At 37.1% G+C, this 144,179-nt stretch overlaps 8 protein-coding genes across 10 annotated transcripts; 3 read left to right on the forward strand and 5 right to left on the reverse strand.

Annotated features, from left to right (window-relative positions):
- Positions 1-41,763: 41,763 nt before the first annotated feature.
- Positions 41,764-46,095, forward strand: LOC104102445 (actin-71). Its single transcript, XM_009610147.4, has 5 exons — positions 41,764-41,856; positions 42,942-43,004; positions 43,127-43,520; positions 44,474-45,087; positions 45,779-46,095. Exons 2-5 carry the CDS (start codon positions 42,945-42,947, stop codon positions 45,842-45,844), a joined length of 1,134 nt encoding a protein of 377 aa, XP_009608442.1. The 5' UTR covers positions 41,764-41,856; positions 42,942-42,944; the 3' UTR covers positions 45,845-46,095.
- A 2,509-nt stretch (positions 46,096-48,604) lies between these two features.
- LOC104102446 (dol-P-Glc:Glc(2)Man(9)GlcNAc(2)-PP-Dol alpha-1,2-glucosyltransferase) lies at positions 48,605-55,550 on the forward strand. 3 transcript variants are annotated; one of them, XM_009610149.4, is made up of 8 exons: positions 48,605-48,868; positions 48,984-49,072; positions 51,355-51,688; positions 52,271-52,541; positions 53,783-53,920; positions 54,020-54,227; positions 54,572-54,714; positions 54,884-55,550. In XM_009610149.4, exons 1-8 carry the CDS (start codon positions 48,779-48,781, stop codon positions 55,141-55,143), a joined length of 1,533 nt encoding a protein of 510 aa, XP_009608444.1. In that variant the 5' UTR covers positions 48,605-48,778; the 3' UTR covers positions 55,144-55,550. The 3 variants fall into 3 exon arrangements, with proteins under 3 accessions (XP_009608444.1, XP_009608445.1, XP_009608446.1); XM_009610150.4 differs by having other exon boundaries at positions 48,605-48,805; XM_009610151.4 differs by having other exon boundaries at positions 48,839-48,868; positions 51,396-51,688.
- Positions 55,551-58,197: 2,647 nt separating this feature from the next.
- Positions 58,198-63,072, reverse strand: LOC117278303 (uncharacterized). The gene is made up of 2 exons (XM_033657743.2): positions 61,787-63,072; positions 58,198-61,463 (listed from the first exon to the last, which is right to left on the reverse strand). The coding sequence occupies exons 1-2, from the start codon at positions 62,199-62,201 to the stop codon at positions 61,429-61,431; spliced, it is 450 nt and encodes a 149-aa protein (XP_033513634.1). The 5' UTR covers positions 62,202-63,072; the 3' UTR covers positions 58,198-61,428.
- LOC138896209 (uncharacterized mitochondrial protein AtMg00810-like) lies at positions 58,520-59,673 on the reverse strand. Its single transcript, XM_070180996.1, has 3 exons — positions 59,586-59,673; positions 59,222-59,457; positions 58,520-59,173 (listed from the first exon to the last, which is right to left on the reverse strand). Exons 1-3 carry the CDS (start codon positions 59,671-59,673, stop codon positions 58,520-58,522), a joined length of 978 nt encoding a protein of 325 aa, XP_070037097.1.
- On the reverse strand, positions 59,699-60,196 carry LOC138896210 (uncharacterized mitochondrial protein AtMg00820-like). Its single transcript, XM_070180997.1, has one exon. It carries the CDS (start codon positions 60,194-60,196, stop codon positions 59,699-59,701), a length of 498 nt encoding a protein of 165 aa, XP_070037098.1.
- Positions 63,073-70,293: 7,221 nt separating the features above from the next.
- LOC104102447 (probable protein phosphatase 2C 4) lies at positions 70,294-72,899 on the reverse strand. Its single transcript, XM_009610152.4, has 4 exons — positions 71,309-72,899; positions 71,094-71,207; positions 70,550-70,814; positions 70,294-70,450 (listed from the first exon to the last, which is right to left on the reverse strand). The coding sequence occupies exons 1-4, from the start codon at positions 72,758-72,760 to the stop codon at positions 70,335-70,337; spliced, it is 1,947 nt and encodes a 648-aa protein (XP_009608447.1). The 5' UTR covers positions 72,761-72,899; the 3' UTR covers positions 70,294-70,334.
- Positions 72,900-105,374: 32,475 nt separating this feature from the next.
- LOC138896211 (uncharacterized) lies at positions 105,375-105,773 on the reverse strand. Its single transcript, XM_070180998.1, has one exon. It carries the CDS (start codon positions 105,771-105,773, stop codon positions 105,375-105,377), a length of 399 nt encoding a protein of 132 aa, XP_070037099.1.
- A 10,570-nt stretch (positions 105,774-116,343) lies between these two features.
- On the forward strand, positions 116,344-117,279 carry LOC138896212 (uncharacterized mitochondrial protein AtMg00810-like). The gene has a single exon (XM_070180999.1). It carries the CDS (start codon positions 116,344-116,346, stop codon positions 117,277-117,279), a length of 936 nt encoding a protein of 311 aa, XP_070037100.1.
- Positions 117,280-144,179: the final 26,900 nt, after the last annotated feature.

A 144,179-nucleotide genomic window follows, 5' to 3' on the forward strand; every position in this document is an offset into this window, starting at 1 on the left:
CTTATTTCTTCCATGTATTCAAGTGTCTACAATGTGATATTCAAGTGTCTACAATGTGATGCCCAAACCCTCCATTTATAGGATGATATTTAGGTAATACAAAGGGATACCGTGTACATGGTATTAACTATTGAGATCATGGGGGAAGATCATGGAGGTGTTAGAGTTACAACCATAATGGTAAGAAGTAATAGGAGGTTAATGGAGAAGAGTAGTGGGTGTTACTTCCTTAGAAGTTATGGACATCCACCATAATCAAGTATTCTATAACACTCCCCCTTGGATGTCCAAATATAATGTGCCTTGTTAAAACCTTACTAGGAAAAAACCTTGTGGGAAAAAATCCTAGTGAAGGAAAAAGAATACACATATCTTATAATACGCATTGTTTGTTGCCTCGTCAAAAATCTTGCCAGAAAAACCCAGTGGGATAAAACCTTAGCTAAGGGAAAAAGAGTGTAGTGCGTGCTATATTCCCCCTGACAAAACTATCACTTGATATCTTGGAGATGATGAATTTCAATCTTATATAACAACTTCTCAATTGCTGAGGTAGGCAATGCCTTGTGAAGAAGTTTGCCAAATTATCACTTGAACAAATTTGTTGAATATCAATCATGTATGAAATAGAACTTTGGTAAAATATACTTTATTTTGTCTCCTTCGATAGTCCTTCTTTCAATTGAGCTATGCATGCAGTATCGTCTTCAATATAATTGGAATCTTGTTGAATATCATAATATAGCAGTACCCTCACAGACAGATAGATTATTTGAACAACGAACTATGCCCTGCATTTGTATAACCAACAAAACCTTGACAATATTTGTTATAATAAACATATCTATATTAAGGATTCCTTTTGCAATATAACACTAATCGTATTTCAATATCTCCACATAGGAGTAAAATTTTATCTCGCTAGCATATTGTTATACTCATCGTTATAGCAAGATACATTAGTGTGCCTATTGCACTAGACATAAAAACAAATCATGTTCGTCATGATTGCTCTAATCCACATAGGATTTGCTGAAACTTTATTTAATAAATTTCTTGGGAACCTTAATATGCTTCAGAACAGTTTAAATCCTTCAATGATTTTTATATAAGCATATCAAATTTTCAGATATTGCCAGACTAAAATCTGAAAGCAACTGCATCCACCACAAGAGAACATGTTCCCATATAATCAATGATAGAACATTTACGAAACCTCTTGTGACACCACATTGCTTTATACTTTCAGGTGTAAGAACTATCAATCCAAAACTTCATATTTTCCAAGTGAAGTCAATTTTGGTTGCGTCTTTTTCATTGACCAGTTATTTATCTGTCCATATTTGATGACAAATTTGAGCTCAAGATCCTCGTCAATATTTATAAAATTGAGCGCTACATTATATCAACAATATTGTCGACGATCATTTTAAATCGGTTCCATCATCACTCAAGAAAGACATAACTTATCGAGATCTCATTATTTTCAAATATCTGAGCCTCTCCCATGAGGTCTTATAAAGAGTTATGTCATGGTGCTCTTATAAAGCACTTGCCTCCTTATTATGACCATCTTGAACATTTGCTCATCTTCTTCTTCAAGGAATTTTATAATTGGAACTGATTAGTCTATTACGCTTCATGCGTACCATAAAACTCTGTCCATCATGGACTTTATTCTATTTGGAGCATTAGCAGCTGAAATATAACATTTAGCTTTGGATCAGCAAATGTGCCTGGCAATATTTTGTAAATGAATTATCACTTGAACTTCAAGTTCACATTTTCTTGTACAAGGATCTCGATGTACTCATAATAATTTATTCCATGAATTACTTTTCAGCTACTCATTTTCTCCCCCTAATGTTGGGATCACCAACACATATCTCGAACTTTCTTTGGGGATCCATCTTTGAGCATTGTGGTAGAATAATTAAATCATATAGCACATTCATATTTCTATATGGAAGTTATTTGGTCCTTGACCCTGAACCAATTGTAATAATAAGAATTTATCATAACTTGTTGGCTAGATGCGTACAAGTGCTGCTATATATTAAATAATACACCTCATACAAAATTTCTATTTGGGAGTTTTGTTCTTGTAATGACCCGACTGGTCGTTTTAAATATTATAACCCCATTTTCCTATTTACTGCTCAATTTATACTTTACAGTTGATTTATGACTTATCGGGTTAGTTAATTCGGGTTCGGAAGGAATTCGAAGTGAAATGAGACACTTAGTCAATCGGACCAGGGGGTTGACTTTTTGATATCGGGGTCGAAATTCGATTCTGAAAATTTGAATAGGTCCGTTATGTCATTTATGACTTGCATGCAAAATTTGATATCAATCGGACGTGATTTGATAGGTTTCGGAATCGTTTGTAGAAATTGGAAATTTCAGAGTTCATTAGGCTTGAATTTGGGTGTAATTCATGGTTTTAGCGTTGTTTGAGGTGATTTGAGGGTTTAACTAAGTTCGTATGACATTTTAGGACTTGCTGGTATATTTGGTTGAGGTCCCGAGGGGCTCGGGTGAGTTTTGGATGGTTAACGGATCGAAACTTGGACTTAAACAGCTGTTGGAATTTTCTGATATCTGCATCTGATTTCCTTATACGCGATCGCGTGAATGCGTCTGCGATTGCGTAGGCTTAGTTGGTCAGTGGAGGTTTTTGTTCTACGCGATCGCGTGGGTATATCTGCGATCGTGTAGGGTTAATTTGAGGCAGTGATATTTTGTGCTTCGCAATCGCGTGAAGAGGGATGCGATCTTGTAGATATGTGAGTTTGTTATTCGTGAACTCGTGAATAAGGTCGCATTCGCATAGAGGAAATGGGCAGAAATGGAAATCAAGCGTTTAAGCTTCGCGATCACGTGGTTAGGTCTGCGATCGCGTAGGTCTTTGATGTTGTGCATCGCGATCGCATGGGAAAGCATGCAATCGCATAGAGTTAAATCTGGGCTGTGGAAAACTGTTCTTCACGATCGCGTGGGAATGTTTGCGATCGCGTAGAGCAAATGTCTGGGCAGAGAGTTTAAGTTCTGAAAATAGGACTTCGTCCCATTTTTCATTTTTGACGGATTGGAGCTTGGGAAGAGGCGATTTTTGGGAGATTTTCAGAGGAAACAATGGGGTAAGTGTTCTTAACTCAATATTGGTTAAATTACCCGAATCCATGGTCCTTTTTAACATTTAATCGGTTAATTAAGTTGGAAAATTGTGAAAACCCTCTTGGTTTAATTTGGAGATTTGAGGGTCGAATTGATGTCGGATTTGAGTAAAATTTGTATGGTTGGACTCGTGATTGAATGGACGTTCATATTTTATAACTTTTATCGGGTTCCGAGATGTGGGACCCACAGGCGATTTTCGAGCTAATTTTTGGATTTTTATTGCAAATTAGTATTTTCTTATGAAATTAATTCCAATAAATTTTATTGACTGAATCGAATTATTTGTGGCTAGATTCGAGGCGTTTGGAGGCCAACTCACGAGGAAAAGACATTGCAGAATAAAGAATTTCACCGGTTGAGGTAAGTAACAGTTTTAAATTTGGTTCTGAGGGCATGAAAACCCGGATTATGTGTTATGTGAGTGGTTTTGAGGTGACGCACATGCTAGGTAACGGGCGTGTGAGCGTGCACCGTTGGAATTGTGACTTGGTCAAATTCCTTGGAACTGTGTAGTGGAATTATCTGTTGATATCCGTACATTCTCTACGTGATACGGAAAAAATTGAGTTGAGACTCGTATTAAAAATCATGTTTAGACATATGTTGTTGTTATTGGTACCCACTGGGGTCATTTTTGTGGTTGAATAATATGTTCAAATTGTAATTTTTCACTCAGTCATGTTTATTCATTTTATATCATACCTCAGTCTCTCTTATTATTATTGATGCATCATATCACTATTTTTGGGCTGCTTATCATGATTTCTTAGAGCCCGAGAGACTTGAAAGGTTGATGATTGAGTGAGGCCGAGGGCCTAATTGTGAGGATATTTATGGATCAGGTTGTGCGCCGTAACATGTTTATTTATTTATGCCATGATTGGCTTGATATAGCGTTAGGGCTAAAGGAGCCCCTCCGGAGTCTATACACACCCCCAGTAAGCATAGGTACCTACTGAGTGCGAGGGTTGAGTGCGAGTGCCGAGTGATGAGTGACTGTGAGGAAAGAGTGACTGTGAGGTTGGAGTGAATGGGGGGACTGGGTGAATGTTACTCTGAGAGGATGCATTGATTTCATTATATCACTATTTTGAAGATTTTGGAAAAAAAATATTATTTTCTGTTTCGGTCAAACTTGATAAGAAATTTCAGTAAAATCTTAAATGTTGAACTTGAGAGCATGCCTACTCTTTTATATTGAAAAGTATTGTATTTGGACTTAGCTGAGAAGCTCGTCACTACTTTCAGTTCTTTATTTATTATTGTTACTTACTGAGTTGGTTGTACTCATACTATACCCTGCACTTCGTGTGCGAATCTAGGTGATCGCGGATACAGTGGGTGTTAATTCTTTCGCACAGTTGATTTTCTGGAGATTCAGAGGTAGCTGCTATGTTTCGCAGACCTTGTCTCTCCTTCCCTATCCTTTTGTTATTGTATTTGGTCTCAGATTATTATTAAAAACCAGATTTTTCCCAAACTTGTAATGTATAGATGCTCATGTACTCAGTGACACCAGGTTTTGGGGAGTGTTCGTATCCGTATTTGTGGGATTTTGTATTGTATTTAAACATTATGTTTTCAAACTTAAAGAAAATCATGGGTTATTGATGTTGTCGGCTTGCCTAGTACTGAAATAGGCGCCATCACGACAGGTTAGGATTTTTGGATCGTGACAAGTTGGTATCAGAGCTCTAGGCTTCATAGGTCTCACGAGTCATGAGCAGGTTTAGTAGAGTCTTGTGGATCGGTACAGAGACGTCTGTACTTATCTTCGAGAGGCTGCCTAACCCTTAGGAAAATTTCACTTTCTTGTATTCTGACGTGCGAATTTGTTGATTCGGAAACTAAATTTCTATTATTCTATTCTCTCACAGATGGTGATGACACGTACTACCGGATCGGACGATCAGCCACCAGTGCCACCATTTAGGGCCGCGAGAAGCTGGGGCCGTGGTAGAGGCCGGGGCCGAGGTAGAGGTCGAGGTATGGCTCATGCAGCGGTTGGAGCAGCACCTGTGGTACCGCCAGTTGCTCCAGCTCAGGCACCAGCTGTGCCCATTGTGATTCCAAGCCTTCAGAAAACTTTGGCCCAGATATTAATAGCTTGCACTGGTCTTCCTCAGGTAATTTCGGCTCAGGCCACACCTGCCACTTCTCAGGCCGGGGGAGGTACTCATACCCCTATTTCCCATACTCCAGACCAGATAGTACAGGGACTTCAGATACCGGGGGCACTACCAGCCCAGCCGGCTGTAGCTGCTCAGGCCCAGGTATTTCCTGTTATGGCAAAAGATGAGAAGAGGAGACTTGAGAGGTTTGGGAGGCTTCGACCCCCATCATTTAGTGGTGCTGAGTCAGAGGATGCTCAAGGATTTCTAGATAAGTACCAGTGGATGCTATGGACAGCGGGTATTCTAGAGACCAGTGGGGTCTCGTTCACTACTTTTCAATTTTCTGGGGCTTCCTTCAGATGGTAGGAGGCTTATGAGAGGTGCAGGCTAGTTGGCGCAGTACCACTTGCATGGCAGGAATTCTTTGTTCTCTTTTTGGAAAAGTTCATGCCGTAGTCTCGTGGAGAGACGTTGCACAGGCAGTTTGAGTAGTTACGTTAGGATGGCATCTCTGTGACGCAGTACGAGATGAGATTTTTTGAGTTGGCTCGTCACGCAGTTTGGTAGGTTCCCCAGGGAGAGGATTAGGAGGTTCATTGATGGCCTCACATATCAGTTGTGGTTACTTATGACTCGGGAGAGAATATCGGGTGCTACGTTTGATGAGGTAGTTGATATTGCTCGACAGATAGAGATGGTCCGTAGTAAGGAATGTGGAGAGAGGGAGGCCAAGAGGCCTCGTGGACCAGGTGATTTCAGCAGTGTTCCTTTGGGGGGGTCAGTTTTACCGCGGTAGGGGTTGTCCTTACAGACACGCTCAGACGGGTCGTCCAGTTCACTGTGGTGCATCATCTAGCCATGGTTCATACAGTTCTCATCAGGGTCAGCTATCCCTCGGCACCCTTCCAGCCCAGAGTTAGTCTCGTGCCCCTTCAGTTCAGGGTTCATTTGCACCGGGTGCTTTTAGCAGTTATCCTAGTTCTCGAGGCCCGATTCAATCTGCACCACCATCAGTACCTGGGAGCTGCTTTGAGTGCGGGGAATTTGGGCATATGTGAAGACAGTATCCTCGTCACTAGGGAGGTCCAGTGCAGCAGAGGAGTCAGACTACGACTTCAGCACCATTTACTTCACCACCTGCCCAGCCAGCTCGGGGTGGGGTCAGTCAGCTAGGGGTCGCCCAAGAGGGGGAGGCCGATCAGGGATCGGTCAGGCCCAATTCTATGCTTTTCCTGTTAGGCCAGATGCTATTTCTTCAGATGCAGTGATCACGGGTATTGTTTCAGTATGCCACAAGGAGGCTTCTATATTATTTGACCCTGGTTCCACTTATTCATACATATTATCATATTTTTCTCATTATCTGGATATGCCCTGTGAGTCCTTAGTTTCACCTGTTTGTGTATCTATACCGGTGGGCGGTATTATTAATGTGGATCGTGTATATTCGGTCGTGTGTGGTAACCATTGGGGAACTGGAGACTAGAGTTGATCTCTTATTACTCGGTATGGTTGATTTCGATGTAATCCAGGGTATGGATTGGTTGTCTCCATGTCATTCTATTCTGGACTGTCACATAAAAGTCATGACGTTGACAATGCCGGGATTGCCAAAGGTTGAATGGAGAGGTTCTCTAGATTTTGTTCCTAGCAGGGTAATTTCTTATTTGAAGGCCCAACGTATGGTTGGAAAGGGATGTTTATCATATTTGGCCTTTGTGAGAGATGTTGATGTAGATACTCTTATTATTGATTCAGTACCGGTCGTGCGAGACTTTCCAGATGTATTTCCTGCAAAACTGTTGGGTATGCCACCCGACAGGGATATTGATTTTGGTATTGACTTGGTGCAGGGAACTCAACCCATTTCTATTCCTCTGTATCGTATGGCATTAGCTGAGTTAAAAAATAGAAAGAGAAACTACATGAACTCCTTCAAAAGAGGTTTATTAGGCCTAGTGTGTCACCTTGGGGTGCACTGGTTCTGTTTGTGAAAAGGAAAGATGGTACTATGCGGATGTGTATCGATTATAGGCAGTTGAACAAAGTTACAATTAAGAATAAATATCCTTTACCGCGTATTGATGACTTATTTGACCAGCTTCAGGGAGAGAGGGTGTTCTCCAAAATTGATTTGAGATCTGGGTATAACCAGTTAAAAATTCGGGATTCAGATATTCTAAAGACGTCATTCAGAACTCGTTATGGTCACTATGAATTTCTTGGGATGTCTTTTGGGCTAAACAATGCCCCAGCAGCATTTATGCATTTGATGAATAGTGTATTCTAGCCATATCTTGATTTATTTGTTGTAGTATTTATTGATGATATTCTGGTGTACTCACGTAGCCAGGACTAGCATGCACAACACTTGGGTATTATATTACAGAGGCTGAGAGAGGAGAGACTTTATGCCAAATTCTCTAAGTGTGAGTGCTGGCTTAGTTCAGTAGCATTTTTGGGACACATAGTGTCTAGTGAAGGGATTAAAGTGGATCCGAAGAAAATAGAGGCAGTTCAGAGTTGGACCAGGCCATCTTCAGTTACTGAGATTCGGAGTTTTTTCGGCTTGGCCGATTATTATCGTCGCTTCATGGAAGGTTTCTCATTTATTGCATCACCTATGACTAAATTGACATAGAAAGGTGCTCCGTTCAGGTGGTCGGATGAACGTGAAGAGAGCTTCCAAGATCTTAAGACAGCTATGACTACAGATCTAGTATTGGTGTTGCCTACGGGTTCAGGGTCTTATACTGTTTATTGTAACGTGTCGCATATTGGGCTTGGCGCAGTGCTTATGCAAGACGGTAGGATGATTGCCTATGCGTCCAAACAGTTAAAGGTACATGAGAAGAATTACCCGGTCCACGGTCTTGAGTTAGCAGCTATCATTCATGCCTTGAAAATTTGGCGGCATTACTTGTATGGTGTCCAGTGTGAGGTATATACCGATCATCGGAGTCTACAGCATCTGTTCAAATAGAGATCTTAATTTTCGGCAGCGGAGGTGGTTAGAGTTGCTTAAGGATTACGATATCACCATTCTCTATCATCCCCGGAAGGCGAATGTAGTGGCACGATGCCTTGAGTCGTAAGGCGGAGAGTTTGGGCATCTTAGAATACTTACCGGTAATAGAGAGGCCTTTAGCCCTGGATATTCAGGCCTTGGCCAACCAGTTTGTTAGATTGGATGTTTTCGAGCGAATCGAGTTTTGGCTTGTGTAGTTTCTCGGTCTTCTTTATATGATCGCATCAGAGAGCGCCAGTATGATGATCCCCATCTGCTTGTCCTTAAGGACACGGTTTAGCACGGCGATGCCAAGGAAGTCACTATTGGAGATGGCGGTGTATTACGGATGCAGGGTAGGCTATGTGTGCCTAATGTAGATGGTTTACGTGAGTTGATTCTCCAGGAAGCTCACAGTTTGAGGTACTCCATTTATCCAGGTGCCGTGAAGATGTATCAGGATTCGAGGCAGCATTATTTGTGGAGGCAAATGTAGAAAGATATAGTTGGGTTTTTAGCTCAGTGTTTAAATTGTCAACAGGTAAAGTACGAGCATCCGGGAGAATTGCTTCAGAGACTTGAAATTCCAAAGTGGAAATGGGAACGTATTACCATGGATTTCGTAGTTGGACTTCCACGGACTTTAAGGAAGTTTGATGTTGTTTGGGTTATAATAGATCGGTTGACCAAATCTGCGCATTTTATTCCAGTTGGTACTAATTATTCTTTGGAGTGGTTGACTGGGATTTATATTCGCGAGATTGTTTGCTTACACGGTGTGCCAGTGTCCATCATTTCAGATCGGGGTAGTGCAGCGAGAATTGGGCACACAGGTTCAGTTGAGTACAATATTTCGCCCTCATACGGACAGATAGTCCAAGCGCACTATTCAGATATTGGAGGATATGTTACGTGCTTGTGTCATTGATTTTGGGGGTTCTTGGGATCAATTTCTGTCACTCGTGGAGTTTGCTTACAATAAAAGCTACCAGTCGAGTATTCACATGGCTCCATATGAGGCATTCTATGGGAGACGGTGTTGGTCTCCTGTTGGTTGGTTTGAGCTGGCTGAGGCTAGGCTATTAGGTACTGACTTGGTTCAGGATGCTTTGGAGAAGGTTAAAGTAATTCAGGAGCGGCTTCGCACGGTGCAGTCTAGACAGACGAATTGTGTCGACAGAAAAGTCTATGATGTTGCTTACATGGATGGGGAGAAGGTTCTGCTCAAGATTTTACTAATGAAGGGTGTGTTGAGGTTCGGTAAGAAGAGTTGAGCCCTCGGTATATTGGGCCTTTTGAGATACTTAAGAAAATTGGAGAGGTGGCTTATGAACTTGCTTTGCCACCTAGTCTATCAGGTGTTCATCCTCTGTTTCATGTATCCATGCTCCGAAAGTATGTCGGGGATCCGTCTCAAATTCTGGATTTCAGTACAGTGCAGCTGGACGGTAATTTGACTTATGAAGTGGAGCTAGTGGCAATTTTAGACCAGCAGGTTCGAAAACTGAGGTCAAAGAACATAGCATCAGTGAAGGTACTGTGGAGAGGGAAGCTAGTCGGAGAAGCTACTTGGGAGATTGAGCAGGAGATACGGTACAAATATCCACACCAATTTGAGACTCCAGGTATGATTCTAAATCTGTTCGAGGACGAACATTTTTTCAAGAGGGGGAGAATGTTACAGCCCGACCGGTCTTTGTGAATATTATAACCCCGTTTCCCTATTTACTACTCAATTTATGCTTTACAGTTGATTTATGACTTATTTGGTTAGTTGGTTCGGGTCCGGAAGGAATTTGGAGTAAAATGAGACACTTAGTCTCATAATTAAAATTTTAAGTTAGAAAAGTCGACCGGATGGGGATTTATATGTAAACGACCTCGGATTCAAATTATGATAATTCCAATAGCTCCGTATGATGATTTTGGACTTAGGAGCGTATTCGAAATATTATTTGGAGGTCCGTAGTGGAATTAAGCTTGATATGGCAAAAGTCCAATTTTTGGGAAGTTTAACCGGGGGGTTGACATTTTGATATCGGGGTCGAAATCCGATTTTGAAAATTTGAATAGGCATGTTATGTCATTTATGACTTGCATGCAATATTTGAGGTCAATCGGACGTGGTTTGATAGGTTTCGGAATCGTTTGCAGAAATTGAAAATTTCAAGTTCATTAGGCTTGAATTGGGGTGTAATTCATGGTTTTATCATCGTTTCGTGGTAGGTTTCTCATTTATTGCATCACCTATGACTAAATTGACCCAGAAACGTGCTCCGTTCAGGTGGTCGGATGAATGTGAAAAGAGCTTTCAGAATCTCAAGACAGCTATGACTACAGCTTCAGTATTGGTGTTGCCTACGGGTTCAGGGTCTTATATTGTTTATTGTGACGCGTCGCGTATTGGTCTCGGCGCAGTGCATATGCAAGATGGTAGGGTGATTGCCTATGCGTTCAGGCAGTTAAAGATACATGAGAAGAATTACCCGGTCCACGATCTTGAGTTAGCAGCTATCGTTCATGCCGTAAAATTTTGGCGGCATTACTTGTATGGTGTTCAGTGTGAGGTATATACCGATCATTGGAGTCTACAACATCTGTTCAAATAGAAAGATCTTAATTTGTAGTAGCGGAGGTGGTTAGAGTTGCTTAAGGATTACGATATCACCATTCTCTATCATTCCGGAAAGGCCAATGTAGTGGCCGATGCCTTGAATCGTAAGGCGGAGAGTTTGGGCAGCTTAGCATACTTATCAGTAATAGAGAGGCCTTTAGCCTTGGATGTTCAAGCCTTGGCCACCCAGTTTGTTAGATTGGATGTTTCCGAGCCGAATCGAGTTTTGGCTTGTGTAGTTTCTCGGTCTTCTTTATATGATCGCATCAGAGAGCGCCAGTATGATGATCCCCATCTGCTTGTCCTTAAGGACACGGTTTAGCACGGCGATGCCAAGGAAGTCACTATTGGAGATGGCGGTGTATTACGGATGCAAGGTAGGCTATGTGTGCCTAATGTAGATGGTTTACGTGAGTTGATTCTCCAGGAAGCTCATAGTTTGAGGTACTCCATTCATCCAGGTGCCGTGAAGATGTATCAGGATTCGAGGCAGCATTATTTGTGGAGGCAAATGTAGAAAGATATAGTTGGGTTTTTAGCTCAGTGTTTAAATTGTCAACAAGTAAAGTACGAGCATCCGGGAGAATTGCTTCAGAGACTTGAAATTCCAAAGTGGAAATGGGAACGTATTACCATGGATTTCGTAGTTGGACTTCCACGGACTTTAAGGAAGTTTGATGTTGTTTGGGTTATAATAGATCGGTTGACCAAATCCGCGCATTTTATTCCAGTTGGTACTAATTATTCTTTGGAGCGGTTGACTGGGATTTATATTCGCGAGATTATTTGCCTACACGGTGTGCCAGTGTCCATCATTTCAGATCGGGGTAGTGCAGCGAGAATTGGGCACACAGGTTCAGTTGAGTACAACATTTCACCCTCATACAGACAGATAGTCCAAGCGCACTATTCAGATATTGGAGGATATGTTACGTGCTTGTGTCATTGATTTTGGGGGTTCTTGGGATCAATTTCTGTCACTTGCGGAGTTTGCTTACAATAAAAGCTACCAGTCGTGTATTCACATGGCTCCGTATGAGGCATTCTATGGGAGAAGGTGTCGGTCTCCTGTTTGTTGGTTTGAGCTGGCTGAGGCTAGGCTATTAGGTATTGACTTGGTTCAGGATGCTTTGGAGAAGGTTAAAGTGATTCAGGAGCGGCTTCGCACGACGTAGTCTAGACAGAAGAGTTATGCCGACAGGAAAGTCCGTGATGTTGCTTACATGGCTGGGGAGAAGGTTCTGCTCAAGATTTTACTAATGAAGGGTGTGTTGAGGTTCGGGAAGAAGGGCGAGTTGAGCCCTCGGTATATTGGGCCTTTTGAGATACTTAAGAAAATTGGAGAGGTGGCTTATGAACTTGCTTTGCCACCTAGTCTATCAGGTGTTCATCTAGTATTCCATGTATCCATGATCCGAAAGTATGTCGGGGATCTGTCTCAAATTCTGGATTTCAGTACAGTGCAGCTGGACGGTAATTTGACTTATGATATAGAGCCAGTGGCAATTTTTGACCGGCAGGTTCGAAAGCTGCGGTCAAAGAGCATAGCATCAGTGAAGGCACAGTAGAGAGGTAAACCAGTCGGAGAAGCTACTTGGGAGATTGAGCAGGAGATGCGGTACAAATATCTACACCTATTTGAGACTCCAAGTATGGTTCTAAACCCATTCGAGGACGAACTTTTGTTTAAGAGGGGAAGAATGTTACAGCCCGATCGGTCTATTTGAATATTATAACCCTGTTTCCCTATTTGATGCTCAATCTATGCTTTACAGTTGATTTATGACTTATTAGATTAGTTGGTTCGGGTCCGGAAGGAATTCAGAGTGAAATGAGATAGTTAGTATCATAATTAAAAATTTAAGTTAGAAAAGTCGACCGGATGGGGACTTATGTGTAAACAACCTCGGATTAAAATTATGATAATTTTAATAGCTCCGTATGGTAATTTTGGACTTAGGAGCGTGTCCGAAAATTATTTGGAGGTCCGTAGTGGAATTAAGCTTGAAATGGAGAAAGTCAAATTTTTGGAAAGTTTGACCGTGGGGTTGACTTTTTGATATCAGGGTCGAAATCTGATTCTGAAAATTTGAATAGGTCTGTTATGTCATTTATGACTTGCATGCAAAATTTGAGGTCAATCGGACGTGAATTGATAGGTTTCGGAATCGTTTATAGATATTGGAAATTTCAAAGTTCATTAGGCTTGAATTGGGGTGTAATTCATGGTTTTATCGTCATTTCGTTGAAGGTTTCTCATTTATTGCATCACATATGACTAAATTGACCCAGAAAGGTGCTCCGTTCAAGTGGTCGGATGAATATGAAGAGAGCTTTCAGAATCTCAAGACAGCTATGACTACAGCTTTAGTATTGGTGTTGCCTATGGGTTTAGGGTCTTATATTGTTTATTGTGACGCATCGCGTATTGTTCTCAATGCAGTGCTTATGCAAGACGGTAGGGTGATTGCCTATGTGTCTAGGCAGTTAAAGGTACATGAGAAGAATTACCCAGTCCACGATCTTGAGTTAGCAGCTATCGTTCATGCCTTAAAATTTTGGCGGCATTACTTGTATGGTGTTCAGTGTGAGGTATATACCGATCATCGAAGTCTACAGCATCTGTTCAAACAGAAAGATCTTAATTTGCGGCAGCGGAGGTGGTTAGAGTTGCTTAAGGATTACGATATCACCATTCTCTATCATCCCGAAAAGGCCAATGTAGTGGCCGATGCCTTGAGTTGTAACGCGGAGAGTTTGGGCAGCTTAGCATACTTATCGGTAATAGAGAGGCCTTTAGCCTTGGATGTTCAGGCCTTTGACAACCAGTTTGTTAGATTGGACGTTTCCGAGCCGAATCGAGTTTTGGCTTGTGAAGTTTCTCGGTCTTCTTTATATGATCGCATCAGAGAGTGCCAGTATGATGATCCCCATCTGCTTGTCCTTAAGGACACCGTTCAGCACGGCGATGCCAAGGAAGTCGCTATTGGAGATGACGGTGTATTACGGATGCAGGGTAGGCTGTGTGTGCCTAATGTAGATGGTTTGCGTGAGTTGATTCTCCAGGAAACTCACAGTTCGTGGTACTTCATTCATCCAGGTGCCGCGAAGATGTATCAGGATTCGAGGCAGCATTATTGGTGGAGGCGAATGAAGAAAGATATAGTTGGGTTTGTAGCTCGGTGTTTAAATTGTCAATAGGTAAAGTACGAGCATCAGAGACCGGGAGGATTGCTTCAGAGACTTGAAATTCCAAAATAGAAATGGGAGCGTATTACCATGAATTTTGTAGTTGGACTTCCACGGACTTTGAGAAAGTTTGATGATATTTGGGTTATAGTAGATCGGTTGACCAAATCTTCGCATTTTATTCTAGTTGGTACTAATTATTCTTTGGAGTGGTTGGCTGGGATTTATATTTGCGAGATTGTTTGCCTACACGGTGTGCCGGTGTCCATCATTTAAGATCGGGGCAGTGCAGCGAGAATTGGGCACACAGGTTCAGTTGAGTACAACATTTCACCCTCAGATAGACAGACAGTCCGAACGCACTATTCAGATATTGGAGGATATATTACGCGCTTGTGTCATTGATTTTGGGGGTTCTTGGGATCAATTTCTGCCACTCGCGGAGTTTGCTTACAATAACAGCTACCAGTCGAGTATTCACATGGCTCCGTATGAGGCATTATATGGGAGATGGTGTTGGTCTCCTGTTGGTTGGTTTGAGCCAGGTGAGGCTAGGCTATTAGGTATTGACTTGGTTCAGGATGCTTTGGAGAAGGTTAAAGTGATTCAGAAGCGGCTTCGCACGTCGCAGTCTAGACAGAAGAGTTATGCCGACAGAAAAGTCCGTGATGTTGCTTACATAGCTAGGGAGAAGATTCTACTCAAGATTTTACCAATGAAGGGTGTGTTGAGGTTCGGGAAGAAGGGCAAGTTGAGCCCTCGGTATATTGGGCCTTTTGAGATACTAAAGAAAATTGGAGAGGTGGCTTATGAACTTGCTTTGCCACCTAATCTATTAGGTGTTCATCTAGTGTTCCATGTATCCATGCTCCGAAAGTATGTAGGGGATCCGTCTCATATTCTGGATTTCAGTACAGTGCAGTTGGACGGTAATTTGACTTATGATGTGGAGCTGGTGGCTATTTTAGACCGGCAGGTTCGAAAGCTGAGGTCAAAGAACATAGCATCATTGAAGGTACAGTGGAGAGGTAAGCCAGTCGGAGAAGCTACTTGGGAGATTGAGCAAGAGATGCGGTACTAAAATCCACACCTATTTGAGACTCCATGTATGATTCTAAACCCGTTCGAGGATGAACGTTTGTTTAAGAGTGGGAGAATGTAATGTCTCGGCCGGTCATTTTGAATATTATAACCTCGTTTTCCCATTTACTGCTCAATTTGTACTTTACAGTTGATTTATGACTTATCGGGTTAGTTGGTTCGGGTCCGGAAGGAATTCGGAGTGAAATGAGACACTTAGTCTCATAATTGAAAAGTTAAGTTAGAAAAGTCGACCGGATGGAGACTTATGTGTAAATGACCTCGAATTCAAATTCTGATAATTTCAATAGCTCTGTGTGATAATTTTGAACTTAGGAGTGTGTCCGTAAAATTATTTGGAGGTCCGTAGTAGAATTAAGCTTGAAATGGCAAAAGTCGAATTTTTGGAAAGTTTGACCGGGGGGTTGACTTTTTGACATCGGGGTCAAAATACGATTTTGAAAATTTGAATAGGTCCGTTATGTCATTTATGACTTGCATGCCAAATTTGAGGCCAATCGGACGTGATTTGATAGGTTTCGGAATCGTTTGTAGAAATTAGAAATTTCAAAGTTCATTAGGCTTGAATTGGGGTGTCATTCATGGTTTTAGCGTTGTTTGAGGTGATTTGAGGGTTCGACTAAGTTTGTATGACGTTTTAAGACTTGCTGGTATATTTGGTTGAGGTCCCGAAGGGCTCGGATGAGTTTTGGATGGTTAACGGATCGAAATTTGGACTTAAACAGCTGTTGAAATTTTTTGATATTTGTATCTGATTTCCTTATACGCGATCGCGAGAATGCGTCTGCGATCGCGTAGGCTTAGTTGGTCAGTAGAGGTTTTTGTTCTACACGATCGCATGGGTATATCTGCGATTGCGTAGGGTTAATTTGAGGCAGTGATATTTTGTGCTTCATGATCGCGTAAGAGGGACACGATCGCGTAGATATGTGAGTTTGTTATTCGCGAACGCGTGAATAAGGCCGCGTTCGCATAGAGGAAATGGGCAGAAATGGAAATCAAACGTTTGTGCTTCGCGATCGCGTGGTTAAGTCTGCGATCGCGTAGGTCTTTGATGTTGTGCATCGCGAACGTGTAGGAAAGTTCACGATCGCATAGAGTTAAATCTGGGCTGTGGAAAACTGTTCTTCGCGATCACGTGGGAATGTTCACGATCGCGTAGAGCAAATGGCTGGGCAGAAAGTTTAAGTTCTGAAAATGGGACTTTGTCCCATTTTCCATTTTTGATGGATTGGAGCACGGGAAGAGGCGATTTTTGGGAGCTTTTCAGAGGAAATAACGGGGTAAGTGTTCTTAACTCAATATTGGTTAAATTACCCGAATCCATGGTCATTTTTAACATTTAATCGGTGAATTAAATTGAAAAATTGTGAAAATCCTCTTGGTTTAATTTGGAGATTTGAGGGTCGAATTGATGTCGGATTTGAGTAAAATATGTATGGTTAGACTCGTGGTTAAATGGGCATTCATATTTTGTAACTTTTGTCGGATTCCGAGACGTGGGCCCCACGGACAAATTTCGAGCTAATTTTCGGATTTTTATGGAAAATTAGTTTTTTTTTTTATGAAATTAATTCCAATAAATTTTATTGATTGAATCGAATTATTTGTGGCTAGATTTGAGGCGTTTGGAGGCCAATTCACGAGGAAATGACATTGCAGAATAAAGAATTTCACCGGGGTGAGGTAAGTAACAGTTTTAAATTTGGTTCTGAGGGTATAAAAACCCGAATTATATGTTATGTGAGTGGTTTTGAGGTGACGTACATGCTAGGTGACAGGCGTGTGAGCGTGCACCGTAGGAATTGTGACTTGGTCAAATTCCTTGGAACTGTGTAGTGGAATTATCTGTTGATATCCGTACATTCTCTACATGATACGGAAAAATTGAGTTGAGACTCATATTAAAAATCATGTTTAGACATATGTTGTTGTTATTGGTACCCATTGGGGTCATTTTTGTGGTTAAATAATATGTTCAAATTGTAATTTTTCACTCAGTCATGTTTATTCATTTTATATTATACCTCAGTCTCTCTTATTATTATTGATGCATCATATCACTATTTTTGGGCTGCTTATCATGATTTCTTAGAGCCCGAAAGACTGGAGAGGTTGATGACTGAGTGAGGCCGAGGGCCTAATTGTGAGGATATTTATGGATCAGGCTGCACGCCGCAGCATGTTTATTTATTTATGCCATGATTGGCTTGATATAGCGCTTGGGCTAAAGGAACCCCTCCGGAGTCTGTACATACCCCCAGTGAGCACAGGTACCTACTGAGTGTGAGTACCGAGTGCGAGTGCTGAGTGCCAAGTGATGAGTGACTGTGAGGAATAAGTGACTGTGAGGAAAGAGTGACTGTGAGGAAAGAGTGACTGTGAGGTTGGAGTGAATGAGAGGACTGAGTGACTGTTAATCTGAGAGGATGCATTGATTTCATTATATCACTATTTTGAAGATTTTGGGGAAAAAATATTATTTTCTGTTTTGGTCAAACTTGATAGGAAATTTCAGTAAAATCTTAAATGTTGAACTTGAGAGCATGCCTACTCTTTTATATTGGAAAGTATTGTATTTGGACTTAGCTGAGAAGCTCGTCACTACTTTCAGTTCTTTATTTATTATTGTTACTTACTGAGTTGGTAGTACTCATACTACACCCTGCACTTCGTGTGCAGATTCAGGTAATTCCGGATACAGTGGGTGTTGATTCTTTCGCCCACTTGATTTTACGGAGATTCAGAGGTGGCTGCCATGTTTCGTAGACCTTGTCTCTCCTTCCCTATCCTTTTGTTATTCTATTTGGTCTTAGATTATTATTAAAGACCAGATTTTTCCCAAACTTATAATGTATAGATGCTCATGTACTCAGTGACACCAGGTTTTGGGGAGTATTCGTATCAGTATTTATAGGATTTTGTATTGTATTTAAATATTATGTTTTCAAACTTAAAAAAAATCGTGGGTTATTGATGTTGTCGGCTTGCCTAGTACTGAAATAGGCGCCATCACGACAAGTTAGGATTTTTGGGTCGTGACAGTTCTCATAACCAATGGTTTAGCTATAATTGGAGGTATACAATTTCTGCTAAACTAACCTGGATTTAAACCAGCATTATCAAGTTAAATTATCATAATTTATATTCTGAAATTGTGCTCTAATAATTTGAGCAAACAACCTTGAAAAAATCAAACTGCAAGTTGATAACAAACGCACATGTGACTATACAGTAGATGCATCTATTAAAATCATATAATAATAAAAGGTACACATGGCAAGTGATTGGGCCCATATATATAAGAGAAATTAAGGGATTCAATCTCAACATTAACTGGTATATCATGAGAATAAGTATCACAAGAGAATTCTTGAAGAATCTTCTATTTCTTCAATATAATGTGAATTTCCAATCAATTTTTTGTATCATAATTGAACCGGGATGGCCAACCGGTCATGCCAACTGATATTTATTTTAGTAAACCTCTAGTTTACTTGTGGCATGTGATTCCATCATTATGCTTATACTTGTGTAGTACAAATAAAAGAAAAGTCGGGTAACCTTTTATATTTACCCGGTATGATTATAGTTATATGAAGATATCTTTCTTTTATTTATAGTCTCAATATGCTAACCACTTTGGCTAATACATTTGAAACTCAAAAAGTTTCTTTTGAGACTTACTATAATATCAATGTCATGAACAATTTCATTCATTCGGGTAGTAACAAATTAGTTCTTCTGGAGCTCTTAACTGCTTTTGTACTACAAGATCTTTTGTCACACCATCAATATGGTAAATGTCTCCTTCAAGGAGAAAATCATATCATAATAATTGTCATGGTCAAAATCATCATAAGAAAAATCATTTCTTGCTTTAATTTTGCCTTTAATAACTTTTTATAAGGTATGGCAAAATATTTTTTGGCGTACCACTTATACGCGACCAATGACATATTCATGTAACCACAGTGTAATATTCATTATCTATATTTCTCTCAAACCTCCCTTAGAGGTGAGTTTGTGGTATTTATCCAACCATACACAAGCATATTATTATGCATAATCTTTATTACATATATATTTTCACATTCACTTTCTAGAATGAGTCTGCATTTGCAATACTTACAAGTCGCATTCTTTCAAAAAATGGACTATAATCGTCTTAACGTGCCTCATATTTACATATCATATTGCTATACATTTCCTTCACCTTTGAAGGATTATTTTGAGAACGATTATTGTTCTCTTTTTTATAATTACCATAACAATGATTATTATTATTTTGGTCTTTGGCACGCCCACGTTCATTGATCAATCACTTGTTTTCATTTAGATTTATCATGCACCGCTATCACATTCACTTCAAGAATAGAGCAAATCAAGTGGGACTAGCTTCATGCCTTTTCATGAAAAATACATTATATTTTTCTTTAGTCATCATTATATCATAAATATGGTGCATTGGGACTCAAACCCAATGTCTTACCCATATAACGGCATGTTAGGCCATAATGAGTTCATACTCAAACTCAACTCTTATAATCACGGTGCACCGGGACTCGAACCCGATTTCTTACCCTTGTGGTGCATTGGGACTTGAACCCATTGTCTTACCCTCAATTAATGGCATAATAAGCCAAAGTGCATGTACTGGGACTTGCCTTCAAACATTTAAAAATATTACATTACTTTGGCAACCATATATATCGTGTAACTCTGTTATAGTTCAAGGATATTTTCTAATGTAAGACATTCAACTTAAAGAGCTATTACATGATAAATCCTTCAAGATATATGATAAACCACAGATGTTTTATTATTTCATAAAATAATTTAGTTCTATAAGTAATAATAAACCATCTAGATAGATATACTTTATGTTTGACTATGAACCATCCAATATGAATGAAATAAATACTTGAGTTGTAGCTATATGGAAAATGTTGCTCAAGCATGATACGTATACTAGTAGTACTAATAGAACTACAAAAAAAAATTTGACGACTATGATCAAAAGACTTTTATATTGCCATATATTAAGCCTCCCAATTGGTATTTAAGTAAGCACAAAAATTATATACTTAGGAACATACCTTGGAATGATGAACCACTTACCAAAATAAGAAAATCCATAGAACATTTGTCTCACTGTCCACACGAAATCCAACAGGCTTACGCATTGGAAGCTACAATGTTACTTGGCTATCGTAATACAAAAACAGATCAACTTTGTTGTGACACATTTCCTAAAAGTTGAGAAGGATTGTCGCAGAGAACAATTGTATTGATAACATTTTAAGAAACTTAGCTCAAAGTAACAATATAAAACCACTACTAGAAATCCGGTAAAAACCGATCAAAAAAATCGACCAACTTTGGTCGGCAATGGCTAATAACCGTCCAAAATGCGACCATTTATGTGTGGACGGTATTTTAGGGGTCGGAAAGACATACCGACCAAAGTTGGTTGGAAATTACCGACCAACTTTGGTCGGTCAATTAAATTCAAAAAAAAAATATTGCAAAAAAAACCGACCAAAGTTGGTCGATATTTTAATTATGTAATCAAAAGATTCACCATCTAGGAATCGAATCGGGGTCTGTACTGTGGCAAGATACTATTCTACCACTAGACCATTGGGGCATTTTATTTTAAGATTGTCTTTTATTTGATTTATACTCTTTAATTGTATTTTCGCACGAAAATAACCGACCAAAGTTGGTCGGTTTTATTAAAAAATAAAATTACTGACCAAAGTTGATCGGTTTTTTAAAATGATCGGCCGAATTAACCGACCAACTTTGGTCGATTTTTTTAATATTAACTTTTATTTATTTTAATTGAAAAATCGACCAAAGTTGGTCGGTTTCTTGAAAAATAAATTTCGCGCGACTCAAAAATAGTTTTTCGCATTTTTGCGCCAAAGAAAACCGACAAAAGTTGGTCGGTTTCGTAAAAAAAATTAAAAAATAAAATATTTTGGAAAACCGACCAACTTTGGTTGATTTTTTGACTGGTTTTTTGACCGACCAAAGTTGGGGTCGACCTTGGTCGGCTTTTGCCGAATTTCTAGTAGTGAACAAGGAAAAACAAGAGATATAGAGAGAAAGAGAGGAGAGATTATTATTTCTTCCATGTATTCAAGTGTCTACAATGTGATGCCAAAACCCTCTATTTATAGGATGATATTTAGGTAATACAAAGGGATGCCATGAATATGGTATTAACTATTGAGATCATGGAGGAAGATCATGGAGGTGTTGGAGTTACAACCATAATGGTAAGAAGTAGTGAGAGGTTAATGGAGAAAAGTAGTGGATGTTACTTCCTTAGGAGTTATGTGCTAATCCTATAATATTTAAAAGGATTTGTTATTATTGTATATAATTCCTAATAATTTGTTCTACCATGTAAAAATCTCTTTATTGTCGTTAGGTGCACTTGCATCCCTTTTGAGTTTTATTATATAATTCAACGCCAACGAATAAAATTGCTTATCTATCAAAAGGTTACAAAATCTGGTGCGGATTACTATATAACGAGTTTTGAATTCTTTATATCAACTCATTAATGAATTTTGTGAAATTACAAAATCAATTAGGAAAAGATATGTATAGTAATAATTTTGAAAATAGACTAAGAGAGAACAGGGGCCTCCTTGGTGTCTGTAGTGGTGTCATTATTAATAATCAGGGACAAAGGATCAATCATAAGGTTCTTTAAATGATTGAAAGAAATAAATGGATTAATCTTAATTGGCATGTCTAACTCATATTGTGGCTTCGTTTGAACTCAAAATTCAAATTCAAAGTAAGATTAATATCACGATAACGACTTGCCGCTATATTGCAGAATACAGTTTTTTCACTATAATTAATAAGTTTAATTTTAATTAAGGCTTTTTTCTTAGCGACGTAAACGATAAGGAATTTAATTCTCTTCAAACCAGGAAAGGAATACATAGCCCACTTGCACAAAATATTACTCTCTCCATTCACTTTTACTTGGCAGGTATACTAAAAATAGATTTTTATTTTTACTTATCACTTTACGCATATCGACAATTTTTTTTTCTTATAATACCCACATTATTTATTACTTATTTCAAATTATTTTCTCAAATTTAATAAAATATGCATCAATTAATATGGGTATCATGGTAAATTATGCATTTTATTTATTATTTCTTAAGGGACGTGAAAGTCAAAATATGCTAAGTAAAAGTGAACGGAGGGAGTACATATTTTACAATTGATCGAAAATACGCTTATATTCCATGCCATTTTTCCTTTTAATACGTGCAAGTAAATTAAATGCGTATTTTTCTGTCAATACATGTATTTCTTTATCGATAAATGATAAAACTTAACTTTCTGATCACACGATTTAGCCAGAATGAGTCTAAAGACTAATTAACCATACCCAGAAATTTCTACTCTTCTTGTTTAAAACTTTAACCACATGTGTAATTATTTCTCTTCTTTTTTTAATTTTGACTAGTTCTAGTAGTAATTAGGTGTTATTATTTCCCTTTCAATAAGAGAATAAGAGAACTACCAAGTGTTATTATTTCTACTAGTAACAATGAATTACCATGTGTAATAAGAGAAATTTATCTTATACACTCTTCTTGTTTAACACATTAACCTCATGTATAACTTATTTCTTTTCTTTTTTATTTTTGACTAGTTCTAGTAGTAATAATGAATTACCAGGTATTATTATTTCCCTTTTAATAGATGTCAGAGGATCATTACATTTTTGCTTAACACGGTTAAAATACAACTTAGTATATGATCTCTATTATGAAATTACACTCATCGACCTTGAAAATAAATAATCTTTATGTATATAGCTTTTGGAACTCACAGTTTTCACAACCGAAAAATATATTCTTACTGCTAAATGGAGGCAAAAATTAAAAGAAAGGAAATCATTATATTCTATACTTCAAAAACTGCATGTTCCCTCTGAAATTACAGGCTATTAATCCTGTCTATGAGTAAATGGCAACTGTATTAATGCAAATATAGGAAGTACGTTGAAACTTACTTCTCTTGGGAAAAGCTTTCCAAGAAAACGGAAAAGATAAAAGGAGAAAGAGTTGTTATATTTTGGGAATCTTTTCTTTTCTTTTCTTTTTAAACAGCATAACACCTTGATTACAAAAGAAGATGGGTGACAATACAATAAAGTTGGATGTTTATGTCTACCTCTTTATAGTTTCTTGGTCTGTACTTCAACCCCCCCTTTCTCTTTTCCAAGGACATAAATTTCAGAAAGTTAAAAATCACATGTTAAAACCAAGATACACGAATTTAAAAAATAAAATAGAAACTCTATAATTGCTAATATCTTCTCTATCATTAACAAATTAAAAAACGCAAGATATACCATATTGATAAGTAGATGCGGCACGGGTGTTTGTAGATAATATTAGATCAATTTTAAAAAAATATGTACATAAAATATCTAGTTTGATGGTAAAAGCATGGGTTCACATTAACCTTTATTTTGGGCTAAATCCTCCCCTGTTGATAAGTAAAATTTAGCATACATACGTAACTAGAGATTAATTTTGTACAAATTAAGGACTATAATTCTCACCACCTCTAATAGCTAAAGAATTAACTCTTTTAATTGTTCATTCTTCTCTATTGGTAACTAACAATATTATTATCAAAACTGAGTATTATGTTCGGAGGAGAAAAAATAAACTGAATGTTGGACATCATGCCCCAACTTCAACAACTCTAAACATCACAACAACTAAAATCAACCAACTCTAACGATAAAAGTTTAATTGCTCCACCTTCCTGTTTAACCTAGGCTGCATTGCTGCCCTTCTTCTTGACGAAGTATTGTTGTTGGATTCTTGATTTTCCGGCCAAAATCTTCCAGAATCGCGGTGGCGATAATCGTGCCATACTCTTATGGTTCTTTTCCCTCTTCTTGGTGAAATTGAAGCTTTTCGTTTTGGTGCAGGTGGACATGTTGTCCTTACTGGGATTTTGGATTCCAAAGAAGTTGGAGTCTTAAATCCATCATCATCATCCTTTGGTTCTTCTTCCTTCAGTAATACTGTCTCCTTGATAACGCCATATTCTAAACGATCTTGTACTGCAATATCTGGACACCCTTTAGAATCTTGCTGCAATATTATTACTGGTTCGGATTTAATATGATCTTGTGCAATATCTGAACTCCCTTTACAATCTTGCATAGGCCGCAATATTTTTATTTTCTTTATATCATCATCTTCTTGATGATTTGGTGCTATATTTGGACACCCTTTTGGATCTTTTAAAGTGGGTAGTGAAGAAAACTCACTGGATTTGATCTCTTCTAAATTTGACATATTCATAAACAAAGATAAAACCTAGGAGAAGAAAAGGTTGTGGGGTTGGGGGAGAGAGGAAGAGAGAAGAAGTGAAAGAATTAAAAAGAGGGGTTTCTTGTTAATATATAAGGAGAATTATAAGAGAAGCAATTTTATTAGAATTAGAAGAAGGAAGAAGAAGAAGAGTCGAACAAATAAAAGTCTAAGTCTACCATAATTTTTGGAGCTCTTTTAGTTCTCTTGAGGTTATGGTTTTACCAAGTGGAAGAGGAAAGGGAAAGAGAAAGGCAAGAGAAAGGAGGGGGAAAAAAGCCAATTACATAAACGTGTGGTTGAAGCTTCGGTGATCAAGGATCCAATGCAAAAAACTCTCAATCTTAACATCATCATTATTTATTAGGTTATGCCAGGAAAGAGGCGGAGCCAAAATATTAAGTTTATAGGTTCTGAATTTACCATCAAACACATAGCCCGTTATAATTACTAGGTTTATAATTGCATATTTTCATATATTTAATAGATTTCCTAATATAAAGGGATCTTTACACAAATAGTCGGTCATATTCACTATTTACTTTTTCTAGTCATATACATAAATTACACATTGATTATACACAATTATTCATATATAATACATAAATTATGCATATATTATACCTTCATCGGCTATTTTTGGTTTAAGTGATTGGGTGAACGGCTATTTGAATTAATTTTTCGTATAAATATAAGGTCTAAGCAAAAATTACTACTGAATTTGTAATACTAGGAGCTGGTCTTTTTTTCTTTTTTCTTTTTTTCAAAAATTTCAATAATATATTTGTTTTTTTTGGGACAAAAAGGGTTGAGGGGTAGTTCTCCTTTCGTTTTCTAATTTGCTACGCACTTTGATGCAACCACGCACGTGATTTTGCTATGCGGGGACCAAACCCCGTCTTTTTCAATACAGTTAGGAGCTCTTTTTAGGGTGTGTTTGGTACTACTGAAACTATTTTCCCATTTTTCATTGTTTGGTTGCATAAAATAGTTTATAAAATATTTTTTTAGATATCATATTTTCTTGAAATTGGAGGAAAATATCCCTTGAAAAAGTTAGAAAAATATTTTTCAAAAACTTCATCTACCCTCACATCTAACCCCAACCCCCTCCAACTATATTTTTTTATTTTTTTCGTATTTCTACGCCACCCAACCCCGTCAATCCACCCCACTCCACCCGGCAAAAAAAATATTTTTTTTTGTATTTTTAATTTTCTGTTTTTTTATTTTTCTGCACCACCACATAGCCCAACCCCCTCCCCCGACTCAAAAGAATTTTTTTTATTTTTTTATTTTCAGTTCTGGTTTTTTTATTTTTCAGTTTAGAGTTTGAAATTTTACGAGTTCCAAAGTTATGAGTTCGGAGGTTTATGTGTTTGCAAGTTTGTGGGTTTAGAAAGTATAGAGTTTACGGGTTCGAAAGTTTATGGGTTCGGTTCAGAAGTTTATGAAATTTGTGGATGCGGAAGGTTGTTGGTTCGAAAGTTTATGGCTTCATGTTTATTGTATCTAAATTATTTATGAATACTCTTGAGAAGTTATTTTCCGTAATTTGCATACCAAACACCGAAAAATGAGCAAAATTACTACTTGTTTTCCAAGAAAATATTTTCTTGAAATATATTTTCCACGAAAACATTTTCCGTTATACCAAACACACCCTTAGTTTTCAACTTCTCATTGATGTTTTCTCTGCCTATTATTTTCTCATTTAAACTGATAATACATTTTTCTTCAAGTTTTCTTTTTTGAATATTAGAAAAAACTGAATATAGTCTCTTTACAATCTTGTAAAAGGAAAAGTTAGCTAACGAAGAAACAGGACATTGAAAATTGATCAATTATTTACTCCAAAAAAATGCTGCTCGAAAATAATTTTAAAATAACAACATATTCATTAGTTATATTATCTACTAGTATAAATTTAATTTTCAATTGTATTTATGAGATATTAATTACCATCTACGACTTAAATATTTTAGTAACTTACTAATAAATTTTTTGAGTGCATTTTATGGTGATATTGATGGCGCTCATGAGTTACAAGTTACTAATAACTTTTATTTTCGTTATAAACGTCCTCTAATTAAGAGAATTAAAGTCCCTAATTTAAACTTGGTAATTTAACCCTGTGGAGCTAGCTGATTTTTGAGATCCTTCTACTAATTGGAAACATAAATATAGACTTATTAAACAGGTATTATACCTTAGAGAAATGATGTTTCATGCCATAAAATATACTCCTTCCATTTTACGTAACATCTTTTTAGTTTATTGTAAAAATAATTGCCTCTTTATGAATTTAAACATACTTTAATTATTAAACTTTTTATTTTACTATTAATTACATTATTTTATACAAATGTCACGGTCTATCAAATTTAGAAGGGAGGTATCAGGGAGGATAATTGGATTGGAATAATATCAACTCAGAAGAAGAGATTCTCTATTCGTTCATACATTGTACGGATACCTATGAGATAGGAATCGAGAAAGTAGAAAAATTGCTCAAATGATCTATTTGTGTTAAGTAATTCATTCAATATATACACATATAAAATTTAAAATTCAGTTATTAACACTTAAATTATTGTTGTAAAATTCAGAACCCATAAATTTAAAATCCTAACTCCGCGTCTAAATCCACAACAGATCGAGTTTTGGTTAGACCATGAGCTTCATACTTGATTGAGTTAACCAGTTAGTAATTATTTAAAGCTTATGACATTGCCCCTCAAAGTTTGTGCGGCTAATGATAGTTGTTTACCCTCAAAATTGGATAATAATTGAATTTATAAGTGGTTTTAAGGATATGTGGATTAACTTGACACAAAATGATAAATCAGATAGCAATTGAAATAAATAATGATAAAGTAAATGCAAACCACACGAATTGAACAGTTTCAGCCTTGGAAGGTTAGCCACCCTCGAGCCGAACGTATTTTGATCGATGTCAAGACAAAAGAATAAGAACTTAAAGAGAGTAATAATGTATTGCTTTTGAATGCATGTTATAATCCCTTGAATGAATTATAAGAGACCTCCCTCCCCCCTTTTTATATAGTAGAGGAGTCTTACATTAGGTACAATTCTATAAAAGGTAAAAAATTAATTGATTAGCTAATTGTCGGTTCCTTACTGATACGCGTCGAGATTTCCGCTGTAATACCCGACCGGTCACGGATATCTCGGTCTTCTGTTGGTTATGCTAACAATATTTCTTCGAGCTCGATCGGGGCTAAGGTCGACTGCGGGATTACGGACTCAATATTCTCGTAGGCAGGCGTTCTGGTGTTCTAGCTCGGTGGAACTCGGGGTCGATCTTCAGTCTTTGATTGTCATTTTCCGAACATAATCTCCCATGTCGCAGGCGAGCTCAATTCCGACGGTATACAATAGTACTTGGAGTAAATGGTTAGCAAATGGAGTACTAATATTTTTATGTACAATCCTGGAATCAAAGATTAATATTTCGAAAAAGTACCCAAAGGTACGTACTTAAATTGTAAATCCTATTTAAAGAGAAAACAACGAACTAACAAATTAAATTACTTCACAATTAACATGATGTGCACCTTTTACGTACTTATTAATTATATTTTCTCATTATTCACGGGAAGAATGATTCATTTTGTGGCAGAATTTTTTTTTTATTTTTTATTTTGTGTTCTTCCCAATTAAAGTCGCAGGATTGAAAGGAAGTAGCTCAATAAAAAATATTTTGAAGTGGAGAAATTGATTAAATTAAAATAAATGCATAAGTGCTTGAATTTCACTTTTTCACCAGTCCGTCCACAGTATTTCATAGTATAACTTTGGCACCTTGCACTTCGTATATAGTTTCCTTTTACTTTTAAGAAACGTTTTTAAAAAAACATAGTCGGTCCGATCATATACATAAATTATATATTTATAATATATATTATTCACATACAATACATGAATTATACGTATATTATACATTCACAAATAATTTTTAGTTTAAAACGATTGAGTGATTAACTAATTAGATAAATTCTGTAAAAATTAAACGATCGAACTAATAAATAAAAATGTACCCAAATGAATAGTATGAATAATTGATCACATTGCATGTTACCGACCAGTCTTTTGGTGTCATACAAAAAATTTCACCTACTGTTGAAAATATGACGAAGCGGTTTACCTAATTTGCATATAATTAACTATATATAGAGTAAGATGTGCAGGTATATCATATATGTATAATTACACCAAATCTGAATTTTCAGGTCATTTTCAAAAAACACCATTTATAAAGTATTTTTTCTTTCGCATGTTTTCTGAAGTGCTTTTGAAATAAAGCATAGGATTCTGCGCTGAAAATGGAACAGGTTATGATTTGGTAGACTTTCCCAAAACTCTTCTCTTAGCTATTGGTAGGCTAAAACGATAAATTCAAGACGCCATAAAGATAAAGAGACCATAAAAATCAACCTCGAGCACAAGGCGTGGGGGCCGGCAAACGGAGTCTATGTTTTTCTTTGATTTTTCATCCGGTGTCGGGATCTGTATTGATGTGCTGATTAATTCGAATGTATATTGCGTCAAGTTCCAATACGAATATGTTTCCTATCAAAACTTTTTTTTAATCTCAAAATTTGAACCAGAATATTTGTTTAAGAGCGGAATAATCCTATATATATCATCATAATCTTTGGTGGTTGAATACATAGTATATTCATCATAAGATAATAATCTTACTTTTTCCGAAAAGAAAAAGACAAAAGAAAAAGAACTATTAATAGGTCGATGGTTAACGTAAAAAGAAAATCAATATATACTTAAAGAAAAAAATAAATTGACTTAGTTACAATCTGAATGTACCGAAATTAATTTATACGATACATATATAAGAAACTAATTCAGGAGGTCAATATATTAAAAACAAGTTACATTCGAATTGCTATATCTTAGCATAAAATTGTCAATTAAGGTTTTGATTGAGTTAATTTGTATACCCTACTTTTGGAGTTCATAAGCCAAAGAATTCAAATAAATACTGATGGATATAAAATAAAAGAATAAAAGATTAACTCATGAGGCATCATTACTTGTTATGCATTGTGCTTCGCGATGATTTTGCCCCTAAGGGCAACCATGATGTCCCATGTTCGTATCCCTAAACTTTTCACTATTTTTTTCGTTTTCTTTTTCCACATAAATTCATTACATTTTTTAGGTTTTACCATTTATTTTATGATCCTCTTTTTCACGAAAAGGCTGCTATAAAAACTCAATCTTATTTAAAAGATTTCAATAATCCCCTTGTTTGTCCAAATTTTCGTGTTATTATTGATATCGGAATCCAGTGCTCGACTAATTAAGTTAGCATCTTGTAGAGCCCATTAAAAAAGAAATTACTCTCTACCATATATTTCTTTATTTTCATGATTTGAACTCAAGACCTCTAATTAAGGGTAGAAAAACTCTATTTATACCCAGCACATTTAATGGTGGTAAGTTCAAATATTTACAAGATGATTAACTTGGACATATAAATGAGGTGGTTATGCTCTCAACGTTATTAATTAGAGTACGTGAGCAAACTTTGAAAGTCATCGATCGAGGGACAATAGTCACGAAATAAAATGTGTCATTATTTTATACTGTGTATGATGAAATTCTTTATTTCGATTTAAGTAATTTTGGGATTATTCATATTACCATTGTGACATTATTGTATACTAATCCTAAATGTGGGATAACATTCGAGATTGCTGATCTTGAGATAAAACCACAAAATGACAAAGATACCATTTTTCAAAACTCTTCTCCCAAATTCTTTTCAGAAAATCAAGGTTAAAACTATAAATAAAATTATTCAAGATTTTTTAGTGCAAACCAAATACATTGTATTTTATACTATATGTTGTATACCTTATGTTTAGTCCAGTAAATCAAACATCTATTAATATAAGTATATCAACTGAATAAATTCGTCATTATTTAATCGTCCTATCATTACTCCACATTATAATTCCAATACTCCATTACTTTGTCCACAGACCAGAGTCAAGAGACAAGAAGTACGGATTCTTCAATGTCAACTGACTATTTCATTATAATAATTTAAGAACCAGATCATCACTATTAAAATGTACTGGCCTGGATTGACAGTCTGCATTCAGTTATGAGCTACGGTTAATTTTCTGACGGAGACCTGAATGTTCCTAACGGGCCACAATATTTATCATATGGACCTACTTAAGATGTCTGTGGAAAAAGTTTGGCAGGCGGAATTCTAATGGATTTCAACCATGAATCTTCTGAATATTTTTTCTAAGGGAAAATGACACGTAGTCGCTTTTAAAATAATAGCCGAAAAACGTATATTTTTTGTGTATTATATATATGTATGTTACAAAAGATGGAGTAGGGTGAAGGAAATAATACCAAGTGAAACATTATGTATAGTATTGTGAGTATTAGATTTTAACTCTTGTCCCACCATGTTGATCATATGAGAATATTAATTCTCCTGTGTGTTTCTAATAGATTTTAAAAAAATATACTAAGTGTAACAAGCATTTTCATGTTCAAACTCAATATGAATTCTGTTAAAAAGACCCTCAAAAAATTGTGGTGCGTCATTCAGAAAAGAATGTAACAACAAATTTCAAGTTTGAAAAATAATCAAGATAAGAATATAGTAACTGATGTAATATTTGATTTCAGTAAACGGTGAGGGTTATAATCTCTAGAATATCTCAAATTTAAAGAGATGCAGTCCTCTGATTCTTCTCCTGACAAGCATTGATCAAAGGCTCGAAAGCTCGATCTTGAACTTGATGGACTTCAAATTTGATTCAAGAACTTGGTCTTTTGGATTTATTGTGCGTCGTGAATAAATTGATGATCGTCATGAACCAAGATTTGAGATTCAGCTATCATAAACAGAAGATTCGAGACCACCTGCCTGAAATCTTGATATGTACTTCGTCCTCAAATTTGATCACGTACGAAGATCGCAGATTTAGAGGGAGACTTTGAATGCTTCATAGCTTAACATATGGTAGGATTTTATTAGCGCGTCATTTGACTTGATGCCACGTAATTTGGCATGTGGTGTTGGGCCAGACTTTAGGATGAACTAGTAGCCATTTGGACCTTGGGCTAGTGAAATAAGCTCATCTTTTAGAAGCAAATTTAAGGAAGTAAGCCCAAATAAAGCTTGTCTTTTAACTTAAATCAACGTGGGACTTAAATAATTTATCTTGATTTGGGTTTGAAATTTCTTGAATATAAAAATTATTTAAATTTAACATGGACTTTAATATCAAAAGCGTTTTTGGCCAAAAATTGAGGTTTTTAGCCAAGCTTTTAGAATGAAAAAAAGTGCTTTTGAGGAGAAGCAGAAGCAGATTTTGAGAAGCAGAAAAATGTAGCTTCTCTCCAAAAATACTTTTCTGAGAAATACTTTTGAGAAAAATACACTTAGAAGCAGTTTTCAAAAGCTTGGCCAAACACTAATTACTGCTCAAAAGTGCTTTTCAAATTAATTAGCCAAACACAAACCGATTCTCACCCAAATTACTTTTTTGAAAAGCACTTTTGAAAAAAGTATTTCTCAAAATAAGCAGATTTTAAAGTTTGGCCAAACATGCTATTATACTTACTATATGTTTATCATTTTCTATAATTTTAGTTATATACACTGATAATGTAATTTTATTATTCTATTAGTGTAGTTTAACCTATGATAGCAAATTAGTTATTATTTTTATCAGGTTAATAATTAACATTATCATTTTTTTTAGTAATTAAATTTTTTATTTACCAAGCAATATTTACACATTGTTCAAGTATAACCTGCTCTAGACAATAGCCCCAAATTCAGCTACTCTCCTTTCCTTCCCACTATTTCTAACTATTATACCTACTTTTTAAACATCTATTTGAACAGTAGGATAGTAGTTAAGCTCCAGTTGTCTTCTCTTTAATCTCTGCTTTAAATTCCCTCGACAGTGTATATCTTGCGTTAGTGATCTACTAATTGTTGTTGCAATTTTTTGATTTGCTTGAAATATTCTTCCATTCCTCTCTTGCCATATATAGTACATGCTACCAGCAAGTGTCATCCTGTATACTTTAGCTCTTGAGTTCTTTTTCGTGTAGTGTCTTTCAGCCCATGCTAATCCATGCTCCCATGGCATTACCTGTCTGTGTATTCCCTGCCACTCCAGCATTGCTGTCCACACTTGTGATGAATATGAGCAGCTAAAGAATAGGTGGTCTATGGTTTTTTCTTCTTCTGTGTTGCATATAGGGTAGACTGCATCATCCAAGCAGCCCCATCTTCTTAATCTGTCTTTAGTTAACAGTCTTCTATGTGCAACCAGGTATAAGGTAAATATCCACTTAGGCAGTCCAGCATTATTGCAGACCAGTCTTCTCCAGGGAACTTTGGTAAAGTCTCCTCTGAGTCTTATGTATATGGTCCTTATTGAGAACTTGTCCATTCCCACTAAATCCTCTTTTGAGTATCCATCTTCCTCAAAGTATTTCTTAGCTTTTAGTATCTTTTAAATAATCCAAGAAGCTTGTGGCTCAGCACCCCACAGTGAGTTGTGTTTCCTATAGTAAATGTAAATATATTGAACCCACATCTTGTCTTTCTTCTTGCATATATTCTATAGAAGTTTGCAAATAGCTTCTCAATTCCATGTTCCTACATCAAGCAAGTTCTAGCCACCTGCTGCCCAAGGACAACACAATCTATCCCAAGCCAGTAATGCTTTCTTAGTTACTTTCACCCCTCCAGTCTATAGAAATCTTCTACACACAGTCTCGATTAGTTGGATCAGCTTCTTTGGCAACATAAACACCTGAGACCAAAACACTTAAATGGAGAATAAGACACTTTTGATAAGTTGTATTCTTTATGCATACGATAAAAATCTTGAAGTCCAAGATTGTATTCTCCCTAGAATCTTCTCAATGAGAGGTTGGCATTGTACCAGTGATAGTCTTTTAGTGCTCATGGGCACTCCTAAATATCTAACTGGTAGGGTCCCTTTTGAGAAGCCTGGAGCTTGAAATATTTCCTGTTGTATGTCAATACTAACTCCTCCAAAAAGATAGAGCTTTTGTCAGTATTAGCAACTAGTCTTGAGGCTTTAGAGAACTCCTGAAAGCAGTAATATAATAATTGCACAGAGATAGTATCACCCCTATAGAAGAGCAATAAGTCATCGACAAAGCTGAGCTGAACTATGTTCACTTTGGCACACTTGGGTGGTAGTGAAGTTAGGATTTCTCTTTAGTATCTTTAGAAGCCTGGTCAAATACTTCATATCGAATACAAATAGATAAGGAGTCAAGGGGTCTCCCTGCCTCAATCTTTTCTTAGCAGGGAATGGAGCTGTAGGTTGCCCATTAATGATGATGGAATAAGAGAAAGTTATCATTGTCACGACCCCAGTTTTCCTACGTAGGATGTCGTGACGGCACTTAGTCTCTTCGACTAGGTAAGCCAAACACTTAATAAATAAATTGACAGAAATTAACCAACATGACTATTAAGCAGAAACCAGATATTTCTAAATGAACTCAATATTTACAACATGAAATAACATCCCAAAACTGGTAGTACAAGTCATAAGCTCTACTGAGTTTGCTAGAAAATCCCTAAATGTAACTGTTTGAAATGGAATTAAACAGTACAACGAAAATATCAGAAGGTGACTCTGAGGCCTGTGAACGTGACGGCGGGTTTACCTTGATTCTCTACAGCTCGACTAGCCAGCTAAGAATCAACAACAACCATGGCACCTGGATCTACACAAAAATATACAGAAGCATAGTATGAGTATACCACAGTGGTACCCAGTAAGTATTAAGACCAACCTCGGTGGAATAGTGATGAGAGACAGTCAAGACACCTACCGGACTAAACAACCTGAACAAGCGTGTAGATGAACTGACAGAGAAACAATATTAATATAAAGTTAAGCAGGATAAGGAATACAAAACAATACTTGCAATGATACACTAGTAATAACAATATTCAACAGGAAGCTGTCAGGTAATAATGTTGTAAAGTAACTGATCACAGTCTAAGCCCGGGGAAACCAAATAAAGAGAAAACCAGCAACAACTCAATAAGAATAACCTCTTTCATACCAGATTTGTTCAAGCATTTTCACGAGATACCGAACCTCATAATCACAGCTCACGGGTCCCAATTCATGAATTTTAATCACTTGGCATCTTGTGCCCACATTACAACTCATAAGCGCACGGACGACTCACATGCCAATAGAATAATCCTCACGCAGAAGGCAAGAAGACAAGAGTACATATAATGGTTAATGTTGTCAGGATTCACCTTTTAAAATCGATATGGGTGATTTAACTACGTGTATGCATATGCAAGTGTTCTACCATAATTTCAGTCAACAAATAAGAATAGCGTCAATGAATGGAACAAAAGAAATGATCACCACGAAATATACAATGTAGCAAAAGCAGCAGTGAAGTTTGAAGGAGCGACCAGCACAACAAGATTAGCTACATAGAACTGAGCAAATAGTGCAACACGGAGGAAAATAATTAATAGTATGCTAAGTAAAACAACAATAAAAAACAAGTTCACAAAAAAGGGGAAATGAATAAATCGTAACCATGTATAGCCTTTATGAATGAATCACAAAGTGAGGTACCGCCTCGTAGTCTCAAATCGTAAAATGAATCACAACTTTCCTTATATCACCGCGGGAGCCTTTATATTTAGTTTTAAAAATTATTTTTTCCGAAATAACATCCCGCGTTTTAGCCCACTTTAGTACACTACATGGCTTCTACTAGTTCCCCTACTAGCCACGCGTTTCAAGCCCACCTTATCTCACTGCATACGTTTCAACACCTAGACCTTATACCACCGCATGCGTATCAATAATAACAATAGCACAGCAAAAACCTCGTGCAATACAATAACAACGGCACGGCAGAAACCTCGTGCAACACAATAACAACCGCACGACAGAAACCTCGTGCAACACAATAACAACCGCACGGCAGAAATCTCATGCAAACACAATAACAACTGTATGGCAGAAACCTCGTGCAAACACAAACAATTTTCTCAACAAAACATGTATGACAAAAACATAACAACTCAAATAAATGACTTTCACAATATGTGCCTACATGACACAATATTTCCTCAAAACAGTTTCAATATCACAACCATGTATAGCCGTCGGCTCAACAAAACTGAATATAACAACGAAAACAACATCAACAATAACACGAGAATACGACAAGTAAATCAACACAAGAATTTCGAAACACAAAGAAACGAAAGAACGAACTCATAGAGAAAGACACAACAGGGAAATAATAGTCTCAACAAGAATAGTTCAACAAGGGAGAGGTAATGTGTAACAATAATTCCAAAGTGCAATTCGACAACAAGAGAGATAACGTGAATCAATGACCCCAAATAAGAATACGTCAACAATGAAGGGGTAACAAACGTCCATTAAGGCTAAGCAATTACGGAAGAGATAATAATAATTTCAATTAAAGTTAAGCAATTACGAAAAGATAGCATGACGATAAAAGAGGCAACCACTTCAGTTAAGGCACATAAGAGTTTAATCGGCAATAAGGGTAGAACATGAAGCAATTAATTCTAATTAAGGGTGAATTTAGTAAATGGGGGATTTAACATGACAAACAACCTCATATCTAATGAACATAAGAACCTAAGAGCCCTAAATGGCCAAATTTCCACAAATAAGCCCGAGCACGTACTCGTCACCTCGCGTACACGGTCTTCACATGACATAATTAGCATAAATGACTCAAATCCTAAGGAGTAGTTCCCCCACACAAAGTTAGACAAGATACTTACCTCAAAGAAGCTAGACCGATACTTTAAAATGACCTTCTCGAGAGAAACAATCTACGGAAGGCTAAAATCTAGCCAAAATAACTTCAAATCATAAATAAAACTCATAAGAAACAATTATGGATAATAAAACTTCAATCTTGAACAAGAACTAAAAGTTAACCCAAAAGTCAAACCCCCGGGCCCGTGTCTCAGAACCTAATCAAAATTATAAAATTCGAATACACATTCGATAACGAGTCCAACCATACAAGAAATACCAAATTCCGATATCAATTCGTCCTTCAAATCATCATTTTACATTTTGAAAGATTTCTTCAAAAAACCTCATCTTTTCTCAACTCCAAAACACTAATTTAATGATAAAAATAAAGATGAAATCATGAAGTATAATCAAATCCGGATAAGGAACACTTACCCCAAACCAACACGTGAAAATCACATCCAAAATTGCCCAAATCCGAGCTCTATAACTCAAAACGTGATAAAATATCAAAAACCCTCGAAATAGAGTACTTTATGTTCTGCCCAGTGATTCCTCTTACGCGATTGCGGAACAATCCTCGCGATCGCGAAGAACAAATTGTTGCCCAGTGAAAATAAAGCTTCGCGTTCGCGGCAGAAACCACGCGAACGTGATGAACAATGACTAGAGTCTTCGTGAACGCGTGTAGACAAACGCGAACGCGGTGAGTAAAAGTCCACCAGCTCCCAGCTCCACTATGCGAACGCGAGCAGACAGGTGCGAACGCGAATAATAGACAGCCAAAGCATCGTGAACGCGTTCCCAAGATCGCGTCCGCGATGAACAAAATTGTTGAGCTCCCCAAAAACCTTTCGCGGTCGCATCATTATCTTCGCGATCGCGAAGAACAGCAGGCACACCAGCAACCAGCAGTCCAAAAACATAGAGAAATAACCCGTAGCCCATCTGAAATACACCTGAGGCCCCTGGGGACCCTATCGAAACATACCAACAAGTTTCGTAACATAACGCGGACCTGATTGAGGCCTCAAATCACATCAAATAACATCAAAACTACGAATCACACCTCAAATCGAACTTAATGAACTTTCAAATTCTAAAACTCACGTCGAAATATATCAAATCAACCCAAAATGACGTCAAATTTTTCATGCAAGTTTCGAATGATACAACCGAGCTATACCAACTCCCGAAATCAAATTTTGGACCCGATACCAATAAAGTCAACTCCCGGTCAAACCTCTCAACCTTTCAAACCTTCAACTTTCTAATTTTTGCCAAAATATGCTGAAACCTTCTAAAAATATCCAAATGCGAATCCGGACATACGTCCAAGTCCAAAATCACCATCCGAACCTAACGGAACCATTAAAACTACGATATGGGGTCAAACACACACAAAAAAACTTGGTCAACTCTTTTAACTTAACGCTTCAACAATGAAATTTATTCTTCCAAACTAATTTCGAATCACCCGAAAACCGAAACCGATGGTACACACAAGTCATAATACACTAGGTGAAGCCACTCATGAACTCAAACTGCCGAACCGGACGTAATTACTCAAAACGACCAGTCGAATCGTTATAATTATACACCTCATAATTCATTGCATAAACTTTTCTGGGAGTTGCAGGTTTGTTAGTACCTGTTCCATGTAGCCCATTCAATAGAATCATAAGCCTTATTCATGTCCACTTTCAGCATGCATCTAGGGGATAAATATTTCCTACCATACCCTTTTACTAGCTCAAGGTTAGGGATTGTATTGTCATTATCAGTCTACCAGGTACAAAGGCAGACTTATTCCTATCCATTAGACCATCCATAACTCCCTGAAGTCTGTTTGTTAGAACTTTAGATATTATTTTGTATAGTAATGTACATCGTGACATTAGTCTATACTCAGTGATTCTAGAAGGGTTATTCACCTTAGGCACAAGGGTAACTGTTGTGCAATTGATAGGCTGGTACATGTTTGCACTTGAGATGAACTCCAACACAACATTTGTAAATTTATCACCAATCACATACCAATATCTCTTAAAGAATAATGCATTGAAGCCATTACAACCAGGAGATTTGTTGTGACTAATATCTATCAGGGCATGATATCCTCTCTAGAGACATTTGCCACCAGTTTTAACTGTTGTTCTCTATTCCCTAATGGGCCATCCCTCATCACTACTAGATTAATATCAGGTAGATCTTCAACTGATGAGCCTAATAGCTGCCTGTGAAAACCTATTACTTCATCTTCAATTCCTTGCTTTGTTTGCACCAGCTCCCCATTGCTCCTAATTAGACTTATAATCTAGTTTTGGGTGTATATGCTTTTCATATTTGCAAATAAGTAGTCTATATTAGCATCACCTAACTTCAACCACTATATTCTAGATTTTCGCTTCATAATGCTTTCTTTCACCCCTAGCCATTTCTCCAATTGTGCCTTCATGTCTTTCTCTACTAAGACCATATTCTCAGGTTGCCTAGGGTTCCTCGCTCCTGGATATCATAGAGTTGTTTCCTGCATTGCTTTATTCTGTTATCCACTGCACTGTACTCTGCATTATTTAGATCCTGCATAGCTTGCTTTACCTTTTTCAATCTCTATCATACTTCCTTCATAGTATTCTGTCCATTAGCCCCCCTCATGCTTTACTGACTAGTGTCATGAAGTCTCTGTGATCATCTAGATGATTTAGAAATTTGAATGGTTTAGAAGTTTTATCTTCAATATCTTCAAAGGTGACGCTTAGTGGAGAGTGATTAAAGCAAGCTGGATCCATTACCAATACTTCTAGATGTGGCATGGTCAGCATCCACTAAACATTTACCAAGGCTCTATATATCTTGTTTTAGGTATGCCCATTTGTCCAGGTGAAACTTCTTCCACTAGACTTTATTTCTACCCGCCAAATATCTTCAATGAAGTTTTTAAAGTCCCTTATCTTTATTTATTGCACAAGGTTGCCAATTGGTCAATCCTTTCCTGATCTAATAGTATTATAGTCACCCATTATCAATCATGGACCTTGCTGTACAGTATGTAGATTAGTTAAGTCACTCCATAAGCTTCTTCTATCTTCCAAAAGGGTGCAGACCATATACTGTTGTAAGTGTAAACCTCATATTCAATCTCTTGATACTGCAGTATGAATGAATTAGGAATATCTTTCCAAATCCAGACAGTCTACCTCATTTGTATCCTACAATAACCAAATTCTTCCTCTACTACTGTATTCATAGTTTTCTATCCAAGCCCACCCAGGGGTGATTTTCCTGATTATTTGAATGGCCTACTGCTCTTTTATGTTATGCTCTAGCACGACAATCATATTAACTCTATTACTTTTAATGAACATCTTAACTTCTTTTTGTCTGGGGGTCTTGTTTAATCCCCTAATATTCCATGCAACAAGCTTCATACAGGTATAAAGAGGGGTTGTGAAGGCCCATCCTCTCCTCCGTTACTTCTCTGCCTACTTGTTCCTTCTTCCTTTGCCTTGGTAATGTTAGTTGCAGACCAGATTCTGTCAGGATGTTAAAACCATTTATCATGTTAACTGCATCAGCTGCTTGTCTATCTTTGCTCTTGGCTACTGATTTTCCTATAATTTTTTTCCATGCTTGCTCTTCACCTCCTCTAGCTAGTCTTGCATTTGAACTCTCAAGGTTGTTGCTGGCATTCTTACCTGCAGTAGTTATTGCCACCTCACTTTGGCTATTGTCAGCTATAGGTGCTTGAGCCTCTTTCGCATTTGGCACAGCTTTATGCTGCCATTCATGTTTCTGCTTCAAATGCTTAGGTCTAGGCTTATGTCCTAACTGTTTACCTGAATTGCACTTGTGTCCCACTTGTAGGCAAGTATGGCAGAACTCAGGCACCCAATCATACACTACATCCTACATAAACTCCCTTTCATTTGGGTCAGTCACCTTAATAGACCTAGGTAGTTCTTTTATAACATACATCTCAATTAGCACTCTAGCATAGGAAATCCGATCCAGATGAGTGGTACAAGAATCTGCATATAAAGGAGTCCTCAAACCACTACTTATCTTGCTCAATAACTTAGCTCCCCAACAGTTCAGTGGAAGATTATGGTACTTGACCCACACTGGAATGGTCTATAGTACCTCCTTGTTAAAATCAAAGTCTGCATACCACACTTTCATGATAATAGGCCTGTTATTTAGTATATGAGGTGCTGAGTAGAGCACTTCATCTATGTCATTAGTAAAATTGAACTTTACCACAAAGTATCCTTCATTGTCGAAATATACTTTCGGCTTTTACGCAAAGTTCCATGCTGAAGTAATAAATCGTTCCATAGCTCATATAGTTGGAGATCCTCCAACAACATAAAGGATTAAAGCTTGCTTCCATTTCTGCGTGTCCTCCTCCACTTCTTCCTTGCATAGCTCCACAACTACTTCACTATTTATAATAGTTGGTGCAATGAAACTCATATCCATCCCCTTTGCTGCTAGCCGATTCCCCACAAACAAATTTGCCCATTTCTTTTGGTCTGGCTCTTCGTCGACAGTTGTTAATTTGCCATGGGTTTTGCTCATGGCACCCTTATCCCCAATTTCACCCAATTCTCCAATAATCTGCAAGGGATTACTCTCAATTGTCTCAATTTTACTAGAGCTAGGGGTTACATTCTTCGTTTGAGTCCCAGATGCTACCTTCACACTACTAATTACTGTTGAATGAAGCATAACAGAAGGTGTTTTCATACCTTCCTTCGTGGCTGATAATGGCGGTTGTTGTTCCATTGGTTTTTTTCCTGAATCTACGATCTTAGTACTCTGTGTTTCCAAGCTTTGAGTGTTACTGCCAGTCCCCGTGTAATCTATCAGCTGAATCGTGGTTGCATTCCTCTTCGGCCTGCACCTCCCCATTCCTGGCCAGCGTACACTAGCACGAGCACTCTATCGTGCGCTGAGAGAGAAGAGAGTTTAACATTTATCATAGTAACTCACTTATTATCTTATAAGTAATTTGATTGCAATTTCTTATATACAATCAGTATATATAACTCAAACTAATAACAAAATTAATTGCAGAAATCTTATACATAGAAGTGTTAATTTTTATATATTTTTCTCTTTACTAACCTTAGAAAAATTTATAACGGCCATTGAAATAGGAAAATATTTTTCAAATGCTAATAAAACTAAAATGAAAGAATATAAATTAATCGAGAAATAAGGCAAAAGAATCGAGTCACGAACGCATAAAGCGTATCTCTCGGTTTCTGTTCTTCTGACATCCATCCCCTTATATCTCCTATTCTACACTTCTACATAACGTTGCCTTATTTAATTTCTACGTTGAAACTCTTTCTCACATTCTCTTTACGGTTTTTTTGTAAAGAAAAGCTCAGCAGCAAAGGTGAGAATGATTATATTATCTCTTTTACAATTTGCTCTTTTTTTCTTGTTGGATTTTAAGTATGTTTAAGTTCATTTTAAGTTTTGAATTAGAATTTAGTATGTGTATGAACTATAGGTAACTTGAATAGTTGCGCCCCTTTTTTTATTGTTGAAACTAAGGTGACAAAGATGAATATTATTAGAGAATCTGAATATTCTGTTTTTTTGTTCAACTTCCTTCTTCGCCTTCGAATACCCTATGCAGCCTATAATTACAATTTTAGGCTTTTTAAATCAAAGGAAAGGTGAAATTATGATCGATTAAATTTTTCTTTTTACAAGTATTTTGAGTTTTACACATTCATTTTCTTGTGATCATTTTTAGTTTTTCGGTCATTTATGCCAAACAAATTACTGTTCTGGAATAGAAATTTCAGCTCGCATAATTGTGTAAGGATGTGTCTATGAACCGATCAATTACCAAAATAATGAAAAAGAACATGAATAGTTTAGGTTCAAATGGAATTTTGAAAACGAGGTGTAAATTATAAAATTTTATTGGAAATCGGCTTGCAATTTTATGATGCATTGGCTTTATAATTTGGTATAATTATATATACTTCCGCTCGCACACGTGGCGTCTGCTTGACTGAATATTTGTGTCTCATCGTGTTGGGCTAAATAAACTCAAAGATATTCTTAATATGGTATGATATTTGAGCCAAGTTTGGGATTATCATGCTACATGTCCTAATAGTATGGAGTTGAATGAATGTGAATAGAAAAATGTTTACCTGCTAGTTTTTTCTAAGGTTTCACTATTTAGATATATGTTTTTTGGACAAATAATGATTTTCCTCTGGTTTAAAAAAATTATAAAACCAAACTTGAGTTATGAGGTCTGCTTATTTCATTTTTTTCTGAAATGTGTTTGTTGGAATACACTACCTTTGCCATCAATATTTGAATCTTTTGTTTACTAAGCTGCCTAATATATTGGACAAAGCACGCAAATCTTCTGCAGATTGTAAAAGGCTTAATTCGTGCTTCGTTAGCCTTGTTTTTCAGTTGGTTATAACTTTTTTACTTGTTTGAAAATTTTAGAAAATGGCCGATGTTGAGGACATTCAACCTCTTGTTTGTGACAATGGAACTGGAATGGTTAAGGTAATAAATTTACTTCCAGTTTTTAGCAGTTTCTTTTAAATTTCTCATTGATCCTAATTTTTAATCACTCTGTGAAATTAGCATGCAATATATGGTTAAAAGAATTTGATATTTTATTGCAGGCTGGATTTGCTGGAGATGATGCACCTAGGGCTGTTTTCCCTAGCATTGTTGGCCGTCCTCGTCACACTGGGGTGATGGTAGGCATGGGACAGAAGGATGCATATGTTGGTGACGAAGCCCAGTCGAAACGTGGTATTCTCACACTGAAGTATCCTATTGAACATGGGATAGTGAGTAACTGGGATGATATGGAAAAGATTTGGCATCATACGTTCTACAATGAACTTCGAGTTGCTCCAGAAGAACATCCTGTTCTGCTTACTGAAGCACCTCTTAACCCGAAGGCTAATCGTGAGAAAATGACTCAGATTATGTTTGAAACATTCAATGCCCCAGCAATGTATGTTGCAATTCAAGCTGTTCTGTCTTTGTATGCTAGTGGACGTACAACTGGTAAGATATTTGCACACTGTAGTTTTGGTTTTGAGTGTAACTGTGTTTTTGTGTCTATAACAAAGGAAATCCATTAAAGCTAGTTTTAGTTATTGATGTAAAATAGTATAATGATAAATCTAGCAGAGCAAATTGAGTTGATATTTTCTTCTAACAATATAATGTGATGACTTTTTTTGTGGAGCATAATATTGTAGATTTCTATCACTACATGTTGTTTCTTTCGCCTTGTTTTCTTTTATCTTGTTCTCCTTACTGCTTGTTGCTGCTGCTCTATTCTTATTTTTTCTTTTGCCGAGGGTCTACTGGAAACAACATCTCTACATTTACTGTAGGGGTAAGGTCTGCGTACTATCTATCCTCCCTAGATCTTACTTGTGAGACTATACTGGGTTTGTTGTTGTTGTTGACTTTTTTGTGGAGCGATTGGCAGTGGCGGATCCAGAATTTTAAAGTCATGGGTGCTCGCCGATAAAAATTCTGAAAACACGAGGAAAAAGAAGTTAAGTTGTGGGTGCTCACTCAATATTTGTCTAAATATTTTTATAATTGCTTATGCAAATTTACTCAATCTCGTCAAAGATAATGGGTGCTTGAGCACCACAATTCACAATGTAAATCCGCTACTGGCGATTGAAGTAGTTGTGTATATGGCTGGGAAATGTTGGACAATATGAGGAAATCCTAGCTGGTTTTTTAAACTTTGTTTGAACTAACAGACCAAATTTTTGGACAACCAACTTTAATAGACCTTAATAAGGGATACCAAGTACTTTTATTGAGTGTACTGGAAAAAATTGGTGAATGAAATAGCAGTTATTGTAATTGTGCAAATGGTTCAAATGTTGTGACCTGTGGTGGTTTATTTATCAAATTGTTGTGATGATAAACATGAAATGAATTGCAGTCGAATAGGATTCCTATTCTTGGAAATTTACGTTGTTTTCTTGCAGGTATTGTCCTGGACTCTGGAGATGGTGTCAGCCACACAGTTCCTATTTATGAAGGTTATGCACTTCCTCATGCTATCCTACGTCTCGACCTTGCTGGTCGTGACCTCACTGAGTACATGGCGAAAATTCTCACTGAACGTGGATACTCCTTTACTACCAGTGCTGAGAAGGAAATTGTGAGGGATATGAAGGAGAAGTTGGCTTACCTTGCTCTTGATTTTGAGCAGGAACTGGAGACGTCCAAGACAAGCTCCTCTGTCGAGAAGAACTATGAACTGCCTGATGGACAAGTGATTACTATTGGGGCTGAGCGTTTCCGATGCCCTGAAGTTCTTTACCAGCCTTCCTTGATTGGAATGGAAGCTGCTGGAATTCATGAGACGACGTACAATTCTATAATGAAGTGCGACGTGGATATTAGAAAGGATCTCTATGGGAATATTGTACTCAGTGGTGGATCGACTATGTTTCCTGGCATTGCTGATAGAATGAGCAAGGAGATTACAGCCTTAGCACCAAGTAGCATGAAGATCAAAGTGGTTGCTCCTCCTGAAAGGAAGTATAGTGTCTGGATAGGAGGTTCCATTTTGGCATCCCTCAGCACCTTCCAGCAGGTTACTATTTTCCTTCCTTATTTTTTGGGTTTTAACCATGCGGTTTTCGTAATCCACTTGCTCGACTTATCCAGTTCGCGTTGTAGAAAACCCACTAAAAGGGAGTGGGGGGGTAGCATTTTCCTTCCTTTTTATTTTTTTATTTTTTTGGGTTTAACCATCCAGTTTCCGAAATAAGCTGGCTCAACTAATCCATATGGCACCGAAATAAGCTGGCTCAACTAATCCATATTGCGCCATAGAAAGCCCACTATGGGGGTTAACATTTTTTTTTTTTGAGTTTCGGTTACTCAACTATTCCAAATCGCGCCGGAGAAGCCCACTATGGGAGGTTAGCATTTTCCTTCTTTTTAAGTTTTTTGGAGTTTAACCACCCAGTTTTCGAAATCTTCTAGCTCGACTAATCCAGATCGCACCGTAGAAAGCCCATTATGGGGAGTTAGCATTTTCTGTCTTTTTTTTTTTTTTTTGCTTTTTTGGGTTTAACCATCCGGTTTCCCTCCAAAATTCACTAGCTCGACTAATCCAGATCGCGCCGTAGAAAGCCCACCATGGGAGTTTTATCGCTCCCTACCAAATTGGGGCATTTTCCTTATATTATTATACATATATTCTCCTTTTCAACTGGTTAACCCATTTATCTTTATGTTAATGATAATAATTAACATACTCATCATTCTTTGGATTATAGATGTGGATTGCTAAGGCAGAGTATGATGAGTCTGGCCCCTCCATTGTGCATAGGAAGTGCTTCTAATAATAACAAATGACAAGGCAGTTGAGTCTGGTTCAAGATTTGAGTTTGTGATGATGGCAATGGCCCCTCTTCTTTTGGTTTCATCTCTATATAGCAAAGCTTTTAGGGAGTTATTGATAGTTGGTGTAATTTTTAGTTCTTTATTTTTAATCAATTATACTCAAAAGATCATGTTGTATTTCTATATTTTGTTCTTTTTCTGTAGTACCATTTCGAGAGGACCATATAATAAGTTTTACAGCTGAATGGAACTGTTCATTTTTATGCGTATGTTGAAGCAATGAACAAATCTACAATTATAAAGTATCATCAAATTTTAATATGTGATATCGACCTGACTTTATTTCTATATCCTTAACGAAGAGATAATAAGAGAAATCAAGAAAAACTATATTGAAGTTTAAGTGGCACTTTGTCCCTCATCCCCAAAGTGTGATAGGAGATTTTAAAATTGATAAAATAAAGACAAAAGCGTACTGAATCCAAGAAGATTTACAACAGCAACCAAAGAACTCAACTGATGTCAAAATGGTTTAGTAAATACTAAAATAAAATTGTACACAGAATGAACTTTTCTTAAGAAAGATGGTTAGGAATAGTAAAGAAAAATTTCACGCAAACATTGACTTAAGAGTTTGGTAGTTGCAAATCCTTTCTACTGAAATGCACGTATCCAGTTCCATCATAAGCTGTCCATTCTCGTACTATTCCTATGTCCATCTAAGCATCCACATCCGGCAAAAAGATCATTAAATAAAAATATATTTCATAAATTAGACATTTCGTTATTGTGACGCAATTATGTTTTGGTATTTACGTTCATGGTAATTTTCTTTCATCTTTTAAAAAAAGGACTAAAATTTATATTTCTTCTGATGTTGTTGCATTTAATTCATATTATATTTATTGATCATAAGTAAATATTTCCAAATTGTGTATGTTAATTTTTTTAAGGTTTGCAAAAAATTTCTAATAAGATAAGCATCTCAAGAAAAGTTTACACAAAGTCATACGAGTAACACAAACATTAATTTAATACGAACTGAAACATGTATTATTACTAACTACTATTATAGAAGCCGCTAAGAGAGGAGCTTAGGGTCGTCCAGTGAATTGACAAAAATACCCTTCGAGTTTCTACTTCGTTATGCCAGCTTCACCAATAATATTTTTGCCCCTGTTTTGCATCTTATTACGTCAATTACCATCACACAATTTGGTAAATAAAGGAAACTTTTGAGGCATTCTCGAGGCCCAAATTGCCAAGCCATGTCTGCTTTACTGGAACATCTATTTGCCCCTGTGTTTGTACATTATTACATTAATTGCCATCACATATTGATGTAAATAGGTGAAATTTTGAGGCATTTTCAAGGCCCAAACCACGTGGAACGACTTTTGCTTATTTGTTTTAAACTTCTACCTTGATTATGGTGGGCCCACTAAATTCTTATTGCTTTACTTATTAGACTCCACTACTACTGAAGTGATGATATCATTGTATGTACGTGGTACAATACTCTATTTTTCAGCTCTTACAAGTTATATTTTATAGTTTTATTTTATGTAACTTTTGAATATTTATGTACTTTGATAATATCATTTATTTGTTACTATATATTTTTTATCAATCAAATTTTATTTGGGGATGAGAGGAGCTTTGTATAATTACATCGCAAGATATATTATAAGATAGTTCAAAATATAAAAAATGAAATATCAAATAAAAATGGTAGAGAAAACTAAAGTTAATAAAATTTTAAAAAAATTAAATAATCCAACAATTTACATTCCTAAATGTAAAGTAAAAGTTCTATATTTTTCTAAATATATAATGTTTAAAAGTTTGTAATCAATTTTTTGTTTTAATATTTTTGGAAGTGTGTAAACATTTTTTTCTCTTAATTTCTTATTTGATTTTAAAATAAGAACAAGGAGAATATTAACTATTATAACCAAGCCACAAATTATTTACATAAGGCTAATTCTTAAATGATATTGCACCATCTCAAATCAAAACGTTAAGTTACTTTTATTAATCATTACTCAAGCCATTCCCATTTAGAAAAAAAACACTAACTCCAATTTAGTTTAAATATTAGTGGTAAATTAATTATATTTTTATATCTTCTGTGAATTTTGCATTCCTTTTGACAAAGAGAAATTGATGTTAATATCATGGGATCCAATTAGAACTCGTGGTATTACTGTCCAAAGACTAATATCTTTATCGTTTGTATTTTATGATTATTTTTCCTTCTGTTAAAAAAAGAAATATCATTTTATTTAATATTATTAACTAATCAAATGTCAACGAAGAAAAATTCAAGCTCCTTGGTTATTCATAAGGATGAAATAAATTGGGACAATTTTTGTTGATTTATTAATGAGCTAATAATAATCGAATAATAATTACTGAATTTCTTTAATTATGGATGCCATCTACACTTTTGTTTGTGAAATTCAGTGCTTGTATGCACTTGGAACAATTTCTATTACTAATCCATCCAATATATATTGTATTTATTTATTCTTCGGCCAATATACATATTTTAATTAGTTAAATACTTAAATATTTTATAAATTTTCCCTTAAATACTTGAAAGATTATTTAAAAATATTCGAACACCTCAAAATAATTTTAGATTTTCAATATTGGGTGCTTGCGCAACACGGGCTTTACCTCCTCTAGTAGTTAATACAGAAGAATAAAATATATCATCTTCCATAACAAAATTATAAAAGGCGTTTTTTTTTTTTTTTACTATTATGCCAAATATAAGGGTTGATTTCACACTTGGTTGAAACTTGGAGACCCAAAGGAGAGAAATTTGAGAGAAAACTTGAAACGTCGTCGTTTGAATCTGCCTGCAGCAGCTCAGGGATTCCCAATATCTGTATCAGCGAAGACCCATTAACCGGAGTTGGAGCAAAATGGGTAAAATTGCGGTTGTGGCGATTGTAAGTTCATGGGTAGTAGCTATATCGATCCTCGTCAATTGCATTGTGCCTGATCCTTACATGGTATTCTTTCTGTTTTTTTTCCTTCTTTTTAATCAATTTTTCTTCTTTATGAATGTATATTGATTGATTTGATAAATATATAGTGGTGTAAAGTGGATAATGGGTGATTTTTCAGGATGAGATATTTCATATACCTCAAGCGCAACAGTACTGCAAAGGCAATTTCAGAAGTTGGGATCCCATGATCACTACCCCTCCTGGACTGTGAGTATTACCTCGTTTTTCTCATTACTTGAAACCTACAGCTTTGGAGTACATGAAAATAGGGACTTTGCAACTGAAATGTGACAGCATTAGCCTAAAAACAACAACAAATCCTGTGGAATCTCACAAGTGTGAAAGTAGAGAGGTTGTAGACCCTCGGCTCAAGAACAGTAAAAAAGAAGCAATAACCAATTAATAGCAACAACAAGGTAAAAGACAGCGGAAGCAAATGGCAAAACATGTAGTAACCAAGATCTAGGGATACGAGAATACAAGAATAGTGCCAACTACCGGTAAGAGTGATGCACCGTGTAATAACAAGGAACTAGGAATAGGAAAATACAAGACTAGTACTAATACTACTGGTAAGACAAGGAGAAACTCCGATTACCTGTCAACCCATAACCCTATTCTCGACCTCCACACTTTCCTGTTGAGGGTCATGTACTCTGACACCATTAGCCTTGTGCAGTCAATTTTGTCTTCTGCAAGACGAATAAATTTATGAATAGTTAGGAATATGTTTAAATGACTACTAGCAGCGAGTTTCTCTTCATATAGTTTCTTGATTCCTTTGGGCGTTAAATTATGCCAGAGGCAGATCCAGGATCTAAAATTTATGGGTTTCTATAGCGACCTCAAGTTAATACCACATTAGTAACTAGGTTCAACATCTTGACAAGCTACTGGGTTCACATGAACTCGTAACCAACACTGTAGATGCGGCCCTGGAAATAGCAATATATGTGTTCTTCTTAGGGAGAAAACCAAGCATGTCTGCTTGGAAATAGGAATTGTACATGCTATGCTCTCCTACAGATTACGAATCTTGGAAATAGGAAATAGGAAATAGGAATTTTACATGCTTTGTGTATCTACAGATTACGAGTCTTTTCCCTTTTATTTGATTGCAAATTGTATATTGTTTTTCTTCCAAAGTATAGCTTCACCTTGTTGATGGTCTTAATTTAGCAAGTGGTTTCTTCATAATAGGAGTTGTTGGTACCAGTCTTACATTCTTTCTCCACCAATTATCTTGAAAAAGTGGGTTAAAGGAAGAGTCTATGCAAAGAGTAATATGGAGGCAACATATTGCACTAATTCAGTGATAACCGAAATGTCAAGCATTTTTTGTTACAATTTTTTGATATTGCAAAACCAACTTTATGCACATACTAGTATACTACTATTGTCTTCTGTTTTTAGCATGCAGACATTAGCGTAAAACATACAAAATGGAATTAAAGGACACATATTGGCGATACTAATTAGTTGAGATTAGGGCTTATAATGTTGGTATATTTACATTAAATCTAGTGTTTGCTATGAGTGATTTCAATTTGTTTAAAGATTTGAAGTAGAAAATGTAAAGGACCTGTAGTGTTAGAGAACTCCAAATTATTTGCTAATACGCTACTTCATGTATATATTCTAATATACAAATTCAATAATTTTGGGTGCAAGAATCTAAAAGTTGCTTCATGTGCAAGTATTCAAAATAGCTACTCCTCCCATCTGATGTTACGTGAAGGTGTTTGATTGGACGCAGAGTTTAAGAAATAAGTAGTGGCTTTTGAAACTTGTAGTTTAGACATGCCGTGACATTTTTGTGGCTAATTATAAAATTGTGTCATTAAGGGTAAAATGGGGATTCTAAGATTAAGTTGTTTCCAAAAAGAGAAAGGTGTTATTTTTGGGGACAAATTAAAAAGGAAAGAATGTCACATAAATTAGGCGGGAGGGAGTGACATAAGATCGAACAAGATAACTGAAAAAGCAATTACTAAAGGTTATGGCACTTAGTTCTCTCTGTACTATGTAGTATATACTATCTTTCTCTCAGGCTCTCAATTTTATGTTAATGGCCATGTAAAATAGGTTTATTGCGGCGGTTTGAGGTCATGAATTTGGGTTTGGGATGAGAAGTTTGAGGCTGATTCCATGGCTCGAACCCGTGACCTATAGATCTTTGGTGCAATGAGGTTCTTTGACGTGACTAGATTTCAGCTAAATGCTATAGAGACATTATCAAATGATACGAAGAATTCTCTCAGATTTGTCTCTGTTGTTTGTCAAAGAGAAAAAAGGAATAGAGATAACAGAAAAAGGATGTAAAGAACAGAACAAGAAATAAAAGGACGGAGCTAGTATCACATATCATGTGCCATGACCTTGATCCATAGATATGAAAAGAAATATTCTTTAAGATGATTCAGTTGAAAACAGCACTTTAGATCTAACTGATAAGGGAATTTGATGCAGATAATTTAAAATTTTTGCAGGTATATTGTTTCACTTGCCCATGTTGCTTCTTTGTTTCCAGGGCTGTTCTATATGAAAATAGGTGCTTCATTTTCAGATGCTTGTTCCTCTTCTCTCCTACGCTCCAGCAATGGCGTATTGGCTGTATTTTGCAGCATTCTGGTTTACAACATACTTACCCACCTCAGGCCTTCCCTTAGTGACAGAAAAGTAACTCTTCGGACAGTTGTCCTAGCGTTGTATCCCCTTCACTGGTTCTTCAGTTTTCTTTATTATACAGATGTAGCATCACTAACTGCTGTCCTGGCATCATATTTTATGAGTCTCAAGAAGAATTATTTCTTGAGTTCCCTGGTAAGAGGATCAACTCAATCCCATTTAATTCTTTCTAGTCGATAATAACATGGAGCAAAGTTAGAAATTGACTTTTAATCAAACTCTTTATAGCTTACTCCTCGTATGGAATTGTATTCTTCTGTATGACTTTTGTGATTAATATCAGTCGAAACCTTTTAAAGATTTTTTCTCCAATAATTTATATGCACTTTAGTTATTCATGCACCAAAAACATGTTCCAAGGATATTTATGATTTTAACATCTGACAAGTTGCTGATTACTGGAAACCACACATTAGCCTACAGTGTGCTTTGGCGTTGTATAATGTTTTCTCTCCACTTGAGCTGTATCAAAATAATAACAATACTCAATACCCCCCCCCCCCCCCCCCAAAAAAAAAAGAAAAAATAATAATAAAGAGACAAAGAAAAAAGCAATAGTTAACTGCATAACAAAAATTTCTTCCTCTCAAGCCTGACCACCTTCCTGGAGTAGATCTTTTTAGCCTCTTTAGATAGTTCCATTTGATGATCAAAAACTGAATTTGGCCATACTTTTTTTCTAAGTGAAAAGTTAACCCTGTGTTCATATATCTGAAGGTTGGGGCTCTGGCTGTGCTGATACGGCAAACAAATATCATATGGGTCCTTTTTATATCATGCACGGGGGTTTTAGACTATATTCTAACTCAGCAGAAAGATAGTGCTGTATTGGCTGAATCTCGTCCATCACAAGGTAAAGATGCTTTCTCAGTTTGGAATCAAGGTGTCGGAACAGGCTCTAACTTGAGAAAGCGCAGAATCGGTAATCAGGCAGCTACATTCAACTCTTCTGTCCACCAAACGGTTGCTTCCACAAAGCCTTCCTCAGGTTCTCTTATCTCATCTTGTTTTGAGTTTTTTCATCTGCATTTATGTGGTGTTAGGACACATAATAGCATCTATTGATTTTTATATCTATCCAATTATCTTCTTTTTGACAAGTAATTTCTGTTCAGTTATCTAAAGTACATCGGGTAAAATAATTACAATCAAACACTGTTGTGGAATACATCAAGTTCAATTGTACAAGCTGTCAAGTGTTTCTTATGAGGTGAAATATCCAAACGGTTTACGTGTGAACCTGCATGGTGAATGCAATTCATCTGTTTTGGGAAAAAACTCTGGTGACCATGGAAGATAAAAGGAGAAAAGATGTTCCACTTCTTGTGTCCTACATAGAGATACTTTTGGTTGTGCTTTTTTCATTATCTTCTTTTTAACTGTTAGAGCACCTCAACTTCACATTAGAGAAGTGGGCGGGGGAGGAAAAGGAACTTTTATTACTTGAAATAGTTATAAGTGTTTTCCTTAGTAATATGCTTCTCTTTGTTTGTTAGGTAATAGTACTACTTAGCAAGAGAAACTTGAGATTTTGATCCCAGCAACATCTGCATGTGGTCTTTGTGGTTCTTGACAAAACACACTTAACCCTCAATAAATGAATTTCAGGCTTTTGAGATCCCTCCATAAATTAATTCTTACAAACCTAATGTGTTGCTAATACATGAGCAATGTGAGTATTACATGTTCTGGTAAGTGTTTTATTTTATTCTTCATATTTTCAGAGTAAATCTCTTTTTTTTCTTGGGCATGTTTTTCATCCTTCTCATTTTTGCAATTTCATGTTCTCTATCAAAATTGCTTTGTTAGTATATCAGGTTTAGTAGCCAAACTTCCTTTGACTTGAGAGGATCTATTAGGAGGGATCAAATACAAAATTAGATAGTTCGAAAGAGCGTTCCTTGCTGCAAACATTCTTACAAGAAGTGTCATGTGGAAAACTTACTTCACATGTTTGAGGCAACCTTCAAATGTAACCAGAGTGCCTAGCATGTTCACGAACACATTGGCAACAAATTCGCCCATTGTGTTTAAGCATGGTTCGAACATGTAAGCTTTTCTTGTCAGATGGCATGGTACAAACACGTAAGCTCCTGTGGGCTCATTGCATAGTTATCCTTCCTTGCATGTTAGTTTGCAATGTGATTTTGGTTCCTTTTGTTTATGCAAGTTTATTAGCCAGTATTGTTTATGTTACATTATTGTACATGAGAATATATTCCTTTTCAGATTTCTCCCATGAGGTGCGTGAAATTATCTCAAGACTGTGGCAACTTAAGTTGGAGCTTTTTGCAACTTTTTGGCCTTACTTCATAGTTATGGTCGCTTTCATTACCTTTGTTTGTTGGAATGGGAGTATAGTTCTTGGTACCAACTCTCTCTCTCTCTGAACTTTCATTTCTTTGTTTCTTTATGGTGTCTCTTCCTTTGTTAATCGTGTGTGCACGTGCGTTCTTTACATTCCAGGTGCAAAAGAGGCTCATACAGTTTCTCCACATTTTGCACAATTGATGTATTTTAGCTTGGTATCTGCGCTGTTTATTACTCCCGTGCACTTCACAATTAGGCAAGCTGCAGTGTTGGCTCAGTCCTTCTGGAAGAAAAATAAGCTGGTCAGTTTCTTTCAGTTGTTTACGGTGTTAATCGTTGGGTTCTTCTCAGTGCACTTTTTCAGGTTAGAGGATTGAAAATCTTTGTTAGTTTTCCAAGTTCAGTTCAACTATCCTTGTATTCCTTTTTTTTTCTCTCTTTTTATTTATTAATTTTTTTGAGCCATTCATCACTTTCTTGTTCTGCAATCCAAATAAAGTGTTTTTTTTCTTATGTCTTTCTTCTTTATTGCAAGCAAAGATTTATGGGAGTTCACTTCTTAGAGATTTTGGGTGTGTGCATTATTGTTTTTAGTTGATTCTGATTTGATATTAATTGGTTCCTCACAAACTTGAAGGGCAATGGTTTGGATTCAAGTGACCAGGAAATGGTAGTGTGTATTTTGACATAATATTTTGTTGAATGCAGCATTGCCCACCCTTATCTCGTTGCTGACAATCGACACTATCCCTTTTATCTCTGGAGAAAAGTAATCAAATTTCATTGGACAATGAAGTACCTTCTGGTTCCACTGTATGTTTATTCATGGATATCCATCTTCAATATCTTGGGTAAGTAAAATATTCAGTCCTATTTTAAGTTGCATATGTTGTTTCGAATATGCATCCCTAGCTCCTCCTGGGGGTACCTCCGGTTTGTGCAATAGATGTTCAAAGAAGAGAAAATTTTGTATGTAGCTGTGGTTTCTCCTAAGCATATTCCTTCTTCCTCCATTTGCAGCTAAAAGTCAGAGGAAGACATGGGTACTAGTATATTTTTTGGCTACCGCTGCGACATTGATTCCTGCTCCACTTATAGAGTTCAGATATTATACCATTCCATTCTTTTTCTTGATCCTCCATTCTCATGTTGATGATGACAGAAGTTGGCTTCTGATGGGAGTGCTGTATTTTGCCATCAATTTTTTCACTATGTATATGTTCTTGTTCCGACCGTTTTCTTGGGTCCATGAGGGTGGTGTACAGAGATTTATATGGTAGCAAGACAGACACTTTGGAGAACTAAAGTGGTTTATATTTGCTGCACCAGTATTGTGGCTGTAACTGCTGATCCCAATTGGCCAATTTGCTCATTCATCTGGCAAGCATAAAGTTCACAAGGCACCATTACACCTATTCTACTTTTGACATGCAGTTTAGGATCATCTTTGTAACTTTAGGGTATACCATTTCATTGAGAATGATGCTCTAGCTGTGGGCTATCAAATTTTGGTAGATGTTGCCGTTGATATTGTACAATGGCTTTATTAGCATCAGAATGAGTGGTAAAAGGAACTTTATAAAATATGTTTAATCCCGATCAAATCTCTAAATACTAATGAACAAGAGCCAAGTGTGGTAGATTGACTGGCGGTGAAATAAAGTAATTATGATAAATCTTCTGAATATTTCTTCCGTTTTAATTTATGTATCTTACTTTTCTTTTTAATCTATTTAAAAAGCATACCCTCTTACTATGTTTAGTAGCTTTTCACCTCTTAACATTTCACATTTTTAAGACAGCATGATTTAAGGACGTACTTTGGTACATTATAAATCTTTAAAGACCACAAAATTAGGAGTTTTCCTTTGTCTTAAATTATGTGCCTAATCAAATTAAGATACATAAATTAAACGGATTGATAAAGCAGATAGAAAAAAATAATATTCCCCCGGTCCACTTTAATTGATTTTTTGATTGTTTTCACACATATTAAAAAATCTTCATTTTAGCATTAACTGTTAGAGAAAATACAATTACAATTGAAAAATAAAATGAAAAAATAAAATATCTTCAAGTTGAGGCGCAGACATCTTGCTCTCTTTAAGGAGCAGTAAAGTCTTCACTGGTCCAACAGTAATCCTCTTGACCTGTCTCCCCCAAGATACAACAGCCGGATCACGTCATATGACCCGAACAAACTCTGGATAAGTAATTGAGTCCAAAGCTCCACCACTATGAATATCTTCCTTCAACAAAAGCAAAACACTCTTCTTCTTGTTTCACAACTTTAACCTCACTTTTTAAGTACTCAATAACTTTTTTATCACACCATATTATGGAATAAAGACTCTTATTTATATGTATAGGATTTCTTCCTTGGATTAAATTAGAAGAAAGTGGGGTAATAAGTTATGAAATCATGAAAAACATGGGATATTGGATGAATTGGTGTGTAATTAGTGGTAGAATATGAGAAAAGACTTACAAAAGAGTTAATGGCCATTTTCTACGTTATGGGTTGGTGGGGAGTTATGACTATTTTTCAAGATCATGAGTTAATTAAGAGAGATCATGGCATATTTTATATTAATATTAAAATGCTAATATACTAACATTAACTAACAATGAAATTAACCATATTAATCTTAATTTATTTATTGGAAATACCTAGACTTTTTACTTCAAGATCAACTTTAAAAATAAGAAGTTAATTCCTTCTTGATATTTGAAAAAAAATAAAATATTTTAGACTATAAAAAAAAGACAAAAAAATCAATTAAAGGGGACGGAAGGGGTATTGATAATTCCAACTAACTTGGAATTAGGACGAAGTTGATTGAATAAAGTGTATGGAGAAGAAGAAGAAGAACTTAGAAAGGGTGTAACACAATTAGTGGAAGCAGAATTCTATGTTCCATTTTGTCAAAGGTTTACCATTTACGACATATAAAAACAAAACTTCTATTCGCAGGTTCTGTTTGAAAGTTGAACATTATGTAGTGTCTCAGACATGGAGTTACGCGGAGAGAACTCCCACGATAGAAAAGTATATTTGCTTTTAGTCAATGAGATGACTATACTACACGGTTATATGCTTACCTGCAACAACCAATGCATTGTATTTGTTAATGAGTAATGTTATAGGTTAGAAAAAGTAAACATTAAATTCCTTATCTAATTAATCTTACCAAGAAATTCTCCATAAAGATAAGGCACGATCCATCCAATTGAAGACTCAAATTAATATTGATGTTAGTGAGACCTATAAAATAAATTTATAAATAATATCTTCTCTTTCTGATAGTTTAAATTTTTAGATGAATCGGTTCATATAATTGGTATTCGCACAAGTCAACATATACTTGTAGGAAAGTTAAGAAAACCTTATCGAAGTTGTAATTTCTTGAAATTTCCATAAATCTAACAAACTCCATACATTATAGGGAATAATAACTGGCGGTGCCCGAAATGAGCCAATATACTTGCAGCAACACATTAGTCCAATCCGTACATTGGATGTTTAATGGGAAAAGGTAAATAACCCTCAAACTCTTGAACAGATTTAAGAAATTAAAGGAATTGCATTCAAAAGTTTTTTTGAATAAACAAGCAGAGGAGTAGTTATTTTTTAAAAAAAAAAAAAAAAACTAAACAGGAAAAAACAGAAGATGAAAACTCAGAAAAATTGGTTGAAATAGTGAAATTTGAGCCAAAATGTGACCTGGTCGTAGCCAATTCACCCGTAACCCATGTAAACAGATGTGAATACAGAATTTAAACTCTATGGGCTAGCATTGAACCCATTATATTTTTAAAGTTATGAGTTCATATCTACTATTGTTGCAATTTTAATGAATTTTACAACTCCGCGTCAAAAGTTATAAGTTCAATTGATCCGTCAATAGAATATTACATCCGCCCTGCGCGTATGTAAAGACTCAAAACACAAATTATATTTTTTAGTCCAGTATTGACAGACGAGTACATAATAATGAACGTTTAAAATCATTGCTTAAATGAAATTTAACAGTAATTAAGTTATGGTTTTGTTGTGCAGCTATCTAGAGTACGTAGCTGCTTGTCACAAACTCACAACCAAAGAATGCTCCCTTCATTAGTTGTTTACGACAAGTTCAAATCTCGACTTTTCTTCATTAAAATACTAATTTTTTTGTCTGTAATAGGGATCAAATCATTAAATCAAAGCTCCTTCTTTATTGATCTATTGTTAATAGCATGGTTTTTGCATCGAGCTATTTATAAATCATATGTGGAATTCAAAATACATAAATACTCAAATGCATAAATACTCAGCCAAAATGCTACGATTATCTCACAATTCTAAGCTTCAACGCTCTAGAATGTTCTGAGAAGAAGAAGAGAAGAGAGATTGCAGAAGAAGAAAGTGGAAAATCCCACTGTTTGCCACTAATGAGTATATATACAAATATCCTAACCGACTAACAGCCTGATTAACCTCCTAACTACATCTTACAACTAACTTAAATTATCCATGTTGGCATCCAGCTTGGCAGCTAGCTGTACACAACTTGCCACAATGCATCTCACAATACTCCCCAAGCTGGAGGGTGCAAAATGTTCAACACTCCCAGCTTGCTCAATAGATGCACATGTGCTGCATGACCTAACCCCTTAGTCAAAAAGGTCTGCTAATTGATCCCTTGTAGGAACATATACATGCTTGATCATTCCACATTTAATCTTGTCTCTAATGAAATGACAGTCAATGTCTATATGTTTTGTCCGTTCATAAAAAATTGGATTGGCTGCTATTTGCATAGCAGCCTTGCTGTCAGTGTGCACAATTACTGGTTCTCTAGTTGCAATTCCGTGCTCTTTGCACAATCCCAGTAGCCAAGTAATTCCTGCTACTGCTGAGGTCATGCTTTTGTATTCTTCTTCTGCTGAACTTCTAGATATTGTTTGTTGCTTCTTTGACTTCCAAGAGATCAAAGAGTCACCAAGCTTCACAACATACCCTGTCACTGACCTTCGTGTATTTGGGCATGATGCCAAATCTGAATCACACCAACAGGTCAACTCACTGGCTTCTGTAGCCTGCAACCAAATTCCTTGACCTACTGTACCTTTTAGATATCTGGCTAGCCTTGTTGCATCCTCCCAATGAGATTTTTTCGGTGCTTGCATGAACTGGCTGAGTGTCTGGACTGCATAATTGATATCAAGTCTTGTGGTGGTAACATACATTAGCCTCCCAATTAACTTCTGGTATTTGTTGATGTCTTCTAGCATTTCATCACCTTTGATCCCAACTGCCTTATCATACTACATAGTTGTTAGTTTTAGATTGAATTCCAAAGGTGTGTTAGCCACCCTAGCACCACTCAGGCTTAGATCAGAAACTAACTCCAAGACATACTTCATTTGATTTAGGATGACACCTGACTTAGACCTCAAGACTTCAATGCCAAGGAAATACCTGAGCTCTCCTAGGTCTTTCAATTTGAAATTTTTGTGCAACACCCCTTTAGCTTCATCAATCAACCCAATGTTGCTTCCAGTGATGAGTAAATCATCTACATACACTAGAACAATCACCACATCTTGTCCTATTTTTAAGGTAAACAATGAATAGTCATAGATGCTCTACATGAAGCCTGCTTCCACTAATGCATCTGTTAGTTTAATATTCAATTGCCTAGATGCATGTTTCAATCCATATAAGGACTTAAGCAACCTGCAAACTTTCTGCTCCCCCTATCTCCTGAATCATTCTGGCATCTCCATATAAACTTCTTCATATAGATCACCTTGCAAGAAGGCATTATACACATCCATTTGATACAGATTCTAGCCCTTGGAGACAGCTAATGCAATCACTGTCCTCACTGTAACCATCTTGATCACAGGAGAGAAGGTGTCATGATAGTCCAATCCTTCTCTTTGACTGTAGCCCTTTGTAACTAACCTTGCCTTAAATCTTTCAACCTCACCATTAGCCTGGTATTTGATTTTGTATACCCACTTTGAATCAACTATATTCTTACCCTTAGGAAGAGTTACCACCTCCCAGGTCTTGTTTTCTTCCAAGGTTTTAATTTCTTGCTTCATGTATTCTACCCATCTTTCATCCTTAACTGCTTCCTTAAAAGTCTGAGGTTTAATTAAGGTAGAAAACTTGGCAAGATAGCTGTGATATGTTGGTGTAATCTTGTCATAAGATAGATGATTGGAAATAGGATGCTTGTTGCATGTTTTGCCACTTTGGACTACATAGTCCTTCATCCAAATAGGTTGCTTGCTTGTTCTGGTAGATTTCTTGAGGGTTGTAGGTTGATCATATGTCATTACTTCACCCTCCTCAACCTGCAACTCCTAAAGGAATGAAGCTGTTCATGTATCTGTCATCAGCTATTCTTCATCAGTAGGTGAGAGTGCCTGTTCTACACTAGTGATATTCTTCCCTTCAATATGATCTTCAATGACATATTCTTGTTCTACAACATCAGGTCCTTGATCAGCACTGTCATTTGGTTGTTCCTCACCTGCAAAATAATCATCAAACAAGTTGTTCTGCTCCAAAGGAGCATGAATGTCATGGTGTTTGGCCTGAGCTGTGATGGATGCCTTGGGAAAAGGAAATTTTGTTTCCTTGAATATGACATCTCTATTTACAAATAATTGGTGTGAAGGTCCAGAAGTATGTAACCCTTCCTAGTCTCTGAATATCCCATCAACATTGCAGCTCTAGCCCTTTTTCCAAACTTGTCTCCTTTGAATACATTTGTTGCATAACATAGACATCCAATAACTCTCAGATGTGTTAAAAAGGCTTCTTCTTATATACAAGTTCATAAGGACTTTTCCCTTGAATCACAACAGAACTCAGTCTATTCATCGAATATACTGCAGATTGAATGCAAATACCTCAATATCTGATTGACATTTTAGATTGGAATCTCAATGCTCTGGTTATGTTTAGAATGTGTTTGTACTTCCTTTATACCACCCCATTATGTTGGGGTGTATGCACACAGCTACTCTGATGAACTATTCCCAGATCTTGAAACAATAAACTGCATTATGAGTTAAAGAATTCTGTTCCATTATCAGTCCTAATCACTTTCACCATGACCCCAAATTGAGTCTTAACCATGACATGGAAAGACTTAATACTAACTATAACTTCTGTCTTAAGCTGCAGCAAGTAAATCCATATATATCTACTATAGTCATCAACCACAGTTAAAAAATAGTACTTTTTGTCAAAGGTTGGTGTTTTATAAGGTCCCCAAAGGTCCATGTGTATAAGGCAAAATATAGAAGCAGCTCTTGAACTACTGGTAGGAAACACTAATCTAGTCTGTTTTGCTAAGGGACAAACCGGACACTTATTTATCAAAGTACTATCTACATTACTATGTACAATTTTCATATACTTCATTGCTGACAAAGAAGGATGACCCAACCTCTTGTGCCACAAGCTGTAGTCCTGTTTGCAAGCTATTGCCATTATTCTGTGTCTTGTGTCTACTTCACTACCAAGTCCCTTCTTGAAGATGTAAAGACCACCTCTTTCTCTACCAATCCCCTTCACTCTGCCACTGTAAAGCTCCTGAAAGATGCAGAAGTGAGGGAAAAAAATTACTAAACACATAAGTTCCTTGGTCAGTTTTGATACAGATAGTAAATTGTACTTAAAGCCTGGGACAAATAGTACATTTGTAATTCTCTTGTTATCAAATAGAGACGCTTCACCAGTGTGTGTTATGTTTTCCTTAGCTCCTATAGGTAAGTGCACTTTGTCACATGTGTGTGACTGTGAGAAGTGATCTGGTTCTAATAGATCTTTGTTTGACACTACATGGAGTGATGCTCCTGAATCAACAATCTATTCATCATTTGTCAACCTTGACAAAAAACAATATATTGCATTACCTGTCATGTTAACCTGAGTGTTGTCCCTTGCATCCTTGTTCAACAAGTTGAGAATCTGGTTGTACTGTTCCTCAGTAAAGTGAGGAATTTTTCCTTCTAAAACTCCTTCAAGGCTGTGTTGTGCTTGTGTCTGACTTTCCATATTGCTGGAGGCATTGTTCACAGCAGCAAATGGTTGTTTACCATTCCCAGGTTGTCCTCCATAGCTAGCTGGACCTCTATAACTAGCTTGACCTGCAGTATTTCCATTTCCATAGGCAACATTTTCATTTCCATAAGGTCCTTTCTTCTTTTGCTTGAAATTAGCAGGGTATTCAACTAGTTTATAGCAATTCTCCTTTGAATGCTCCTTCATGTTGCAATATTCACACACTATAAAGGACCTTTTATCTTTATAAGCCTGTCCACGATTCATCTACATAGCCATTGGATCTACTTTCTCAGCAGACACATTTAAACCAACAGAGTGTTGGCTTTCATTCTCAACTATCATAGCATAAGCCTGATTAAGTGTAGGCACAGTAGTTTTCAACAAAATTTATCTTCTAGCTTGGTCATACGAATCATTTAAACCACTAAGAAATTACAGTAACCTCTGTTGATAGAAGTGTTCAATATAATCTTTGGACTTAGCACAATCACAACCACGTGGAGGCACCATTGCATCATACTCATCCCATAATTCCTTCAATTTTTAAAAAATATACAAAAACTGAATTAGTACCTTGTGACAGTGTCGCAATTTGCCGGTGAATTTGAAAGATCCTCATGCGATTTACTTTGTCAAATCATTCCTGTAAGTCCTATCAGACAGCGTGTGAGTCAGATGCATATACAATTCCACTGAGGAGGTCAACTGATATTGTGTTCATGATCCACGAAAAGACTGTTGCATAGCATGCGTCCCATTGCTCATGCAATTCCTTATCAAAAGATTCCCACTTACAAGTACCAGTTACAAACCCTAATTTCCTCTTCGCCATGAGTGCAATCCGCATCAATCTGCTCCACATTCCATAATTCTCCGATCGAGTGAGTTTCACAGGAATCAGCACCGTACCAGGTGTATTTCTTGGGTTCATGAACATGGGATGAGTATAGGTGAGTTTGTCCGCCATAGCTGAGCAAATTGAGCAGACTTTGATTCAATTTCTTCACTGCTGATCTGCAATCGTGAATTTTGAATATCTATTTGACGATCGATTGCTCTGATACCATGCCAAAATACTACGATTATCTCACAATTCTAAGCTTCAATGCTCTAGAATGTTCTGAGAAGAAGAAGGGAAGAGAGATTGCAGAAGAAGAAAGTGAAAAATCCCACTGTTTCATTGTCACTAATGAGTATATATACAAATATCCTAGCCGACTAGCAGCCTGATTAATCTCCTAACTACATCTTACAACTAATTTAAATTATCCCTGTTGGCATCCAGCTTGGCAGCCAGCTGTACACAGCTTGCCACATACCCTCCATCACAGTGCATCTCACAATATACTCATAATATATTCATACGCAATGTCAAAAAAGAATAAGTACAGTATTATTTTTACATAAATTGAAATTCTCAGTCTGCTTCTTGATGAGGATATCTTGAATTGTTTTTTGACAGATAATTTTGAAACACATAAAATTATTTAAGTCAAAACTAAACAGGTCTCACTTGACAGGGCGGACCCACGTGGTGCTAAGCGGGTTTAGTTAAGCCCGCTTTATCAAAAAATAATATTGTGTATAAGTATAAATTACGACTAAAGCAGCGTAAATTATTTATAAAAATTATGTTTGAACCCACTTGATAAAATCTTTGCTCTTTGCAAAAGTTCATAGTATTGGTGAGGTCTTGTGATCGAATCCTCTCATCTTATGTGCCTATTTTATTTTATTTTTTGTATAAATTGTAACAAGAATCACAAAAGAAAAAAAACCGTAATGATAGCTATGTGCAAATTATTTTCCTTGTATGTATTTTGCAGTTTTCTTTATTTTACTTTATAGTTTATTTTTTTTTTACATAAATTCAATAGAAATTATATTGAAGTTTATTTTACTCCAAAAGGTAATTTTAGATCTGCCTTTCATAAAATTTGCTAAGACTTGCACAGTTGCAAGTATATTTGTTTGAAATTATTTGTCATTTGTTCGTTTAATTTTATTTAGTTTATGTTGGAAATGTTCCGTTCTTTTTTTTTGGGTTGTGTGTGTATAAGCTCTCTTTCTTTGATTATTGGTGTTAATTTAGTTTAATTTGTAACTCTTTTCTTATTGTCTTCTTTGGTAAATAGTAACTTGTTACCTAATGAATGCTAAAAAGATTTTATAATAAATAAAATTTCTTTGAGTTAATAAATTCTAAAATTTTTGTTAAAGTTTAATAAATTAGCTAAAGTTAGATTTTTTAAATTAAAATAAGCAAAAATTGGTTTAAAATATAGAGCACCGACTTTAAAAGGATTTTATTACGAGATCACATTGTGAACAATAAAGACAAAAAAAACTTACTCCTCGTGCCTTATGCCGCTTATATTAGTTATGGACTTCTACGATTGAACCTGTTTGTACAAAATTCTGGATCCGCCACGACCACTTGTTATGCTACTAGTTTACTAGTCTTTATCCCCTTTATTTGTGCATGAAAAAAATTACTTTGGAGTTAATATGGATTTGCAGTTTGCACAAAGAGAATGTACAAAAGGTTAATGTCTGTATTCAAAATAGATGCTACACACCATTAATATTTTTAGCATAAAATCTAAAAATATATAACTATACTAATAAATAATAAAGTCGTACATACTAGTAAAGAAATAGTGGATGTCAGATTTGGCATCTGTGTGTATTCTGACTTTACAAATTGCAATTAAGACAAATTATCAAGATAACCCAATTGCAAGTCAGTTATATATACAGATATAGAAAGTAGGAAGTAAACGAGGGGCCCTTTTTCCAAAAATTCGTTTAACTAATCGTGTTTACAAACCTAAACCATATATGGTTGGATCAGAAAGATATCATTTTCATCTGTGACTATTCCAATTTAGGTGAATCAGACTTTTATAATTCAGTTGAGAAAAAATTTGTAATTTTCAAATAATTTTTTAATAATAGTTTGTTTAGTCAAAGATCGCTTCACATCTCGAATTACCTACACCTTAGAATAGAGTCAATGGATAATTTAATGAATTAGGAACCATAAATTTGTATAATACTGAGAATGAAGTCTAACTCAAATGACGTTATTAAACTTCAAGCTTTTAAAATGCTTGATCTTAGACTATTAATGTTGAATTTCAAAAGAGGTGAAAATGATTTTTCTCCAAAATTATATTAAAAATCAAACTTTCCCTCTATCTTCAAATTATAGATAATTTTTCTCTTCATATCTCAAAACCCAGTCATTGACTAGTGATTTTAGAGTGACGATATCTATTTCACTCTCTAAATTATCAACCTCCCTTTTTTAATACTCTTCTCTCGTTGTATCTTTTCTTTTTCCGTGCCTTTTCGCGAAATCAGTTAACTTGACTTTATGTTCTTTCTTCCCATTTTATACCTAAAAATGTTTTATCTATTATTTGGTATCTTCTATTATTCTAAATTGTATAATACTTACTACATTCAAAACATAACTAATGAAGTTCTTTTATGACTTTACTATAAAATCTGTCCTTATTTTAATCACTTTTTTAGTTTTAAGTGCGTTGGGTGTTTGTGTCTTTTCTCTTTTATGTTCAATTTGTAGATGTAATTAAGTTTTGATTGAGTCTAAAAGTAAAAATAAAATAAATATAAACTAGGACCAGTTTTCTCTATTTTTATTTGTATATGTCAAATTAATTAATTCATTCTCAGTCCTATTTATAAACTCGTTTTTTCATTTGAAAAAATAAATAAACTTGTTTTGTTACTAGTTCTTTAGTTTTATTGACTCTGTATACAAAATTGATTAGTTATATAGGCCGAGTCAACTAATACAAATGACCAGAAAAATAGGAGGTGGTTAATAATTAATTATTAGATACTAGAAAAACTAGGCATTACCATTCTATTAGAAGTGTAAAAATGAGTACTTTGTCGTCCGTTTCAAATTATCCGTCGTATTTCTCTCTTATACGCCTCTTAAGAAAATATTAATTTGAAGGATTTTTGAACTATTTTATCCTTATTTATGTCTTAATATATAATCTCTCTTCATTGAATATTTATACTATTTATGTGTTATCTCTATCTTCAAGAACAATTACATATAAATGGGGAAAAAAATTAATTTTATCTTGAACTTTTAAAATGATAAATAATTTGAGACAACTACTTTTAGAAAGCACGACAGATAATTTAAGACGGAAGGAGTACATCGGAATACAAAACAAACCAATAACATTTCATGATTTCTCAAATTGAAATTTTCGGGGGCTGTTTGGAAAACCACCTTGTAATTGGATTTAGGTGTACTTGGGTATTTACACTGTTTTGGCATGTTTGTCTGACCAAGTAATTACTCGGTCAGCATGTTATTGAGTGAAATTGAGGGGGTATAATTACTTCACGTGTTTCTACATAATTTTTCATATTTATTTCTTAATTATTTTTTATATTTTTTTAATTACACTTAGCTATGTTTATTCTGATTTTTCTAAAAAATTATACCTCGCAATCTTAGAAAAATAAGTCATCCACAAACTTAACTTATAATGAGTAATGTCATTAAAGTTGAACTTTGTTATTGGATGAGGTTATATGCAAACTTAACTATATTAAAATAATAGATTACTTTTTAATTTAAATAATATTCTCATTTTTAACCTTTATTTTTATGATTCCATGTAGTTGCTCATATTTTTTATTTTTTTTATTTTCTCTATTTAGCATAATTGTGCTATTATCCTAGTTTTGAACCTACACCTCCTAATATTACAAACAATGAGTTATTAATAAACTTGGCATATAATGAGTGATGTCATTAAAGTAGAATCTCATTGTTGAATGAGGTTATAGACTTATGTTTTATTTTTATTTTTTGAATTTTATTTATTTAAATTATGTTAAAACTTTTTTATGTTATGTTGTAATTTTACATAAGAGTATTATGTTAAAAAAAATGGATTTTGAATTCATGTTATATTTTCGGTTCTATTTTATTTGCTTTAGTAGTATTGACTTATTAATTCAGACTGCATGCCACTCATTCTTTAGTTAGAATTGATAGATTATTTTTTGTAAAATATTTGAGTAATGTTATGGTATTATATTTATAAATATTAATCTTTTTATCAAGCATGCAGTCTATGATGTTCTTATAAAATATGTACTTCTAGTTTTTATAATTGATTAAAGTTAAATATATGTCAATTATTTTTACAATATTAATTACAAATATATGATTAGTAATTAATATATTTTCAAGAAACAATATGCATCTTAAATGTCAAATTTAATATCATTTATAGAGGCATATATTTGTTAAAATCTTACTTTTAAATTTTTAATAATTAATTTTATATTTTATCTAACTGTGTAATTACACTTGTGCAACCAAACAGTACATTTGTAATTACACGAGAATTATATTATGACAAACAAACAGGTCATCGTAATTATACATTGTGTAATTACTAGACTGTGTAATTACTACCCTAGTAGTTACACCAATTCCAATTACTTGGTGGCTTTCCAAACAGACCTTTTCCCTTTTAAGGATTTATAAATTTCCATTGTAACTTCAACGTTGAATCCAGTCAGAATTTTCAATTTTCTATCAAAAATTTGGAGCTAATTATCGCGAAAATTTAAAATAGATATCTTTTATTTTTGTTGCTGTTTTTAGGTGAAAGAAGCATTACATCACTTTAGCAATAGTATTTTTCAGTGGGTAATGACTGATTGTGATAGTCCAAAAAATCAAAACCAACTCACTTTGAACATTTATTTTCATATCTTTCATTAATATTTTAAAACTGATGCTAAGTCATTAATAATGTCACGAGATTTTAGAGATACCTAAACCACAAGCAACTGTCAAATATTTTTTAGCTTTTACGAGGTTGACTTTCTACCTCCATGTTCATGTATCTAATCTAATTTTATAAGCGCAAAGTTTTCATATATTTATTGATCGAAACCTACCCTCTCTCTCTTTTTTTTTTTTTTTCCTTTTATTTTCATTTCTTTCTATTTATTTGATTTTCTAAACAATTTGGTATCTGAAGCTCACTAATCTGGGATGAAGGTTAGTGAATAATGGTTAGTTAAACACCCTTCATCGAAAAATTATACCATATATAGGGGTCAAATATCAATTTTAAACATATATATAAATAAATAACCTTAGCAAAATTTATGGTTACGTTATTTTCACTAACTTGATTAATCAACCGATTGAGCGAGGTAAAGCGCTCTTAACTGAAATTCTTCAGTCCCATGTCTTGAATCCCATAAGCGAATTCATAATTTGAACTTATGGGTTCGAATTCCCGGATCTACCACAACGCATGTGATTTATTGGGTTTGAAATTTAATTATTTATAGTTAATTAATGAATTTATATATATAAGATCTGAGACAAAGCTAATGGGTTCGGACAAACCTGTATATTTAACTCCACGGCTACCCAGTTGAATCTGAAATATATGAACCATCCAGAAGCGGACATACACTATAGGTTGAGGGGTCACCAACACCCGAAAATTTCGGTAAAAACTCTATGTATACTTACAAATATCTTCAAGTAATAGTCAGATATTACCATAGGTCCTAGTATCAATCTTTATGAGCAGTAATAAATTTATATTAAATGTCATGATACTTCACGACCGTCAAATCCTGGGTCCGAGTCTGGAACCATCCCACTACATTTATGATGATATGGTCTACTTATTTGTTTCTAATTGCATCATCAGCTAACAAAAACATCCAATCAATGCTCTTGGAAAAAACAACCTTAATGCAAGCTTTTTGTCTGATAGCTTCTGGTCAACTATTTCCTTTTTGTTTCTTTCTTGGTTATGGAGTAGTTTATTTTAGAGAAGTCATGCTCCATACTGCATTTTATAGTACTATAATAGTAGTTTACTAACGTAAGTAGACCAAATATACTGCTCTTTTCTGTAAATTTCACAGGTCGTAAGTACGACTTTTGTGGCTAATTTGCCAATTTTTTCTTTTATCTTTTTTTTGGGGTTTCATTTTTCAACTCAAGAATGGATTAGATTAACAAAGAAAACGCGTAGAGAGTTTGTGACAAATGATGAGTACAATTGACTATCTCCATTCTTGGGCCAATTGCTTTCTGTTTAGAATACACAAAGGATTAATTTTGAAAATTTCAACTTGAAATTTCCAATGGATTCCTGAAAAGGAGCGTAGCCTTTCGGCTACGGGTTCAGCTGAACTTATAACTTTCGATATGAAATATGAATTTATATGTAAAAAAACCCCTACTAAAATCTCAATAAATATTAGATTTGAACCAATAATTTTAACAGTACAATAAATTCAATGCTAAAAATCTTAAAAGCTAAACCCATTAAATTTAAATTCTGTATTTGCCTCTAATTTTAGATCCTAAATCCTGCAATAATTTTTCAGGCCCTTGTATTACACAAGTCGCGACGAAAAATGACAAAAATATTGTCATTTAATTTTCTGACGTGACCCCAACTTGCTTAAGATTGAGACGTTATTTTATTGTCATTAATCAAATTGAAAGTTGATACCAAACTAACCAGATGATGATAAGTGATAAAGAAACCTGAACAGTTTAGTTAGACAACTTGGTCAACTAAAATCATTCAAGATGAAATAAAAGAGCAAAGAAAATAAAGCAGCAGTTTGAAATGGTAAAACAAAATCAGTAGTCAACTTTCTATTTCCAACAACAATCTATTGCTTGTTTGAGAAACCAAACTTATGGATATGAGGAATAAAAAGAACTCCACCAGATTTTCAACTTCAACTTTTCCTCTCTTGGTCACTTCAATTACTTTTAGCATTATGCCAATATTCTGATTCCACATACATTCTTCTAACTTGTTCAAGACAAAACATCAATCTTGAAAAGTTAAAAGTGCAGCCGGGTGCACAAAGCATCTCACGTTCATGCAGGGTCCACGGAAGGGCTGCACCCAGGGAGGTGTAATGTAGGCAGCCTACCTGATGCAAGCATCAATCTTGAATAGTTGAAACTAGAAAATAAGTATGGTATAAATTCGACCAACGCGTCATATCTATTGAGGTAAAATTTTGTGAAATGGAACTCCAGAATGTATACAAGGAGCACCATCTGTTACAAAACTTACCATGTCCTAATAACATTTGAATGTAGAAGAGGCAGGGGTTGTTATAAGTTTATTGGCAATTTTACAATCTCTGGATCAAGAAACCTCAGCCTCGCTATCTTTTATCGAGCAGCCTAGACTGTATACTATAAACACTACTGCTAAAATTGGGTAAACAACGGTTAACAGCAAAATTAGCTCGATTTTTTCTATGTACTTTCTTTTTTTCCTGATTTCTGAGGGTAAAATATAAAAATTCCTGTGTCTAGCTGATTTACAACGATGATTTCCATATCCTTCCTTCGAAGGACAAAATGATAATTGAAACATCATCATGGTACTTCCTACGATCTCCTTGAGGTATATCGAGCAACTCATGGAAGTTCAATCCTGCAAAATCCAAAACCAAAATTTTGTTTAGAACGATTGCTATGAGAAATTAGTACTTAGCAAATCTCACAGGCAAAGATTCTGAGTGTTTGTAATTACCAGCTTTCTTAGCAGCTCTGAATAACACTTCTTCGACGAGATGTTGTGCAGGATCTCCCTCGGGGAATATAGACATAAAGGTCTCTACTTCTGAGACTGCTTCTTCATTTGTGAAGTATTGGTAAAGACCATCAGATGATAAGATCAAAAATCTGTCTCTCGAACCAAGAGTGTGGTGGTAAAGCGATGGTAAACAGTTGATGTAAGGCGAATTCCCAATGTAGTTAATTCTGAACATCTCTAGAAGTGCATTATTCCACTTGGGCTGTAAAATCACAGAAGGGGAAAAGACATTAACATAAGGCTAAAAACAATCTTCAAAAATCAGGCATCAATATGATCAATGATACAAGGACAGCCCGGTGCACTAAGCTCCCGCTATGTGCGGGGTCTGGGGAAGAGCCGGACTACAAGGGTCTATTGTACGCAGCTTACCCTGCATTTCTACAAGAGGCTGTTTCCACGGCTCGAACCCGTGACCTTCTAGTCACATGGCAACACCTTCAATATGATCACTGATAGAGTGTAAAATCAAGATTAGTACCTGTTTGAGATATCCTGCCCCGAAAGCTCGAGTAACTTTCAAGGAACCTTTCACTCTATCATTTTTAATCGCGAAAGGATCATCCAAATGCTCACTTCTAATCCTAATTACTTCCTGCAATCATTCACAAGATAAGCACAACATAAACATATGAAACAGACAAAATACAAACGTTTTTCGTATAATTGCTCATTCAAATGGACTAAAATTTGTACCTCTTTAATAGATGTGCTATGATCCATAGTAAGTTGAGAAGGAATTAGATTATGTTTGCGATCAGATTCAGCTCGATAGAGTGCATCAATGCTATTTACACTCTGCTCATTTATCCTTTTCAATTTGCTAATAGAAATATCAGACTCAGGATTTTGAGCTAAAACAGCTCTACTATCTCCAACATTCAACAAATAAACATCCTGATCTTTAAGCAACATTACTAAAACACAAGATCCCATTAAAGCCAATTCAGGATTCTCCTTTACCATCATATCAGCAATCTCCAAATACGATGCCTCGGTTTTCCTCAACCCTTCAGATAAAGCCTTCAATACATCAGAATGGTCAACACCAACAACCCCATCAAGTTTCTCCCTCTGATCTAATTCTTGATTTTGAACAAAATGTTCCACCTTAAAACCCGAGTTTCTTAACGGAACAGTCTCGTTGCTCGTCGAATTCTTGGGGGTTTCTAACTTATCATTCCATAGCAATCCCTTGAGTTCTTTATAGACATTTGAATAAAGATTGTTTAACAGAAAATCAGTAGCATCAGGTCCATTAAATCCATCATATATCCCTACAAAAACCCAACCATGTTCCTCAGAAATCACAACATGTACTCTGTCTTCCCCTGCTTTACCTTGAGCCCATTGCACATTTTGGCCTCTAAATGAGTCATTTCCCTCATCATCATCATCAACCAAACTATTCTGACTACTCAAACTATTTCCAACATTACTATGATGACTATTACTCCCTTGAACATTAACTTCATTATTATTATTCTTCTCTACCAAATTCATTTCTTTATTAAACCCCAAAAAGGAATTTGACAACACTTTCTTTAAACTTTTAATTAAACCCCATTTCTTGGACTTGGGCTTGTACCTTTGGATATGATCATACTGGTTCTCCAACGGGCCCGAGGTGAAGCTCCGCTCAATCGGGCCGGACATGAATCCCCTCTCGATCGGGCCCGAGCAAGGGTACGTACTAGAAATACGGGCCGGGATAGGGCCTGAATGAATAGTAGAAGCTGCAAATGATGACCCTCTTGGGATTGGCTGAAGAGGAATGGATGAAAAAAACTGAGAGCTCTCAAAAGCTGATGCTTTATCACTATTGTGATTGTAAGCGGAAAAGTCAACGATGGCCGTTGACAAAGGAGTGGAGGTGTTAGCAGAGATGGAGGCGCCGGAGATTGTACGGAACGCCGCCGTCGGGCAGCTGCTAGCGCTGGAAATAGTGGTGGTAGTAGAAGAAGAAGACGAATCATCGGAAAACAGGTGGGGTTTTGAATACGGGTCGGGTCGAATATAGCAGAAAGAATGACCCAAACCTTCATCAAGTGGATCAGTTATGTTCATAGCTATATCATGATGTCTTTTTGAGATTTCTCCAACATCTCCCGCAAAACAAAGATTCAACTTTCTCACTCCGTTACCCATTTTGAACAAATAAATAAAAAATATTCAAATACAGAGATTTTTTACAGGTGATTGTTGTTCATCAAATATTCACAACAACGGTGAGAGAATAAGAAGAAAAAATTGTTTGAAAGTTCAGAGGAAAACTGGCAAGAGGATTTAAATGGAGAAGAGGAAAGAGAAAGAGTTAACTATTGATATAAGAAAAAAAGTAAGAATAATATTTTAATTGAATTTATTTTTTTTATTTGATACTGGTTTGGGTGGGCAGTTCACTAATTTTATTTTTTAAAATATTTATTCTTTGTTTATTTGGGTGGGGCGTTGACATTTAATACTATAAGGTTTTGTTTGATTCTTTTTGTTTTTATTTTGGGCGGTGGGTGAGAACTGAGAAGTCAAGGGGTTTTGTTTTTGTGGGGGGGGGGGGGGGGGAGTTTTAGGAGTTAAGGCTAAGGTATAAGCTAAAGCGTGTTTATTTCAGAAAGTCAAATGTAGCAACTTGAGGAATTTGAGAATATTGAATTGGGTCAAAGTAAAAGTTTAAATTTTATAACAGTAAAGAGAAGAAAAGTCGCATGATAACTGATAGATAATTGTGTCAAGAAAGAAAATAAAAAGGAGAAATAATTTTAGGTGCCACGTTTGCAAAAAATGAATCGTCCTGATCAATAATTATAGTGGAGTCATGATTTACACTAAGAAAGAGTTAAAATATAAATAATTAAATATATGAAAAAATTAAAGGGAATTAAATGTGTGTATATACAGAAAAAATTATCTACCTGTTTGTCCAAGCTTCGTCAAAAGCGTTTTTTTTTTTTTTAAAGTACTTTTTTTTTATTTTACAATTAAGGTGTTTGACCAAGTTTTTGAAAGAAAAAAAATATTTTTGAGGAGAAGCAGAAGCAGTTTTGGAGAAATAGAAAAAAGTAGTTTCTCTCCAAAAGTACTTTTGAAAAAAATATACTTAGAAATAGTTTTTTAAAGTTTGGCCAAACACTAATTGCTGCTCAGAAGTATTTTTCAAATTAATTAGCCAAACACAAACTGTTTTTCACCAAAAGTACTTTTGAGAAAAACAATTCTCAAAATAAGTTTATTTGCCAAATTGACTATAACTATACAATGTAATTTTCTAACTAAAGAATATTAATAGACACCCTTTAGACAAAGGTGGCTTCCGCAACGGCCAATCGTATATCCTCATCTTTATAGTTTCGTTAATAATATATCAGTATTCAATTGAATAATTCATTTAAAATTTAATTTGACTTAGAGATTATATAAGCAGTCACGGTATTAATTTAGTAATTAATTTTTTTTTCGTTTGATAAAATAAACATCTTATAAAAGAATTAAAGTTCATTTCTTAAATTCTTTTTTCAAAGTTGTAATAAATCTAAAAAAGCTCAATACTAATTGCTGAACATTAGATCTAATCATTTTGTCAATTAAACTAATGAAATAATAAACTAACTATTACTGATTTATTTACCAATATGCCTTAACCTTTTATCCTTTTTTTTTTAACAAACATAGATTTTTCTATTTAACTTTTTAGAGGCCCTATATACACGTTTGTCATGGACTAATGCCCCCAAAAAAGTTAATAGATTTAAAAAAGAAAAGAAAAAAAGAATCAGAGTCAAATATAGGATTTGAGCTCTAGAAATGAAACTAGTTTGCTTATTTTTATTTTTCTTTTGCCATCTCCAACACTCAATATCTTTTGACTTTAACATTAATCACATTGTTATCTATAACAAAACAACTTTTATCCTAAGAAGTTACTCCACCATAAAAGAAACTAACTCCAATATTTATTAGGATAAAGGTGTCATTATAATTTGGATTCTTGTAATCCAACCTCTTTATGAAATCCAAGGAGATAAAATTGATCAGACAAACTTAAGAATAATTGACTTGTTAAACAAAACACAAATTATACTCCCTCTGGTCCACAATAAGTGATTTTTTGGCTTTTTTTGTGGTCCAAAATAAGTGATTTTTCCAGATTTCAAGAATCAATTAATTATTTTTTTCCTATACTGTCCTTGGAGTAAATAATGTTGGAGTATGTGTTAGAAGTGTTTATGTGAAAAGATAGTAAATGTTAATATAGTCAATTTTATTGCTAATTAATGTTAAAAGGTAAATTTCTTAATCTGTGCGAAAACAATCAAAAAATCACTTATTGTGGATCGGATGGAGTAATTAACAAGCTAGCATTATGGCCAACTACATCCCTCACAAGTCACAACAAAAAAGACATTAGGATTGCATCTGTCTATTGTCATCTTAGTCTTTAAGCATTCACTATAATGTTATCTATAATTATTATCATCCTATCTCTAGGAAGAGAAGTGGAAAAAAAGGAAAAACTAATTACTCAAGTTCAAGAAAAATGAACATTAATCAAGTCAGATTTTTGTAATCTGATTTTCAAGTTTCTTTTGTTTGTCTTTATTGCTTGGTAATAAAGATTTGATTTCCCTAAAGACATCACATTATGAATGTTTCTAACAAACAGATTAGACCGTAGGTAAGTGAGAAAGATGACCTTTTTCACACTCATAAGATTGCAAGCCGTTTTAATAATTATATTTGACTTTTTTTATTGGTGTACACAAAACAAATTGCAAGCTATATGAACAAAACGGAGCTAGAACTTTATACAAGGGGATTCAAAAATATCATACTTAGGGTTTGAACATGTGAATTAAAGCAAATTTTGAACTCCTTTGCGATGTTATTAGAATTTTTTCGTTTCGACAAGATTCAAGAGCTAATATATAACACCAAAAAATGAGTTTACTTATCTGTACCGTATAATTTTTAGCAAAGAAATGAAAATTCAATTGGACTCACTTCCTCTATTCTTTTCTAAGTTCAATTGTTAACATTCGCAGATTGATCACGAATGTTTATGATTTAGCATTATGAACGAAAAAAGAAAATGAATAAACAAACATTATAGTCAATGGGTGTATATAGCTCATTACTTAAAACTCACCAATCAAAAAGCAGAAAATGAGAATTTCTCAAGGAATTAGCGGCAGTTTTCAAAAGTACAAATACAGTAATCTACTCTATTTTTTGCTCCAACAATTAGTTTTGGGTGTATTTTTGTCTTTTATTTAATTGTTTGACTTTTAAATAATTATTTTTTATATTATACCCCATGAGATTAGTGGACTGATTGGGAATGAGCAAACCAACCTGTGTGTTAATGGACTAAAAAAATGTATCTTAACTCAACAAAGCTCTACTTCCTTTCTAGGAAGATGGCAATATGTAGTATATGAGTCAAATTTTACTTGTCAATTAGTATGTGTTTACTTCTATAAAATTAGTCTTTTTCACTTTTTTGTTGAATATTGCAACTTCAGCTTATATACCATATAATGTCAAAGTTCTAGCTAGTCGCACCATAAATTCCTTGAATTTTCTATCTTCCTCTATTTCACTATTCAAAGGACGCCCCCCTATGAGAAAGTCACGAGTTAGAAAAGAAAATTTGAACTTATTAGAGGGAATGTATGATTATTTGAGACTTTATATTCTTCTAATATTTGTTTATTTAAATTTTCTCTTTTATTTCATTGAATATTCCTCGTTGCTTATCGTCAGTAATTATCCTAGTGCGTGCTTAGCACGAAATATGATATTAATTTTCAAATGAAGGTTTCTATATAGTTTTATTAATGCTGCCTTTTATTTTTGACTTTGTGAAAGAGTTGACCAATTTGACAAGTAGTTGAGAAGGAAGAGCCATAGTACTGCTTTCCACCCTCTGATTTTTCTTTTAGTTCAGCAGAGAATAATAATTGGTCTCAGTTGTAACTTGCAATAATAAATGATTGCTAATAATAGATAAAAAAAAAACTATAAATATCTTTCAATAAAAGGAGTTATGGGCAGAAATGAAACAATCAAGCAGAGAGAACTAAATAAAGGTTAAGAGAGGAAGAAACGAATTTATATATTCCCACTTGTTCCGAATATTTATTGTTTTGACAAATTGGATTTGTTTGAAATATGTGAATTTTGAGAGAAATAAGAATTCGTTTATTACCTTTTTCAAATCTAATATTAATGCTCTAATTAGTAGAGCGTTAATTAAGTTAGGAAGAAACAAATGATACTTTAAGAATTATTTTATGATTATAGTTATTAAATATATTTTCTGAGGAGTTCGCAAAAACCTTAAATTTACATAATATGGATCCGGAGAAGTGTCAACGATTAAAAAAAATAAAACTGATGATTAGACGATAGTGCTCTTACCCGAATTAATAAAGAGAATGAATAGGAGAAATAAAGCAGAAGAAAGAAAAGCAGAAAAAGAAGCACAAACTGAACAATTTAATATTTACTGCCTAGAATATATAAAATCTATATACTAAATATTTGAAGATGACATTTAATAATGGAAACTACTAGACATGCCTTTGTCATTAAGTTCGCTGACTTTCTAGTTTTCTGAAAAGTGAATTAGTGGGTGGAAAACAAAAATTATGAAATTGTGACCCAATAATATCTCATATACAGTACTTATTTTCTACATAAATGACCAAAGGCAGAATTATATTTTATTGAAAAATAAATAAAAATCATAAAATTAAATTTTGCAAGATTTTATTTGCAATGAATGCAGAGAACGTATGTTTGAACAGCTATCGTCAATCAAACATGGAAAGGTGATACAAGAAATTACAATTATTGCATATCGAAAGGTTATATAAAATTTATTTTTAGTTTATATATTATTGTAAATATATCAAATTTGTACGAAATTTATTTTTAATTTGTATGTTGTTATACCATACAAATTTGTATATTGCTGCTATCACTTAATCCTACACAACTAACTGGGTCAATTTCCCTTCTTATATGCGATAATATTGGACTTGTTTAAGGAATTCATGGTGCTAGCACTAGGTGATGGTCATTGCTCTTCTTTCCCTTTAGCTATTGAGCAAATAACTCGTTAAACTAAAAAGAGTACACGCCCAAAAAGTAGCTTTATAGTATTGATTTAGATTTGGCTTTAATTATGAGAAAGTTGATGGAATAAAGGTTTTCACTTCGACAAAATCTCTAATAAATCATTTTGATTAATTACTATTATCCCTTAGCTTTCTCTTCTTTTTTTTAAAGATGTTAGGCTCTGAATTTCTAATTTTTATTTTTCATTGTCTTAATTATATGAGCAATTGACTAATAATTGATCACATGGCTAACTCATATATTTTTGGTCGGCAATCTTTGCAGATTGCAACTCATTAAAATAAGAGTAATATTAAGCGCAAGTCCGGAAAAAAAATATATTAAACAAATATCCAGTCTCTTTTTAAATATTCATAATTTATGACGGTGACAACTAAGGAAATGTTACAAGCAATTAAGGCAGCAAAGAAATAAGGAAAGAGGAGAGGGAAAAAAAAAGGAAAAGAATGTAACTAAATTTCCTAATTTAAGGCATTAATAATAGATTGTATATAATTTGTAAGTAACCCTTGTTTAGGACGGTTAATATACAAAACTAAGACAATTTTGGTAAATAAGTTTCAAATATTGCATAAGAAGAAAAAAACTCTTGAAGTTATATCTGCATTACACAAAAATTTGCAAAGTGTACCCGCTCGGTTCTAAAGTAGTTCAATCTCTTCAATACAACTTCAGAAGTTCGAATCTTAAGTAGTTCAATCTATTGAATAAAACTTAAGATTTCGAATCTTAAGTTCTGAAACATAAACTTGTTTTTCGAATTTTAACAATCTAATAGACGATTCAATATCCAAATCTACTCAGAATAAACTCAAATCTGAAACATAAATTTCAAATATCATAAAGAACAAGAATAAATTTAATAAATCTATTTTGCAACTAATAAGAAGAAGAAACTCTAAGCACAAAGAAGAAGAAAACGACAATAGAGAAGAAGAGAAAAGTATATGTATCTGAAATTGTCTAAAAATTAAGTATCAATAAACCTTTTTACAAAAATGGGTATAAATTCAATGAGTGACGTAAAACTGGGCGCCACATAAAATTTTTACTTAACTGCTAGGGATATAAGATTTGAGCCTTCAATTTTCAGCCCAAAGGGCTAATCAAAGATTTGTGGACCAAAGTCCAAACTAATGCATATGATCGACAATCTCAATGAAGAACAGTGGCCCAATAATGCTGGATAAGGAAAGATATATAGTCTTTTAATGAATAGATTTTTACATGGTAGGCCTTTATTCAAGACCCAGGAAAGCCAAAAATCTTGCTCTTCTAACAAGTCTGGCCTGGAGATTGGCAGTTTTGTAACAAAGGCACATTATGGTCTATAAACAAAAACTCCACCCTTGGCCCCATCTTAGAAGTTGCATAGAAGGTCCCTTAAATATAAGGGATAATGACACAGTTACCCATAAAAATAAAATTATTTACCCTTAACTACCTATTTATTTTTTTACCTATCAAACTAATTACATTTCCTACCCATAGTAGTTTTTGCGGGGAATTTTCTCTTTTTTCTCCAATACTTTTTTATTTCTATGCTTCTTTTCTTTTCTTTTTATCCTTTTTTTCTTTCTTTTCTCCTTTTCCTTTTCTCGTTTTCTTCTCATTTTTTTCTTTTTTCCTTTTCTAATTTCATTTAACTTATTTTTTTATATTCTTTTTCTCTTCATAATCTAATTTCATTTACTGTTTTCACTATTTTTATTTTATTTTTTTTATACAATAAGAAAAAATAATTGATATAGTAAATATTTGTCCACCTTTTTAAAAAAAAAATATAACTAGTATAATATACCTTTTATATTTTTTCTCATTTTTTAAATTCAATTATTAAACTGAAATAATATCAGTTGTCACTTGATCTAATTCACTGAATATCATATTGACTGCTGCCGAGCACCATAAATTACGTAATCAGATTCTAAGAATCAACACGTGATTGACATGCAAACCTTGATCTCCTTCCCTATAAATATCAGTACGCACTCTACCATTAACAGTAACACAACCAGTTATGGAGCAAGAAAACATAATCTACGTCCGTCAAATCTCCATATATACTAGTTAGAATAGAAATGATAATAAAGTTTTGGAAAATGCAATAAAAGTATAAGTAGCAAAAAAGACTTCTAGTACCATATGATACCAATATGGTATACATATATACCGACAGAGTATATGATTGCTCTAGAATATTGCTACAACTATCTGCGACTATACTATTGTACCAAAATATTTTTATGCAATAAAAGTATGAGAAAATTATATGCTCGCATTGCAAGCTAAATATTCGCAATGTAACTTGCTCATTCCGTATACTAACAGGGTATATAGTTGTATGGGGTCGTTCCAATAATTTTTTATAACTATAAAAACTACTACATAGTACACATAATCTATGTCCCTCGGCACAAAAAAATTCCAGCACTGCAAATCATGTTCATATAAATAATTTCAAAATAGTAATCACTTAAAAATACAGCTAAAACAACCAAAAAATATTCAAACTACCATATGATACCAATATGGCATATAACTATACCAACATGGTATACAACTTTACTGATTAATTTCCGGCAACTGTATGACTATACTACTATTACATAACACACATGCATAAATAGAAAAATAAAAAAATACTGTATTTTAAGATATTGTACTATATTACTATTATTAAAAGAAAAGCAAATAGTGTACCAATTAAATACAGCTAATACAACCAAAAAATAATTCAACTGCCATATGATACCAATATAATATATAACTATACTAATATGGCATATAGTTGTACGGGGTCATTCCAATAACTGCATATAACTATAAAAACTATTACATAATACACAAAATCTATGTCCATAGGTACAAGAAAATCCAACACAGCAAAACATGATCATATAAATCATTTCAGAATAGAATTCACTTTAAAATGCAGCTAAAACAACCAAAAAATATCCCAACTACCATATGATACCAATATGACATATAATTATACCAATAGGGTATACAGTTCTACTAATTAATTCCATGCAACTATATATGACTATACTACTATTACATAATACACATGCATAAAGAGAAAAATAAAAAAAATAGTGTACCACATATTAATATAAGAATGTATTTTAAGATATTGTACTATAATACTATTATATAAAACTAACACATAAAGAAAAAATCAAAATAATTATATAATATACATGCATAAAGGAAAGTTAAAAATAATTCAATATACTGTACTATTCTACTATTACTAAAGAAAAATCAAATAGTGTACCAATTAAATATAGCTAATACAACCAAAAAATATTCCAGCTAACATATGATACAAGTATAGTATATAGCTATACCAACATGGTATAAAATTATCACGACCCAAAATTCAACTAGTCGTGATGGCACCTAACCCAACCCACTAGGTAAGCTAACTTTCAATTATCCAATTTCAATAATAATTATTAAAGCAATTTAAGTGAATAAACATCTTAATCTTATACATCCCCCAAGAATTGATAGTACAAATCATGAGCTTCTAAGAATAGAGTATACAAAACGAAAATGAAATAAATACATATTTTTTTTGAATAATACATAAACAGAGCTTTTATAAAATCTAAGGCTACCCTGAACAAGAGGCAGCTACAACAGGAACGCAGGTACATCTTCAAGTCCCACAACTATCGAGCACAACAACAACAACAGCCAACATCTGCATGCAATATGCAGAAGTGTAGTATCAGTACAACCGACCCCATGTACTGAGTAAGTAACAAACCTAGCCGTAGGTTGAAAGTAGTGACGAGCTTCTACCAAGGTCGGGTCCACAACCAGTAGTCCACAATAACATAAAGCAAATAATACTAGAAGTAACTCAGAGATAAAATGCTCAAACAAATCATGATTTCAAAAAATACAAATAGTTCTTCCTTACAAATACATCAGTGAAAACCCAAATCGTTTGCCGAAATTGCCAAAAATATGAATAGTTTGAAAACAATAATTTCTCCCAAAAATCTTTTCAATAATAAACAAGATGTTGCATTTTCCTTCCGGATAACCCGTGTAAAACAAATTCATCACTATGCCCATCTGTAAAAAATATGTGTGAGAAATCATGAATGATGTGATGTAGTACAGCATGAGGAAATACCTCCCTATGCCTGTATGTCATGTGTGCATGCCAATGCGATGCAACTCAGTGATAAAATCATAAACAACCCCTCGGGCAAAACATCACTCATATACAGTTCCTCGGGCAAACCTCGCAGTCACTCGTGCCACTCGGGCATACCTCACAATCACTCTTGCCACTCGGGCATACCTCACAATCACTCATGCCTCCCAGTCACTCAGCACTCGGCACTCGCACTCAGTAGGTACATGCGCTCACTTGGGGTGTGTACAGACTCCGGAGGGGCTCCTTTAGCCCAAGCGCTATAATCTGTACGGACAACTCACGTGTTGTATGGACAACTCACATGATATAATAATAAAGTATGCTGCAGGCGGGCAACCCCGATCCACACTCATCTTCACAATCAGACCCTCGGCCGATATCAAACATGCTGCGGTGTGCAGCCCGATCCCATAAATATGTAACATGCTGCGGCGTGCAGCCCGATCCCATAAATATCCTCACAAATCAGGCCCTCGGCCTCACTCAGTCATCAATCTCTCCAGTCTCTCGGGCTCACAATGTCATGAAAAATAGCCCAAAAATGATGATATGATGTATCAATAAATAACAACAGAGACTGAGATATGATATGCAATGAAATGAATATGACTGAGTATGAATTTCAATTTAACATAATAATTCACAGCAATATGACCTCTGTGGGTCGCAATAATACTGGCACATAGCCTCAACATGATTTTAATATGCTTTTTGGCTCCATTTCTTTAACACATAAAATTGTATGGAAAATATCAAGATTATTTAACTATAAAATTCCACAGAAATAATTACGTCACAATTTCTATAGTGCACGCCCACACGGCCGTCACCTAGCATGTGCGTCACCTCCCAATAATTCACAAAAATACATATATTCAGGGTTCATACCCTCAACTCTAAGATTAGAAGAGTTACTTACCTCGAACAAGTCAAATCCAATGTCGAGCAAGCTAAGCAATGCTCCAGAAATTCCATTCTGCGCGTATCAACTTCCAAACGACTCGAATCTACCACAATTAATTTGATTCAGCCCACAAAAATGATAGGAATTAATTCCATATCAAAATACTAAAATTTTTCAAAAATCAGAAATTGCGACCCAAAAATCACTCGTGGGGCCCACGTCTCGAAATCTGACGAAACTCACAAAATACGACAACCCATCCAATTATAAGTTCAGCCATATTAATTTTACTTAAATCCGACTCCAAATCGGTATTCAAACTTGAAAAATTCGTTTCGTGACATTATAGAAATTTTCCTCTATTTCTCTTGAAGATTCAATAATCTTACACAAAAAATGAAGATTAATTCATGGAATATAATCACAAGGGAGTTAAGAACACTTACCCCAAGATGTGTGAAAAATTTCCTCTCCAAAATCGCCTAACCCGAGCTCCAAAATCCGAAAATGGGTGAAAAATGTCGAACCCTCGAACTTAAAGGATTCTGCCTAGCACTTTCGTACCTGCGGAGGGTATTTGCGCACCTGCACCTCCGCTTGTGCAAGAAAAATATCGCATTTGCGAAATTCACTTGCCTACGTAGTTTGCGCATTTGCGAGGAAAACCTCGCATTTGCGAGGCCGCATCTGCGGGAAAGACATTGCAGATGCGAAACTCCTCAGCTTCCAGCCATCTCGCTTCTGCGCGAACCTTCCGCATTTGCGCTCATGCAGGTGCGGAATTTCCCTCGCACCTGCGACCAATGCCTCACGGTCCCTGCCCGCATCTGTGCTTGCCAAGCTCGCTTCTACGAGCTTGCACTTGCGATGGAATTTTCGCAGGTACGATAGCATCAGATGGCAGAAACTTCAGCTTTTTATCCTAAGTCCGAATTGATCCGTTGGCCATCCGAAACTCGCCCGAGCCCCTCGGGACCCCGTCCAAACATACCAACAAGTCCCATAACATAACACGGACCTATTCGAGGTCTCAAATCGCACCTAACAATATTGAAACAATGAATTACACTTCAATTCAAAATCAACGAATTTTGAACTTTCAAATTCTATATCTCGTGCCGAAACACATCAAATCAATCTAGAATGACTTCCAATTTTGCACACAAGTCACATTTCACATTACAGACCTATTCCAATTTCCAGAATGGGATTCTGACCTCGATACCAAAAAGTCAAACCCCCGGTCAAACTTCTCAAAAATTCAACTTTCGGCAATTCAAGCCAAATTTCACTACGGACCTCCAAATAATTTTCCGGACATGCTCCTAAGTCCAAAATCACCATACGGAGCTATTGGAATCATCAAAATTCGAATCCGAGGTCGTTTACCCATAAGTCCGCATCTAGTCACTATTTTAACTTATGCTTTAAATCTTTGAACTAAGTGTTCCAATTCTTTCCAAAACCTCACTGGACCCAAAACAATTACCCCGGCAATTCACACAACAACGACTGTAAAGTACAATTTGAGAAGTAAATGGGGAAACTGGGTTGTAATGCTCAAAACGACTGGTCGGGTCGTTACATTCTCCCCCACTTAAACATATGTTCGTCCTCGAACTTGCCAAGAGTTGTTTCCAAGCCATCAAATCACTGTTCCATCTTACCACACATGTACCCGGGGGTGAACCCATGTTACCCTATCCCACATAGGCTTGACTACACAATGCAACTGAAAATCATTGATTTAACCTTAGCCCATAAATCTTGGAGTTTAATTTCCAACCTTTAGAATTTCTTTCAGGACACAAATCTTACATTTACACACTGTATAAGTCCGAACAAGTTGCATCGAGCTATAACTATAACCCCAGATATAATCAACCAACATATTACACAACTCGCATGCTCGTAGCACCATTCCTGATCGCAGTGACTACTCCAAAACCAACCGCATACTAGTATTAAACCCATATCGAACTAAATCGCATCCAAAAACCTTCGTACACTGTTGATAATAATTGAAACATGCGAAATTCCATGACCACTTACCAGATCAACAAGTCACGGAGCTCTCTCGCCCCAACCGAAACCATAATCACTTTCTGAGCCGACTCTCAATATTATACTCCCGAATATACCGAAATCAAACCTGATAGTACCCATTCTAGGCCCAATGACCTTATTTTATTAAACACAACTATTTCCACAGATATGCCTCACCAATATAACTCAGAGCCACAACTCGTGCCATCCGTGCACCAATACGCAACAATTCAAATGTACCCAGTCATGGAAAATGACTCAAATGAGAGAACTGCCTTGCCAGATTAACAAGTACCACCACAACGAAATGCTGAAAATTTATTATACACCGTAGAACCATCACCCGATTCTAACACAAGGTTCATATTATATTCCCAGAGCCACCCTGCTCCAAATTAATAACGACAGAGAGGCAATTGACAAAAATACCACACAAAACCTGAAAGGACATAACCATTACGCTATCGATCATGTAATACCCAAATACTCATCACCCTCAAATTTCGCTATAAAGCTCAAATAGAACCGCACCATCTGTGCACATAACTAATGAATCACAATTCCTCGTAGAATAAAGAAGTAACTCACAGATCATCTTAGAACACGAATAAGTTCAACATCAATCGAATGACACATCCCTCAACAATAGCAGTATGGAGCCAAATATTCCGGCTCGGTGTAGAATACACATCTTAATTGGGCCTACCAATGGACCGCCAAATCAACTCGGGTTACCCACAAATAGATAAAAATTCTTCCGAAAATCCATAATGACTGAATCATAACACATTCTATCATCTGGCTAGCTCCGGCCACAACTTCACAGTCCACAACCATGAAGCAATCTGCTCATGAGAACTCCCAATCTCCAAATCCATATAACACGTGAATCACCATATTTGATTCCATCTCCACCGACCGAATGTCTAACACCTCTCTCATACACAATCATCCTATGAGAAATACTTTAAATATTCTTCCGTGCCACTTGGCAAAATTTGAATATCAGCATTCTATCAACCGTGTGAGTACCGTAATACTAATTTATACATCCGTAAGTCAAAATACAATGCACCTTCTGAAGTCCGCCCCTCTCTCATACCTTTTTTTTTCTTCATACAACACCAAGTAGTAATAATATTCATCTAGTTATTTGAAACCGTCCATGTTGTCCAACATTAGTTACCTTCTTTTCAAGACTGTACTGCCACCTTGTACATGAAAATCTAGCTTTCGTACAACACATAACATCTATCTTGCCATCATGTGAAAAGCACAAGAATCTTATTATCAACTTTGAGTCACCAATAATTTACATACCATTTTAGTTAGAAACCTTTCTCTTGCTTCTTTCCAGGAGGAAATCACAATTCACAACACGTTCTCCACACCGGTAGAAACCATCAAGAATACTTTGGAATCCATTTGCACATAATCAAGCCCTTAAAACTAAATTTTTCTAACTCGACCAAGCCACGCAGGTCGCCAAGTCCAGGTGTATTGCCACAAAGCACCTGTAGAAATCCCCACATCATAAGCACCCAAAGAACCGATCATATCCATTACCATACTGATCCAACCTACTACCCAGTTGTCTTATTTTCTCCGAGTCCCTTCCGAATTTGTCTTCAGATTGATACTTCTTCTTGCTAAAATACCACGATCTTTAACCACAACTCACCCTACAAACCTTAGCATAGAACCACAACGCCCTACGACCCATAAGCAACTGTATTTTTCTTAAGCACCTTCAAAAATACCACAACTATAACACTCACTCTGAGAATACCTTATGTTAATTTGAAATTGTTCTTCTTACCCTCCTTATACAAAAATGTAGAATCCTTAGTCATATAGAATTTTCGCAAGTCCAAGCACCATCAAACGCAAATCTCAGATTTTATCCATACATAAGTCCGGAAACATTCTCAATTGCTACATATAATTCTCAAACCCACTGGAATCATTTTTTTCGGGAGTCACCCACTTTGCTCAAATCTAATTGCACCACCCAAATGGGCCAAAAGACACGTGCCCCATTAGCACCACAACACTCAAAGAAGTAACTATACTTTAACACCACATATCAAATTCATACTCCGTGCGCACTACATCATTCACCAATAACAACTCACTTATCCCGCTGATTTCATTTACTCATACGTGCAATATAATCCTTAACCAGGAATTTCCTTATTCGAGTCATCCTCGATCTCAACTTTTGCAAGTCATAGCTAACCCACAAGTATGCCTCAGACCAAAATTAAAATTTAACACCTAACCATGAAATCAAATTGTCAATAGCAGACTCTCCCACTTGGCTCAAAGCCATAGATTAAAACATTCCATAACTCACAATACCAATACTCTCTTACTGCCATAATACCACAGTCAGTCCAACGAAACTTCTTCCCAAGTTCATACAATGCCAACCATAAAAATACCTCAATCATTCGCTAAACTCGTATTCATCCTCTTAACACACAAGTCAACTTTCTCAACTAGATTAAGATTCAAATCTCCATCCATACACCCCGTCGGCAGAAAAGAAACTCTCTACTCATATATAAGGAACACAACCTAGGTAGATTACTCTCCAGGAGATAACCCACCCCCTAGCCTCAAATTGGCATCTTGTTATATCTTTTTGCAGTCACAATTACTATGCAATCACTTAGTCAATCTGAGTCCAAACTCATTACCCAGACATGAGAATTTAATTTACCCCAAAATTTAACAATATAAAAGATCCTTCAAAACATTCATACTTGAGACTGTACGTCACATTAAAATGAAAATCAAGCACCCAATGGCCATTTCTTTACATTTCAAGGAAACACTTCTCGTCACATTCAAATCGTCTTAACACATCCTGCAGTCACATCATACCCATCACATCGCCATTCCACCGCTCATCGAGCCACAAATTCTACTGTAGGGTCATTACCGGACGTATGAGTCCAATTGTACAAGTTATAACTGAAGCTACCGAGCTTAAATTACGATCTAACCATGGCCTCAAGTCCTCCAGACTAGCCCATCACCAAAACATAGAATTCACATCTCGCACATCATCCCTGAAATCACAAGCCGGCGATACACAACTGATACCGAGCGCTCATGTGCGCATACGAATACGTGGAAGGAATTCAAAGAGTTATGTCCCAAGCTGAATCAATCCCGCACGATAAGGAAAGAGAGATGGGAAGTGTATATCCTAAATGCCCTGTAGCCTCTCGAAGTTGAAAGTAGTGACGAGCTTCTACCAAGGTCGGGTCCACAACTAATAGTTCACAACAATATAAAGCAAATAATACCAGAAGTAACTCAGAGATAAAATGCTCAGGCAAATCATGATTTCAAAAAATAATAGTTCTTACTTTCAAATACATCAGTGAAGACCCAAATCATTTGCCGAAATTGCCAAAAATATGAATAGTTTGAAAACAATAATTTCTCCCAAAAATCTTTTCAATAATAAACAAGATATTTTATTTTCCTTCCGGATAACCCGTGTAAAACAAATGCATCACTACGGCCATCTGTAAAAACAATGTGTGAGAAATCATCAATGATGTGATGTAGTACAGCATGAGAAAATACCTCTCTATGCCTGTATGTCATGTGTGCATGCCAATACGATGCAACTCAATGATAGAATCATAAACAGCCCCTCGGGCAAAACATCACTCATATACAGCTCCTCGGGCAAACCTCACAGTCACTCATGCCACTCAGACTTATCTCACAATCACTTTTGCCACTCGGGCATACCTCACAATCACCCATGCCTCCCAGTCACTCACCACTCGGCACTCGCACTCAGTAGGTACCTGTGCTCACTGGGGGCGTGTACAGACTCCGGAGGGGCTCCTTCAGCCCAATCGCTATAATCTGCATGGATAACTCACGTGCTATAATAATAAAGTATGCTGCAGGCGGGCAACCTCGATCCACACTCATCCTCATAATCAGGCCCTCGACCGATATCAAACATGTTGCGGCGTGCAGTCCGATCCCATAAATATGCAACAAGCTGCGGCGTGCAGCCCGATCCCATAAATATCCTCACAAATCAGGCCCTCGGCCTCACTCGGTCATCAATCTCTCCAGTCTCTCGGGCTTACAAAAATAGCCCAAAAATGATGATATGATGTATCAATAAATAACAACAGAGACTGAGATATGATATGTAATGAAATGAATATGACTGAGTATGAATTTCAATTTAACACAATAATTCACAGCAATATGACCTCTGTGGGTTCCAATAATACTGGCACATAGCCTCAACATGATTTTTAATATACTTTTCGGCTCCATTTCTTTAACACATAAAATTGTATGGAAAATGTCAAAATTATTTAACTATAAAATTTCACAGAAATAATTACGTCATAATTTCTATAGTGCACGCCCACATGCTCGGCACCTAGCATGTGCGTCAACTCCCAACAATTCACAAAAATACATATATTCAGGGTTCATACCCTCAACTCCAAGATTAGAAGAGTTACTTACCTCGAACAAGCCAAATCCAATGTCGAGCAAGCTAAGCAATGCTCCAGAAATTCCATTCTGCGCGTATCAACTTCCAACCGGCTCGAATCAACCACAATTAATTTGATTCAGCCCACAAAAATGATAGGAATTAATTCCATATCAAAATACTAATATTTTTCAAAAATTCGAAATTGCGCCCCAAAAATCACCTGTGGGGCCCACGTCTCGAAATCCGACGAAACTCATAAAATACGACAACCCATCCAATTATAAGTTCAACCATACTAATTTTACTCAAATCCGACTTCAAATCGATATTCAAACTTGAAAAATTCGTTTCGTGACATTATAGAAATTTCCCTCTATTTCTCTTGAAGATTCAATAATCTTACATAAAAATAAAAATTAATTCATAGAATATAATCACAAGGGAGTTAAGAATACTTACCCCAAGATGTGTGAAAAATTTCCTCTCCAAAATCGCCCAACCCGAGCTCCAAAATCCGAAAATGGGTAAAAAATGTCGAACCCACGAATTTAAAGGATTCTGCCCAGCACTTTCGCACCTGCGGAGGGTATTTGCGCACTTGCGCCTCCACTTGTGCGAGCAAAATGTCGCATTTGCGGGAAAGACATCGCAGATGCGAATCTCCTCAGCTTCCAACCATCTCTCTTCTGCGCGAACCTTACGCATTTGCGCTCACGCAGGTGCGGAATTTCCCTCACACCTACGACCAATGCCTCACGGTCCCTGCCCGCATCTGCGCTTGCCAAGCTCGCTTCTACGAGCTTGCACTTGCGATGGAATTTCCGCAGGTACGATAGCATCAGATGGCAGAAACTTCAGCTTTTTATCCTAAGTCCGAATTGATCCGTTGGCCATCCGAAACTCGTCCGAGCCCCTCGGGACCCCGTCCAAACATACCAACAAGTCCCATAACATAACACGGACCTACTCGAGGCCTCAAATCACACCTAACAACATCGAAACAACGAATTACATCTCAATTCAAAATCAACGAACTTTAAACTTTCAAATTCTATATCTAATGCCGAAACACATCAAATCAATCCGGAATGACTTCAAATTTTGCACACAAGTCACATTTCACATTACGGACCTATTCCAATTTCCAGAATTGGATTTCGATCTCAATATCAAAAAGTCAAACTCCCCGGTCAAACTTCCCAAAAATTTAACTTTCGGCAATTCAAGCCAAATTCCACTACGAATCTCCAAATAATTTTTCAGATACGCTCCTAAGTCCAAAATTACCATACGGAGCTATTGGAATCATCAAAATTTGAATCCGAGGTCGTTTACCTATAAGTCTGCATCCGGTCACTATTTTAACTTATACTTTAAACCTTGGAACTAAATGTTCCAATTCCTTCCAAAACCTCACTGGACCCGAACCAATTACCCGGAAATTCACACAACAACGACTGTAAAGTACAATTTGAGAAGTAAATGGGAAAGCAGGGTTGTAATACTCAAAACGACCGTCGGGTCATTACAAAAATTGTACGCAAAGAGTTTAATTTTTTTTTTTAAAATTCAATTATTAAACTGAAATAATATCAGTTGTCACATAATCTAATTACGCAACCCTACCCACATGACGTTTCAGTATATATGTATACTATTATAGTATACTGTTGCAGTATAACTATATACTCTATTATAGTATACTCTTACAATATATTGTGATACAATAGCAGTATATTATTAGATAATTGTGTTTTAATTTAAAATTTTCTAAAAAATTGCATATTATTATAGTATATTGTTTCGGTGTATGTGTATACTATTACAGTATATTATTGCAGTATAACTATATACTCTTACGATATATTGTGATACCGTAGCGGTATACTATTGGGTAAATATGTTTTTATTCAAGTTTCAGCTGAAATATTGTGATACCGTAGCGGCATATCGTTTTGTTAGTATACTATAACAATATTCCACTGGAAAGAACTATATACCCAAAATTGTATATAGTATATCATTTTGGTATACAATACAAATTTTTTTTTCCAGTTCTACTCAACTTTAATCCAAATTCAGTCTCGATGATACCAATATGATATATATTATATACTGATAGGATATCATAGAGGACTGGATCACTTCTTTTTAAAAATATTCTTCAATCCTCTATATTATCCACATGATATATATCACATACTGACATAGTACAATAGAGGACTAGTTCGTTACTTCAAAAAAGGGCTTTGTTTTATATGATACCAAACTGATATATAGGTATGCCATTTTGGTATACAGTACAAATTAGTCTCCTTCGCAAGTTTAACTTAATTTCAACCAAAATTTCACAACTCCACTGCAAAATCTCCATCAACTTGTCCCAAGCTTTAGCCACAACCCCTAATCAACATTTCAAACAAACCCCATGCGATATCATATCAGAACAACTATAAACTCAACAAACTCATTATATGAGTTTCAAGGTCCTTGAATGGTGGATTTGAAGACTTTAAGAAAATCTGTAAAATTTTAATTTAAGCAAAAAAACACGAAATACAAATCCGAGCAAGCATGGGATTTTGACAGAAAAGTGATGAGATTACATGAAAAATGACGGGGTCATCTAGATTTCGTACTCTATCAAATGAGAAAGTTCCGAGACTTTTCACTTTAAAGGGGAAAAGGAATGGAGTAAAAGGGAAAAAGGGATAGGTAGGCCGGGTAAAATGTTTTAGCCGAGTGGCCGGGAAAAAGGGATACTAAACTTATGGTATGGGTGTCATTTTTGTATATACAGGCTAAAGTCTATGACTCGTTCATATATAGTTGTAGAAACAGAAGGTGGCAGTCCTGCAAGATTAGGAGGGTAACATGACAGTCTTATTTACTGCGCCCTTCTTCTTGATATCCACAAGAACAACAATTTCTTTCACGCATTTGGTACAAATACAATCGACTAATGTCTCTCAACTCGCCATCGGAACCTGGTATTAGAAAAGCATTTGAGCACTTTTGGGTTTTCACTTCTCTTCAGGGTCCGCTGATGGTTATCATCACTATCCTTTCTCACATTAGCTAGTTTTTTTTTTTTAAAACTTTATTATTCGTGTTGTAAAAGAGTTATGTATGAAATTATTCTCTCTTGTGAAAGAATACCGTTACGTTTTGAGTATAACAACAATTTAGTACTTTAATTTATCTTGAATGATATTGCTGAACCTTTAATTAGGTATTCTTACTAATGTATATCATTTATTAAAAACAATTGAAAATATTTTGCTAAAAATTTATATATTGATGCTAAACTATGGATTGTTAGCTACAATATATAAATTCTTGTGGCTAAAGCTGATCGTGGCAAAATTTTTCAGTTTATTGCTGCGAAATTATGGAATTCATAGCTAAAAAGTATGAATCATTAGCTACAATATAAAAATTATTGTGGCAAATGCTTTAATTTATTGCTATGAACTTTTGAATTCATAGCTAAACACAAGTACTATTGTGACGAGAGTAAATTATGCATTTAGCCACAAAAGTTGAGCTTGCGTGGCAAATAAATTAAATCTTTTGCTACAACACAAAATCTTGTGGCTACAATATGAAAATAGCTACAAAATTTTATTTGTCGTGGCAAAAGAATAAAATCACTTGCTACAAGTATATTTTTTGTGGCAAGAAATTTTTACCATCACAGCTACAATATAAAAAGAATTCGTTGCAATAAGTATTAGTCCTTAGCCACGGATCACGTAAAGTTTGTAACTAACTTTTAGCTACATTATATTTTGCTACGAAAGCTATGAAAAAAAATATTGTGGCTAAAGTGTTTAGCTACGAAATTTTTTATATTTAGCTACAATGTATTTCGTCGCTATAGATGCATTATGTTGTAGTGAGGTAGTTTTTGTAACAAACTTTCATATGGGTAATTACGAGTAGTTATTTTGGATTATGTGGGCATTTAGTATAGTTTTTCCTAAATATAAACGACTCTTCAACAAAAATTGGCGACTTAATTAATAATAATTCTTGGTCCTTGGACAAGATTTCCTTCGTGTTACCCAATAACGTTATTAACAACATTCTCTCTATTACTATCCCGATAAATATACCTATGATAACCTAACAGTGATGGTTTATTTTCAACGACCTCTTACTATAAACTAATAGACCTAGATGATTCAGATGGATTTGGGGATCACCCAGTCCTAATAAATTAAAATAAAGTTCTTTCTTTGGAAGTGCTACCATAATAGATTACCCTGCCGATCCTACCTAAACCATATTGGCATGAATGTGGACAAAGTATGTACCATCTGTAGAGCAGGTGAGGAGGATTTATCACACATCTTTCTTCACTGTTACATTGCAAAAACAATTCTGGCATCCCTTCCAAATTGGGATAGCACAACACCCACCCCCAATAACCATCACTGGATGGATAAAATTAGATATAGTAACCCTAATATCCCTTCCAAATTGATAACTTGGGCCCAACTATTTCCATTTACTTTGTGGAATCTTTGGCTAAACAATAGAGAACAATTCCATGGATAGTGTTTCTATCCCTTTCATCATCAACCAAGCCACTGAATACTAGTAATAGGGAAAGTAATCACTCGACGACTGTCAATTGTATGACGAGTTGGAGGAAGCCACATACTGGTTGGTATAAACTAAACTTTGATGGAGCTTACAAACAAAATACCTGTGGATTATGTAACGACCCGGCCGGTCGTTTTGAGCTCTAGCATGTTATTCGATGGTTTGAGGTCTCGAGTAGCTTCACTTCATATTTTATAACTTGTACGTGTTGTCGGAATTGAATTTTGGGAAGTTCGGAGTTATTTCGGAAGAAAAATTCTCAATTCGGAAGCTTTAAGTTGGGAGAGTTGACCAAGATTTGACTTTTGAGCAAACCACTCCAGAATAGAATTTTTATGATTTCAATAGTTTCGTATGGCGATTTCGGACTTAGGCGTATGTCCGGATTTGGATTTGAAAGTCCGTAGGACAATTCGGCGCATTTTGGCAAAAAGTTGGAAAGTTGAAGTTTTGACATGTTCATAAATTTGACCGGAAGTTGATTTTATTGATATCGAGCTCGGATTTCAATTTCGGAAATTTGGAGCAGGTCCATTATGTCATTTTGTGTGCAAAATTTGAAGTCATTCAGGATTGATTTGATACGCTTTGGTGCAAATTATGAAATTTGGAAATTTCATAACTCATAATTCGATTCGAGGCACGATTCGTAGTTTCGGTATTTTTTGATGTGATTTGAGGCATCGACTAAGTTTGTATCATATTTTAGGACTTGTTGGTATGATTTGACGGGGTCCCGAGGGGCTTGGGTATATTTTAGATTATTGGTTGAGAGACTAGTAAAGTTAAAAAATTTAGAGTTTGACCATGGTCAATATCGGGTCAAGACGACCTCTTTTCAGTGTTTTGAGTGCGCGAGCAGGTCCGTAGTGTGTTTTATGATTAAAATTCATATATGGTTTGTGTCCGGGAGGTTTCAGATGAGTTTCAGGGTGGTTTTAGATCATTTCAGAGAAGTTTGGATTTTCTGGTTTCTGGTGAGGCATTGTTCATTTGCAATTGCGAATACTGTTCTGTCACGATCCGGAATTCCCACCATCGGGACCGTGATGACGCCTAACATTTTACTTGCTAGACAAGCTAACGTTAGAGAATCATTAAACCAATTCTTATTCCATTAAGTAAATAACAACAATTAGCTAAGATAAAATATAGCGAGTGCGGAATAATATAAAAACTGCATTAATTTCTACCTCCCGGATCTGGAATCACAATTCATGAGCATTCTAGAATTCACTACAAGTAATAGCCTAAAAGAAATATAACTGTATGAATGAAAGAAACAGTAGAACAGAAAAGATAGACTGGGACTTCAAGGTCTGTGAACGCTGACAGATCTACCTTGAGTCTCCAGATAGCGGTCCAATAGCAAAATCTCGATCAACCCGAGCCGGTACCAAAATATGCACAGAAAGTGTAGAGTGCAGTATTAGTACAACCGACCCCATGTACTGGTAAGTGTCGAGCCTAACCTCAATGAAGTAGTGACTAGGCTAAGGCAAGGCACTTATAAATCAACATGTACAATTTAACAGTGTATATACAAATAACAGTAATGAAGAGCTAGACAGGAAATATGGGGAGGGGGAAACATGCTGGGAGAAATATGAGATAAGGAACTATAGCAGAATGATAACTCGAACAACCAATATACTATGAATCAACAGAAACAACGAATACAGTAAAGGAAAAATGCACGGCATCACCATTCGTGCTTTTACTCTCAATCTCACCATAAAAATAATAGAAACGACGCGACATCTCCCTTCGTACATTAACTCTCATATCATGGCATGACATCACCCTTCGTGAATTAACACTCATAATATGGCACGGCATCACCCTTCGTGCTTGTACACATACAATATGACACGCCATCACCCTTCGTGCATTAACACTCACAATATGGCACGACATCACCCTTCGTGCATTAACACTCACAATATAGCACGCCATCACCCTTCGTGCATTAACACTTACAATATAAGATGACCTTTTGGGTCATCACATTCTCCACCTCTAAAACAACCGTTCGCCCTCGAACGGACATAGAAAAGTACCTGAGCTGGTGAAAAGGTGGGGATATCTACTCCGCATATCGGACTCAGATTCCCAAGTAGCTGCCTCAACAGGCTGACCTCTCCATTGCACTCGAACTGAAGGGTAACTCTTTGATCTCAACTGGCGAACTTGCCGAGCTAGAATAGCCACCGGCTCCTCCTCGTAAGTCAAACCCTTGTTCAACTGGACAGAGCTGAAATCTAACACATGAGACGGATCGTCGTGATACTTTCGAAGCATGGACACATGAAATACCGGATAAACTGATGATAACCCCGGTGACAACGCAAGCTTGTAAGCCACCTCTCCCACTCTCTCCAGAATCTCAAAAGGTATGATATACCTAGGGCTCAACTTGCCCTTCTTTCCAAACTCATTACACCCTTCATGGGTGATACCCGAAGCAACACTCTCTCCCCGACCATGAATGCAACATCACAAAATCTGCAGTCGGCATAACTCTTCTGCCTGGACTGAGCTATGCGAAGTCGATCCTGAATAATCTTGACCGTATCCAAGGCATCCTGTACGAAGTCTGTGCCCAACAACCGAGCCTCCCCCGGTTCGAACCACCCAACTGGCGACCGGAATCGCCTACCATATAATGCCTCATAGGTAGCCATCTGAATGCTCGACTGGTAGCTGTTGTTGTAGGTAAACTCTGCAAGGGGCAAGAACTGATCCCACGATCCTCCGAAGTCTATAACACATGCGCGAAGCATATCCTCCAAGATCTGAATAGTGCGCTCGGACTGCCCTTCCATTTGAGGATAAAATGTTGTGCTCTACTCAACCCACATACTAACTCACGCTGTACTGCCCTCCAGAAGTGCGAGGTGAACTACGTACCTCGATTAGAAATGATAGACACGGGCACACCGTGAAGATGGACAATCTCACAAATGTAAATCTCTGCCAACCGCTCTGAAGAATAGGTAATTGCCACAAGAATGAAGTGTGCTGACTAGGTCAGCCTGTCCACAATGACCCAAACTGCATTGAACTTCCTCTAAGTCCATGGGAGTCCAACAATAAAATCCATAGTGATACGCTCCCACTTCCACTCAGGAATCTCTATCTTCTGAAGTAAACCACCAGGTCTCTGATGCTCACACTTTACCTACTGGCAATTTAGACACCGAGCTACATATGCAATTATGTCTTTCTTCATTCACCTCCACCAATAATGCTGCCGCAAGTCCTAATACATCTTGGCGGCGCCCGGATGAACAGAATACCGGGAACTGTGGGCCTCCTCAAGAATCAACTCACAGAGTCCATCCACATTAGGCACACAAATACGACCCTGCATCCTCAAAACTCTATCATCTCCAACAGTAACCTGCTTGGCACCACCGTGCCGCGCTGTGTCTCTAAGGACAAGTAAATGACGATCATCATCTTGTCGATATATGATGCGCTCAAACAAAGAAGACCGAGCAACTGTACAAGCTAGAACACGACGGGGCTCAAAAACATCCAGCCTCACAAATTGGTTGGCCAATGCCTGAACATCCAATGCAAGCGGTCTCTCACCATCTGGAATATAAGCAAGGCTACCCATACTAGCTGACTTTCTACTCAAAATATCGGCCACCATATTGGCATTCCCGAGATGATATAATATGGTGATATCATAGTCTTTCAATAGCTCCAACCACCTCCTCTGCCTCAAATTGAGCTCCTTTTGCTTAAACAAATACTGCAAGCTCTGATGATCCGTGAGTACCTCACATGGCATGCCGTCAAGATAGTGCCTCTAAATCTTCAGCGCGTGAACAATGGCTGCCAGCTCTAGATCATGAACATGGTAATTCTTCTCATGAATCTTTGGCTGCCGCGAAGCATATGCAATAACCTTGCCACCCTGCATCAATACTATACCCAGACTAATACAAGATGCGTCACAATATACTGTATAAGATCCTGAACCTGTGGGTAACACCAATATCGGTGCCGTAGTCAAAGCTATCCTTAGATTCTGGAAGCTCGCCCCACACTCGTCTGACCACTTGAACGGGGCACCCTTCTGGGTCAACCTGGTCAACGGGGCTGCTATGGATGAAAACCCCTTCACAAACAGACGATAGCCTGCCAATCCTAAGAAACTACGGATCTCTGTAGCTGATGTGGGTCTAGGCCAGTTCTGAACTGCCTCAATCTTCCTAGGATCCACCTGAATACCCTGTGCTGATACAACGTGACCCAAGAAAGCAATTGAACTCAACCAAAACTCGCATTTTGAGAACATAGCATATAACTGGTTGTCTCTCAGAGTTTGAAGAACGATCCGAAGGTACTGCTCATGCTCCTCTCGGTTGTGGGAGTAGATCAAGATATCATCAATAAACACAATCACAAAGGAATCCAAGTAGGGATTGAACACCCGGTTCATCAAATCCATGAATGCTGCTGGGGAATTTGTCAGCCCAAATGACATCACTAGAAACTCATAATGCCCATACCGAATCCGAAAAGCTATCTTAGGGACATCAGATGCCCTAATCCTCAACTGATGGTATCCAGATCATAAGTCAATCTTCAAAAACACCTTGGCACCCTGAAGACGATCAAATAAATCATCATTCCTCGAAAATGGATATTTGTTCTTGATGTAGACCTTGTTCAACTGCTGATAATCTATACACTAGGTCACAAACAACACAGGTGCACCCTAGGGCGAGACACTAGGTCTAATGAAGCCCTTATCAAGAAAATATTGCAACTGGTCCATCAATTCTTTCAACTCTGGCGGGGCCATGCGGTATGGCAGAATGGAAATGGGCTTAGTGCCCGGAGCCAAATCAATGCAGAAATAAATATCCCTGTCGGATGGCATCCCCGACAGATCTGCAAGAAACACCTCTGGAAACTCACAAACAACTGGCACTGACTCCATGGAAGGAACCTCTGCACAAGAATCGCGGACATAAGCCAAGTAAGCTAGACACCCCTTCTCAACCATATGTCGAGCCTTCACATAAGAGATAACCCTGCTAGTAGAATAGCCAAGAGTCCCTCTCCACTCTAATCGAGGCAACCCCTGCAAGGCTAAGGTCACCGTCTTGGCGTGACAATCTAAATCTAGCATGATAAGGTGACAGCCAATCCATACCCAATATGATATCAAAATCGATCATATCGAGAAGTAGAAGATCTACACGAGTCTCAAGACTCCCAATGGTGACCACATACGAATGATAAATACGATCTACAATAATAGCATCTCCTACTGGTGTGGACACATACACATGAGCACTCAAGGAATCACGGGGCACAACCAAATATGTAGCAAAATAAGATGACACATAGGAGTAAGTAGAACCCAGATCAAATAGAACTGAAGCATATCTACTGCAAACTAAAACAGTACCTCTAATAACAACATCGGATGACTCAGCCTCAGGCCCGGCTGGAAAAGCATAACATCGGGCCTGGGCCCCACCACCCTGAACTACGTCCCTGGGATGACCTCTAACTGGCTGGTCTCCACCTCTAACGGCCTGACCTCCACCTCTAACAGTTTGGCCTCCACCTCTAGCTGCCTGACCCCTGCCTCTGGCTGGCTGAGCAGGTGGTTCCGGAACCATGGCACGAGAACCCTGATGCTGTGAGCTGCCCGATGTCCGAGGGTAAAATCTAGCAATGTGCCTCAGATCACCACAAGTATAACATGACCTTGGCTGCTGTGACTGTTGACTCTGAAACTGACCCTGTCGACTTGAGTAACCACCCTGATAACTATGGAGTGGAGGTGCACTAATATGAGCTGTTGGTGCACTGTAGGCTAGCTGGTCGGAATAAGGCATATGAGGACCACGACCACCTGAGGCACCGTGGGATGCCTGGAGTGCTGAATGAAATGGCCTGGGAGGATGACCTCTACCAAAAGTATCCCTACCTCTAGATGAGATATTGCTGAACTCACCGGAATGACGAGGTCTCTTGTCAGACCCCTGACCTCCCTGAGCAAGTACTATCTCGACTCGTCTGGCGACATTAGCAGCCGCCTGAAAAGAAATCTCACTCCCAGTCTCCTTAGCCATCTGCAATCTGATAGGCTATGCAAGTCCATCAATAAACCTCCTCACCCTCTCTCCCTTGGTGGGAAGCAGAATAATAGCATGACGGGCCAAATCCACAAAATGGGTCTCATACTGAGTAACAGTCATACTGCCCTGCTGGAGACGCTCGAACTGATGATGATGCTCCTCTCTCAATGTGATAGGCAGAAACTTCTCTAGGAAGATCTAAGAGAACTGGTCCTAAGTAAGAGCAGGCGACCCAGCTGGTCTGGTCAACAAATAATCTCTCCGCCATTTCTTGGAAGAACCAGTCATCTAAAATGCAGCAAAATCGACCCCATTAGTCTCCACTATACCCATGTTCCGTAGAACCTTGTGACAACTGTTGAGATACTCCTGGGGATCCTCTGAAGGAGCACCACTGAAGTGAACTGGGAAGAGCTTGGTAAACCTGTACAATCTCCACAAAACCTCAGAAGACATAACTGGCCCATCTTCGGCCTGTGCCGCAACAATCGGTCGAACTACTCTGACTGGTTGAGCTGCTGGAGCCTGATACTGGGGAGCTATCTGCTCCAGAGCCGGAGTAGTGGGAGTCTGCGCTCCTCTTCCAGCCTGAGAGACTGTTGGTGCCATGGAAAATGCGCCCGTATGGGTCACACTCTCCATAACGCCCATCAAACGGACCAAAGCGTCCTGAAGTACTGGGGAGGCAAAGAACCCCTCCAGAACATGAGCTGGTCCGACAGGAACAGTCTGGGATAGAACCTCCTTGTCAAGATCTATCTGAGGCTCCACTGCTGGGGCTACTGCTAGGGCTCTGGGCTGAGCCCTGCCCCTACCTCGGCCTCTGGCACGGCCTCGGCCTCGGCCTCGACCTCTGCCCCGCGTAGGAGCTGCCACTGGAGGCTCTGGCTGTTGCTCAGCTAAGGAAGCGTTACGTGTTCTCGCCATCTGCGAGAGAATAAGAGTGGAAGAGTTCAATCAGTATTGAGAAAACAACATCGCACGACAAAGGAGAATAGAAGTGAAATTTGTTCATAAACTTCATAGCTTCTGGAAGATAAGCACAGACGTCTCCGTACCGATCCTCCCGACTCTACTAAGCTTGCTCGTGAATCGTGAGACCTAGGCAACCTAGTGCTCTGATATCAACTTGTTACGACCGAATTTCCACCGTCGGGACCGTGATGGCACCTAACATTTCACTTGCTAGGCAAGCAAATATTAGAGAATCATTAAACCAATCCTTATTCCATTAAGTAAATAACAATAATTAGCTAAGATGAAATATAGTGATTGCCGAATAATATAAAAACTGCATTAATTTATACCACCCGGATCTGGAGTCACAATTCACGAGCATTCTAGAATTCACAACAAGTAATAGTCTGAAAGAAATACAACTGTCTGAATGAAAGAAACAGTAGAATAGAAAAGATAGACGGGGACTTCAAGGTCTGTGAACGCCGACAGATATACCTTGAGTCTCCAGATAGCGGTCCAATAGCAAAATCTCTATCAACCCGATCTAGTACCAAAATCTGCACAGAAAGTGCAGAGTGCAGTATCAGTACAACCGACCCCATGTACTGGTAAGTGTCAAGCCTAACCTCGACGAAATAGTGACGAGGCTAAGGCAAGGCACCTACAAATCAACCTGTACAATTTAACAGTGTATATACAAATAAGAGTAATGAAGAGCTAGACAAGAAATATCGGGAGGGGGACACATGTTGGGGGAAATACGAGATAAGGAACTACAGAAACAATGAATACAGTAAAGAAAAAATGCATGACATCACCCTTCGTGCTTTTACACTCAATGTCACCATAAAAACAGTAGAAACAGCACGGCATCTCCCTTCGTACATTAAATCTCATATCATGGCACGACATCACCCTTCGTGCATTAACACTCACAATATGGCATGGCATCATCCTTCGTGCTTTTACACTCACAATATGGCACGACATCACCCTTCATGCATTAACACTCACAATATGACACAGCATCACCCTTCGTGCATTAACACTCACAATATGGCACATCATCACCCTTCATACATAAATACTCACAATCTGGCACGTCATCACCCTTCATGCATTAACACTCACAATATGGCACGGCATCACCCTTCGTGCATTAACACTCTCCCTTACCATAATGCAATGCATAAATAATAACAGGGAGATAGAATAACAGGTACAAGCCTTAGTTCAACATTTGGTTCCACAATATCAATCTCAACTTTCAAATAAATACTCGATTATCACCAGAAAATCCTTAAATATGATAAGAACGATCAATTTAACAACACTAATATAAACACGTAGTAATTAGGCATAGGAAATAGATAATATAAGAAAAATGGGAGAAACAGGGAAAACAGATAAATTGGCGGCGCATAAGTACTCGTCACCCCACATATACGCCTCTCACATGAATTTCACATAACAAATAGTCTGAAGTTCCTAATTTCCTCAAGTCAAAGTTAGACACAACACTTACCTTGCTCCGAAGGCCACTTAATTCTCAATCACAGCTTTTCCTCTAGAATTCACCTCCAAACCACTCGTATCTATTCAAAAATGACTCAATAATATCAAATATTGCTAAAGGAATCAATTATATTGCATAAATTAAATTTTCCAAATTTTTCTCCAAAAAAGTCAAAAATCGACCCCGGGCCCGCTTGGTCAAAACCCGAGGTTCGGACCAAAATCCATTTACCCATTCACCCCCGAGCCTGAATATATAATTGGTTTTGGAATCCGACCTCAAATTGAGGTCTAAATCCCAAAATTTCCGAAATCCCTAGTTTCTACACAAACCCCTAATTCTACCATGAAAACTCTAGATTTTAGGTTGAAAATTTATGAAATGAAATGGGTAATTGAAAGAAAATGGTTTAGAATCCCTTACCAACACTTTGGGGAAGAAAATGACTCTTGCAAATCACCTCTAACCGTTTGGTTCTTGAAAATGTTGAAGAAATGTCTTAAGTCCCGTTTTGATTCTATTTTATACACTAGGCGACAGTGTGCATCGCGTTCGTGAGGCCACTGTCGCATTCGCGAAGGTTACTCCCCCTGGCCTTCGCGTTCGCGAGACATTGCTCGCGTTCGCGATGAAGGAAAGACCGACCCTCTCCCAGTTCCCCAAGTGCTTCGCATTCGCGATGAGCCGGTCGCGTTCGCGAAGGGTAAATCCCCCATCACTTTGCTTTCGCGACCAGGCCTTCGCGTTCGCGAAGAAGAAATATCAGCCTGACCAGTTTACTCTTCGCATTCGCGAGAGTACCTTCGTGAACGCGAAGAAGGACATGCCAGAACACCTGCTGCAGCAAAATACCAGATTTTCCCAAGTCCAAAACATCCCGTGGCCTATCCGAAACTCACCCGAGCCCTCGGGGCTCCAAACCAAACATGCACACAGGTCTAAAAACATCATACGAATTTGCTCACGCGATCAAATCGCCAAAATAACACCTAGAACTACGAATTTAGCATCAAATCATATGAAATTCTCAAGAACACTTTAAAATTTTTATTTTTACTACCGGACGTCCGAATCACGTCAAACCAACTCCGTTTCTCACCAAATTTCACAGATAAGTCATAAATATTATATTGGACCTATACCGGGCTCCGGAACCAAAATACGGGCCCGGTATCAACAAGGCCAAACATCAACCAATTCTTAAAATAATTAATTTTTAGACTTTTAATTTTCATAAAACAATTCATAACTCGAGCTAGGGACCTCCGAATTGGGTTCCGGGCATACGCCAGGTCCCATAATTCGATAAAGACCCGCCAAGATCGTCAAAATACGGATCCGGGCTCGTTTACCAAAAATATTGACCAAAGTCAACTAAAATTAATTTTAAGGCAAAAATTCTTATTTTCATCAATTTTCAACATAAAAGGTTTCTGGAAACGCGCCCGGACTGCGCACACAAATTGAGAAGGGTAAAAATGAGATTTTTAAGGCTTAAGAGTGCATTATCAAGTTCAAAAATATAAGATGACCTTTTGGGTCATCACATTCTCCACCTCTAAAACAACCGTTCGCCCTCGAACGGACATAGAAAAGTACCTGAGCTGGTGAAAAGGTGGGGATATCTACTCCGCATATCGGACTCGGACTCCCAAGTAGCTGCCTCAACAGGCTGACCTCTCCATTGCACTCGAACTGAAGGGTAACTCTTTGATCTCAACTGACGAACTTGCCGAGCTAGAATAGCCACCAGCTCCTCCTTGTAAGTCAAACCCTTGTCCAACTGGACAGAGCTGAAATCTAACACATGAGATGGATCGTCGTGATACTTTCAAAGCATGGACACATGGAATACCGGATGAATTGATGATAACCCCAGTGGAAACGCAAGCTTGTAAGCCACCTCTCCCACTCTCTTCGAATCTCAAAAGGTATGATATACCTAGGGCTCAACTTGCCCTTCTTTCCGAACTCATTACACCCTTCATGGGTGATACCCGAAGCAACACTCTCTCCCCGACCATGAATGCAACATCACAAAATCTGCAGTCGGCATAACTCTTCTGCCTGGACTGAGCTATGCGAAGTCGATCCTGAATAATCTTGACCGTATCCAAGGCATCCTGTACGAAGTCTGTGCCCAACAACCGAGCCTCCCCCGGCTCGAACCACCCAACTGGCGACCGGAATCGCCTACCATATAATGCCTCATAGGTAGCCATCTGAATGCTCGACTGGTAGCTGTTGTTGTAGGTAAACTCTGCAAGGGGCAAGAACTGATCCCACGATCCTCCGAAGTCTATAACACATGCGTGGAGCATATCCTCCAAGATCTGAATAGTGCGCTCGGACTGCTCGTCCGTCTGAGGATGAAATGTTGTGCTCTACTCAACCAGCGTACCAACTCACGCTGTACTGCCCTCCAGAAGTGCAAGGTGAACTACGTACCTCGATCAGAAATGATAGACACGGGCACACCGTGAAGATTGATGATCTCACAAATGTAAATCTCTGCCAACCGCTATGAAGAATAGGTAATTGCCACAAGAATGAAGTGCGCTGACTTGGTCAGCCTATCCATAATGACCCAAACTGCATCAAACTTCCTCTGAGTCCGTGGGAGTCCAACAATAAAATCCATAGTGATACACTCCCACTTCCACTTAGGAATCTCTATCTTCTGAAGTAAACCACCAGGTCTTTGATGCTCACACTTTACCTTCTGGCAATTTAGACACCGAGCTACATATGCAATTATGTCTTTCTTTATTCGCCTCCACCAAAAATGCTACCGCAAGTCCTAATACATCTTGGCGGCGCCCGGATGAACAGAATACCGGGAACTGAGGGCCTTCTCAAGAATCAACTCACGGAGTCCATCCACATTAGACACACAAATAAGACCCTGCATCCTCAAAACTTTATCATCTCCAACAGTAACCTGCTTGGCACTACCGTGCCGCACTGTGTCTCTAAGGACAAGTAAATGACGATCATCATTCTGTCGATCTATGATGCGCTCAAACAAAGAAGACCGAGCAACTGTACAAGCTCGAACACGACGGGGCTCAGAAACATCCAACCTCATGAACTGGTTGGCCAGGGCCTGAACATCCAATGCAAGCGGTCTCTCACCAACTGGAATATAAGCAAGGCTACCCATACTAGCTGACTTTCTACTCAAAGCATTGCCCACCATATTGGTCTTCCTGAGATGATACAATATGGTGATATCATAGTCTTTCAATAGCTCCAACCACCTCATCTGCCTCAAATTGAGCTAGTTTTGCTTTAACATGTACTGCAAGCTCCGATGATCCGTGAATACCTCACATGGCATGCCGTAAAGATAGTGCCTCTAAATCTTCAGCGCGTGAACAATGGCTGCCAGCTCTAGATCATAAACAAGGTAATTATTCTCATGAATCTTCAGCTGTCGCTAAGCATATCCAATAACCTTGCCACCCTGCATCAATACCACACCCATACTAATACAAGATGCGTCAAAATATACTGTATAAGATCCTGAACCTGTGGGTAACACCAATGTCGGTGCCGTAGTCAAAGCTATCTTGAGCTTTTGGAAGCTCGCCCCACACTCGTCTGATCACTTGAACGGGGCATCCTTCTAGGTCAACCTGGTCAACAAGGCTACTATGGATGAAAACCCCTTCACAAACCGACGGTAATAGCCTGCCAATCCTAAGAAACTACAGATCTCTGTAGCTGATGTGGGTCTAGGCCAGTTCTGAACTGCCTCAATCTTCCTAGAATCCACCTGAATACCCTTTGCTGATACAACGTAACCCAAGAAAGCAACTAAACTCAACCAAAACTCGCATTTTGAAGAATGATCCGAAAGTACTACTCATGCTCCTCTCGGCTATGGCAGTAGATCAAGATATCATCAATAAACATAATCACAAAGGAATCCAAGTAGGGATTGAACACCCGGTTCATCAAATCCATGAATGCTGTTGGGGCATTTGTCAGCCCAAATGTCATCACTAGAAACTCATAATGCCCATACCGAATCCGAAAAGCTATATTAGGGACATCAGATGCCCTAATCCTCAACTGATGGTTGCCAGATCGTAAGTCAATCATCGAAAACGCCTTGGCACCCTGAAGCCGATCAAATAAATCATCAATCCTCGGCAATGGATATTTGTTCTTAATATAGACCTTGTTCAACTGCCGATAATCTATACACATTCTCATCGATCCATCTTTTTTCTTCACAAACAACACAGGTGCACCCCAGGGCGAGACACTAGGTCTAATGAAGCCCTTATCAAGCAAATATTGCAATTGTTCCTTCAATTCTTTCAACTCTGGCGGGGCCATGCGGTATGGCGGAATGGAAATGGGCTGAGTGCCCGGAGCCAAATCAATACAGAAATCAATATCCCTGTCGGGTGGCATCCCCGGTAGATCTGCAGGAAATACCTCTGGAAACTTACAAACAATTGGCACTGACTCCATGGAAGGAACCTCCGCACTAGAATCGCGGACATAAGCCAAGTAAGCTAGACACCCCTTCTCGACCATATGTCGAGCCTTTACATAAGAGATAACCCTGCTAGTAGAATGGCCAAGAGTCCCTCTCCACTCTAATCGAGGCAACCCCTGCAAGGCTATGGTCACCGTCTTGGCGTGACAATCTAATATAGCATGATAAGGTGACAGCCAATCCATACCCAATATGATATCAAAATCGACCATATCGAGAAGTAGAAGATCTACACGAGTCTCAAGACTCCCAATGGTGACCACACACGAATGATAAATACGATCTACAATAATAGCATCTCCTACTGGTGTGGACACATACACAGGAGCACTCAAGGAATCACGGGGCACAACCAAATATGTAGCAAAATAGGATGACACATAGGAGTAAGTAGAACCCAGATCAAATAGAACTGAAGCATCTCTACTACAAACTGAAACAGTACCAAATAACAACATCGGATGACTCAACCTTAGGCCCGACTGGAAAAGCATAACCTCGGGGCTGGGCCTCACTACCTTGAACTACGTCCCTGGGATGACCTCTAACTGGCTGGTCTCACCTCTAACGGCCTGACCTCTACCTCTAACAGTCTGGCCTCTACCTCTAGCTGCCTGACCCCTGCCTCTGGCTGGCTGAGCAGGTGGTTCCGAAACCATGGCATGAGAACCCTGATGCTGTGAGCTGCCCGATGTCCGAGTGTAAAATCTAGCAATGTGCCTCAGATCACTACAAGTATAACATGACCTCGACTGCTGTGACTGCTGACTCTGAAACTGACCTTGTCGACTTGAGTAACCACCCTGATAACTATGGAGTGGAGGTGCACTAATAGGAGCTGTTGGTGCACTGTAGGCTAGCTGGTCGGAATAAGGCATATGAGGACCACGACCACCTGAGGCACCGTGGGATGCCTGGAGTGCTGAATGAAACGGTCTGGAAGGATGACCTCTACCAAAAGTACCCCTACCTCTAGATAAGGCATCGCTGAACTCACCGGAATGACGAGGTCTCTTGTCAGACCCCTGACCTCCCTGAGCAAGAACCATCTCGACTCGTCTGGCGACATTAGCAGCCGCCTGAAAAGAAATCTCACTCCCAGTCTCCTTAGCCATCTGCAATCTGATAGGCTGAGCAAGTCCATCAATAAACCTCCTCACTCTCTCTCTCTCGGTGGGAAGCAGAAGAATAGCATGACGGGCCAAATCCACAAAACAGATCTCATACTTAGTAACAGTCATACTACCCTGCTGGAGATGCTCGAACTGACGATGATGCTCCTCTCTCAATGTGATAGGCAGAAACATCTCTAGGAAGAGCTGAGAGAACTGGTCCTAAGTAAGAGCAGGCGACCCAGCTGGTCTGGTCAACAAATAATCTCTCCACCATTTCTTGGCAGAACCAGTCATCTAAAATGCAGCAAAATCGACCCCATTGGTCTCCACTATACCCATGTTCCGTAGAACCTCATGACAACTATCGAGATACTCCTGGGGATCCTCTGAAGGAGCATCACTGAAGTGAACTGGGAAGAGCTTGATAAAGCTGTCCAATCTCCACAAAGACTCAGAAGACATAGCTGGCCCATCTCCGGCCTGTGCCGCAACAACCAGTTGAACTACTCTGACTGGTTGAGCTTCTGGAGCCTGATACAGGGGAGCTATCTACTCCGGAGCCAGAGTAGTGGGAGTCTGGGCTCCTCCTCCAGCCTGAGAGACTGTTGGTGCCATGGGAAATGCGCCCGTCTGGGTCACACTCTCCATAAGGCCCACCAAACTGATCAAAGCGTCCTGAAGTACTGGCGTGGCAATGAACCCCTCTAGAACCTGAGCTGGTCCGACAGGAACTTTTCACAACACATAATGAACCCTCATATCGGTAGGGCATATAATTCATAAAAATTGGAATCAATTATTCCAAAACATATTAAACCCACTGTAATGAATAATAAAAATTTACTTTTGGACTTATAGCCCTCAATGGTGTGCAAAAATAAATGACAGACACAAGCTCACACCTTCAAATCTCCCAACAGGGATAAGCATATATAGTGGGTCACAAGTTTACGAAGCTCACCCATAAGTGGAGCATAATAGGAAGACTCACCTCAATATTCAGAGCCGAATCAAATTAAGGAAAATATCCTTTTATAATAAAAATCAGGATCGTACATGTAACGACACCATCTGGTGTATTGGCCTCAGCCAAATCATAGTGATTAAATCAACGGGTTGGGCCTCCACCTCTTTGGCGCCCACTACTCGCCTGTCCTCCACCTCTAGCTAACTGTGCATGTGGAGTATCAACTGGAATAAAGCTTGTAGCTGGAGTGTTCTGATGAAATCCATCCCTCCCAAGTCTGGGACAATCTCTCATGATATGCCTAGTATCACCACACTCATAACAACCCCTCTGAGGTCACGACTGCTCGTACTGAGTCTGTGCCAGATAACTGGAATAATCACTATAAGAATCTTGTGTCGGTGGTGCACTGTAAATTAGAGTACCCTGATTAATCTGATGTGCGGACTGAGCTGACCGACTGCTCGAGCCTCCGCCATAATGGCTCCTAGCTGAAGAGTAAAATCCACTGAACCTTACAGATCTTTGAGACCTTTTGGCCTCCTTAGACTCTCTTTCCTCGCCTAAAACACCCTCAATCTTTCTTGCAATCTCCACTACTTGTTGAAATGGAGTATCAGTTTGCAATTCTCGAGCCATGCATATTTTAATATCATAATCGAGCCACTCAATGAATTTGTGGACCCATTCTCTGATTGTAGGAACTAAGATAGGTGCATGACGGGCTAACTCACTGAACCTAATAGCATATTCTGACACTGTCATAGTGCCCTGACGCAACCGTTCAAACTCTGTGCACCATGCATCTCGGAGAGTCTGGGGAACAAATTCTTTCAAGAACATTTCCGAAAATTGAGCCCAAGTTGGTGGTGTTGCATCGGCCGGTCTACCTTCTTCATAGCTTTGCCACCACCGAGTGCCTGACAGTTGAAATGTAGTAAAGGCAACTCCGCTCACCTCCATAATACCCATGGTGCGGAGAATACAGTGACAATTTTGTAACAATTCTTGGGCATCCTCTATAGCTGTGCCACTAAAAGTAGGTAGACTATACCTCTTAAACCTTTCAAGTCTCTTTTGTTCTTCTTCTGATACCTTGGGCCTGACCTCAGGCCGAACCAGAATAACAGGTTGTATCGGTGCTACACCCGGAACCTGACCAACGTGAACCTGCTGCTCTGGAGTTGTGGTAGGAGTCGGAGCTACTCCCCCAATCTGTGGAATATTTGGTGCTACAGAAATCAATCCCTCCTGAGTTAATGTACCAAACATACTCGGAAATCGTGCTAAAGTGTCCTGAAGTCCGGGGGGTAACAACAGGTGCTTCTGGTACCTGTCCCCCAATTGGAGCTACTAGTGGCTCCTCAACTGTTGTTCTGACAGGTGCTCTAGTCGCAGCACATACCCTTCCTCGACCTCTACCTCAGCCCCGGCCTCTTGCAGCCCTAGCAGTATGTGCGGATGCCTGTTCAGCTGACCCGGTAGCACGTGTCCTCACCATCTGTGAGAGAATAGAGATACAAAGGCTCAAATTCCAAATTCAACAAATTTCGCACGACAAGAATAAAAGAAATGGAAATTTCCTAACAATTCTGTAGCCTCTCGAAGATAAGTATAGACGTCTCCGTACCGATCCGCAAGACTCTACTAGACTCGTTCGTGACTTGTAGAACCTATGAACCTAGAGCTCTGATACCAACTTGTCACGACTCAAAATCCCACCACAGGCGTCGTGATGGCACCTAGTCTCTAAGACTAGGTAAGCCGATTTCAATTACATTTTGAAGCCATTTTTTTAATTGAATAAGTAACTAAAACTAACAGCGGAATAAATATGAATATACAACCTCCCAAGACTGGTAGTACTGAGTCACGAACTCTAACTGAATATATAGAATGATCACGAGGACCGAATATACAATACTGTTTGATTACAAATTAACAGTACAATGAAATAAAAAGACTCTAAGGGACTGTGACGACCAAGCAGCTCTACCTTGAATCCTTACGATCCCGCTTTAACTCTGCTCAAGTCCGATATCTCCAATACCTGACTCTGCACAAAAATATGCAGAAGTGTAGTATGAGTACACCATAATCGGTACCCAGTAAGTATCAAGACTAACCTCAGTGGAGTACAGACGAGGTACAGTCAAGACACTCACTAGTCTAATAATATGTGCAATATAATATACAGAATAATAAGAAACAATAACAATAAGGCTGGATAAAACAACCAGTGATATGCACAACAGACAACAAGAATATCATTAATATCACTCAACAATTAATAAATACAATTACACCCAATTAAATCAAGCTCTTCAAATAAATATCTTTTACATATAATTCCTCCAGATAACTCTCCTTCAGATATAATTTTCTCAAATAATTACTTTTCAAATATAATTCTTTCAATAAATCTTTTCAAATATAATTTTCTCAAATAAATATTTTTCAAATATAATTCTTTTATATAATTCTTTTTGAATAAAAATCATTCCAAATAAATATTTTGAATATAATTATTTCAATTAAAAAGTCACCATGTGACACCTCATTTCATAATCATAAAAAAAATACGGGTCTCAGCCCATTTTCATATTTTTCATAAATACGGGTCTCAGCCCATTTTCATATTTTCACGGCACCTCGTGCCCATAATTAAATCGTCATATTTCCCAGGAACCTCGTTCCCTCATTTCATATCATAATTGCACGGACAATTAACTTGCCAATTATCATTATCATTTCATCACAACACCTCGTGCCCACATTTCATATCACAACTGCACGAACAATTCACGTGCCAAATATTCTCATTATTTACTCACGGCACCTCGTGCCCACATTTCATTTTATAATCCGCCTAGCAATGGCCACATGCTCTCAAGTTCAATATAAATCAGATTGTTATCAATTTACCAACAACAAGATAAATTGCACAAGGTATAAAAATAAACACAAGAAAATCACACCACCACATGAAAATTATCAACACTATAACCCCAAATCATCACATATCGTCCCTGATAATAGCCACCCTTATCACTCCTATTGCCGCCCTTATTGCTCCTATAGCCACCCTTATCACTCTTATTACCGCCTTTATCGCTCCTATAACCACCCTTATCGCTCCGCCCATGCAATATCAATAGCCACCCTTATTGCTCCTATTGCCACCCTTATCACTCCTATAGCCACCCTTATCGCTCCGCCCAGACAATATTCTAACAAATACAATAACAGTGAAATGCCACCCTTATACCCACATAATATCAACGGTGAAATGCCATACTTATCTCCCCAAAATAATAACTCACACAACACAATAATTTCTCAAAATAATAACTCACACAATACAATAATTTACTTGGGAAATGATCATGACAACATGACAAAAATTAATTCATATCACAATCTGCCCAATGGCCACAACCAAATTCGAAAGATATAACAAAATTAATTAATTTCACAACAAATAGCTCAAGGCTCCACACAATGTATATAACACCCAAAAATAATTAATAGAGATATAAATTACTCAACATAAAGCAAAGCCTTCATTAACTCTAAATTTTTCAATAATTATATAATCACCTCTTCTTAAGCTCATTTAATTAATTAATTGCAGAAGGAAGAATCCAAAATGAAATTAAATTTTAATAATTATCAAACCAGCAAATTCAAAGAATTTCATAAATAATCAAATAACAATCACATCAAATTATCATATAACAACATATTCAACAACAAGGATTTAGGTACGACAAATAGATGATTAAATATATGCTAACAATTATCCAATTCACTACACACTATGTTCAAGATTTTAACTCAATAAAATTTGTACATATAAATCAAGTACGTACTCGTCACATCGCGTACATTATTTTTAATTACACAAGTTACACATAAGACTCAATGCCTAAGGGAAAATTCCCTTACTCGAGGTTAAGCAAGACACTTACCTTTTTGAAGTTTTGCCGATATTCCAAAATCATCTTCTTGCTTGAATTGACCTACGGACCGCTCAAATCTAACCAAATTAATTGTATAACTTTATTAAAATTCATCGAAAATGATTCCGGATAATAATGCGCCGACTTAAAAATTTATTCCAAAAAGTAAACAAAAGTCAATGCGGGGCCCGCCCCTCGGAACCCGACATACTTTTCATGAAATCCGAACACCCATTCTGATACGAGTTCAACCATACCAATTTTATCAATTTCCGATAACAACTTGACCTCCAAATCTTATTTTTGTTTTTTTGGAAGATTTTACAAAAATCTTGATTTCTTCCATTTAAATCCGAATTAAATGATGAATATAATCATGGATTCATAAAATATAAACACTTTAGGATATAGAACACTTACCCCAACCAAGATTGTGAAAAATCCCTCCAGAATCACCCAAATCCGAGCTCCAAAAATCCAAAAACGAAAATGGCATAATGACCAATTTTTGGTCCTTAACATTCTGCCCAGATTTGTACCTGCGGTTACTGTTCACGCACCTGTGGTACTGTTCACACACATGCGGTACTATTCACGCAATTGCGGTACTGTTCACGCATCTGTGAATCACTGTTCACGCTTCTGCGAATCACTGTTCACGCTTCTACGAATCATTCATGTTGCTGCAGCTTATCTTCATGTCCGAATTGATCCGTTAACCTTTCGAAATCAACCCGAGGCCCTCAGAACCTCAACCAAATATACCAACACGTCCTAAAATACAATACGAACTTAGTCGAGGCTTCAAACCATGTCAAACAATGACGAAATTATGAATCGCGCATCGAATCGAATTATAAGTTTTTAAATCTTCCAACTTCTATATTTTGCGCCGAAATATATCAAATCAATCCGGAATGACTTCAAATTTTTCACATAAGTCATAATTGACTTAATGGAGCTATTCCCATTTTCGGAATTGAAATCCGACCTCGTTATCAAAAATTCACCCTTCGGTCGGACTTTTCCAAAATCTTATATTTTTCAACTTTCGCCAAAATGTGTCGAATTGTCCTATGGACTTCCAAATACAAATCCGAACATACGGCTAAGTCTGAAATCATCATACAAAGTTATTTTCATCCTCAAAATTCTATTTCGGGGTCGTTTGCTCAAAAGTCAACTATTCGGTAAAACTTTCCAAAAATTTAACTTTCGGCATTTCAAGCTTAATTCCACTACGGACCTCTAAATAATTTTCCGGACACGCTTCTAAGTCCAAAAATCATCATACGGAGCTATTTACATCATCAAAATTCTATTCCAGAGTCGTTTGCTCAATAGTCAACTTTCCGGTCAACTCTTTTCATTTAAGCTTTAAATTAAGGATCGTTCTTTTAATTTAATTCTGAATCTTTAGTAAATCAAACTCGACCACACCCGCGGGTCATAATAGATATTACGAAGCTGCTCGAGACTTTAAGTCACTGAACGAAGTATAAATTCTTAAAACGAAAACTCGGGTCGTTACATAAATATGTCAAAACTCAATTTGAAAAGATAATAAAGATCATCAGAACAAATAATGGAACAGATTTTGTAAACTCTGTATGTGAAAGTCTATTCAAAGATTTGGGTGTTATTCATCAAAAGACTTGTGTCTATACCCCTCAGTAAAATGGAGTTGCTGAGAGGAAACACAAACATATATTGGAAGTCACAAGAGCTGTTCGATTTCAAGCTCAAATTCCTATCAAATTCTGGGGATGTTGTGTTTTAGCAGCAGTATATCTAATAAATAGAATGCCTAGTTCAGTTATTGGAAATCTGTCTCCATTTGAAAAACTATATAAAAGAAAACCTTCCATTCAACATCTTAGAGTGCTAGGCTGTTTATGTTTTGCTAAAGTTGTTCAGGAGAAAGACAAATTAATGTCTAGAACAAACCATCTATTCTTATGGGTTATTCAGAAGTTAAAAAAGGTTATATATTATATGATTTGACTAACCAGCCTTTCTTTGTTGGCAGAGACATCATATTTAGAGAAGACATATTTCCATTTGTAAACAAAGCATGTACTTTAAAACCTGTGTTTGTTGATAATACAACTAAACCAGGAGCTTTGTATGATAACCGTGAATCTTTATTTGAAATAAGATCAGCAGATACAACAAGCAATAATTTCTCAAATAGAGTTGGAAGATAAGAGTTCAACACTAATCAGAACATATGAGAGGAAAATGGTTTAGACATACCAACAGACTATGGCTACTCAGAAGCACATAGTCCTAATACTCAAGGAGAGCATACTCAAATATCTACATAAATTCAACAGCAACCTGAAACATCTCAGGTGTCTTCAAAAATTCAAAATCAAGTGCAACCTCAGCTTAGAAAGTCGTGTAGAGGTAAACATCCTCCTGTCTGGATGAAAGATTTTGTATCCTTAAACATTCATCAGAATGTTCCTTATGCTTTATATAAATACATAAGCTATGACAAGATATCTTCTAAGTATCAAGCATATGTATCTGCAACTTCTTCAATCACTGAACCTACCAGTTATTCTGAGGCTATACTAGATCCCAAATGGATAGAGGCTATGAATGAGGAGATAAAAGCACTTGAAAACAATCATACATGGGATGTTGTAACACTACTAGAAGGTAAGAGGCCTATTGGCTGCAAGTGGATTTATAAAATCAAGTACAAAGACTCAGGTGATATTGAAAGATTTAAAGCTAGACTAGTAGCTAAAGGATATAGTCAAACTGAAGGGATTGATTATCGAGAAACATTCTCACCAATAGTGAAAATGGTTACAATGAGAACTGTATTAAGTATTGCAGCTTCAAAGAAATGGCATATACACCAAATGGATGTATATAATATTTTCCTTCAAGGAGATTTACTTGATGAAATATATATGGAATTACCTCAGGGATTTAGAAGCCAGGGGGAGAATAAAGTATGCAGGCTTATTAAATCCCTATATGGACTCAAACAAACTCCTAGGCAGTAGAATACAAAATTATGTGAGGCTCTTCAGAAGTTCAATTTCAAACAAAGTCAATTTGATCATTTATTATTTATCAAGAAGACTACTGAAGGAATCATCATTGTCTTAGTATATATAGATGATCTACTAATCACAGGAGACAACCTAACTCTTATTGAAGAAACAAAAGCCTCATTACAAAATGCTTTCAAGATGAAAGATTTGGGGGAACTAAAATATTTTCTAGAAATTGAATTTGCTAGATCACAAGAAGGAATTGTAATACATCAAAGGAAATATGCTCTAGAATTAATTTCAGAAGCTGGACTTGCTGCAGCAAAACCAACAGTAACTCCTATTGATAACAATGTCAAGCTTACTTCAAAACAGTATGATGAGCATACTGGACAAACAGAAAACTCAGCAAGCAGTGATCCATTGGTTGATCAAATCTCATTTCAAAGGTTGATAGGAAAACTTCTCTATTTGACTATAACAAGACCTGGCATTTCATTTGGGGTTCAAACTCTAAGTCAGTTCCTACAACAGCCCAAAAAATCTCATATGGAAGCTGCTTTGAGAATTGTCAAGTATATAAAGAGTCAACCAGGTCAAGGAGTGTTAATGTCTAGCAGTCAGATCAATACTATTACTGCATTCTGTGATGCAGACTGGGCTGCATGTCCATTGACAAGAAAATCAGTCACAGGTTTCTTAATCAAAATAGGTGATTCATTGGTGTCTTGGAAATCAAAGAAACAAACCACTGTTTCTCGAAGCTCTACAGAAGCTGAATATAGAAGCTTAGCAACAACAGTAGCTGAGCTAATCTGGTTACATGGAATTCTAAAGGAAGTTGGGATTCATATTAAGCTACCTATTGATATTTACAGTGATAGCAAATCAGCCATACAAATAGCTGCAAATTCTGTCTATCATGAAAGGACTATACATATTGAAATAGATTGTCACTTTGTGAGAGAAAGAATTCAACAGGGACTCATTACTACAAAATACATTTCAACAACTGCTCAACCTGTAGATGTTCTTACAAAAGGATTGACCAGAGTTCAACATGAGTATCTAAAGTCCAAGCTAGGAATGTTTAATATTTTTTCACCACCTAGCTTGAGGGGGAGTATTGAATAAAGTAAGGGTATAATAGTATCTGTATGGTAAAGCTGTTAGGAAGTGAGTTAAGTTGTTAATGGTTGTTAGAAGAGTTAGTAATGTTAGGATTAGTAGTTAGTTAGAGTGCTAAAGAGAGGGTTAAAACATTGATATATAAGTAAGCCTTTACATTGTAAAAAAAGACACTTTTTTGGAATAATAAAATACTCTCCACTAATTCTCTCTCTCTCTCTCTCTCGTGTGATGCATCTTCTTCTTCTTTTTCTTCTTCTTCTTCTTCATTTCTACATTTCTTCTTCTTTCTATCTTTCTTGATACTCTGCTTAATCTCATCACAATTGTGTGAATAATTACAATTTGGCCGGAGAAATTTTTGATGAAGAGACCCATCGGTGTTGATTGCTACCCGACCATTCTTTAGAGATCAAACTGAAAGTTAGCCATTTATGTTTGCCTTGAAGCCATGCGCAGCGGCGAGGTCATTCGTAAATCTATCTCGGCTAGACAATTTCTCTGTCCAGAAATCACAATTTTGGCGACCTTTTAAGGCCTCATTTATTTTTATTAAGATTACGACGTCTGAATCTGAATACACATCTGGATATTAATTTGTATAAGATTAAAGCATCTGAATCTCTAAAAATAATTAAGACTGTTTGTGTTCTCTTACATCTGAAACAAAACTTGACTTTATCTAAAAATTAAGAAGTATAAATTCAAATCATATAGTACTAATTAATCTAATATTATATTAATAAAATATTTTTAAATTTTTTTATGATAGTTAATGGTGGTGATGTCTAATAGTAGTGATTGTGGCTGCCGATTGGGTAGTAATTGGTGCTGGTATTGGTTGATGATTGCGATTATGAGTAGTAAATAGTGGATGACAGTAGTAGTTAACAGTGGTGGTGGTGGTCACCGATAACAGTGATGGTAATATATAGTGCTTATTGATAATGTTTGTGGTAATGGTAGTTGGTGGTGATGGTTGTGAATAATGGCTAGTGGTAGTGACAGTTGACATTCGTGCTTGGCAGCGGTGGCAGTTGTAGTTGAGGATGATAGTAATGGATGATGGGTAGTGGGTGGTGGTAATCTATAACGGTAGATGACGATGATAGCAGTGGCGATGGTGGTTAGTGGTGAAAGTGTAGGAGTAATAGTAAAATATCATTTTACATAAATTCTTGAATGTATAACATCTTAATGATATTAAAACTATGTTATAGATCTTAATTATTAAGATCTATTCGGACCCACTAAGAGACTGCAAATTAAAATAAATAAACATACTTAATGATTAAGATCTGAATGATCAAGATTAAGATCTAAAAAACAAACACACTTAATGATTGATATCTGAATGATTAAGATTCAAACCTCCATTAAATGCAAGCAAATGAGAAAGATGAGATGCAGCATTAAGCCGACATATACAAGACTATAACAATAACTCCGGCTTAACTTTAAGCAAGTTAGGATCGTCTATATGAATCATCACAGAGCTTGTCGTTCTATTTAAGATCATCTCAAAAGCATCTTGTAGAAATAAGCTAACTTAAATTCCTTTTTCTTCCCCGAGAGAAATTAATATCTTTAAAAACAAAAATTTGTCCATTTCAATATATCTATATCTATTCTATATTAAAAGTTCGAAAGCCCTTAGAGAAATATCGTTCGTCCTTTTTACCCTTTTAAAATAAAGTTCATACTAGAGAAAATAGTGATTTAATTATTTCCCTAATATTTAGTATTTTGAAGTCAACTAAAACTTTACCTATTAAAGTTTTCCTTATTTGAACGACTACACAAAATTTTTTTAATATTTAGGATATCAAAATCAATTGCATTTAACATATACAATATTATAATATTATACTAATACTAAAAATATAAATGTTTACGTGTTATATTTCCTAAGAGGATGTGCATATAATTAATGGAAGGAAACGGCCAAACTTATAATAGAATAGCCCGACCATAATTTGAAAACTAACAAAGGCAGCAAAATTTTGAAATTAAAATAGCTATATAATTAAGCTCTTAATTAACTGATTAAAAAATTTCAATTTAATTATTTTTCAACTTCATCATATTATTTTTCAAATTTACAAATAACTTTTGAAAGAACACTTGACAATTGTTCTTCAGGCTCAAATAATCTAATTTAAGAGGAGATAAAGAGATATATCAATATGATCTTATCATTTCACTTATTTATCTTAAGCATATGCTAATTAATCCAAAAATTAAGGAGACGATTACATAACTTCGATAAGTGAGGATAAAGCGAGAAATCATAATAAAGCATATGAGAATTTATGTAGGACATGATTTTTTCTTTTAAGCTAGCTAAATAAGATTAACATCCATCATTTTTAGGACCTTGCATTTTTTTCTATAATAGCTATTAAGCTCTTAATTAACTAATTAAAAAATTCAATTTAATTGTTTTTCAACTTCATCATATTATTTTTTAAATTTACGAATAACTTTTGAAAGAAAACTTGACAATTGTTCTTCAGGTTCAAATAATCTAATTTAAGAGGAGACAAAGAGATATATCAATACGGTCTTATATTTTTCACTTATTTATATTAAGCATATTCTAATTAATCCAAAAATTAAGAAGACAATTAAATAACTTCGATAAGTGAGGACAAAGTGAGAAATCATAATAAATCATCTGTGAATTTTATAGGACATGATTTTTTTCTTTTAAACTATCCCAATAGTATAACGACCCGACCGATCGTTTTGAGAGTTATATCCCCGATCCCCTATTTACTGCTTTCCCCGTATCTCTTTCTGCTTATGTGACTTGTCGGGAGGTTGTTGTTATGGTTTCGAAGTGAATTGGGACACTTAGTCCCTAAACGGAAGCTTAAGTTCTAAGATTTTGACCGTAGTCGGGACTGTGTGAAGACGACTCTGGAATAGAGTTTCGTCGGTTCCGTTAGCTCCGTTGGGTGATTTTGGACTTAGGGGCATGTCCGAATTGTGTTTTGGAGGTCTGTAGCTGATTTAGACTGGAATTAGCGAAAGTAGAATTTTTGGAGATTTTGATCGGAAGTGGACTTTTTGATATCGGGGTCAGATTCTGATTTCGAAAGTTGGAGTAGGTCCGTAATGTCAATTATGACTTGTGTGCAAAATTTGAAGTCAATCGGACGTGGTTTGATAGGTTTCGGCATCGGTTTTAGAAATTTAAAGTTTCAAATTAATTAAGTTTGAATCGGAGGGTGATTCGTATTTTTTAGCATTATTTGATGTGATTTGAGGGCTCGAATAAGTTCGTATGGTATTTTGGGACTTGTTGGTATATTTGGTTGAGGTCCCGGGGGGGGCCTCGTGTGTGTTTCAGATGCTTAACGGATTGAATTTGGACTTAGGCTAGTTACTGAAGATAGGGGTGGGCATAATACCGGCCGAACTGAAAAAACCGACCGAATCGTGTATTTCGGTTTCGATTAAAACGGTTATTTGGTTGGTGTGCGGTTTTTAAATTATTAAATTTTGATTTTTCAATACGGTTTATGGTTTTGGTGTTTCGGTTAAACCGAAAAACTGAAATTTTGGACGAATGAGTGATGATGACAGCAGATTTAATGACTACTGGCTATAGAAACAACAATACTTGCACATCCAAAATGGAAGAAAACGCCATGCAAGAAGCTGTCGCTGGTTTACAAAGCGTTGAGAAATTAATCAGATTGCTCTCTCAATCTCGAAACCATTCACAAAAGCAAAAACAGAGCTTTCAAGACCTGTCTATAAAAACTAACTCCACTTTAGATTTTTCACCAGATTACCTAGCAGTAGCAGCAACTTGTTGTATTAATCAAAATCTTGAATCGTTAATAACCGAAAAACTAAACCGAAAATAACCGAACCGAACCTTGAAAAAACCGCATCGAATCGTAAATACTTTGGTTTGATTTGATTATTAATATTACAAAACCGAAAACCGATAAATCGAACCGTACTTTAATAATAACCGACCGAACCGACCGACGCCCACCCCTAGCTGAAGATTTTATGGTTTCTGGTGTTTTCGCACCTGCGGAGGGGAGACCACAGGTGCGGGATCGCACGTGCAGAAGGAGGAGCGCATGTGCGGTTTGGTCAAGCTTGGTCTGTGAGCGCAGGTGCGAAATGGGAGCCGCATTTGCGCATCCGCAAATGCGGAGGATTGATCGCATGAGCGAAAAGGGGCGGCCTGGGCAGAGTCGCAGATGCGGAAGGTCATCCGCAGAAGCGGGCCCGCAGGTGCGTGCCCTGGTCCGCAGGTGCGTGCCCTGGTCCGCAGGTGCGTGCCCTGGTCCGCAGAAGCGGATCTTTGGACCTTAAGCCACCTCCGCAGCTGCGATGGAAATTCCGCAGGTGCGGCGTCGCAGGTGTGACTGGTAGTCCGCAGATGTGGAATCGCTCGGCAGAAAAGGTCAATTTCGATGGTTTGATCTCATTTTCATTTTGGGTCTTTGAGAGCTTGGATTGATGCGATAATTCAAGGATTTTTTAGAGAGAACTTTGGGGTAATGATTCTTAACTCGTTTATGGTTATATTCTACTAATCTATAGTGGATTTCATCATTTAATTAAGGAATTTGGTTGAGAAATTTGGGAAAAATGAGAGAAGTACTTCAACTAAGTTTTTGAGTTTTGATTGAGATTTTTATATCGTATTTTTATAATTTTGGTACGAATGAGCTTCTGAGTGAATGAGTGTTCATATTTTGTGACTTTTACTCGATTTCGAGACATGGGCCCGAGGAGGCTTTTTGGGACGATTTTCTAATTTCTTGCTTTAGCTTTGATTTTATTAATTAGATTAGTTTCTTATAGTTGTATTTATGGTATGTAATTGATTTTGGCCAGATTTGGGCCATTCGGAGTCGAATATTCATGAAAAAGGCATTGTTGCCGATTGATTGAGCTTGGTTCGAGATAAGTGGCTTGCCTAACCTTGTGTGGGGGAAATCCCCTTAGAATTTGGTATTGTTGTGATATGTGAGCGTCGTGTACGTACACGGGCTATTTGTTGTAAAACCCGATTTATTTTACTGAGTAGCAACCCGTTTTTTCTTTAATTTGAGTTATACTGTTTAAATGAGTATTAGTCTATTTTCATTCTTAATTGAGCTATTCCAATATGTGTAGTTATCATATTTAGTCTAATATCGCATGTCTACGTGCTTTAACTGCTTATTTGAACTCTGTGAAGCATGCCTAGTTGATTTCTTGCTTTTCCTTGTTCTTTATCAGTATAACTATAGAAATCTTGCTATTAACTATTGTATTTATCGGCTTGAGCTGTATGTTTACTTTTGAGACAACGAGGCGGTTCCTCGGGAGTTCTCCCTGTACATGAGACTACGAGGCGGTTCCTCAGGAGTTCTTCCTACACATTTATTTTTGAGACTACGAGGCGGTTCCTCGGGAGTTCTCTGTAATGATCTGACTTGTCGTTTTAAGAATTTATGCCCCGTTCAACAACTTAAGGTCCAGAGCAATTTCGTAATATGTATTATGACCCGTGGGTGTGGTCGAGTTTGATTTTCGGAAGATATAGAATTTAATTGAAATAGAAATTCTCATTTTTGAAGCTTAAATGGAAAGAGTTGACCAGAGAGTTGACTTTTGAGCAAACGACATTGAAATAGAATTTTGATTATGTCAATAGCTTCGTATGGTAATTTCGGACTTAGGCGCGTGTTCGGATTTGGATTTGGAAGTCCATAGGACAATTCAACGCATTTTGGCGAAACATGGAAAATAGACGATTTTCGGAAAGTCCGATCGAAGGTTGAATTTTTTTATAACGAGGTCGGAATCCGATTATGGAAATTGGAATAGGTCCTTTATGTCACTTATGACTTGTGTGCAAAATGTGAGGTCAATCGGACTTGATTCGATAGGTTTCGGCATCGAATATAGAAGTTGGAAATTTCATAATAGACTAAGGTTTCAAGTGAGTTCACACACGACCTAACTTTAAATGATCATACCTCTCTTGATATGAAGAGTTATATGGTTTATTAACTATCAAAAGAAAGATCTATCTGTCTAGTTTCCAACGCTTTAAACTGTTCGTCATTCGCACATTCCTACAAGAAGTTATGACCAAAGTACCAAAGGCTGAAAATATGCGATTCTGCGACCAATTCTGCGATCGCAAAATCGTTATGCGATTGCGAAACTGCTTCTGCGACTGCAAAACTGATCGCATTATGGACCAGAACAGCCCAGTTTTGGGCACCGATTTTGCGATCAATTGTGCGGCCCACATACCCATTCTGCGGTCCATTATGCGACCGCAGACCTGCTTTCGGAGGGTTAATATTTCTATTTTCATAACTCGACCCCATTTTGATAAATAGGCTTTGGGGCTTATTTTTATGGGGTGTTTCATTCTTCTCCACTTAGGATCATTCGCCCTCAAACACATAACATAATTTGTCTCTTCTTTTGCACATCTCAATCCCCCAAATTTTTACTAACTCTCAAATTTTTCAGAAAATTTCGGCAGAGTCTCCCCTGTAATTGGGCCTAAACACCTGCCAGAGTAATACCAAAATAACTCCTACAACACATCCGCAACCCAACAAAATACCACAAGGTATATATCAATAATACTAATCTCAGCGTTGCATTATCATAATGATATCAGGATATGAAGCACATCATATGTATGCTCATCACCACATCTCTAGTCTTAAAAGTTGTTCATAATTAATTCCAGCATCATCAATTAATCTCATATTAACCACACCCTCGTTTCTAATTTTCACAACACTGACAATAGAATGTGAGGCATGAAGACCTCATGATTACTTACTCGGATTAATGAGTCACATTTAACGCCACCTGGGCACTCATCTCATAGGTTAAAACTCAATGTTTACAACACAAAAAAATGGTTGAATATGCACAGAAAATATACAAGAATTATCAGATAAGCCTAACAGACATGACTCCCTATTAATTTTATTGTACAATTAAATTTCACAAAGGGAAAACTTTTAAACTCATAAGTATTTCACCACAAGGACCTCGTCCTTATATAACTTTCACCGCGACTTGTAGCCCGGTTTAAATGTTTCACGTCATATATAAAATGCGAGGATCTCATCCTCAACTCCAAATCACAAGTATTTTGCACATTGTGCCAACTGAAATTTCAATTTTCTTTCTTTCTTCTTTTCAATATATTTCATAAATAGTTTTCATAACACATAATGAACCGTCATACCTGTAGGGTGTATAATTCATAAAAAATAGAATCAATTATTCCGAAACACATTAAATCCACTGTAATGAATAATAAAAATTACTTTTGAACTTATAGCCCTCAATGGTGTACAAAAATAAATGACAGACATGGGCTCACACCTTCAAATCTCCCAATAGGGATAAACATATAAGTGGGTTTCAAATTTACGAAGCTCACCCATAAGCGGAGCATAATAGGAGGATTCACCTCAGTATTCGGATCCGAATCAAACTAAGAGAAAATATTCTTTTATAACAAATCGGGATCATACCTGTAATGACACTATCTAGTGTATCGGCCTCAGCCAAAACATATTAATTATATCAACGGGTCGGGCCTCTACTTCTTAGGCGCCCACTACCCGCCCATCCTCCACCTCTAACTGGCTGTGCATGTGGAGTATTAACTGGAATAAATCTTGTAGGTGGAGTGCTCTGATGACATCCACCCCTCCCAAGTCTGGGACAATCTCTCATGATGTGCCTAGTGTCACCACACTCATAACAACCCATCTGAGGGTTCGACTGCTCACACTGAGTCTGTGCCGGATAACTGGAATAACTGCATTAAAGAACTTACTGGAACACCCCGAGTATTCTGAAATTATTTTCATGACCCCGTTGATACTGAAATGTAGAATTATTAACGACGCGGGGATACTGCAAATCCCAGCATCATCCCATACCAATCTTTGCTCTTAATCATATACAAGTTTCGGAGAACCTTTCAATACCACATAAATACATCTCAGGCCAAATCTCATATAACACATGACCCGGCAATCTGATCGTTGATAGTGGACTCCCTCATTTGGCGCGAAGCCATAGGACACATTCCGATGATCCACATTACTAACCTTCATCTCTCGTAGGACACCAGTTATAAGACACCTCAAGCCATTTATTTGGCGCATGTCATCCTCGTGACAGGTAAACTCGCTTCCTCCAGTGCCTTGGTTGTGTATGTACCCTTCGCTATATAGAAATCCCATACGAACTACATAGTCTCTAATACCACCAACTATTTTAGATCTACATCCACCTCGTGACCCTACCACAATTGTGATGATTAGGCAATTAATTAAACCTTCTTAATATCATACTTATCAACCAGATGTCAGAACCCGCTGCACCTCAATGTACACAACTGAATGATCTCTCAATACTTCCGCATCCTTGATCTGGACGACACGTTGTAATAATGGTTGAGCAACCCTGGCTCCCTTATAACCCCTCCATAGTATCATGAATCATTGACGCATAGTTGGTACCGAGTGCGCAATTTCATACACGAGTGGATGCAAAAAGGACATAAGATATATGCTTCAAGCTGAATAAATACCGCACTATAAGGAGTGAAAGAAGTGAAATTTCCTAACAGTTCTGTAGCCTCTCGAAGATAAGTACAGACGTCTCCGTACCGATCCGCAAGACTTTACTAGACTCGTTCGTGACTCGTAGAACCTATGAACCTAGAGCTCTGATACCAACTTGTCACGACCGAAAATCCCACCACAAGTGTCGTGATGGCACCTAGTCTCTAAGACTAGGTAAGCCGATTTTCATTACATTTGGAAGCCATTTTTTTCTTTAATAAATGAAACCAATAGCGGAAATAATTATAACAACCTCCCAAGACTGGTAGTACTGAGTCATAAACTCTAACTGAATACATGAAATGATCTCAATGATCGAATGCTCAATACTGTTTGATTAAAAATAAACAGTACAATGAAATGAACAAACTCCAAGGGACTGCGACGACCAAGCAGCTCTACCTTGAATCCTTGCGATCACACTCTAACTCTGTCCAGGCCCGATACCTCCAATACCTGGCTCTGCACAAAAATGTGGAGGAGTGTAGTATGAGTACACCACGGTCGGTACCCAGTAAGTATCAAGACTAACCTCAGGGGAGTAGAGACGAGGTACAGTCAAGACACTCGCTATTCAAATAACCTGTGCAATATAGCAGTATACAATAGTACTGGAAAATAACTAGCAATGATAATAACAAACTCAACCGGTGATATAACAACAAGGCAATAAGAACAATATAATTATTACTCAGGCGAATAAAGAACACAAGTACTGTAACGACCCGGCCAGTCGTTTTGAGTATTACAAACTTGCTTCCCCCTTTACTGCTCAAATTGTACTTTACAGTTGTTGTGTGAATTGCCGGGGTAATTGGTTCGGGTCCGATGAGGTTTTGGAATGAATCGGAACATTTAGTTCCAAGGTTTAAAGCTTAAGTTAAAATAGTGACCGGATGTCGACTTATGTGTAAACGACCTCGAAATTTAATTATGATAATTCCAATAGCTCCGTATGGTGATTTTGGACTTAGGAGCGTGTCCGAAAAATTATTTGGAGGTCCGTAGTGGAATTAGGCTTGAAATGCCGAAAGTTGAATTTTTGGGAAGTTTGACCGGGGAGTTGACTTTTTGATATCGAGGTCGGAATCCGATTCTGAAAATTTTCATAGCTCTGTTATGTCGTTTATGACTTGTGTGTAAAATTTGAGGTCAATCAGATGTGATTTGATGTGTTTCGGCGCAAGTTGTAGAAACTAGAAATTTCAAAGTTCATTAGGCTTGAATTGGGGTGTAATTCATGGTTTTAACGTTGTGTGAGGTGATTTGAGGGTTCTACTAAGTCCATATGATGTTTTAGGACTTGTTGGTATATTTGGTTGAGGTCCCGAGAGGCTCGGGTGAGTTTTGGATGGTTAACGGATCATTTTTGGCCTTTGTGAGATTGCTGATATCTGTTGCTGCATTTTTCAGATTTTCTCTTTCGCGTTCGCGAGTGGGCCCTTGCGTTCACGAAGAGAAATTTGTGGCAGGCAGGATTTATTCTTCGCGTTCGCGAAGAGAAGCTGGGTTATGCATCGCGTTCGCGAATGGGGTATCGCGTTTGCAAAGGGAAACATAGTGGGCATGGGTTTTTGCCTTCGCGAAGGGGAGCTCGCGTTCGCGAAGAAGGGCTCCATAAAGCATCGCGTTCGCGAACAGTTTCTTGCGTTCGCGAAGAGAAAATGTTGGGAAGCACATTTTGTGCTTTGCGAACGCGCGGGACCTGTCACGTTCGCGAAGAAGAGAGGTCTGGACAGAAAGTTTAAGTTCAGAAAATGGGACTTCGTCCCATTTTCCATTTTTAACGATTTGGAGCTCGGATTGAGGCTATGTTTTAAATATTTTCAGAGGAAACAAATGGGGTAAGTGTTCTTAACTCAATATTGGTTGAATTTCCCGAATCCATGGTTGTTTTTAACATTTAATTGGTGAATTAAGTCGAAAAGATTGTGAAAACCCTCTTGGTTTAATTTGGAGATTTGAGGGTTGAGTCGATGTTGGATTTGAGTAAAATTTATATGGTTGGACTCGTGGTTGAATGGGTGTTAATATTTTATAACTTTCGTCGGATTCCGAGATGTGGGCCCAACGGGTGATTTTTGGGGCGTAATTTTGGATTTTGTGAAAATATTAGTATTTTGATATGGAATTAATTCCTATCAATTTTGTGGGCTGAATCAAATTAATTGTGGTAGATTCGAGCCGCGGGAGTTGATACATGCATAATGGGATTTCTGGAGCATGGGCTAGAACCTCCTCATCAAGATCTATCCGAGGCTCCATAGCTGGGGCTGCTGCTCGGGCTCTGGGCTGAGCCCTGCCCCTACCTCGGCCTCTGGCACGGCCTCGGCCTCGACCTCTGCCCCGCGTAGGAGCTGCCACTGGAGGCTCTGGCTGTTGCTCAGCTAAGGAAGCGTTACGTGTTCTCGCCATCTGCGAGAGAATAAGAGTGGAAGAGTTCAATCAGTATTGAGAAAACAACATCGCACGACAAAGGAGAATAGAAGTGAAATTTGTTCCTAAACTTCATAGCCTCTGGAAGATAAGCACAGACGTCTCCGTACCGATCCTCTCGACTCTACTAAGCTTGCTCATGAATCGTGAGACCTAGGCAACCTAATGCTCTGATACCAACTTGTCATGACCTGGAATTCCCACCGTCGGGACCATGATGGCGCCTAACATTTCACTTGCTAGGCAAGCAAACGTAAGAGAATCATTAAACCAATCCTTATTCCATTAAGTAAATAACATTAATTAGCTAAGATAAAATATAGTGATTGCGGAATAATATAAAAACTGCATTAATTTATACCACCCGGATCTGGAGTCACAATTCACGAGCATTCTAGAATACATTACAAGTAATAGTCTGAAAGAAATACAACTGTCTGAATGATAGAAATAGTAGAATAGAAAAGATAGACGGGGACTTCAAGGTTTGTGAACGCCGACAGATCTACCTTGAGTCTCCAGATAGCGGTCCAATAGCAAAATCTCGATCAACCCGATCTAGTACCAAAATCTGCACAGAAAGTGCAGAGTGCAGTATCAGTACAACCGACCCCATGTACTGGTAAGTGTCGAGCCTAACCTCGACGAAGTAGTGACGAGGCTAAGGCAAGGCACCTACAAATCAACCTGTACAATTTAACAGTGTATATACAAATAAGAGTAATGAAGAGCTAGACAAGAAATATCGGGAGGGGGACACATGTTGGGGGAAATACGAGATAAGGAACTACAGAAAAAACGAATACAGTAAAGGAAAAATGCACGACATCACCCTTCGTGCTTTTACACTCAATGTCACCATAAAAACAATAGAAACAACACGACATCTCCCTTCGTACATTAACTCTCATATCATGGCACGACATCACCCTTCGTGCATTAACACTCACAATATGGCACAACATCACCCTTCGTGCATTAACACTCACAATATGGCACGTCATCACCCTTCATGCATTAACATTCACAATATGGCACGGCATCACCCTTCGTGCATTAACACTCTCCCTTACCATAATGCAATGCATAAATAACAACAGGGAGATAGAATAACAGGTACAAGCCTTACTTCAACATTTGGTTCCACAATATCAATCTTAACATTGAAATAAATTCTCGATTATCACCAGAAAATCCTTAAACATGATAAGAACGATCAATTTAACAACACTAATATAAACACGTAGTAATTATGCATGAGAAAGAGACAATATAAGAAAAATGAGAGAAACAGGGAAATCAGGTAAATTGGCGGCGCATAAGTATTCGTCACCTCACATATACGCCGCTCACATGAATTTCACATAACAAATAGTCTGAGGTTCCTAATTCCCTCAAGTCAAAGTTAGACACAACACTTACCTTGCTCCGAAGGCCACTTAATTCTCAATCACAACTTTTCCTCTAGAATTCACCTCCAAACCACTCATATCTATTCAAAAATGACTCAATAATATCAAATATTGCTAAAGGAATCAATTATATTGCATAAATTTAATTTCCCAAATTTTCCTCCAAAAAAGTAAAAAACGACCCGGGCCCGCTTGGTCAAAACCCGAGGTTAGGACCAAAATTCATTTACCCATTCACCCCCGAGCCCGGATATATAATTGGTTTAGGAATCCGACCTCAAATTAAGGTCTAAATCCCCAAATTTCCGAAATCCCTAGTTTCTATCCAAACCCCTAATTCAACCATGAAAACTCTAGATTTTAGGTTGAAAGTTTATGAAATGAAATGGGTAATTGAAAGAAAATTGTTCAGAATCACTTACCAACACTTTGGGGAATAAAATGACTCTTGAAAATTGCCTCTAACTGTTTGGTTCTTGAAAATATTGAAGAAATGGCTTAAGTCCTGTTTTGATTCTGTTTTATGCACTGGGCGACGGTGTGCATCGCGTTCGCGAGGCCATTGTCGTGTTCGTAAAGAGCAGAGCTGCCAAGCCTTCGCGTTCGAGAGACCTTGCTCGCATTCGCGAAGGTTACTCCCCCTGGCCTTCGCATTCGCGATGAAGGAAAGACCGACCCTCCCCCAGGTTGCCAAGTGCTTCGCGTTCGCGATGAGCCAGTCGCGTTCGCGAAGAAGTAATCTCAACCTGACCAGTTTACTCTTCGCATTCGCGAGAGTACCTTCGCGAACGCGAAGAAGGACATGCCAGAACACCTGCAGCAGCAAAATACCAGATTTTTCCAAGTCCAAAACATCTCGTGGCCTATCCGAAACTCACCCGAGCCCTCGGGGCTCCAAACCAAACATGCACACAAGTCTAAAAACATCATACGAACTTGCTCGCGCATTCAAATCGCCAAAATAACACCTAGAACTACGAATTTAGCACCAAATCAAATGAAATTCTCAAGAACACTTTAAAATTTCTATCTTCACTACTGGACGTCCGAATCACGTCAAATCAACTCCGTTTCTCACCAAATTTCACAGATAAGTCATAAATATTATATTGGACCTATACCGGGCTCCGGAACCAAAATACAGATCCGGTATCAACAAGGCCAAACATCAACCAATTCTTTAAACAATTAATTTTCAGACTTTTAATTTTCATAAAACAATTCATTACTCGAGCTAGGGACCTCCGAATTCGATTCCAGGCATATGTCCAGGTCCCATAATTTGATACGGACCCACCAGGACCGTCAAAAAATGGATCCGGACCCGTTTACTAAATATAATGACCGAAGTTAACTAAAATCAATTTTTAAGGCAAAAATTCTTATTTTCATCAATTTTTAACATAAAAGTTTTTCGGAAGCACGCCGGACTGCGCACGCAAATTGAGAAGGGTAAAAATGAGATTTTTAAGGCTTAAGAGCACAGTATCGAGTTCAAAAATATAAGATGACCTTTTGGGTCATCACATGTTCTTTCGTAATTGCGAACACTGTTCATTCACAATTGCGAACAATTATTTTGGAGTTTACTGTTCATTCGTAAATGCGAAATTTTTGTCCGCAAATGTGAACCTGGGCAGAAGACTTAAGGATCGAAACTTGGTCATTTGTCTATTTTCGTTTTGGATTTTGGAGCTCGATTTTTCAGCGATTTTGAAGAGTTCTTCACGACTTTGACTTGGGTAAGTGTTCTATATCGAAAAGTTATTATATTTCATGATTCCATGGTTATATTCATCAATTATTAGTGAATCAATTGGAAGAAAATTAGATTTTTAGCAAAATCTTTCAAAAACAAAAAATAACGATTTGGAGGTTGATTCGTTATCGGAATTTGATAAAACTGGTATGGTTGAACTCGTATCGGAATGAGTGTTCGGATTTCGTAAATTTTTGTCGGGTTCCGAGATGCAAGCTCTGGGTTGACTTTCGAGTTGACTTTTTAAAGTAAAATTCAAAGTCGACGTTTTATTATCCAGAATTATTTTCGATAAATTTTAATGATGTTATATAATTGATTTTGTTAGATTTGAGCCGTCCGGAGGTCATTACACTCGAGAAGGCTATTTTGGAATATTAGCTTAACTTTGTTAAGGTAAGTCTCCAGTCTAATTTTGTGAGGGGGAATCTACCCCTAGTTGATGTAATTGTTATGTGCTATTAGTTGTGGGTGCTACGTATGTACGAGGTGACGAGAGTCCATACGTAGTTAAACATATTTATGTCCGGGTAGACTTAGGACTTTACTATGTAATATTTGGAATATTTGAATTCATTCTACTGGCTTAATTAATTGAAATTATAATTGAACTTAATTTAGAAATATATACATATATATTAGGCCGAGCCTTATTACCTTGAGTTGTTGGCAAGTTATTTGAGAAACGGTAAAGGTTATACTCACCTTGTGTATCGTAAGCTTGTGTCTCATAATTAGATAATTCTTTTCCTTTCTTGTGGAGCAGTCCGAACGCCTCGGCAGGATTATGTACCATACTCTCATGGGAGCGGGCCATTCACCTCGGCAGTATAATAGATGCATTTATGGTTCATACCGCTCAACCCTCGGCAATGTACACGTTATGATGGGATCGGGCCGATCGCCTCGACAGTATCATATTCTTTCTGAGATCTGGCCGTACGACCTCATCATGATTGTGCGTTATATCGATAGCAGTTAGAATGTTCATAATATTATCCTTCCACTAATGCCCGACGCTTTATATGGTATTTCCTTATCCGTTTGATATTGGCACTTGATATTTCTAAGTTGTTTAGATAGAATACAAGATTGAGAGATTGATATCGTTAAAAGAAATTTTGGAAGATTGTGTTAGTTACAGATTTACCTCACTACTACTGTTGTGCTTTTTATCTATTTATGATTTACCATATTGATTTGTTAGACCATTAGTAAGTGTCGATGTCGACCCCTCGTCACTACTTCTCCGAGATTAGGCTAGATACTTACTGGGTATGCGTTGATTTACATACTCATGCTGCACTTCTGCACTAAATGTGTAGGATCTGACAGGTTCATTTGGTGATCATCCTGGCGCGTAGGCGCATCTGTTGAGGAGACTTTATGTGAGCTTCATTCCAATCTATGCATCGTAGGCCACAGAGTCCCCATCATACTATTCACCTTATCCTTTCTTATTTACATTTCAGACATATGTTTTATTATTATTATACTCCTTAGTAAATGCTGATGCACTTGTGACACCGGGTTTTGGGATATACTAGTTGATGCTTACGGTTCTGTATATTATCATCGCCTTTAATTTCTTTTATAAACTACTAATTTTGTATGTTTCCATAGATTTATAAGTGTAAATTTCATTCCTTATTAAAATTTATAATTTCGAAAGTAATAAAATGAACAAATAATACGATATTTCACCATTGGCTTGCCTAACAATGACGTTAGGCATCATCACGACCTATAGCGGGTTTTGGGTCGTGACAGATGATAAATGGGGATTTTGACTACTTATTTGCGCCTTTTAGCTTTTGTTTTAGTCTAAAAGCATAATTGTGTTCTCGAAACTAATGAAATGTGCAAAATTGTAGGAATGTTGGAAGTTGGACTCCCAAGAAGAAATCCGACTCAAAAAAGAGTAATCAAAACACAAGTCAACAAAAGGCACAAGAACTTGCAAAGTGCGGACCACATAATTCTATCTGCAACCGCAAACAATGAAGAAAAACCCAATAGGCTTTCTAGAAAAATGCGGCTCACAAAGGAATTGTGTGGCCGTAATTGAAGAATTGAAAATCAACTTCAGAGGGTGTGTAATTTTCCAAAGTCCAAGTTTCTCAATATTGCGGACCGCACATGAATTGTGCAGCCACAAAAGAAGTGCCTTACGACCGCAGAAGTAAAGTTGCAGACCGCAGTAGACCAAGTTGCGGCCGCAGTTTTAAATATACGGACCGCAGAAAGACTGCCTCACAACCGCAGATAAGAATTGTGCGGCCGCAGACCTCTAGTTCCTGACAAGTTAAAGAAATCTGCGGACCACACATGGAATTGTGCGGCCGCAGAACCTCCCGGAGGTATTTTTGTCCGAAATTGTCAGCTTTGTATAAATAGAAGAGTTTCACGAAATTAGGTCAACTTTTGACATCAACAACTACAGTAGCCGTTTCACTTTTCTTCTTTTAGTAGTTTTTCATATTTTGGGATATTTGTACATAGATTTGATCATTTTAATTTTACAATATGAGTTTAATTAGCATTTCTTCTTGTATTTCTTCTATTTCAAGCATGAGTAGCTAGATGTTTACTAGGGTTATGACCCAACCCTAGTATGTAAACCTTATGGGTGTTTAATTTAATGCTTGTTTATGGTTGGGTGTTTATTATTTAGCCTTGTTCATGCTTTAATTTGTGGAATTAATGGTTGTAAACATTAGTTCATGCTTATTTGACTTAGTCTCTACTTGAGAAAGAGAGACTTAATCTAGGAAAACTTGGCTAACAAGAAATTGAGTCAATCGAGAGATTGATAATCCCAATTAAAGGGTTCAACCTAGAGATAGTAATAACCCGATTTGAGCTTTTATCAACCATTTTGTGCAATACTTAGTTGGACTTGAGAAAGCCAAGTTGGGCAAAATCACTCTCTGACCGAGAGGTATTGAGTGGGTAATTGAGAGTTGATAGTTATAATACACCCCAATCAATAAAACAAGCATTAAGGTCTATATCCCATTAGGCAAACACCTAGGTGATGGTCATAGCCCTAGGTTTTTTACAAAACTTAAAAAATAACAAAATCAATTTCTTAGTTTCATTTCTTAACTTTGCAATCTTAGTTTAAAATAGACATAGAAACAACCCCAATTTGTGGAAGTGTAAATTGAGGTAGTTCAAACTCACGTACTACAATATATACTCCTAACTCCCATATATAGCTCCCTGTAGAAATCGACCCCGACTCTTGTTGGGTACTATTATTGCAATCGACCGTTTCATAACCTTGATTTGAGGTGTGAAATTGGACGAGACCAACAACTTGGTATCCGAGCATTAGGTTCATTTAGGTCTCACGAGTAATGAGAAAGTCTAGTAGAGTCCTGCGGATCGGTACAGAGACGTCTGTAGTTATCTTCGGGAGGCTACAGGGCTGTTAGGAGCACTTCCCTTCTTGGTTTCTTATCGTGCGATTTGATTCTATTAAAGCTTATGCCTTCATTTCCTTCCCACTCAATCTTATGCGACGTGGGGCACTTGTTATCAATTGGGCATCCAAAAGTTGTAAATGGTACTGCAAATGTGGTGCAAGATGTTTTTCACTGCATATTCGAGTGGGCTATTATCGTCACCTTGCGGAAGGGTATTCTATCATTTTAGACCAGTATCTGTATTTCCTATAGGTTCGAGGCTATGCACGGATTATTATGAGCTTCGTGCGTTGTTATCGCACAATGTTGGTGTAATGGTAGGGTGCTTGTTTTTGTGTCGAGGCAGTGAATGACTCAAAAGAAGGATTTCTCAGTGCATGGTTTAGAGGTTCGACATTTAATTCCAGTGGAGGAAAGGAAAGCGGACTATGAATGTTCCAGATTTGGTTAACGGAGTAGCGAGACTTGATATTTTTGAACGTGGTACAATTTTCCTTTGTGGTGTGGTGTCATCGTCCTTATTGGAACGCATTAAGGCCTATGGGCATTAGGGTCTCCTTTGATTTGCCTTCGGGCAAGGTGTTGTAGAACGGTACCCAAGCAGCGGTTATCAGATATGGTGGTGTATGTTGGCTTCAGAGTCTAATCGGTTCTCATAATGTTGATGGCTCGGGGGAGATGATCTTTGTTGAGTCTCAGAGTTAATGGCAGATTACCCGTTCGGGTGCTACAAAGATGGATTATGATTTGAGGTAGTATCTTGGCAGCAAAGGAGGAGGAAGGACATGGTGGATGGTGTCTTGCGGTGGTTGAATTGCTAGTAGGTCAAGTATGAAAAACGAAGGTCGAGTAGTTGCTTAAAGAAGATGGTTTAATCGAAGTGGGAGTGGCAGAGTAGCATATGGATTCTGTGGTGGGATAACCACAAGCCTTGAGAAACGTTTAGAGCGATTTGGGAATCATAGTGAAAAGTGACTAGGTCTACGAATTTTATTTGGATTGGAGGCTACTGCACTGAGGAAGATTGAATATGGCAAACAGGAGTTTGCTTGAAATGAACAGGAATGTGAAAACTTGATTATCATTTTGGATGCAATATGACTATGAGTTTGGAACGTATTGTCGGACTTTCAGTTGATATCTATGGGGAAAGAACAGACTCTTATAGTTGGTGAGAGAGCATGGGCTCAGGAGGATTTACTGATTTCGAGGTAGTTGTACCCTGTGCAGTGTCATTGGAAGATGTCGGTATGGAATTCCACAGGTGGGTTATCTTCTGTAAACAGGTCAGCGGTTGCGTGATTTGGATAAACTTTCTACGAAGAGTTCTACTTACTACCCAGCAGGAGATCGAGTATGCGATTGTGGCTGATAAATTTGGAATGTTCATGAAAGGTTTAACAAGAGATTACGAGAAATTTGGCGGGTTGACGGTGCGAGTTCATGGTAATTTAGAGGGATGAGTCTTTGTGGGTTCTACATTTATGTGATAGTAGATTAAAACTAAGCGGGGGAGCCCACCGTCTATGATTAGATCACGTGGTTGTCGGCTTGTGCAGTTTCTGATTATCAGTGCATTGGTGGATTGTTTATGACTAAGAAAAGAAAACAATAAGGGTAATTCGAGCAAAGAACTTGATGAGTGTGTGCTATATTTTGCCTTGTCGATTCATGTGCAGGTTTTTGGGAGGACTCAGAGTTTGTGCTTATGGTGGATGTGATGTATGAGGAAAGGAATTCATCCGGCTGCTTCTTTGGGAGTGTTCATGTGCTATCAGCGCACTAGGATTGGGTTATATATTCAGGACCAAATCAGAGTGGGTGACTCTCAACAGTGGTTCTAATGGGTTCAAGAATATAAGAGTGGTGTCTAAGGACTTTTGGGTTCGTTATATGACTGAAGATTGGGATTTTGTAGCCGAGTGTAAAGAATACTTGTAGAATTTTCTATGTTATCATCGGGTCTGCGGGGCAGTATTAAGGAAGTGGGAGAAACAATTTCGAATTCACGAAAGGTCTTTCAGAATAGGTGTACCAGTTGGAGATGTTATTGTGCGCATGAGCAGGGTATGAGGTGGTTCATGGGTATTGAGACGATGTGGTCTCGTGAATTGGGTCACTCGGGATGAGTGTTGTTGAGTTTAGTTATGTTTTTGAATGGAGCTATTATTATTTCTAAGGCAAGTTAAGAGCAAATTGGAAGAAGTTGGTTCGGTTAGTAATGGTTTGAATCAGCATGATTATGGAAACGATCAGTTCCTTCGGCGAGTTAAGTTATACAGGTGGTTGTGGTTGTATGTGCGGGCTTGACCGCCACCATAATTTGACTAATTTGGGAGGTATTTGATTCTAATGGCCTTGTTGTGTGTAAATGGATCCCGAAAGAGTTATGGCGATTTAGACCACGACTTGATGTTTGTATTTTCTATGGTTATGGGAATTCGGTTGCGTGTTGCCATCATTTCTCTGAAATATGTTGAGCGAAAGGGTTCTAGATTATGAAGTATTTATTCTATTGATGTTTGGGAGTTATGATTAAATTATTGTACTCTCGCGTAGCGGCATGATAGGTGTAGTGAGCGGCATGTGAATTGGAAGTTGAGGATCAAGGTTGCGGTTCGATGTTGACAAGAATGTCACGAGCTCGGATGAGCAGAAAAGAATTCAGATGCTTAGAGTAAGCTGGTATTTTCTTTAGTGTCACCTGAGAACGGTGTCCTGTGTAAGAGGCTTTGTGTATTGATTTGTGGATTCTCGACTTGCTTTATAGCATTAGCACTGTTGGTGGTATGTAGGTGCAGACCTTGCTACCTGGTGCGGAAGGTAATGGGAGCATATCACACGGGGAGATCTGTATAAGTGTGACATGTTAGTCACTCGATTGTTATTGAAACCAAGCATGGAGATTATGGTACCATCGTTAATGCGAGAGTTTATTCCTAGAAGGCGCTCTATTCCTTTGGTTGTGAACGGTGGGAGCTTGTTTCGGATTGGGACGGCTGCTCGTGTGTGTCATGAATAGGGCCATTGTGGATCCTCAAAAGGTTGTTGGCCTAGTATGGTATAATTAGGATCGGCTTGAGGTCCGTTGGTGGGTATAATGTGAATGTGTGCTCTACGTCAGGTCGGATGCGTTCATTCAACATAACATTGCTTACGAAGGAGTCTTCGGGCGTTAGATGTTATTTCCATCATTAGCTATTCCATGTAATACTATATTGTGCCATGTGGGTTGTGAGATGACTTGATTATTCGCACATGTGTTGTGGTCCCATGTAGCTTGTGGTATTATATGAGCAGGATGGCTCTCGAGATGCAGGTCATTATTTGCACCTTAGTCATGCCTGGGTTTTGTAGCGTATGGCGCTATCCGTCTCCCCAGGTTGTATTTTTGCACTTGGCGTGCTTGTTGTCGATATTCGAGTATTTCGTAGGTACAAGCATTATGGCTTGATGGGTATTTCCTATTTATTGTTATGTGTGGATCGGGTGGCGTCGCCACGAGTATGTTGTTTGGATCGGGTTGCACGCCACAACGGTATCATGTGTGGATCGGGTTGCACGCTACAACAGTGATATGTTAAGTACGGTTCCCTATATTTATTCTTGTGTATTTTGTTTCTCATTCTTTGAGAAGGGTTCATAGCATATGTTCAATCGTTTTATTCGTTACGCGGGCTGGGTAATTCTTTTCTTGAGTTTGTTCCTCCTTATGTGTCATATTCAAGTTGTAGCTTGTCAGCGCAATGATGGCGTCATATGAGATCTTGGTTAGTGTTTGAGGTGGCTTATTGCCTAAGCAGCTTGTACTGGGTGAGATGAGGTTATTGGACCTGAAATCGGTGCGGTCAAATTTATGTAAGGTATATTAAAGAGAGAATGTCACTATTCAGTTCAGAATGAGGTAACAGTCCTTGTCAGGCGGAGAAACTCTGCGAGTTATTGATTTGATGGGTAATTATGAGTTCCTGCACATCTCTTTCATCGTTGCAGTATTGTGAGGATTGAGACCGGGTTTATATGTGTTATGAGGTATACTACGGGCATCGGGTCAGTGAATTTGCATCTGTTGTGCTTGCAGGAGATTATCACGGGCAAATGAGTTATACAGTGCATTATGTGATGTCAGCATGGGTGCATGATCATGTGAGGTTTCAGCGTGTGGAGATTGATACGGTGTTCGTATGTTAGAATCAAGTCTTGTAGAGAATTCCGGATGTTGGAGTTTGGTTCTAAGGCCTATTGACTAAGTAAAAGGGAGGATCTTCAGTCTGGCTCGAGCTAATGTGCTCACATGGGTTGTGGTGGAACGGGTAGGTACACGAGGTGTTAAACAATAATTTTAGACAACTCCGGAACAGTTCTTGGCACATTCGAGGACGAACATATATCTAAATGGGGGAGAATGTAACACTGTTCATTCGCAATTGCGAACACTGTTCATTCTCAATTGCGAACAATCATTATGGAGTTTACTATTCATTCGCAAATGCGAACTGTTACGACCCAAAATCCCCTCCGTTTGGGTATCATGATGGCACCTAGTCTTAAGGACTAGGTAAGCCTAAAATTAATTGAAGCAACAACATTATTTAAACAACATCTAACAATTTGAAATAGAAATCTCTTAAAGTTTAACAATTCCCAAAACCCGGCAGTACAAGTCATAAGCTTTGCAGAGTGTTTGCTAGAAAGCTTCTAAATACAACTGTCCAGAACTAAGAATAAACAGTACAAAATAAAAACTTGAAGGTGACTCCGAAGCCTGCGAACGCAGCAACAGGTTTACCTTGAGTCTCCACAGCAACGACCCGCACAGCTACTAACGAAACATACCTGGATCTGCACAAAAAACAAATGTGCATAAGTGTAGAATGAGCACACCACAACGGTGCCCAGTAAGTATCAAGACTAACCTCAGTGGAGTAGTGACGAGGTACAGTCAAGACACTCACTAGTTAAATAACCCGTGTCATACTAAAATAATCGAGAACAAATAGCAGTAATATAAACAGTAAGGCAGCAAGAACACCACAATTATTGCTCCGACAAATAAGAAAGAACACAAGTACAACCAATTAAACAAGTTTTTCACATAAGAACCCTTCAAATAAAATACCTTCCAAATATATATTTCCTTCGAATATGTATCCTTCGAATATAAAACCCTTTCAAATAAATATATTTAAAATAAAATTCTTCAATTTAAAAGTCACCCTGTGACACCTCATTTCATAATCATTAAATACGGGTCTCAACCCACCTTTATATTTCTACGGCACCTCGTGCCCATGTTTCTATCACAACTGCACGGACTACTTACGTGCCAATAATATCAATGTATATAAGATCCACATGATCAATTTATTCCCAATAAGGTAAGTTTAAAATATTTAAATCAAGTAGGAAATCAACAAAATAATGAGTTTATTTTAGAAATTATTTGGGTGGAGAAAATAATATTTCAATAAAAATGAAACACCTGATAGTTGCTGATTTGGATGTGAAACTTATAAGAATTAAAGCATCTAACAATTTCTTTTATTCAAAACAACTTAACCTTAAAAATTAGTAAAAGCTGAAAACACAAATCCTCAGAGTCTCGTACAAGGGCCAAAGCCAATATATTACAACAAGGAATACCAACACACAATAAGATCAAATAATACATTGCGGAAGAACACAAGGATTTACATATCACGGAAAAACAAAATAACCAAAGGCAAGTGCAATCATAGAAAATATCAACAAAAAGAGTACTCCCGAGATACCGCCTCGTAGTCCCAAATATAAATATGCAACATCAACAATGCCCCCAGGCCATCACAAATCAATCTTCGACATAGCCTACCTTGTCTCGCCACTTGTGCAATAGTAAAGTGAATGCCCGCCTTGTCTCGCCACATGTGCACAATAATATTCCCACCTTGTCTCGTCACATGCGCAACCCCCCTCCCCCCCACATATATATATATATATATATATATATATATATATATATCCCGCCTTGTCATGCCGTATGTGCAAATATCAATAGTAACAATAGCACGACAGAAACCTCGTGCAAACACCCGAACATAACTCTCACAATATAATGTACCAATATCACATCTCATAAACTGCACTTCAAGTGCTCAAATAATACAACACAACATAGATTGCACATCAAATGCTCAAATATTACAATTATCATAGATTGCACATCAAGTGCTCAAATATCACAACTTGCCACAAAAATCAACCATACCTTATTTTCGACAATAAGAAGCCCATGGCTCGACCATAATATGCACAAAAATCTTAACAAAATATCCGAAAATTAACAACTCAACAAAATAATATTTCACATAAAATCAAGGTGGAAATTACACCAAATCATCATGTAAAAACAATTTCAACAAACACGGATCTAGGCATGACAAATAGAGAATTTAATAGGTGCCAATAATTTCCCATTTAATACATAAGGGCGTCTAAAGATTTTTAACCAATATAATTTGCACATATAACCCAAGTACGTACTCGTCACCTCGCGTACATGATTTTCAATTACACAAATTGCATATAAGACTCAATACCTAAGGGGTAATACCCCCACTCGAGGTTAGGCAAGATACTTACCTTTTTTTTTTTTGAAGTTATGCCGATATTCCAAAATCGCCTTCTTGCTTGAATTGACCTCCGGACCGCTCAAATCTATCCAAATTAATTGTATAACTTCGTTAAAACTCATCGAAAACAATTCTTGATAATAATACGTCGACTAAAAAAATTTATTCTAAAAAGTCAACAAAAGTCAACGCGGGACCCACTTCTCGGAACCCGAGATAATTTTTATGAAATCCGAAAGCCTATTTCGATACGAGTTGACCCACACCAATTTTATCGAATTCCAATAACAACTCGACCTCCAAATCTTAAATTTTTGTTTTTGGAAGATTTTGTAAAAATCTTGATTTCTTCTTTTTAAATCCGAATTAAACGACGAATATAATCATAGATTCATGAAATATAATTACTTTAGGATATAGAACACTTACCCAAGTCAAAGTCGTGAAGAACTTCTCCAAAATCGCCCAGAAACCGAGCTCCAAAATCTCAAATCAAAAATGGTGAAATGACCATTTTTGGTCCTAAATGTTCTGCCCAGATTCCGTTTCTACGGACTAATTTCTCGCTTTTGCGATGCCCACTGACCACTGACCTCTGGGATAATTTTTGCACCTGCGATCACTGCCCAGGCCTGCTCCTTCCGCATCTGCGATCTCAACCTCGCATCTGCGATTGCGCATCTGCGCTCCATTTCATCGCAGATGCGATGACACTAGTGGCAGATTTCCAATAGTTCCTTCAAGTCCAAATTTTGGTCCGTTTAACCATCCGAAACTCGCCCGAGGCCCCCTGGACCTCAACTAATTATACCAATATGTCCCAAAATATAATACGAACTTAGTCGAGGCTTCAAACCACATCAAATAATGCCGAAATCTTCCAACTTCTATATTTTGCACCGAAACATATCAAATCAATCCGGAATGACTTCAAATTTTGCACACAAGTCATAAATGATGTTATGGAGCTATTCCCATCTCCGAAATCGAAATCCAACCTCGTTATCCAAAAATTCACCCTTCGGTAGGATTTTTCCAAAAATCTTTTATTTTTCAACTTTCGCCAAAATGCGTCGAATTGTCCTACGGACTTCCAAATCCAAATCCGGACATACGCCGAAGTACGAAATCGCCATACGAAGCTATTGACATCATCAAAATTTTATTTCAATGTTGTTTGCTCAAAAGTCAACTTCTGGTCAACTCTTTCCATTTAAGTTTCCAAATGATAATTATTTTTTCTTTAAATTAAATTTCGAATCTTCCGAAAATCAAACTCGACCACACACGTAGGTCACAATACATATTGTAAAGTTTCTCGAGACTTTAAGTCACTGAACGGGGCGTAATTTCTCAAAATGATAAGTCGGGTCGTTACACGAACCTAGGCAGAAGACTTAAGGATCGAAACTTGGTCATTTTTCCATTTTCGTTTTGGATTTTGAAGCTCAGTATTTGGGCGATTTTGAGGAGTTCTTCACGACTTTGACTTGGCTAAGTGTTCTATATCCAAAAGTGATTATATTTCATGATTCTATGGTTATATTCATCAATTATTAGTGAATCAATTGGAAGAAAATGAGAGCTTTTTGGAAAAATCTTTCAAAAACTAAAATGAAGATTTGGAGATCGATTCGTTATCATAATTTGATAAAATTGGTATGGTTGAACTCATATCGGAAGGGGTATTTAGATTTTGTGAATTTTTGTTGGGTTCCAAAATGCGGACCCCGGGTTGAATTTTTAAAGTAAAACTCAAAGTCGACGTTTATTATCCGGAATTATTTTTGATAACTTTTAATGATATTATATAATTAATTTGGCTAGATTTAAGCCGTCCGGAGGTCATTTCACGCGAGAAGGCTATTTTGAAATATCAGCCTAACTACGTTAAGGTAAGTCTCATGTCTAACTTTGTGAAGGGAAAACTATCCCCTAGGTGATGTAATTGTTATATGCTATTAGTTGTGGGTGCTACGTACGCACGAGGTGACGAGAGTCTATACGTAGCTAAAGCATGTTTATGTCTGGGTAGACTTAGGACTTTACCATATAATATTTGGAATATTTGAATTCATTCTACTGGCTTAATTAATTAAAATTATAATTGAACTTAATTTAGAAATATATACATATATATTAGGCCGAGCCTTATTACCTTGAATTGTTGGCAAGTTATTTGAGAAACGGTAAAGGTTATACTCACCTTGTGTATCGTAAGCTCGTGTCTCGTAATTCGATAATTCTTTTCCTTTCTTGTGGAGCAGTCCGAACGCCTCGGCAAGATTATGTACCATACTCTCATGGGAGCGGGCCGTTCGCCTCGGCAGTATAATAGATGCATCTATGGTTCATGCCGTTCAACCCTCGGTAGTGTACATGTTATGATGGGATCGGGCCGATCGCCTCAGCATTATCATATTCTTTCTGAGATCTGGCTGTACGACCTCGGCATAATCGTGCGTATCGCTAACAGTTAGAATGTTCACGAGATTATCCTTCCACTGATGCCCGACACTTTATATGGTATTTCCTTATCCGTTTGATATTGGTACTTGATATTTCTGAGTTGTTAAGATAGAATACGAGATTGAGAGATTGATACAGTTAAAAGAAAT

The sequence above is a fragment of the Nicotiana tomentosiformis genome, chromosome 7 (assembly GCF_000390325.3).
Source record: "Nicotiana tomentosiformis chromosome 7, ASM39032v3, whole genome shotgun sequence".
NCBI lineage: Eukaryota > Viridiplantae > Streptophyta > Magnoliopsida > Solanales > Solanaceae > Nicotiana > Nicotiana tomentosiformis.

Excerpts from the sequence above, each read along its gene's own strand:
- LOC104102445 (XM_009610147.4), top strand. The coding sequence starts at position 42,945 with ATGGCCGATGTTGAGGACATTCAACCTCTTGTTTGTGACAATGGAACT. Across the intron at positions 43,005-43,126 it reads ATGGAACTGGAATGGTTAAG|GCTGGATTTGCTGGAGATGA; the intron begins GTAATAAATTTA and ends ATTTTATTGCAG. Across the intron at positions 45,088-45,778 it reads CCCTCAGCACCTTCCAGCAG|ATGTGGATTGCTAAGGCAGA; the intron begins GTTACTATTTTC and ends TTTGGATTATAG.
- LOC104102446 (XM_009610149.4), top strand. The coding sequence starts at position 48,779 with ATGGGTAAAATTGCGGTTGTGGCGATTGTAAGTTCATGGGTAGTAGCT. Across the intron at positions 49,073-51,354 it reads ATCACTACCCCTCCTGGACT|GTATATTGTTTCACTTGCCC; the intron begins GTGAGTATTACC and ends AAATTTTTGCAG. Across the intron at positions 54,715-54,883 it reads ATCCATCTTCAATATCTTGG|CTAAAAGTCAGAGGAAGACA; the intron begins GTAAGTAAAATA and ends CTCCATTTGCAG.
- LOC138896209 (XM_070180996.1), bottom strand. The coding sequence starts at position 59,673 with ATGCCTTCTTGCAAGGTGATCTATATGAAGAAGTTTATATGGAGATGC. Across the intron at positions 59,458-59,585 it reads GGGGAGCAGAAAGTTTGCAG|GACAAGATGTGGTGATTGTT; the intron begins GTTGCTTAAGTC and ends CCTTAAAAATAG. Across the intron at positions 59,174-59,221 it reads TAAGCCTGAGTGGTGCTAGG|TATGATAAGGCAGTTGGGAT; the intron begins GTGGCTAACACA and ends ACAACTATGTAG.
- LOC138896210 (XM_070180997.1), bottom strand. The coding sequence starts at position 60,196 with ATGACATATGATCAACCTACAACCCTCAAGAAATCTACCAGAACAAGC.
- LOC117278303 (XM_033657743.2), bottom strand. The coding sequence starts at position 62,201 with ATGAATCGTGGACAGGCTTATAAAGATAAAAGGTCCTTTATAGTGTGT. Across the intron at positions 61,464-61,786 it reads CACTCAGGTTAACATGACAG|GAGCTTTACAGTGGCAGAGT; the intron begins GTAATGCAATAT and ends TGCATCTTTCAG.
- LOC104102447 (XM_009610152.4), bottom strand. The coding sequence starts at position 72,760 with ATGGGTAACGGAGTGAGAAAGTTGAATCTTTGTTTTGCGGGAGATGTT. Across the intron at positions 71,208-71,308 it reads ATAGCACATCTATTAAAGAG|GAAGTAATTAGGATTAGAAG; the intron begins GTACAAATTTTA and ends GAATGATTGCAG. Across the intron at positions 70,815-71,093 it reads GGGCAGGATATCTCAAACAG|CCCAAGTGGAATAATGCACT; the intron begins GTACTAATCTTG and ends GTGATTTTACAG.
- LOC138896211 (XM_070180998.1), bottom strand. The coding sequence starts at position 105,773 with ATGGTGGGCAATGCTTTGAGTAGAAAGTCAGCTAGTATGGGTAGCCTT.
- LOC138896212 (XM_070180999.1), top strand. The coding sequence starts at position 116,344 with ATGAAAGATTTGGGGGAACTAAAATATTTTCTAGAAATTGAATTTGCT.